The sequence below is a fragment of the Prionailurus viverrinus genome, chromosome D2 (genome assembly GCF_022837055.1).
Source record: "Prionailurus viverrinus isolate Anna chromosome D2, UM_Priviv_1.0, whole genome shotgun sequence".
In the NCBI taxonomy this organism is placed as follows: Eukaryota; Metazoa; Chordata; class Mammalia; order Carnivora; family Felidae; genus Prionailurus; species Prionailurus viverrinus.
The window spans coordinates 12,611,473-12,716,139 of NC_062571.1; the positions used below are offsets into that span (position 1 = coordinate 12,611,473).

General features: G+C 47.8%; 1 protein-coding gene across 1 annotated transcript; it reads left to right on the forward strand.

Moving 5' to 3' along the window:
• The first annotated feature begins 381 nt into the window (after positions 1-381).
• On the forward strand, positions 382-85,680 carry NID1 (nidogen 1). The gene is made up of 20 exons (XM_047826005.1): positions 382-703; positions 29,020-29,319; positions 31,344-31,570; positions 34,042-34,424; positions 37,713-37,862; positions 39,980-40,231; positions 42,651-42,851; positions 45,494-45,739; positions 46,797-46,940; positions 51,541-51,666; positions 57,910-58,059; positions 59,746-59,868; positions 69,490-69,708; positions 71,869-72,041; positions 75,464-75,590; positions 79,052-79,223; positions 80,169-80,326; positions 81,741-81,864; positions 82,589-82,701; positions 83,654-85,680. The coding sequence occupies exons 1-20, from the start codon at positions 479-481 to the stop codon at positions 83,773-83,775; spliced, it is 3,735 nt and encodes a 1,244-aa protein (XP_047681961.1). The 5' UTR covers positions 382-478; the 3' UTR covers positions 83,776-85,680.
• Positions 85,681-104,667: the final 18,987 nt, after the last annotated feature.

Genomic DNA, 104,667 nt, shown 5'->3' on the forward strand with positions numbered 1-104,667 from the left:
CCGGTGAGTCCGACCTCCGGACGCCCCCGAGCAGCCCTGGGTTGGGCTGTGTTCCTGAATCCAGAACGTTTCCACGTAGCCCGCCCTCCCACTTAGCCCTGACCCGGGGACAGTGGTGCAAAGTCCCAAGCTCTGCTCTTCGGAGGCAACCGGGCTGGTTTCGGGAACCTCGGGCCACCAGCGCCCAAGACCCCGCAGGGGTCGAGGGTGACGCTGCCGGAACCGCCGGGGGGTTTCGCTGTCGCCCCTCGCCCACGCCCTCCCCCTCGCGGCCATTGGGCAGCCTCGGCGGCGCGCCCTGTGGACGGGGCGGGGCCCTCTCCCTCTCCCCTGTTCCCCTCCCCTATTTCCAGGGGTGGGATCGCCGGGAGGCAGGCGGGAGGCGTGGAGGGGCTGCGGAGGGGCGTCCGGTTACGTCTCCGCCTTCCTCGGCCGTGTCCGCCGAGCCGCTAGGTTTGCGGGACTGCAGTTCGGGAACATGCTGGCCGCGATCCGCCGGAGCGGGGCTGCGTGGACGCGGGCGCTGCTGCTGCAGCTGCTCCTGGCGGGGCCCGGGGGCTGCCTGAGCCGCCAGGAGCTCTTTCCGTTCGGCCCGGGACACGGGGACCTGGAGCTGGAGGCTGGGGATGACCAAGTCTCCCCAGCCCTGGAGCTGAGGCGGGCGCTCCGCTTCTTCGACAAATCCGACATCAACTCGGTCTACGTGAGTGCGACCCGGGGCAGGCGGTGGGGGCCGTCGGGGAGGAGGGCGTGGGGGCCGAGCCGGGGTCGGAAGGAAGGCCGAGGCTGGCAGGGTCGTCCGCGGGGCCGGACGGACGTGGGCGTCGTGGGCGGGGACCGGGACCCGCTGGGCGCGGGGGCGCGGGGCGCGGCGCTGGGTCTCCTGGCCTCCCGCCCCCGCCGGGCCCGCCGACGTCTCCGCGCCGCCTGGTCACTGTCGCCAGAGGAGCACGCGGGTCTGGGGGGCTCGTCCCGTCTGCGCGGCCCCGCGCGCGCCCTCCCGACCCCGGGACCCCGGGACCCCGGGCGGAGTTTCCTCTCCGGCGGCTGTGGGCGGCATCGCCGCCGGGAAGTCGGTCCGCGTCTCGCTATTGTCCTGTTCCCTTGGGGACGGGACCCGGTCCGGCGGGACTCGGGCAAAGGCGAGAGCTGGGTCGCAGGCGGCGCGCGGGCCCTGGGACTTCCGTAGGTGCCGGGTCAGGAAAAGACCGCCAAACCCGGCCTCTGCCCCGGGAATTTAGCCGACAGCCTGCATGTGTGAGTGTGGACTCCGGATATGTCTTGGCAATGTTTCTGCTCTCCAGTTGAGCTCGTTTCAGTCCAGAGTTTAGCGCTGGGAAAGCAGGGCGACCCGATGATCCAGTTTCCTGTAGCAGAGCACTGTCACCATGGGGGGCCCCAAAGGGGGAGCGGGCCCAGGTGGCCTTTAGTTCTCTGGAGGCTTCTCAGAACTGGCCGGGCCCGGGGACGCTGTCAACTTGGTAAAGTCCTTCCGTGCCGCCGCCTTTCCCAGCCGCGCACCATGTGGATTTCATATAAAGCTGTGCGCATTCCATAAGTGGGGGGAACAGCGCAAACAGCGGCGGGAGCCTGTCCTGCCCTTGAAATGGCTGTGCTCGTCGCCTGGCCGGCGCAGACCGTGCCTTGGACAACACCCACGTGGAGCTTGTCGGCTTTGCCTAAAAAGAAGGAGCCTTTCAAGTCTCCACCCACAGAGAGTGCTGCCCTTGTGGGCTGACCTCCGTGGGCCGTCTGGTGAGGCCTGTCGGACCCCTTCTTAGAATAAGATTTTTTAATTACATAGAATAGCATCCGCAGGATTGCCAAGGAAATCAGTTGTGTTCAAATACAGATACAAATATTAGAAATTGTATGAAGTAACGTGTGTATTTTTAGCCATTTTAAATATAAGGTGTAAGAGTGGTGGGGGGAGGGTCAGGTAATTACTGAACTTTCAAGATCATGAGGACTGTGAACAGTGTTTGAGGACACGTACAATGACTAAAACGTGAAATGGGAATATCAGTGACTCCTATTGGTGGCAAGGTCATTAAGAGTTCCTACTACCATGATTTGTTGCCTGCATTCATAATGGAAGGAAATGCTAAAATATCGCTTAGGAGTTATTGAAAATAAAAATAAAATTTCTCTTTTTCCCTTCTTAACAGACACACCGAATTCTATTCATGAGCCCCAAGTTCAGAACCCCTGTGTTAAATTTGAGACCTCCTGCCCTCCTTCACTTGTGGCATCAGACTAACCACATTACATTCTAAAGACCTAGAAAATCTATTGCTGAAAAAAAACGATTCCTGTCAAGCCATACCCTCCAGGTCTATTTGGGTTTACTCTGCATTTCAGGGAGAAAGAATCCCGGAGCTCTCTTGGTTGTAGCTGCACCCCCCCCCCGCCCCTCCCCCAAGGGTTCCCAGGAAGCTGACTGTGAAATGGAGATTAGCCAGCAGGTTATTTCTTGGGGGAGGGCTCCTCACTTCCACACTTACGGAGGCAGGGAGGTGAAGAACTGAGCAGAGGCTGAGCCGCCAGCAAAGGTCTCAGCCAGCTCCCTGGGAGCTCTGGAGGTGGGGTGTCTCGAGCTGTCTCCAATGTGCCTGAGAGGGCTCCGTCTCTGTGCCCTTGCAGCCATCAGTCACGGGTAAGGGCTGCCTTGGAAGGAAGCGTAATCCTGGGCCAAGCAGTTTTTCAATGGAGGCAATCCTCAAAGAGGGCCCACATTGGAGGGCTGCGTTCCCAGGACTGAGGGGCATCTACTGTGTGATGGCCCTGAGTAAAAGGTGGATGGACAGGGATGTGTGTCTGAGCTAGATGGTCTGCACGGTCCTGGGCACTTGGCTAGGAATATGAACATTCACTGAGAAGGGAAAGTATTGGGTGAGTATAACCACATGTGTCAATTTAATCCTCAAAACAGCTCCTCCTTCTTTTCAGATGAAGAAATAATAATAAACACTGGTTCCAGAATTCCAAAATCCTACCAGATGTTTCCACCCAAATGCCCATCTGTCACTTCAGATTCCACGTGGCAAAGTGAAAATCACTCACCTCCCTCCTCCCCTCGGATACTTTTACTACTTGCTTTTCCTTGTTCATAGTACCTTATGCGGGTTCTTACACTGTTTTGAGGCTGCCTTACCCCTTCTTTTTATTCATTTATTCCACAGATACCTTCCAAGTGCCTACTATGTACCAGGCACTATTTAGGGCACTCAAAATGCAAGTGAACAAAACAATCCTATCTTCAGGGAGTTTACATTCTAGCAGGGGAGTGGGACCAAGAAAACAAACAGCAAACATAGTAAGTAAATTATATATCAGGAGGTGATATACTACCTAATGTAAAGGGTCTGGGATGGAGTAGGTATATGAATCAGGAATTTAGAAGAGAAGCCTAGGCTTTAGGTATAAATTGGGAATCATTGGCACATAGATGGTATTTAAAACAGAACTAAAGTGACCCCTGCAGGGGAGTATATGCAAATAGAGAAGAGGTCCAAGGGAGCCTCCATTGGTCAGGGAAAAGAGGAGGAGTCAGCCGTGGAGACTGACAGGATGTGGCCAGTGAGTTGAGAGGAAATGAAAAGGAAGTGGAGTCCTGGAAGCCAAATGAGGAAAGTGTCTCAAGGAGGAGGGAGTGAACCACCAAGGTTAAATGGGCACAAAAGGTGAGGACTGAAGAGTTGCCCATTGGTTTGAGTAACACGGTGATCAGTTCCCCATTTCACCTTCACAGAAGGCCCTTGCTTCTGTATCTTTCTTGTCCTGTTGCAGTGACACTTTCCAACAGTGTTGTTTCTTTCTTTTCTTTCTTTCTTTTTTTTTTTTTTTTTTTTTTTTGAGAAAAAGAAGGGGCTTGGGAGCGCTTGTGCACTCAAGCGAGGGAGGGGCAGAGAGAGAGAGGGAGAGAATCCCAAGCAGGCTTCATGCTGTCAGCCAGAGCCCTACGAGGAGCTCAACCTCACCAGTTGTGAGATCAGGACCTGAGCTAAAGTCAAGAGTCGGAAACTCAACCGACTGAGTCACCCAGGTGCCCTGATGTTCAATTTCTTTAGTGCCCTCCCTCCATCCTGACTTCAGAGGACCCTGGACTCCTTGACCTGGATTCAGGGCCTCATCCTACCATTCTAGCTTCATTTCCAGCTTTGCCTTAACACTTCTAAGACAGTAGAATATGTCTCACTTTGGCCTTTTCCTCATTCTTTCATTCTTCCACTTTATCCATCTCTTAACCTCTCAGATTCTCTCCCATTCTCTAGGCCCTTCCTCCTTCCTAACTGACCGGTACTTGTAGACTGCATTCACCCCTCAGTCCTTAGAACTCTTCTGTAACTCCAATATTGTCTGGTTTGGAGCTTAGTATATTGATAAATGTTTACATAACTTAATCTGTTCAACGGGAGTATCAGTAGGTAATGCGGCAAGAGTGGGGTCTCTGGAGCCCAATACGTGTGGGCTTGAATCTCTGTTCTACCACTTACTTATTGTGGACCCTGGGTAAGTTATCCAACCTCTGAAAGCCTTATTTTGTTCATCTGCAAAACGGAAACATCATTGCCTTTCTCATGGAGTTGTGAACATTCACTGAATTCATGTATTTAGACAGCTTATCATGTAGTAATGTGCTCTAAAACTGCGGGCTTTCTTCTTCATTGAGAGCAGAGATTGTGTCTTTTTTGAAAAAGCCCCAAACTTTTATTCTACACTTGATTCTGTACTACTTTGGTGCTATACAGTTGATGTAACTTTTGAGAAAAGATGTCTCATATGTAACAAGCTGATGCTAGCTTTATCAAAGGCATCTACAAAAATATGCCCCTGTACTTTTACACATAACCAATCATCAAATCTGTCAAGGTGAAAACTCCCTGGTATTTCTTAATGCGTTGGGAAATACAGCAAGGCAGGAGAAAGCATTCCATCCAAATAGTATTTAAGCTTTCTGGCCATACACAGCTTTCTTAGAGTAATTGAAGTGCAACTTATCTATATAAACACACAACACATTTCAGAAGCAAGTGAAATTAACAGAAGCACCTGTTCTTTAAATTACTCTTGATCAGGAGCCAGGCTGTGATAGCTCATCCTGTTCCCTGGGAAGCAACCTACCTATCTGCAGAACCTATCTGACCTTGTGGTGGTTGTCCATGTGGACATTGAGGCCAGCTTCATGGGTCATTTTTTGCAGCCGCATATGTACTTGGTTTTGCAGTATTGTTAGGGTAGTGGTGCTACTCCTGTGCCTACCATTTGCTGCATAGAAACATCCAGCATTGCACATTGGTGTTGGCCTTGGTCCATCAGGGCGGAAATCTTGTCAAGGTTCATACCCCTCAGTTAGCATCCACTTAACCAGATGGCCATGGCCTCCGTTCTCTTGCCCATTGTTCCTGCAGTTTGAACGCTTGCACCCACCGCATTAACCTTAGCACTCCTGCTCGAGAAATTAATTGCTTGGCTCTTTTGGCAGATTTCATTTTCAGTGTGTGTTCTCAAAACATTTGTGCTGCTCTTCTGAATGGGTTTTTTTTTTTTTTTTTTTACTCTCAGCTTTTTCAGCCTTTCCTTTTTTTTTTTTTTTTTTTAGTTTATTTTGAGAGAGAGCGCACGTGCAGGCACACGCAGGGAGAGGAGAAGGGGGAGGGGCAGAGAGAGAGAATCCCAAGGAGGCTCCACACTGTCAGTGCAGAGCCCAACGTAGGGCTCGGCCTCATGAAACCGGAGATCATGACCTGAGCCAAAACCAAGAGTCAGATGCTTAACTGACTGAGCCACCCAGGCATCCCTCAGCCTCCCCTTCTTAATCGTGTTTGACATTTCTTTTAAGCTCTTTCACAGAAAACTTCAAGTTAAATAGATGTTTCTCCATGTTCAACATAGTCCCATGACTTTCCTTGGAGGTGGCAGCCCAGAGCAGTGGCCCCAGTTTGCTAGGAGGGCATTCAGGGTCCCATCCTAGTCGAGAGGTGGCCTGCCCCACTCCCAGAGATCAGATCCTATTCCCGTTGCTGTTACCCATAGAAGGGACATGCTTACTGGCACATGGGAAGTTTATGAATCTGTTGGTTGAGCCCAGGGCCAGCGCCTAGGGTCTACAGGTTGTTTGCTGCACAAGGGCCATGACCAAGGGGGCAGTGAGAGCTGGAGCCCATCCCACAGGCCACTGACCAAGCCCTAAACCTCAGCCTGGGACTGGGGCCACTCAGGAAAGGACACCTGCATTTGATTTGCCCAAAGGTGCCCCATGGTCTGGCAGAGGCCCTGGTTGAATAATAGAATACTTACAGGATTATTAATTTCTAGTTGGGACTAAAATGAAACTGAGTCATTATGGTGATCAACTTTTTTTTTTTTTAAGACTTTATTTTTAAGTAATCTCTACACCCAATTTGGGACTTGAACCCATGACCCTGAGATCAAGTGTCACATGCTCTACCGACTGAGCCAGCCAGGTACCCCTGTTGATCAACTTATAGCTGAGGTCAAATCACTTCATTTCTCACCCTCATGTTGTTTCTGGTCTTGTTTTTTCTAAAATGAAGAGATTTGACAAGATTATCTCTGAGCTCCGTTTTATCTTAGATTTTTAATATTTTTTGAGTGACCAGGGGTTGAATATGTGCATTTCTATTTCAAGACAGTGGATATTTTTTCTCATAAAATTCAGTGCAATGTGAAGATATGCCATCCATTCACTCAACAAACAATTTATTGCCTAATATGCCAGGCATGGTGCTAGGCTTCAGAGATACAGATTGAAACAAGATCAGTTTCTGTTCTCAGCTTATAGTCTGCTGGGGAAGGCAGACATTGAACCAATGATTATACCCATAATTGACCAGTTGCCCCTGTGACAAGTGCTATGAAAGAGAAGCCCGGATACCGTGATGGCACCTGAGCTAGATGGAGGGGTCAGGAGAACCTTCCCAACCCCGCTGGAGCTACAGGATGAGTAGAGGCGAGGCCTGTGAAAATGGCAGGTGGGCAGGACTGTGCACGTTACTGTGCATGAGACCATGAGTGTAGAGAAAAGGAGTATGTAATGTCACAGGAATGAAAGGCACTGTGAGCTAGGGCAGTGGCCGCAGACCCTTGAGAGCTATATCAGACCTTGTCACCCCCAGGTCAGAAACCCTCGAAAGGTTTCCCTCGCTCTCCACGACATCCAGACTTCCCATCACGCTCCCAAAGCCTCCTGTGGCCCTGTCCAGCAGGTGTCTCCGCCCCCATCCCTCACCCTGTTCTCACCGGCCAGGCTCCGGCCACACCAGCTTGCTTTCTCTCCCCACCACAGCCAGCTTGTCATGCTTGGTGCTTGGTTTCCCTCTGCCTAGGACACAAGGCCCCGCTGTTCTGTGGCTACGCCTTCCTGTTGTGCAGCCTCTGCTCACACGCAGACCCCCATTTGTGATTTTTTTTTTTCGGCATGCTGTCTTATTTACATCATGGCATGCATCACCACCTAAAACCAGGTTGTTCATTTATTAGTTTACCTGTTTGTTGGCTCTCTTTTCCACTAGAGTCTGAGCCCTGTGAAGGCAGGGTCTGGTTTGCCATATTCACCCGCATTTCCCCCATTCACTAGTGGCCTGTGGCACATAGTGGGTGCTCTGTTACGATTTATTGAATGAATGAATGAATGAATGAACCCTAGGCGTTTATCATCAGCTGGATGCCGTTAGACATTTCTAAGCAGATGAGTTACATGATTTATTTCTAAAAGATTCCCACTTTCTTTAAGGAATAGACAGCATGGGAGAAGAAGAAGCGTGAGGGGGAGAAGCCTATAGATTAAAAGATTAGGTTTAAGAGACATGTGAACCAAATGCCAGGGGGAGCACCTTGTGTCCCGATTGAAACAAAGTGGCCATAAAAGGACATCTTTGAGACATACTGCTCTTCTAGAAGAGATACATATGGAAATATTGACAGGTGAAATAATTTGATGTCTGAGATTTCATTTAAAAGATTTAAAAAAAATATGCTCATGCGTGGGAGGAATTGGTAAAACGGAAAGTGGAGCATGTTGGTAATTGTGGGAGCTGATTGATGAGTATATGGATGTTCGTTACGCTGTTCTGTGTGTGTTGACATTTTCCCTTGTAAGTAGTCTGGTTTTTAAAAGTTTATTTTTTTTTATTTATTTTTTTTTAATTTTTTTTTCAACGTTTATTTATTTTTGGGACAGAGAGAGACAGAGCATGAACAGGGGAGGGGCAGAGAGAGAGGGAGACACAGAATCGGAAACAGGCTCCAGGCTCCGAGCCATCAGCCCAGAGCCTGACGCGGGGCTCAAACTCATGGACCGCGAGATCGTGACCTGGCTGAAGTCGGACGCTTAACCGACTGCGCCACCCAGGTGCCCCTGGTTTTTAAAAGTTTTTAAAAAATTACGCTGCCTTCCAGCCAGAGGATTTTGGGGGGCAAGGTGGAGGAGAGAGAGTGAATTTCAGAGCCAGAGAGGCCTGCTGCCAGGGGCCAGAGGAGAGGTGGTGTGTGGATGAGGGCGGTGGGTTCCAGACCCATTTGGAAGGTGGGAACGAGGAGGCCTGCTCCTGTGTTAGCTCACTTGAGACATGCCGCTTTGCAGGGTGGCTCAGGTGCATCATGGGATGAGCTTTGTATCACAGGGGAGGAAACTGCCACGTGCAGCTAAGGGACTTGTCATGGTTCACTCAGTTCATAAGTATGAGCTGGAACTTGAACTTGGATCTTCCGACTCTGAGTTCTGCGGTCTTTATACTATGCCATGTAAGACAGCATGTTCTTCCTTTCCTTTTTGCATTTATTCATTTTGATGAGGGAGCATTATGCGAGCCGAGGGAAGAATACAGGCTGGCCCCCTCGCTCCCCACGTGGAATATGTGTGATATTCCCCAGAGGCTCCTGGCTGCCCAAGAACAAAGGAAAGGGGTTTAAGGGCTTGCATGGTGATGTGGGAAACTAAGGCAAATGAAAAATTAAATTCTCTTACAGCCTACAGCCCATAGACAAGTGCTTGAAACAGGCAGGGTGACCTCCCTCTAGGAGCTCAGCTGCCCTGATGATGACACTTCGCTGGGGCAAAAGGGCATCTTGGCTTAACATTATCCTGACCCCTCAGGATCCTGTGAGTCTGCTTTAACATATAATAATTCCTTTGGAAACTTCCTTTATCCCAAATCCCCCAAGATGTATGCTGGCAATCATACTCCAAGCTTATGGCCCCTGGTATCCATCTGAAGGGTCTCATGACTGAGGTTTTACTAAATGGCAATAAATGGCGTTTTCCTAACAGCACCTAGCGCCTCAAGTTCCTGGAAACGTCGCTTCCAAAATACCTCAGAGACTTACCTAACCCCCTCCCAACCTGAAGGTATATAATCAGTTACCTGCCAGCTTTTTCTGCCTGTGGGTCCTGTCCCCATGCTTTAATACAGTCGCCTTTTCGCACCAAAGACATCTTCAAGAATTCTTTCTTGGGTGTCAGCTGCGAACCCTACCTTCATCCCAAACCCCATCAATTTGACAGCATTTTATCAGTCTCTGTTCTGTATAGATTTTTGGGCTGGGTTTATGGGGCAGCTGTGATGAGTGGCATCACACATGGTCTCTGCTCTCATGAAGCTCACTAGGGCATGAGGCTACCCACCCCTACGTGACCCCACTCACCACTGATCAGATTACCCACCACTGCACTGCACTACCCACCCCTGCGTGACCCCACTCACCACTGATCAGATTACCCGCCACTGCACTACCCACCCCTGCGTGACCCCACTCACCACTAATCAGATTACCCACCACTTGCACTACCCACCCCTGTGTGACCTCACTCACCACTGATCAGATTACCCGCCACTGCACTACCCACCCCTGTGTAACCTCACTCACCACTGATCAGATTATCCGCCACTGCACTACTCACCCCTGCGTGACCCCACTCACCACTGATCAGATTACCTGCCATTGCACTGCACTACCCACCCCTGCGTGACCCCACTCACCACTAATCAGATTACCCACCACTGCACTGCACTACCCACCCCTGTGTGACCTCACTCACCACTGATCAGATTATCCGCCACTGCACTACTCACCCCTGCGTGACCCCACTCACCACTGATCAGATTACCCGCCACTGCACTACCCACCCTTGTGTGACCCCACTCACCACTGATCAGATTACCCACCACTGCACTGCACTACTCACCCCTGCGTGACCCCACTCACCACTGATCAGATTACCTGCCACTGCACTACTCACCCCTGCGTGACCCCACTCACCACTGATCAGATTACCCACCACTGCACTGCACTACCCACCCCTGTGTGACCTCACTCACCACTGATCAGATTATCCTCCACTGCACTACTCACCCCTGCGTGACCCCACTCACCACTGATCAGATTACCCGCCACTGCACTACCCACCCCTGCGTGACCCCACTCACCACTGATCAGATTACCCACCACTGCACTGCACTACCCACCCCTGTGTGACCTCACTCACCACTGATCAGATTATCCGCCACTGCACTACTCACCCCTGCGTGACCCCACTCACCACTGATCAGATTACCCGCCACTGCACTACCCACCCTTGCATGACCCCACTCACCACTGATCAGATTACCCGCCACTGCCTGCACTACTCACCCCTGTGTGACCCCACTCACACTGATCAGATTACCCGCCACTGCCTGCACTACTCACCCCTGTGTGACCCCACTCACACTGATCAGATTACCCGCCAGTGCACTGCACTACCCACCCCTGCGTGACCCCACTCACCACTGCATTACTTGTGAGAAAAGTTGGTTCTTAGCCCCTAGGGAGCAAGTCTCTAAACTGCTTTTGTCCTCAGGTAAATTTTTTTCTTTATTTAATTTTTAATTATAAATGTTTCAAACACACACATAAAAGGGAGAAAATATCATGAGCACCCATAGGCACATTACCTAAATGTAACAGTTGTGAGCCGTTTTCCCTATTTATTTCGTTAATTTCCCTTTGCTGATGTATCCAAAGTAAATTACAGTCCTTGTGACTTACATCACTATTTTAGTGTCCATTCCTAAAACGAAAAGAGCATTTCCCTATATAGCCAGCCTACTATTATCATACATAACAAAATCAATAATAATTCCCTGTTATCCGTTTGTATCCAGTCCATATCACAGCTGTCCAATGTTCCCAAAGCTTTCCTTTATAGCTAGACTTACTCAGATGGGTTTAAAGAAAGACAAGCATTACATTTGACTGCATCTCTGTAGTCTGTTTTAATCTTGACCTCCCCCTTTTGAGTCATCAGCCTATTCAAGAATCACTGCCTGTTGTCCCGTAGAATGCCCCACCTTCTGCATTTGACCATTTCTGTGTAATGTAATGTAATGTAATGACCATTTCTATGTATGTTATTCCATCCCTGTATTTTCTGAAAACTGGCAATCTTGAAAATAATTCAGGTTAAACATTTTTTTTCTTTAGAAAGCATGTAGAATTTTATTTTAAAAGTAATTCTGGAAATAGGAAGACAATGCGAATGGTTAAAAGAAAATTGTAAAAACAGAGAACAGGGAAATCTTCCCACCCTGGCCTCCAGCCCCATACTGCCCTCCCTAGAGACAATCACTATTCATGAGTTGTTGTTTTTTTTATCTCCTTGCAGAGAGATTCACAAATTACAAACATACGTGTATATACAACTACCCCCTGATTTTATATACCTCCTTGATTTTTTTAAATACCAGCTTTATTGAGATATACCCCTTTAAAGTATACGATTCAGTGATTTTTAGTATATTCAGGAAATGTGCGACCATCACTGCTGTCTAACTATGGAATATTTTGATTCCCCTCAAAACAAACCTCATATCTTTTAGCAGTCACATCCCATCTCCTCCCTGCTCCCCTACATCCCTGATCCTTAGCAACCACTAATCTACTGTCTGTCTCTATGGATTTACCTGTTGTGCACATTTCACACAAGTGGAATCATACTATATGTGATCTTTTGTTACTGGCTTTTTTCACTTGGCATAACATTTTCAGGGTTCCTCCATGTCTCAACATAGATTGGTACTTTATTCTTCCACGACTGAGTAATATTGTTGTTTATTTGTCCACTCATAAGTTAATGGACACCCAGATTGTTTCTCTCTCTTTTTTTTTTTGACTGTTTATGAATAATACTACTGTAAATGTTTGTGTACAAATTTGTGTGTGGACATCTGCTTTCAGTTCTCCTGAATCTGTCGTGAGATCTGGAATTGCAAGTGAAGGGGTTCAAAAGAAGTCTCCATAAAGTATGCCACTTGAGCATGTGGGTTATTTTGCGCCGAAAGTGATCAAGACCTAGTGGGCTGAAAACATTTGCACCTCCCTTAACTACCTAATGAATGTCAGTTGGGGGTCTTTCCCAGGATGAGACTTTTTATCAGAGATTAGTTTTACCTGAGTGACCCATCAATGTGGCAGGGCAAACCTCTGATTATGAAAAATCTGCTCTTATCACCCCGTGAATTGCCCTACTCTTCCATTTCATTCCCTAGCTCAGGATAAACATATATGCCTCATTTTACCTTCCTGTCTTGGAATGCCCCCATGCATGTGGTGTTCCTGTACATTTGAAACTAAGTGTGGTTTTCTCCTGTTAATCTGTTTCGTGTCAATTTAATTCTTAGACCAGCCAGAAGAACCTTTAAGGGTGGAGGAAAACTTCTCCTCCCAGCACTAGGTCACGTGGTAACTGTTTAACATTTGGGGGGGACTATCAAACTGTTTTCCAAAGTGGCTGCACCATTTTACGTGCCCACTAGCAATATATGGAGGGTTCCAGTTTCTCATCTTTTGTCAACACTTATTATCTGACTTTGTGATTCTACCCAACTTAGTGGGTGTCAAGTGGTATCTCACTATGGTTTTGATATGCATTTCCGTAATGGCTAATAATGTGGAGCACCTTTTCATGTGCTCATTGGCCATTTATATATATTCTTTGGAGAAACATTTATCCACATCCTTTACTCATTTTTTTTATTTGGGATATTTGTATTTTTATTATAGAGTAGGCTAAAGATTATTTAACAAGAGTCCTTCATGAATGAAGTTGTGGCATACTGTATAACATCAGGAGGCAAGTGATAATCTGGCTATTGCTGTACTATCTGCTACTGATAAGGAGATGACAGCGAAATCATGTCTGTCAAGTCATGTTTTTTTCCCTTGTGAACAACAAGCAAGCTATGGGGTGATAGTTCGGTCTTATGGAGGGGACCCCTTTCCCACCAACCTTTCAACTAATGCTTAGCATCCATTGATGATCATTGCTTGACTCAGCTATTAAATTAAGGGTTGCCAAGTTGTATTTTAGTTTGCTTTCTGGTTTGCTTGTTTTTTTTCTATCATTCTTTCTATATTTTATTATTTTTTTATGAAAAAAATTTTTTTAATGTTTATTCATTTTTGAGAGAGAGACAGAGAGACAGAGCATGATTGGGGGAGGGGCAGAGAGAGAGGGAGACACAGAATCTGAAGCAGGCTCCAGGCTCCGAGCTGTCAGCACAGAGCCCGACGCGGGGCTTGAACTCATGAACTGTGAGATCATGACCTGAGCCGAAGTCAGACACTTAACCGACTGAGCCACCCAGGCTCCCCTTTATTTATTTATTTATTCATTCATTCATTCATTCATTCATTTATTTATTTATTGAGAGAGAGAGAGAGAGAGAGAGAGAGAGAGAGTCCTTAAGCAGGCTCTGCATTCAGTGCAGGCACAGGGCTAGATCTCACAACCCTGAGATCATGACCTGAGCCAAAATCAAGAGTCGGATGCTCAGCTGGCTGAGCCACCCAGGCGCCCCTCTATAATTCTTTGTATACTTACTAGCCGGCATACTTCTTGGTAAAGAGTAGCTTTCCCTCATCAACTGGGGCTTTAAGGTGATATTGACATATGGTCCATTCTGGAAAGGCAGATGGATACTTAATTCTTTCTTTATCATTTCTAATGTTCAAATGAAGGGATTGGTGTTCAAATTAAAGGGCTGGTGTAATCCAAATTAGGGGAGTTTCTGAGGCTCCAGTTGCCACAGGGAAACTTCTGATATTGATCTCTAGGGTATCAAAGAAGAGCATGCTTCTCCCCAGTGACTGAGAGTTTAGACCAGCCCTTCTCCCTTCCCTGACTGGCTCCTATTCTGGACTGCTGAGGCACATTTCTACCTCTTTTCTGATAGACACACTAGAAGTGAACATTTAAAGACCCTGACCATTTTTAAATGTTGGAAGGTAATCTCAGGTAGAAATTCCCTGCAGAAGAGATGGGTAACTGATCCAAAGTCTCTCATTAGACATTAACTGGATTAAATTGAAACCACTGGCAAATCTCTTAACTATTACCCCTAGGTTGTCCCTTATTTTTATGTGCGAAGACTTTTATTTTTATTTCTAATTCAAGCCAGAGCCATTTCTCTGGCTCAGTGGGGTAACTGGAAAAGGTCTGCAGTTTGGACTCAAGAGTTTTGTTCTGGCACCTCTAGTGTGTGATCTTAGGCAAGACCTATAAACTGAAACTCATTTTTTCTCACATGAAGAATGAAGATGATATTAATGCCTGCTTTACTAGATTTAATCAGATAATTGGAATAAAAATGCTTTTTAAGTACCACAGAAGGGGGTAAGGCCATAGATCCCTTTTTTGCCCTCTACTTAAAATCAGTCAACCTCCTCCTTGATTGTATTACGGGCTTGGCTTTTTCCTGGACTTCTTTATCAAGTTTTCCTTTCCTTAGGCCCTTTTAGTTTCTTAGTTTTTTCTAGCTATCCAATCTTTATCCATGAAGCTATCCCATGAAGCTTTGCAACTTCCACTGTGGCTCACAAGTCTTCCCAAGTAGCCAGCAAATACAAGAGAAAGAGCAGAGGTTATGGATGCCAGCAAATGTGAGTTCAAATCTTGGTTCCATCACTTACTGGCTGTATGACATTAAGCTAAATTATGTCCCATTTGCTTGTCTTTTTTATGTATGTGAAAAGAAGTATGGTCGTATTAAATTTTTAAAACTGCGGACAGCTGTAGTAAAGGACTCCTGAGTTGGCAGACAGTCTGCGTTTGTTGCCTTTCCATTCTTTACCCCAAATAATTTTACCTTAAATTCCCACTTTCTCCCACCCATGGAGTTTGCTTTTGCAACTGCATGCAATTTCATGGTCTTCTCAGTACAACTGAGTACAACAATTTGCATTTGGAAAACGACCGCATTTGTTTCTTATTTGTGCCTACCCTCCAGTATTCTTAACCACATCTGTTTTGGAGAGGGCTTTCCCCAACAATCGTAGGCTGCCTTCTGCCCTGGGGATCGCTACTAGGCTCATTTAAGCTTCAAGAGATGGTTGTTTCAGCTTCTTCCCTGTGCATTTGAATGTAAGGAATTCAACATGTTATTTATTGGGTGTCTGCATTTAGACTTTCTCCACTGATTCATGCTGTCTGTCTTCAAAGAGGAACAAACATGAAACAGGAAGTGCTTTTTTAAAGGGGGAATAATCTCCGTTAGGGTTAGTTGCTCTACCTCTTCATAATGTCAGCTGAGTTGAAACAATTGTACGTTAAGTGGCTCCAGCTGTTAGCCATGTGGTGCTGGGCATTTCACCCTGGGGTGTTTTGTGATGTAAGCGACTTGTTCTGCGCTGTGCAAATGGATGAAGAGCCTGTTGTTTGGTGTGTTCCTTGGAGTGGGTGAATAGATACATTCTTTATTTTTTAGATTTTTATTTATTTGTTTGTTTTTTAAAATAAGCTCTACACCCAACATGGGGATTGAACTCGAGATCCTGAGATCAAGAGTCACACACTCCACTGACAGAGCCAGCCTGGCACCCCTAGATATTTCCTTCCTTCCTTCTTCCCTACCTTCCTCCCTCCCTCCCTCCACACGCCCAGCATGGAGCCCCGTTTGGGGCTTGAACTCAGGATAATTCAGTCAGCCTTTCTCAGGAATACATTCAGTCCATAAGAGTTTTGTGGTGTAATCTGTGGAGGCCACTTTTAGGCAAACAGGCTTGAGCAATGGAATGCAGAAAGGGACACACTGACCACATGGCTGACTACAGACAGACCCTCGGCTCTGATCAAGGGGCTACTAACAATTAGGCACAGTTACCAAAAGAGGGAAAATTCCATCCATCACCATACCGCCTCGCCTTCCCTCCTTAAAAGCAGTCCCCTCCCACTGCCTCCTTACAGACCACCTCTCCTCTGCTGTTCTGCCCACCACTCCCTTGTGTTGGATTCAGTAATCTTCTGTCTCCTTCGTTCTGCCTCAGGGGGATGTTTTCAGGTGGGCTTCTACCTGATCGTCACCCTACACGTGGGGCCCCCATCTGATCAAGAGACACCCCCTTTAGACACCACATAATCTACAGCAAGGAATGTGCTGGTTCTATTGGGAGTCAGGGCACCTGAGTTGGGGCTCCAAGGTAAGAACTGTGTTTGAAGGTAAACTGAGGCATATTAAAAACTTTAAGGGTTTACTTGAACAAAAATCAATTGGTATTGGACCGCATCCATACCTAGCAGGTGGAAATGTGCTCTGAGGAGCTGTACAAAATGGAAGACTTTCCTAGCCAGAAGGGAGCAGGAACAAGGAACTTTTATACTAGGCAGAAAATGGATTGGTTATGGCCCAGTCCATTTCCTTTTACGGGATGGCAGGGGTCTGTCTGGAGGGCAGATGACCTAGCTAGTGCTGATCAGGCAATTCCTGATTGACTGGTTTCTGATTCCATTTGGGGGAGAGCTGAAACTGTAATTAAGTCAAGTCTTGGTTTGGTGATGTGGAGCTTAGCATAAGCAACTCCACTGGGGCTTGTTGTCTTGTGGGTTTTTTTGTTTTGTTTTGTTTTGTTCTTAACAATTCTCCCCCTTTTTAAAAAGTTTGTTCGTCTATTTTGAGAGAGCATGCAAGTTGGGGGAGGGGCAGAGAGAGAGAAAGAGAGAGAGAAGTCCAAGCAGACTCTGTGCTGTCAGCACAGAGCCCGATGTGAGGCTCGAACCCATGAACCATGAGATTATGACCTGGGCTGATATCAAGAGCCAGATGTTTAATTGACTGAGCCACCCAAGCGCTCCACTGGCAATTCTCCCCTTTTGATCAGGCTCTCAGCCTGAGAGATGTGATCAGATTTTAAGGCATTATGCTTCTCCCAGCTCTCGAGGTCATGCAGGTTTTATTGCCTCATCCTCCGTTTGCCGCGGCCTCCGCGTGGTATTCATAGGTCAGTACGCCTTTCTGCTGCATCTATCTGGGGTATTTGCAGGTCATGACTTTGGGCTCACATTCCTTAAGTCAGTTATTCTCTTTGTTTCTTTTCTGATGATTTAGTCTTAGGAAGATCATCTGCTTGGTGGCTAGTGGCCGTAAACAGGCATTTAAAGCTTCTGAGAAAACACAGTGTTTCAGGGAGACTACTATGATTATTATAAGGAGGATAATTCCCAATGTCTAGAGTGCTCTTTGGAGCCATGGCATCCAAGAACCAAACCAGTCAGAATCAAATAAAGTCAAAGAAAGACCCCATTGAAGGAGTCACTTTTTTTCTTTAATAGAGAGACAAAGCGTGAGCAGAGGAAGGGCAGAGAGAGAGGGAGACCCAGAATCCGAAGCAGGCTCCAGGCTCCGAGCTGTCAGCACAGAGCCCGACACGGAGCTTGAACCCACAGATTGCGAGATCATGACCAGAGCTGAAGTCGGACGCTTGACTGACTGAGCCACCCAGGGTGCTTCAGTGGCACCCTGAAGGAGTCACTTTCTTAAGCTAAGTGCAGCAAGTGATGCTGGCCATAGCACACACACCTCCTTGCTCAGCTAAAAGATAATCAAGGGCTGTCCTATTATCGATAACAATTTTGGGGAGGAAGGATTTGTGTTGGGCAGTTACTGCTTTAGCAATAGATTCAGAGGTAGGTGCCACGGTTAGGGAGCATCGTCCTTGCATGCATTCATAAACAGAAAAAGCAAGTAGTGAAAAGGAAAAAGGAATAAAATCTTCATAGTGGAGGTGAAGATCGTGATCTGTGACCGTGGGAGGGGCTGTCCACCTCGAGATGCTGTCTGCTTCTGGGGAGGAGCCTCCCTTGTCGATGTTAATTTTATAACTCCAGCTGGTGTGCAGTTCCAAGCATCTCGAGGAACCCTTTTTATTTGGGAGATGTGGACTTGAGGTTCAAGTCCCTGAAGGTTGACTGCTCTCTGGGTAGTGAGGAGGACCTGGTATAGTCCCTTACGTGGAGGTTCAAGGGCAGTCTTTGTTCTTAGTGATTCCAAATGAGAAGGGTAGGAGAAAATTGGAAATGTCAGTCTGGAGAGTTGTAGCCAGACATTTGAGGAAACTCGAAGAATTGATTTGAGGAACCTTGAAGAATCTGGTCCAATTTAGAGGTATATCACAAAACCTCAAACACAAATGAACGGGAGTAGAATCTGATATCCACAAGGTTACAGGGTGCCAGGGTGGCTCAGTCGGTTAAGCGTCCAACTTTGGTTCAGGTCACGATCTCAACGGTTCATGAGTTTGAGCCCTGCATCGAGCTCACTGCTGTCAGTACAGAGCCTGCTTCGGATCCTAGGTCTTCCTCTCTCTCTGCCCCTCCCCTGTTCTCTCCCTCTTTCTCTCAAAAATAAATAAAAATTTAAAAAAAATTATGATATCTACAAGGTTGTGTTATCAGTTTCTACTGAAATAATCACCCTTATTTCTATCAAAGATAATCATAGTCAGACTAATCTGTTTGTAAAATAAATTGAAAAATTACATGTGACCAGACTATTTGCGTTAAGTGCAACAAGAATAGTGATTGACTGTATAGGCTCTAAAAATCCACTTTGTTGGAACTTTTCATAAGGAATCTTAGATTGGACTTTTAAAAGCCTCTCCAGACTAAGAAGCCAAGCAGGCCAAAGACTCACCATCAGACTTCACCTGAAATCCCTGTAGATTTGGGTGAATTTCTCTCTTCAAGAGGTCTCCAAGATATCCTGAGATTCCTATGGCTGCTGGGAAGTGACTGTCCTTACCTGGTTAGGCTGCCCAGAACCCTATAAGCAAGACACCAGGCTGGTTTTTCCAAGGTGCTGTTTTTGGCTCTGCAAAGTCAGTTTTAGTTTCTCAAAGCTGTTTGGTCCCATCTGATTCTGTGCACATTCTCAAATCTGACATACCAGTCAAAGCCTTGGTCATATAACCAATGTTTCCCGTTGTGTCCAAGGGAGAACAGATGCTTCCTGAACTTATGCAAATATCAATATAGATATGAAAATAACAATGCTAAGTTTCCACATTCTGGAGGAACCAGGTAGGGAGAAAAAGTAAATATTTAATGTATACTTACAAAGGTACGGGCACCTGGGTGGTCCGGTTGGTTGAGCATCCAACTTCCGCTCAGATCATGATCTCACAGCTTGTGAGTTCTGAGTTCTGAGCCCCATGTCGGGCTCCCTGCTGTCAGTGGAGGCTGCTTTGGATCCTCTGTCTCCCTCCCTCTGCCCCTCCCTCGCTTGCATGCGCACGCATGTGCGCGCGCTCTCTCTCTCTCTCTCCCCCCATCTCTCAAAAATAAATTAACATTAAAAAATTATACTTACAAAGGCAAACTTTACAAAATTAAAAAGTAAAAATGCTTTCCTTGAAGCTGAAAAAAACCAAAACATTAAGGAACCAGCAATGTCTCAAAGACAAATTTGTAAAAAAAATAATAATAATCCTCATTAGTTCATTCAGTCCCATGGTATTAATTCTTGTTCTGCTTTAATCCAGTTTGTCCATGAGTTCTGGAAATTCGAACCCGGTGCAGTTTTATAATCTTCAAGTTCCCAGAAACGTGTACTCTCGAGTATTTGTTGAGTCCTTTCCCCCAGTCTTTCTGATGATGAGGCACTTTTGCGAAAGCGTCAGAGTAAAATAAACATCCGTAAGTGACAAAAGACATAAAATGACCATGTTTCAACATCTGATGAGAGTTATTATAACAGAATTGTAATTATAATAGAAAATTTGGTTATTTCTGTGACCTACAACATTTTAAGAGATAACTGGAAATGGGACTGATAACATTACACCAGGACATACCAGATTTTTAGCAATTTCACACAATTTCTAGAGCACGTATATTAGTAACATGCATTTGTGCAAGATAACCTAATAAAGTTTAGCATCTTGGCCCCTGGGTGGCTCAGCTGATTGAGCTGAGTGTTCGGCTCAGGTCATGATCTCATGGTTCCTGAGTTTTGAGCCCTGCTGTGCTGACAGCTTAGAGCCTGGAGCCTGTTTTGGATTCTGTGTCTCCCTCTCTCTCTGCCCCTCCCCTGCTTGTGCGCTTGCTCGCTCTCTCTCTCTCTCTCTCTCTCTCAAAAATAAACATTTAAAAAATTTTTAAAAAATAAATAAAACTCGGGGCGCCTGGGTGGCGCAGTCGGTTAAGCGTCCGACTTCAGCCAGGTCACGATCTCGCAGTCTGTGAGTTTGAGCCCCGCGTCGGGCTCTGGGCTGATGGCTCAGAGCCTGGAGCCTGTTTCCGATTCTGTGTCTCCCTCTCTCTCTGCCCCTCCCCCATTCATGCTCTGTCTCTCTCTGTCCCAAAAATAAATAAAAAACGTTGAAAAAAAATTAAAAAAAAAAAATAAATAAAAATAAATAAAACTCTTATTATTTCTAGTAGTTTTAGTTACATATGTTAATTAGAATTCTTAAGTATCAAAATCCTTAATTCCTGGTGGAAACTAAGAAGTAAGCAATTGTAGACTGACAAATTTATAAATACATTTTATAATTTCTAGAAGTATATTCTTCCTAATCGTAAATTTTCCAATGTGGCACAGAACATGTTTACTAATACACCCTAAAAATCTTGACTTCCTCTAGAAAAGAAAGCCAAAGGATGATAAATAAGTCTGTGTTCAGTAATTACTGTTTCAGTGTTTTATCTTATTTGGAAACGATCTAGATATTCAGTGAATATCCATCATTTAACTTATCTCAGTATAACTTCAAGGTTTCAAGTTATGAAAAAGATTTTGGAAACTAGTTTTATGTAGACCTATCGTAAAGCATCATTATTGTTGAAAAGTTCATTTATAAACTTTTATCTTACTTGCATGCATTTAACTCACTTGTTCTGAACCGTTACGTTCAGGTAAACGATGAAAATTTCACAAGACATGAAACAGGTTAACCATTATCTGAAGTTATTTTTTCTTATTGACAAATTTCTGTAATAGAGAGATCAGTAGTTATTTGACTTTTAGTAAACCTATGTGGAATAAAAGTATTATATATTCAACGTTGATAACTCTAAATGAAACTCTAAAGACAAGCCTGTTTTAATTAAACCAACGAACTTAAACTAGCTGCTATGTACCAAATATTATCCTAGATCACTTGAAAAACCGTTGGGTTAGTTTCATATTTCTGAGAGCATACTTGATTTATAGACTGTGTTTTTGTCTTTAAGCCGATGAAAGAGAGCCCTTTACAACTTCATCGTGGCATTACTATGTGGAAGTAGAAGAAAAGTCACACATTTATAATATCCATACGTAAACACATAGACAGATGCCAACAGAGATCTTCTGGCTTTTATTTTAAAATCGTTGCTGTGAGACAGGCAAAACTAACTAGTTTATAGACGAACAGTTGGATCCAAATTTTCTTTCTGGCGGATGGAAAGTTTATCTGCTCAGATGGCAGGTGGCTGAAGCTTTTTAGTAATATTTGTGGAAGAGACTTGAGGTTTGTATTTGTCCTTGGCAAGTAACCTTATGGAGGCTGTGGACTAGATACGGGCCCAGAGAGCTTTTTTAACTGTTTATATTTTTAAAAGCTTCCTCTTCCCCTCTTTTTTCCCTTCTGTCTCAGGTGACTGTGAGCCTTGTTTGACTTACCTCCTTGGGGTATTTACATTTCAAAGAAACGTGGCAACATTCACATCTTCAAGGGACCTTGGGAGAAAGCTAGTTTTCTTCTAGGAGTTTTAGGGTCTATTTGTCTATTATCAGAAGGCTAGGGTAATTACTACTTAAATTGTTCCTTCATTTTCTGAAAAGCAGGAAGGTTCTGATTCCAAAGTTCTGATCTTTTACAACATCTGTAGCCATTCTGGGATGAATAGGGGGGTTTTGGGAGATGGTCGAGATAGGTAGACTTTGAATTGTTTCTAGAGCTGCATTTCTGGTTTTGCAAAGATTTGTAAGATAGGGACAGTTGCTCTTAATTCTGAAAACTGGCTTATAGTCTTAAAGGTATCCAGGGGCCGAACCGCCCATCTAACTACACTGGCTTCAATTTGCTTCTTTTTATCAGGGAGAAGATCTTCAACCAAGATGGAAATCACAAGATTCTTGTGTTCTAGATTTAGAGCTGTTGGTCTTTGGAATATTTTAGTAAATCCTTCCAGGAAAGACTTGAGAATGTGTTTCTTTCCTTCTGGGTTACAAGTTTCATTTTAGTTCAGGTGAGAAGGCCTAAAAAGTGTTCCTCTCATCTCTGAAGACCGGCTTCCAGGCTGGCCCACTTCTGACCATAGAGCTACTTAACAAGATCCTTTCAAATATCTTGTCAGGTTTCAACAGGCACAAACGGTAAATATTCCTGGCAGTATTGAACAATCCCTTGAATACAAGAGGCATCCCCAAAGAGGGTGCGGAGGATACTGCCTGCCCAAGATAACCATCAGCTGCCCCCAAACATAACGGAAAGAATGAAAGACTTAGTTCTCCTGAGAGCTGGCAATGGTTGATAGGACCCTAGCCGCAAATGGAGTGCAACGCACAACTCTGGCCAAATTTGGGGGGCCCCCAACCTGACACAAAGCAAGATAAATAAGAAGGCAGTAGCTGTCCCCAGGAGAGAAAGGATCAACAACCAATGGGTACCCAAAAGTAAATTCTCGAGAGTCGCAATTCAAAGACCTCATTGTTACAAATGTCTTTTTGCCTGCCAATCTGAATTTGGAAAGGAAGGGACAGCATGAAATTTTACCTTCCTCTCCCAACCAGGCGCTACAGATAGAGATCTGAGACAGCTGACTTTGGCGAGAATTCTCACCGTTTGCTGGCTTTTGCTAGTTTTCCCAGGATCCCATCTGTAGGCTCTGGAGGGAGTGGGGGGTGTCCCAGCAGGTCATATCCTGGTCACCAGAAACCAGAGAGCAGGAAAAATAATTTTCCCTCTACCTTTTATGGTGAGTGCTTGGCTGAGACCCCTTTTTCTGTAGGATACCCCATAAATGGATAAGCTTATCTAGGTTAAAAGTTCTCCACTGTGGGCCACTGTATTTCAAGATTATCTTTGGTAAGGTCAACCTGTTTGTTCCTCCTGAAAACAAAATTTTATTCCCCTGAGGCTAATGCTGGACCCAGGCCAGCTTAGATTGGACCCAGATCTGGCAGATATGTTTCTTAGGACTTCTTAAATCTACAGGTTCCCCTCACAGCCTTTTTTCTTGAAATGTATTTATTAAAGAAACTGGGTATTTGCCCTTCACAGTGTGCCATGCTCCGGATTTTGCTGACCATGTCCCTACAGTATCATTGAACATGTTCTTCTGGGCCCTGTATTTCCTGTAAACTGGTGGTTAGATCTGGAGACTTGTTACCAGTTTATATTTATGCAGACTCTTCTTTTTTTAAACCTCACTCCTTCTCGTTTTGTTTTTTAAGCTTATTTATTTATTTTGAGGTGGGGGAAGGGTAGAGAGAGAGGGAGAGAGAGAGAATCCCAAGCAGGCTCCACACTGCCAGTGCAGAGCCTGACATAGGGCTTGAACCCACGAACCGTGAGATCATGACCTGAGCCAAAATCAAAAGCTAGACGCTTAGCTGACTGAACCACCCAAGGCATCCCAACAGACTCTGTTTTCTTTTTTTCTTTTTAAAAGTGAAAAACAAATTTTTTTTAATTTTTTTTTTCAACATTTATTTATTTTTGGGACAGAGAGAGACAGAGCATGAACGGGGGAGGGGCAGAGAGAGAGGGAGACACAGAATCGGAAACAGGCTCCAGGCTCTGAGCCGTCAGCCCAGAGCCTGACGCGGGGCTCGAACTCACGGACCGCGAGATCGTGACCTGGCTGAAGTCGGACGCTTAACCGACTGCGCCACCCAGGCGCCCCAAAAGTGAAAATTTTAAAAAATGTTTATTTTTGAGACACAGAGAGACAGAGCACGAGTGGGGGAGGGGCAGAGAGAGAGGGAGACACAGAATCCGAAGCGGGCTCCAGGCTCCGAGCTGTCAGCCCAGAGCCCGAGGCGGGGCTCAAACCCGTAGACTGTGAGATCATGACCTGAGCCGAAGTTGGACACTTAACCGACCAAGCCACCCAGGTGCCCCCAGACTCCTTGTTTTAATCATTGGTGTGACGGACCAATGACCCGTGGGAAGGACCTCCGTTAACACATCATGCCGTGATCCTTCATGCGCTCACAAATGGAACTCACACACCTTCGGGCACTATTTCTAGAACAACCTTGGTATTCAGGCCTTATTCTGTATGAATCTCCTCACCCTATTTTCTAGAGGAAGTCAGGAAGGGACGGGGCTAACACATACCAGGCATTGTCGAAGCTTTGCAGCTACAGTAGTGACCAAAGTGGACACTGTCCCGGCTTTCGAGGGGACACACTGCCTCGCGGGGAAAGCAGCCAGAGCTAGCACATGAGTCAATAAGGTCATTACACAGCGTGTTCTGCACTTGGAAGGACACAAACAGGAAGCGGGGACAGAAATGGGGGGCCAGGGAGTGAGGGAAGAGAGGAAAGAAGAGGAGGAGACTATGCTGGCTACCTCTCTTAGAGGCTGTACCTCCCTGAGCTCTGGAGGACGGGAGTGAGCCAGTTATGTGACTGTATGGGGCTGGGGAGACAGTGCTGCTGGTGGCAGGGTTGGAGAGCATGCCAGGGACCTTGGAGGTGGGACACATGGGACACGGGCTGGGAAAGGGAAAAGAATCACGGCCGACTCTCCAGTTTCCTGGCTTAAGCAATGGGGCGAATGGCATGGATCTCTCAGTAGTTCCCACTCTGTTCCCTTTGGAGGTTGTAGGGCCCACGTCCGTCCTCCTGGCCTCTTAAGAACCTTCTAGGCGGGGCGCCTGGGTGGCTCAGTCGGTTGGGCGGCCGACTTCGGCTCAGGTCGTGATCTCGGGGTCTGTGAGTTCAAGCCCCGCGTCGGGCTCTGTGCTGACAGCTCAGAGCCTGGAGCCTGTTTCAGATTCTGTGTCTCCCTCTCTCTGACCCTCCCCCGTTCATGGTCTGTCTCTGTCTCAAAAACAAATAAATGTTAAAAAAAAAAAAAATTAAAAAAAAAAAGAACCTTCTAGGCCCTTCCCTTTGTGTTCCCTGTGCTTCTGTTGCTTGCTCGACTTTAAGAAGGAGAAAAGGAACCAGACAATGGGAGCATCACACCCTTGAGAGGTTTGTACAGTGAGACTGGCATCCAAATGTAAGAGAATATTATTGTTCAAGTCAGCCATTAATTGGTATGTCTCAAACAAACAAAGAAACATTTACTGGGGAGTTTTTTCTTTTTAAAGCATATTTCTATTAAGTTTATTTATTTATAGTGAGGGAGAGAGAGAGAGAGGGAGAGAGAGAAGGAGAGAGAGAGAATCCCAAGCGGGCAGCACACTGTCAGCACAGAGCTGCCTGCGGGGCTCGAACTCACAAACCGTGAGATCATGACCTGAGTGGAAAGGACAAGTCGGATGCTTCACTGACTGAGCCACCCAGGCGCCCCCAGGAAGAAGTGTAAAGCTAAGAGTCAGACGATACTTCTGGATGTTCTATGACATTTATACTCTGTTGTCATCTTTCTTCGTTATCACCAGCAATTGAGCCACATGTACCATTAAAAAATGGCTGAAAAGTAATTGTGCAGGACAGATCCTAATGAGGGTTATGTGGTCTGTGTCCAAAGCATTTGGTGTTCTTGATACTTGTCTAAACACTCGATTCCCAAAGCAGTCCTTGTGATAATAGAAACAGCCCCGTGCCCAGATTCTAAATAAGAAAAGACACCGGGAACGTTTTCAAAATTGTGGGACTGACTTCAATGCCACCGGAAAACAGCGTTTTAAAACTAAGTTGTGTGCATGTGGCCTCCGTGTGATCGCTTCCCACTAGCGGCTGGTAACTGCCAGCTTCTGGAGGCTTTGGGAGAGTGAGCTGTTTCCCACACCCCCACACACGAGTCCCGCTGGGATGTCCGTGCGGGGAGATGTGTGGATGGGCTGGCGGGACGAGAGGGTGAGAAATGAGCTGGCAGCGCTCCTTCCCTGACTCCCTTCTCCGAAGCCTGCCAGCAGCACGCTCTGGAAGATCATCACTGTGCCAGATGGTGCTGGAAATGGTGTCCTCTAAACAGTTAACAGCCCGTGAAGACGGGTGTAAAGGGAGGGCTTTGCAAAGTCCACGCGGAACTCCCAGAACTCTTGTGGCTTTCTCTTCCCGGAGCCCAGATCTGCTCCACCCCTTTGAACCTTTTCACCCAGTTCTCTGGCCTGTTGCAGGGTTTGCTCTTTAGTTCTCTTCTTAAGTGTCTACCCCACCCCCTTCTCTAGTAGTGAGGTCTGTAGCTAGTGGAGGAGAAGGCTGGAGGAGGGAAGGGGTGGGGGGAAATAAGTGACTTGGAAAACCCAACCTCCCTCCCGCCTGAAAGTCTTCTAATAGACTCCTTAACAATAAAGAGTGCCTTGTTTGCATTCATGTTCTTCTGATCCACAGACTCTTAAAGAGCACACTAAGGTGCCATTTGCAAAATCTCTCCCATTTGATTAGGGCAGTTTTTTAAAAGTTGACTTATTTTTGAGAGAGAGAGAGAGAGAGAGAGAGAGAGCACGCGCGCGCGCGCGCGCACACACACACGCACGCACGCATAAGCGGGGGAGGGGCAGAGAGAGGGATGCAGAGAATCCCAAGCAGGCTCTCCACTGTCAGCACAGAGCCTGATGCAGAACTCAGACTATGAACTGCCAGATCATGACCTGAGCCAAAATCAAGGGTTGGACCCTTCACCGACTGAGCCACCCAGGCGCCCCTAGGGCATTCTTATTCACAAATTCTTGGAGTAAAAAGAGCAACCGGAGCGGTGTCCTGTGTCATCACAGGATTGTGCACTAACAAGAAAGAGCAAAGGGGTCAAAGCCTCATTCTTAGCATGGCTTTGCAGGAGACCCAAGCACTCCCACCACCAAGTACCTTCCATCAAGGGGCTCTTTGTCCCCCTCCCTTTTTTCCCCAAGGAGTGTGGGGGTTAGCTGGATGAGAACACTGAGCTCTTTTTGTAGGGCGTTAAAACTGATTTCAAGGAGGCTGTACACAGTGATTAAAGAGGGCCAACTTTGGAGTCTGGCTCCCTGGGTTCGAATCCCAGTGCTGACACTTGGTACCTTTGGACAAATTGATTTAACTTACCTCATTTTCTCCACCAGAAAAACGTGGAAAATAACAGTATCTAGTCTTATGGGGTTCTTCTAAGGATTAAATGTTAATAAGATGTCTGGAACATGGGGGCACCTGGGTGGCTCAGTTGGTTAAGCATCTGCCTGTTGTTTTCAGCTCAGGTCATGATCACATGGTCACATCTCGTGAGGTCGAGCCCTGCGTCGGGCTCTGCACTGACAGTGAGGAGACTGCTTGGGATTCTCTGTCTCCCTCGCTTTCGGCCCCTGCCCCGCTCATGCTTCTCTGTCTCTCTCTTAATACATAAATAAACTTAAAAAAAAAAAAAAGATGCCTGGAACATGATAAACACTCAAAGTGTTAGCTATTATTTTGACAGATTAAACCAGACATAATAATTAATGATACCATAATGTCCCATTTAAATATACTTCTTTTTTTTTTTTTAAGTTTATTTATTTACTTGGAGAGAAAGCCAGCACAAGCAGGGGGGGAGCAGAGAGAAGGAGAGACAGAATCCCAAGCAAGCTCTGTGCCATCAGCACACAGCCCGATGCGGGGCTCGAACTCACCAACTGTGAGATCATGACCTGAGCCGAAACCACGGTCAGACGCTCAACCGACTGTGCTACCCAGGCGCCCCGACGTGTGCTTCTTCTTTTTTTCTTTTTTTAAGAGATACGCTTCCAATTTATTTTATTTATTTATTATTACCTTTTTTTTTTTTTTAATTTTTTTTTCAACGTTTATTTATTTTGGGGACAGAGAGAAACAGAGCATGAACGGGGGAGGGGCAGAGAGAGAGGGAGACACAGAATCAGAAACAGGCTCCAGGCTCTGAGCCATCAGCCCAGAGCCTGACGCGGGGCTCAAACTCACGGACCGCGAGATCGTGACCTGGCTAAAGTCGGACGCTTAACCGACTGCGCCACCCAGGCGCCCCGATTATTACCTTTTTTTAAGTAAGCTCGACACCCAAAGTGGGGCTTGAATGCACGACCCTGAGATCAAGAGTCCCATGTTCTACTGACTGAGCCAGCCAGGTGCCCCCAAATTGACTCGTTACTTATTGTATCGTCATCTGTTTGTGTCAATCCTTCCCCATATCCTTCTGGATCATGGGATCCTTGAAGGCAGAGCCTGGGTACTACCCACAGCACCTGACACAATCCTGGTATGTAACGACTGCTCAGTTTGTTGGGGAACGTGATGAAGGCTTTCACAATGGCTTATGTGTGAGGGGTGCTTTGTGAGAGGCAAAGCATGCGTGCATGGAAAGCCCAAGATTTGAAGTTCAAGACACGTGTCCGAGGTTGGTCCGAGGTTGGGTGACTGGTCTATGCCAGAGTCAGGTCCTGTGATTCTCGCCCCTGGAAACTTCCACTGGGTCATCCTGCTGAGGAGGGCAGTCCCGAGTCTTACAGTTCGGGACCCTGCCCTTCTCCAGTTGCGTCGTATTTGACGGACGGGGGGTGCCTGTGGCAGTGTTCCGTGAGTGGCAGTTCAGAGTCCCTGAGGAAGACAGTTTTTTTTCCCTGCACGCCTCGTAACTATGCTTGGTTTTGTACAGGTCACCACAAATGGCATTATTGCCATGAGTGAACCCCCGGCCAAAGAATCCTCCCCTGGGCTCTTCCCACCGACCTTCGGAGTAGTTGCACCTTTCCTGGCGGACTTGGACACGACAGATGGCTTTGGGAAGGTTTATTACCGGGAAGACTTATCCCCCTCTGTCACTCGGCTGGCAGCGGAGTGTGTCCAGAGAGGGTTCCCAGAAATCTCTTTCCAGCCCAGTAGCGCGGTGGTTGTCACTTGGGAATCCGTGGCCCCTTACCAAGGGCCCAGCAAGGACCCCGCCCAGGAAGGCAAGGTAAGCACTCACCCAGGTACAAGTGCGAATACTCCACAGGTTAGCTTTGCACACTTCACTCTTCCTTGAAGGAAGGAAAATACTTGAGTGAGTTGAGAAGCCATCTCTAGATCTGAAGTCACTGTTTAGGACACGCCTCTGTTTCTCCTTAGAAAAATAATTTCACTTCACCATTATTTAATGTTTACAGTATTACAGAGGAGAGAGAACCTTGAAAGGTCCCAAATCACTCCCTTTAAACACAGGAGGTTCCAGGTTGGTGGTTCCCAAAGTGTGTACCATAGAACACCCAGTCCTGCACGAGAATCCTTGAGAAAAAAGCCCCCCCTGGGCAAATACATTTGGAGATGCAAAACTTTCTCTCTCCTGGTGACTCACTCTGAAAAGTCCTACGATAAAGAAGACCGTGTAATTTTCTTTTTAAGTTTATTTGTTTATTTTGAATGAGAGAGAGCATATGAGCATGCAAGCAGGGGAGGGGCAGAGAGAGAGAGAGAGAGAGAGAGGGAGAGAGAGAGAGAATCCCAAGCAGGCTCTGCACTGTCAGCACAGAGCCCAGTGTGGGGCTCATTCTCACCAACCGTGAGATTGTGACCTGAGCAGAAACCAAGAGTCAGGTGCTTAACTGACTGAGCCACCCAGGAGCCCCGAAACTGGCTTAATTTTTTAAAAAAATTTAGGAGTCCCCAAACCTTTTGGCCAGATTCTTTTTTCCCCTCCCGAATAAGACCCGTTACATCCCACAGAACACGCTTGGGGAAAGTCTGTCGTGGGCCTGCGTGACACAGTTTGCTTTTTGTATCTGTGTGAGTGCCGTCCTTGGAAACTGCTTAAAACCTGCCATTTCTGAAGTGTCTGTCCCTGTCACTTGAGTGATAAATGCCCAACCCCTTGTGCAGAGCCCTTGCCTGCCTCTTGGGCCTAATCTCCCCTTACTTCTCCACACACCCTTTGCAGCACAATTTACACGAAATTATTAGCAATTCTCTGATCATCCTGCTCCCCACCCCCCCCCTCCAATATCTTGCACTTGCTTTCCTCTCTGCTTGTGACAGCCTCTCCCCGACTCCCACGGCTGGTGTCGAACTTGTACTTGAGCCTCCCAACTTGCACAGCCTTGTCTGCTCCCTCCCTCCCAGCATCGGGCACTTCTTTCTGTGGCTGCAATAGCACTTGGATACAACTCCCTTAAAGAATCTGCCCCCCGTTGTTTTTTAAGAGTTTATTTTTAAGTAATCTCTACACCCAACATGGGGTTCGAACTCCCAACCCCAAGATCATGAGTCACATGCTCTACTGACTCAGCCAGCCAGGCACCCCTGTCCCCTAGTTTTGCAATGTTTTCTTCACATGTCAGTCTTCCCATCTGGACCAGAAATTTTCAAGCACAGGGACCATGTATTTATAGGAAAGATAACCAGTATTTAAGGAATATCTTCTCTGTGCCTGGCCCTTCATATTTCACACAGATCTCCTATCATTTCTGCGAAGTAAATGGTTTTCTCTCCATCTGGCAGATTCAGAAATCCAGACTTAGAGAATTTAAGTAACAGGCCCAAAGTCACACAACCCATGATGAGTCAAGCAAGGATTTGGATCCACATCTGTTTTCTCCCAGAGCTCACGATTCTTCTTACATCGTGTTGCTTGGGCTCAACAGATGTATGCTAAATGCTGTTGAGCGTGATGTTTGAATAAATTTCATAGTAATGGAAACAAATTCTATGGATAAGAATTTGCTAACTTACATAGGATTTAGGTCTAGAGGTAACGTCTCTGTAATTTTTGGCTAACCTTCATGCAGAAAGTATTCGTTCATTAATTGGGAAATTTCATGTTGACAAAGGCTCAGAAATATTTAAGTGGAGCCATCCTGGAATACTCGGTTTTAGCTACAAAAATACTTTTAGAATAAGGTGAGGATACTGCCATCTCTGGATGTTCTCTGTGTAGTCTGGGAAATAGAACAATTTAAGATCCATCGATATTTTCCTGAGTAACTCAACCTCAACTCATCTTCACAGAGAAACACATTCCAGGCTGTTCTGGCCTCCTCCGATTCCAGCTCCTACGCCATTTTCCTTTATCCTGAAGACGGTCTGCAGTTCGACACGACATTTTCAAAGAAGGATGAGACCCAAGTTCCCGCTGTGGTTGCATTCAGTCAAGGTGTACAAGGATTTATATGGAAGAGCGATGGAGCTTATAACATATTTGCCAACGACAGAGAATCAATTGGAAATTTGGCCAAGTACGCTTTCTTTGTTGTTCAGTCGATTATCCCCTTCGTGATCATTTCATTATTAAGATGATCATTTTATTATTTTACTAAGGATGATATATGATATAATGGGCACTATGGAACATTACCTAAAAGTGTTCCCACAGATGTAAATTTTGTATGTAGTTTTTTATATTATGTAGTGTTTTTTTCCTGATGAACTAAAAGTAATACACTCTTAGGATGAGCAGGTTTCCTATTTTTTAGATCTCACGCTCATTTGAAACTGTTTCTACCATCTCTTCTGCAAGTATAAAGTTAGAAATAAAAGCTATTCAAACCCTATCTCCTGCTATGAACCCAGGGCTGAGAAAAACCTTCTCCCGCCACACGGACTAGAGGAGAAATTCTCACAACAGAAATAGTGCTCTCTTGGGCTATTTCGTAGAATTTGGCGGAAGCGGGGAAAGCTCAGACTACTTTTTCTGAAACTAAAATCTTTCCTCTCCCAGTATGCTTTAAAAAATGAAGAAAGAACACCCTCCCTCCACATCATATTGTCAAATTGACTCTAAAACTCCCCTGCCCTTGACTTAATGGCCTGCTTAGCAACTGGCTTTATATGGGTGAGGAAAGCCCTCATTTATACTTCTTACCTATTTCCATGGTGTAAATTCTCCTTTATTGGCCGCTTTCCGGCTACCCACTTCGTGTTGCTCAACCATGGAGCTCAGAAGAGAACCATTCTCAGCACGCAGATGCAATAGATTTCAATAACTTCCAGAACATGTAGGCGATCGTAAAATAAATCAACGTGATGAGTTTCAAGTATTTGTTGCCTTTGTTTTTTTAATGTAATTTATTTAATTATAAGTTTACGTAATTTAATTGCTTACAATGGCTGTGTTTAATAACTGGCTTGCAAAATTGCTAACATTTAACAACTGGTTCCCATGAGCTGGTGCTAGCAAGGTCCTGTATACCCTTGCCTTTCCTGGAAGTCCCCGGCAGACAGATTGAATACACATCTTATTTCTGCAGGGCTTTCTGGATCCTCATCCCCCCGTCCCACCCCAGCATCTTGCTCAGTGTTCCCCACCGAGGAACGTCTGTCCCCTCCTTCCGCTGCAGAAGCTGGTCATTTCGCGTAGTTTCTGATAGGAGCCCTTCCGATCACAGACACATAAGAACAGTAAACATGGTGCCGAGAGGAGAGATTAGGGTTATTCTGCTGTGTTTTTTAATTATAAGAGGCCTTTAGATTCTGAATCTCATTTGCATCTCACTGTACCTTTGGAACATAAAAAGGTAAACTGAGGCCTGTCGAAGATTCCATGGCTGATAGGCTTGGGAGTTCTGATCATCCAAGTCTGTACTGTGTTCACTCATAACACTTCTGACACCAAATAGCTGGGATTCCCCCCCCTCCCCACCAAGCAATACTCTAACTCTCTGGACATCCACTTGGTGTCCTACAATTCAGTTCAGTTCTGACACTAACAGCCCAGGGTGAGCACGGACCCCACTGGTTAAGGGCTCAGTCCCGCAAGACCGGCCCCACTGCAGATGCCAGTCACACTTTCCAGGTTGCCGTTTGTACTTCTGATCAACCAGCTCTATAAATTGGGGGTTTCTGTGACCCCCCCACCCCCACCCCGCTCAGGTTGGATAATTTGCTAGAATGGCTCAGACTCAGAGAAGCACTTTCTTACTATCACCAGTTCATTTTTAAATGTTCTTTTTTAAAGTTTATTTATTTATTTCAAGAGAGAGAGGGAGTGAGAGTGTGGTAGGGGCAGAGAGAGGGGGAGAGAGAGAGAGAGAGAGAGAGAGAGAGAGAGAGAGAGAGAATGAATCCCAAGCAGGCTCCGCACTGTCAGAGCAGAGCCCAATGCAGGGCTCGAACTCACAAACCCTTGAGATCATGACGTGAGCCGAAACCGAGTTGGACACATAACCGACTGAGGCACCCAGGCACCCCACCAGTTTATTTTAAAGGATACAAGTCGGGAACAGCTCGGATAGAAGAAATGTATAGGGCAAGGTGTGGGAGGGAGAGGAGGCTTGAACCCTCCATGCTATCCCTGGGCACACCACCCACCAACGCAAAAGCTCTCCCAACCTCATCGTTTAGGGTTTTTTTTTTTTTACATAAGCATGATGGATAAACTCATCGGCCTTGATGATTAACCCAGTCTCCAACCCCCTCCCCTCTCTGGAAGTCAGGGCGTGGGGCTGAAAGTTCCAACCTTCCAACCTTGCCCCTGTCTTTCTACTGCCCCGCCCCCGTCCTGAAGCTCCCCAGGGTTGCAGCCACCACTCGTTCATTGGCAGAGAAAAGCCCATCTCGTCACTCCAGAGACTACAAGGATTTTAGGAGCACCGTGGCAGAACCAGAGGTTTCAGGCTGATGCCAGACCCCCAGGGCTCCTTCTGCTTGGTTAGTGGGGGCGGTTTGCGGTTGCTGGCCTGTTTTTAAGAAGCCCATCCTTCTCCTCTAGGAGCAGTAACTCCGGGCAGCAGGGCGTCTGGGTGTTTGAGATTGGGAGCCCGGCCACGGCCAGTGGTGTAGTGCCCTCTGACGTGAGCCTCGGACTGGACGACGGAGCAGAATATGATGATGAAGATTACGACTCGGTGACACATCTGGGCCTAGAGGACGTGGGCACAACATCCTTCCCCTATGAGGCTCCGAGAAGCGGAGACCCCAGCATGCACAGCGTGCCCTGGGTCCTCTCCCCCCGCCGCCTGCCCACCGAGAGGCCCCCGGGACCTCCCAGACCTCCTACAGAGAGGACCAGATCTTTCCAGCTGCCGGGGGAGAGGTTTCACCAGCAGCACCCACAGGTCATAGACGTGGATGAAGTTGAGGAAACAGGAGTGGGTAAGGCCTTTGAGGTTGCAGCTGGTATGTTCCTGGACACTTGGGCTTCCAGACAGGAGTCCTGCTGGGGGGATGTCAGTTGTGTGTCTCACATGGTGGTTTGTGAGGACGTGAGCTGGGGAAGTAGAGGCAGACCCCGTTCTCAGCCATAGAGCTTCGGTGGATGGGCCTGATGGCTTCAAAGACTCCAAGCCATCTTTTGGGATTAGGACTGCTGAGCGGGTGCTCTTTCAAGTTTCCTCTTACTCGTTTCTGTCGTTTTAAAGAGAAAAGTGCTTTGGAATTATTTTGCAAGTCTGATTTTCTTATTGGTGACTTCTGGGATCAGAAATGTATTCACCCACCTGAAAAAACATTTTCGAAGTTTCTTTGGCTATTTACGCAGTTTATCTTTGACGTTTATTTCCTCTTGGTTTTGGAAGGAGAATGGTTGATTATTTTTCCTCCCCGGTCCTGTCAGCTTCAGAGTTGGTTTGTGAAGATTTAAAAATGCAACACAAACAGAGCCCTCTTTTAAAGATAGTTTTATTTATTTATTTATTTTTTCAACGTTTATTTATTTTTGGGACAGAGAGAGACAGAGCATGAACGGGGGAGGGGCAGAGAGAGAGGGAGACACAGAATCGGAAACAGGCTCCGGGCTCTGAGCCATCAGCCCAGAGCCTGACGCGGGGCTCGAACTCACGGACCGCGAGATCGTGACCTGGCTGAAGTCGGACGCTTAACCGACTGTGCCACCCAGGCGCCCCTAAAGATAGTTTTAAAATACAGTCTCTTCTAGTCTCTTCTAGTCAACCACATTCTGTCAGATTTTTGCTGCATTCTAAGGGAAAACCATTTGGGCTCCAGCGTGCTTTGATTTGACTTCTAAAAGATGTTCAAATTAAACTGTATTTACTATGTTTCGCTCTTCAGGCTGACGCATAATCCATTAACATTCATATAAATGAGATGGCCCAAGCCTTTAAATGTTGTTTACTGCGACTCTTTCCTGCTTCTACTACGAAGTTTTAAGGTCCCCGGGAAAATCTACTCCGTTGCACATGATTCACTCTGTTTTATTTCTCCTTCTGATTTGTTTCATCCAGGTCCTTATACGTGTTTGTTCTTTTCGAATATCCCAAAGCATGGACAAGATCTGGTGGGCAGGGGAAGAGTGCTTACTTTTTAGGCACAAAAAGTGCTTACTTTTTAGGACATGGGCTCATGTCTCAGGGCTCCCCTATACACGCTGCGCCCTGGATTTCTTGGGGTGATGCTAACAGCCAGCATATGGCACTCCGTGCTTACAGCTGGTTCCAGACTGATTTCCCCGAGACATGTAGGGTGTGTTTACTCGTAGAACTTGTTCCAGACTGATCCCCCCAGACATGTGGGGTGTATTTACTTGTAGGTGTTTAGTCTGGAATCTTATTCTGCTTTTCCCTGTCTAGGTGTCTCTGACATAACATTTGTGAAGCTTTCATCATACCTAGCACCAACAACTTATGGTGGTTTATTACTTGCTACTGGTAAAAGCCTAGACTTGAACCCCAAATGTGTCTAGAACAGATGTTTCCTGTCCCTCCAGTCCCACTGTTTTTATTAGAAAGGTCAGTCTCCTGTAGCCAGCAGTACATTCCCGGTGTTCTTTGAAAAGTCACCCACAGATACACAGGCCATAAGGGACCCACTGGGAGCTGGGCCCACAGCTAGAGCTGAAGTAATTAGTCACGTCTTGTGTGTTCAGCTCAGGGCCCGAATGTTCCCAGCTCCAAACGCTACCCTTATACACACTGGAAATTCCCTTCGGAGGGTGTAGACTAATCAAATCCACCACTAAAGGTTAAACTTTAATCTTCCCTCGTAACAGTCACTTATAAATTGGATCATTATCCCCTCTGAAAGTCCGTCCCTCTTGTGCTTTTGAAGTTCATTGCAAATTAATTTGCTCTGGATTATTAAATTTAATGAGCTAGTTCATAGCTCTAATAAAATGAACCTGGGACGTAGGAATTTGAAATAGAAATTCTTTTTGTTTCTTGGGTCAAAGGCCTTTGGACCAAGAATGACTAAAGAATTACTTCGAGGGGCGCCTGGGTGGCGCAGTCGGTTAAGCGTCCGACTTCAGCCAGGTCACGATCTCGCGGTCCGTGAGTTCAAGCCCCGCGTCGGGCTCTGGGCTGATGGCTCGGGAGCCTGGAGCCTGTTTCCGATTCTGTGTCTCCCTCTCTCTCTGCCCCTCCCCCGTTCATGCTCTGTCTCTCTCTGTCCCAAAAATAAATAAATGTTGAAAAAAAAAATTAAAAAAAAAAAAGAATTACTTCGAATCAGCTTTTGAGTATAAGGGCTTCTGAGTTTTCCCCTGGGGAGAAGAAAGAGGCAACAAAGTTTTAAAATATTTTAGGTCATTAAAATGACACATTTTATGAGATAGATCTATATGTGTAATTTTCTTTTACCACAATAAATAACAGTAAAAAAAAAAAAAAAATTAGGGGCACCTGAGTGGCTCAGTCGGTTCATCATCTGACTCTTGGTTTCAGATCAGGTCATCATCTCGAGTGTTGTGAGTTCAAGCCCCACATCAGGCTCCTAACTGACAGTGCAGGACTTGCTTGGGATTCTCTCTCTCTCTCTCTCTGTCTCTCTCTCTCTCTCTCTTTGCCCCTCCCCCACTCACCCTCTGTCTCTCTCGAAAATGAATAAATAAACTTAAAAAAATTTATGGTCTCAGGGGCACCTGAGTGGCTCAGTTGGTTAAGCGTTGGACTTCAGCTCAGGTCATGATCTCACAGCTCATGGGTTCGAGCCCCTCATTGGGCTCCGTGCTGACAGCTCAGAGCCTGGAGCCTGCTTCGGATTCTGTCTCCGTTTCTCTCTGCCTCTCCCCACTCACGCTCTTGTCTCTCCCTCAAATATAAATAAAAATTAAAAAAAAAAAAGTACGATCTGCCCCAAAATGTCAAGCCCATGTGGCTACATTACCTGGATCCCATATTAAGATTGTATTTGGTGGTAGTAGCCTAATGTCGATACAGTGATAATATTGATTGCATGACCCAGTACGTAGGATTATAGCATTTTATAATAATTCACCCTTGCGATGTCTCAAACCCCGTTTAGACCCATTTGCCTTGGTGGTTTGCGTACTGCAGCCACCATACTACGTAAGAAGCTACAGGTGTGAGCACTGTCCTGGAATCCCCCCAGCAGACGGGAAGGGCTTGGGGGTGCACAGTGTCATTAACCCAGCCTGGTCCACCGCCATGCACACGCTAACCGGTGTGCCGTGTTTTCCCTAAACAGTATTCAGCTACAACACGGATTCCCGCCAGACGTGTGCCAACAACAGACACCAGTGCTCTGTGCACGCGGAATGCAGGGACTTCGCCACGGGCTTCTGCTGCAGCTGCGTTGCTGGCTACACTGGGAACGGCCGACAGTGTGTCGCAGAAGGTACTCGGCTTTTGTGTGTTCGATTTGTGCGGGAGGAAGGAGGGAGTGGAGTTTCTGTTTTGGTGCTTGTTTTGAAAGGTTGGCTTTTACCCAGATCTCTAAAGGTGGGTAGTCTTTTTAGTAGGGCAATCATATTTAAGATCTCGTTCCCATTCTTTGTCATCCTCTCCTAAAGGGTGTTTCTCGGGGAATGCCCGTTTTTCTAGCACGGTGAGGTCTCTTTCTTTCCTGCGCTGTTTTTTCCTCCATCTTTGAAATGAGCCCATCTTCACAACGGCCCCTAGTGTTGGACAAAGGCTGAAGTTTTGAAATAATGCGGCCTGGATGGACCTGGCATCGTTAATGCCTCTCGTATCCCTCACTTTCTTTCCAACCTCCCGTGTGGCGCTGCTCAAAGATCTGACTGGCCTAATGGTTGTTAAGCCCCAGCTGGGCCAACGTGGGCGGCTGTAGACCAGAGTTTGTAGTGGGGAAAAGTCTAGTCCAGTCACCCTTCCCCTTGGGTTGTCCTTCCCCCATGCCTCTAAAATCACAGCACGATGATGGCAGAGCATAAGGGGCACACCAATTAATTCTGGGCTCCAGACCCATGGGGGGCTGACTCCAAAATGGATTCAGCTGTGGGTGGACATCAGCTCTGAGCTCTGTACCCAAGAGGACCAGCCAGTCTTGATGTTCTCAGGTGAAAAGAATCTTCTCGGTGAAGGTCTAGGGGATCAGACAGTGAGGCCTCCAGGAGGTTAGGGCCATAAAATTAAAACCAGCAAAAACCCTACCATACTGAACATTTGTCCCCTTCAGACACCAAGTCACCTCACTTGTCACCGGCCATTTTCCTTGTGTTTCACCGGGAACCTCAACTGCTTTGCAGATTTGATTAAATAAAACTCGGTTGCAGAAATGGTTTCTGTTTTTTGCATCCCCAGCCATAGCTGTGGTAAAATCAGTTAATTTGCTAAAAACATTTCTTTTTCTTCTGGGTCACAATGAGATAAAGTGAGTTTTGTTAAATACTATCTGAAGCAATGAAAGAAAATTATGTGTACTTTTCATGTTAATTTAGGGGGATGTTTTGAACTTCTGTAAATGTAAATCCCACCCCACCCCCCAGGTATGGTGTGCCTTTGCTTCTTTGTTTTAGGCTTGGCTTTTATGCTTCTCTTACCCTGAGACAAGCTTCTAGAATCGACACTGAAAACTTTTTCTTAAAGAGCAGCCTCCTTAGCTCTTTCTATGCCAAATATCAGAGCTGGAAATGCTGAGCAGTTTGTGCTTGTTTTGCAAGCTCAGATATAACAAACTGTTCAGCTACATATTTTGATATTCTATACACGCCCCATAATAGTTCTGTGGTTTAAATATTTGTTGGATTCTTGCTACTTTGGAAACATTTTTCTGGCTCAAGGTTTGGTGGAAAAAATTTGTTTGGTTTCCTTAACTTGGCTTTCCTGCCTGTTTCTGTAATTGTTTAGGGGATGCATTTTTTTCATATTAGTCGTCCCAACTTAATAGCATTCCCCAGTGCAGTGACACAATTTGTGTGCGTAGTTATTGTGTGTGTATGCTTTGGCTTGTCAGTGACCCTTGGGCATCCCGAACATAGTGAAAGGTCTTCTGAACATGGGGATGACGGTCAGGTACAAGCCGCTCTGTCTAGTGTGACTCAACAGATTTCATTAAGAACTTAAATATGTGCAGAAAACTCTGCAGAGACCAAGTGAAGGAGCTGGGTAGGAAAGTCCTGTCCCTATACTCTAGGAAGAGAAACAAGATATGTGCCGTCAGTAACTGATAGAATTTAATTCTTTCTTTTTAAAATGTTTATTTATTTTGAGATTGGAAGAGAGAGAGAAAGCAAGCCGAGGGACAGAGAGAGAGAGAGATGGAGGGAGAGAATCCCAAGCAGGACCCGTGCTGTCAGCACAGAGCCTGACACGGGGCTCGAACTCACAAACTGTGAGATCATGACCTGAGCCGAAATCAAGAGTCAGACGCTCAACTGACTGAGCCACCCACGTGCCCCAAGATGTTGGAATATCTAACTTGCTTTCTAGGTACAGGTCCCATCAGCCATGTTACTCTTTGTTAAAAGGCTGGCTTCTTTGTTTCTTGCTCAGGTTCCCCGCAGCGAGTTAACGGCAAGGTGAAAGGAAGGATTTTGGTGGGGAACAGCCCGGTGCCCATTGTCTTCGAGAACACCGACCTCCACTCTTATGTGGTGATGAACCACGGGCGCTCGTACACAGCCATCAGCACCATTCCCGAGACCGTCGGCTATTCTCTGCTTCCTCTGGCCCCTGTTGGAGGCATCATTGGATGGATGTTTGCGGTGGAACAAGAGGGATTCAAGAATGGGTTCAGCATCACAGGTAATTTATCTCAGACGTTGAAATTAATGGACCACACGATGGTGCCTGGGGCCCTGGGGGGGGGGGGGGGCTGGGGGGGTGAATGCAAAGGGAACTTCCTGTCTGCAAAAACGTACTGATGAACATTTTGTGGCTCCAGAAATAAGATTTTGAGGCAAAATCATCAATATTTTCATTACTGTGTACTAACTAAAGCTATCTAGAATTGCATTGTGATCAGGGAGTGATTTCATGTGGGGTGGGATTTAGAAGTCTCCAGCAGAGCAAGTGATGTCATTTTATACATCCTCACACCCCAAAGTGTGGGGCTCACAGTTTCCGTCATTCTGGTTATCAAGCCTGCCTCCAGATTCCCAACCAATCTGAACTGATAGTTGACGTTTCTTTAGTATCTGCTTGGAGAAAAGGAACCTGTCATTTCTAGCTGGTAAATTAAGCCTGATAAACATAATCCTCCTGCGTCTTAGAAAACCTGACTTTCCTTGAAGCTTCTTAGAGGCTGTGCCAGGGAAAGTTCAGTCTTTATTGGACACAGGGGCGTATGGTTGGGAGGAAGGTTTCCGTAGAGTAGTCGTGGTCTCTGCTGAGGCCAGCAGCCCTGTTCGTGCTAGAGGCCCTTTTCTGGAACAGCTTGGGTGCAGGAGACTCTGTTCTTCTTCTCCGGCCACTTCTGGGACCTGAAGCCCGTTGTTCTGGGTCACAGGTACCTAGCCGCTGCCTCCGTTTTCTCCACCACTGCCTCCCCTCGCTGGAGCCTCAGCCATGGCTTTGTTGTGGAAACACCCCAAAAGCAGGGTCTCTGGGCATTACAAGGGTAACCCTCCAAAAGTGATGGAGTGTAAATACATGCTGAAATGTGGCCATTTTCAGAAAGGAGAGGATATATATTTGGAAAAGGGTGGACCTACCCATAAGATATCTAATGTTTGGCCTAATATTTCTTCTCTCTGCCCCTCAGACATATATATCCTGAGTATTATAACCTCGTTCATGTTCTCATGCAGACATGCTCTTTCCTTGGCAGACAGAGTTGAGCTTTGCAGTCAGACCCGCAGACACTGCTCCTTCCCTGCACAGCGTTTCATGCTGGTGTTGCTTTATATGGGGGTTAATTAAAATGGTGATATTTTGAATTTTTTTTTAATGCCTATTTATTTTTGAGAGAGAGACTGATATGGGTGGGGGAGGGGCAGAGCGCGAGGGAGACATAGAATTTGAGGCAGACTCCAGGCTCTGAGCTGTCGGCGCAGAGCCCAATGAGGGGCTCGAACCCACCAACTGGAAGATCATGAGCCGACGTCGGACACTTAACCGACTGAGCCACTCAGGCGTCCCATCATTCTTTTGACTTTATAAAAAAAAAAAAAAAAAACATTTAAAAATGTAAGGAGCATTCTTGGCCCAAGGGCTGCCTGCCAGAGTTAGCCCTGGGGTCATCGTTTGCCAGCACCCCTGCTGTAATGGGAGTGTGCAAATGTGGAAAAGGGAAGAAGCCGGAAGAGGGGGCAGGTATTTTTGTTGCCTGTCTGGGGCTACTGCCCTGCACAGACCAAGGAGGTTTCCTGAGCCAACACCTGTTATAAGTGCTCCTCAGGTGGCTTCCGGTAGTGGCCAGGGTTTGCCCTAAGCCACTCCCCCTTCCTGACCACCATTTAGCTGTTACGCTAATCATCATTGTAACTGGCATCTGGGAACGCTTGACGTTTGGCAAAGCACTTTTTAAAAACATTTTTTTAACTGTTTGTTTATTTAGAGAGAGAGAGAGAGAGTGTGTGTATGTGTGTGTGTGTGTGTGTGTGTGTGTGTGTGTGTGTGTGACAGAGAGAGAGAAAGAGAGAGAATGGGGGAGGGAGAGAGGGAAGACAAGAATCCCAAACAGGCTCTGTGCTGTCAGCATGGAGCCCTAGGTGCGGCTGGAGGTGCGGCTCGATCCCTCAAGTCGTGAGATCGTGACCTGAGCCGAAATCCAGAGTTGGACGCTTGATCGACCGAGCCACCCAGGTGCCCTTGGCAAAGCAGTTTGTAACATCCTTTACCTCTTCTGGTGTCCACAAGGCAGAATGGATCACTCCTTTATCACCAAGAAATGGAGGCTCAGCGGGGTTAGGGGACATGTGCTGGTTTACCCAGTCGGTAGCTAGCACTGCTGGTCCTCTGTTCTTCAGCACCATTCCTGAGCCAGCCCATCTCAGATGCAGGGGTGGGGCTGGGAAGGAGTGTCTCTCCAATGCGCATCGCTCAGTGGGGCCGCATGGACATCCCCGCTCTGTCCTCCGTGTCGCCAGCTCCGTTTCTAGCAATCAGACTAAAGCACCTGTAGAGGAGGTTCTGGCCTCCTTCCCTCGAAGCACTGTGAGCCTAGGGCTGACAGGAGGGGGCTTCCCAGACGGCAAGATGACAGACTGCCCTTGCTTTCCAGGAGGCGAGTTCACCCGCCAGGCCGAGGTGACTTTCGTGGGGTACCCGGGCAAGCTGGTCATCAAGCAGCGGTTCAGCGGCATCGACGAGCACGGACACCTGACCATCACCACGGAGCTGGAGGGCCGCGTGCCGCAGATCCCCTTCGGCTCCTCGGTGCACATCGAGCCCTACACAGAGCTCTACCACTACTCCCCCGGGGGTGAGCAGCCAGGGCCGTGGGGGAGGGGGGTGGGGCTAGGGGGGTGGGGGGCAGTCCCGGCCTCCGGCCCGCCCACCGCTGCAGCCCCAGCACTGTCTCCTGGGCTTCGGAGCAGGAAATAGATGGGTGCTAGCTTATTAAAATCACCTTTTCCCCTAATTACAGGCATAGTACACACTTGTAGAAAATTCGTGCAAAAAAGAAAACAAGCATAATGGTAAAACCATGCCATTATTATTAGATTTAAATGTATTTGTTTCCTTTCAGCCTTTTCCCCATATGTGTGTGTGTGTGTGTGTGTATATATATACATATGTATATATTTATATATAAAATACCCCAACATATATATGTAATATCTCAACATAGATCTCATAAGTCTCCGGGGATATAACATACAGCATGGATATTATATCTGTATGTACTGTATGTATATACGTACATATGTATGTCTCTATATTTTAACCTGTTTTAAATAATTTCAAATTTACAAAAAAAGTTGAAAACAACACAGTTTACATTTGCCATTTATGCACCTTCACCAATTGTTAACATTTTGCTACCTTTACCATTCCATTGCGCATGTGTGTGTGTGTATATATATATATATGTATATATGTATACGTATGTATATATATATGTGTATATATATATACATGCGTGTATATATGTATATATGTACGCGTATATATATATATACACGCATGTATATATACGCGTATATATATCACAAATAATACATTTTTTTTTTTTTTTTTTGGGACAGAGAGAGACAGAGCATGAACGGGGGAGGGGCAGAGAGAGAGGGAGACACAGAATCGGAAACAGGCTCCAGGCTCTGAGCCATCAGCCCAGAGCCCGACGCGGGGCTCGAACTCACGGACCGCGAGATCGTGACCTGGCTGATGTCGGACGCTTAACCGACTGCGCCACCCAGGCGCCCCCATATTTTTTGAGAATAAGTTGTAGTTGTTGTGATCTTCCGTCCCCTAAATAAGTCACCTATTTTTCCTAAGAACAAGAACATTCTCTTACGTGGCTACAGTACAATGATCACACAGTCAGGAAATTTAACGTTGATGCATTTCTATTACACATTCTGCAGTTGGGTATATAGTTGTTATTTAAGTAAAATTGCAATTATATCACATTATCATATCTTCATTTTCAGTGGGCTTTGAAAGCATTGCTTAGTGAGTCTACTTTTATACGGCTATTACTTTAAACCATTCTATTTTCTTTTTTTTTTAATGTTTATGTATTTTGAGAGCAAGCGTGTGTGTGCACACACACACTAGCACAATGGGGGAGGAGCAGAGAGAGAGGGAGTGAGAGAGAAGCCCAAGCAGGCTCCATGCTGTCGGTGCAGAGCTCAGTGCTGGGCTTGATCTCATGAACCGTGAGCTCATGACCTGAGCTGAAATCAAGAGCTGAACGCCACCCAGGTGCCCCTAAACCATTGTATTTTCTGAAGTTTAAGCTATTTCCAATGTTCCTATCTTGTAACGAGTTGAAATGACCATCTCCATCAGAAATCTTGACCAAATTTCTGATTCTTCTCTAAGATTCAATTCCTAGAAATAGAACTGCTGAGCCAAACAACAGGAACTTTTAGAAGGCTCTTATAAAATTGCCATCCACAAAGGTTGTGCTAATGACCAAGGCTTTGTGGCTTGATTGGGCTCTCCCGGGGATGACAAGAGCTGGGGAACAGGACCCCAGTCTGCGGTCAGCCTGCAACCAGATGGTGTTTCTGGCAGCACAAGCACATGGGAGCTGGACAGGAGGCAGCTTACACTGATCTTTTATTTATCTTCTGGCTTTTGTTATGAACTACATCAGAGCACACAAATATAAAGAGCCTTTTATTCTTTTTTTTTCTTAAATAGGAAGTTGAGAGTTTCATCATATGGGTGAAAAGGAGGCTCTTCTGAGTGGGGAGGGCTGTCTCTCTTCTCTGTTGAGGTTGGCTCACAGCACTTTAGTAATTTTTCAAAAACTGGTTATTGAAACCCATTTAGTGCCTCATTTTTTATATGGGAGAACTGCTTAATCTAGGGTCACACATAGCAGCCCCTATTTATTGAATCCTAAGTAAGATAACTTGCGTGAAGCAGTTAGCGCTCTGCTGGTCACGCGGTCAATGCTCCGTAGATGGTAGTTTATCTTAATAGTGGTGGCCCGCTTGAGACCAGAAATTTTACGTGCATTATGTCATTCGCGCCCCAACCCATGTTGTAGAAGAAACCGAGGCTAGAGTCATAACCGGCCTGTGATCACACACCTTGTGAGTGGTAGTGCAAGGTGTAAGTTCAGATGTATCTGCTTCCCCGCGTGTGCTCTTCCCACCAGACCTTACTCTCTGGGGCGGTTCCGGGTGACTTCAGAACTTCTAAAGAGCACGTGATGAGAAAAAGGAATACATATTACTGATGCAGACAATCCCATTAATAGTATGGGAATCTAGGTAGCAGAGCGAGTCCCAACACGGAAATACATGGCCTTCTGCAACCTGCTGCATCTGATCTCTCATCTGGGCAGGCAATACTGCCAGTAGTTTTAAAGCCCTTGACTAAGCCTCTTGCCTCCTTTGTCTCCCTGCCTTGTCTCCCTTCTTCCCACCGCACCGCACCGCATCCCAGTGATCACATCCTCCTCCACCCGGGAGTACACCGTGATGGAGCCTGAGCAAGATGGCGCTGCCCCTTCCACCATCTACACTTACCAGTGGCGCCAGACCATCACCTTCCGGGAGTGCGCCCACGACACCTCCCGGCCGGCCCTGCCCAACACCCAGCAGCTCTCAGTGGACAGTGTGTTCGTCCTGTACAACCAGGAGGAGAGCATCTTGCGCTATGCGCTCAGCAACTCCATCGGTCCCGTGAAGGGTAGGAATGGCAGCTCGGATTGGGCATCGCGTGTCTGCCCGCACATCTATCTCCGCTCTTTTGCGCGTTACTTCTCACGTTTTACTCTCAGTGAGAAGACGAAAATATGCTAAAATATGGCCTGACAGACGAAATAATCTCATCACCTGTGATTCTCAGCTTAGGCGTCTCTGTTCTGCTAACCTAAAGCCTCTTCATTGTTCTGTTTGGGGTGAAGAATGCTAACCCGTTGAGTTACCCCACAGAGCGGACCATCCAAAAGGCTACGGCTGGCTTCAGCAGGGCATTTAGAGCACTCTCATGCTCAGCCTTGAATGGAATGTGTGCTCAGAGCCTGAGGAAATCTGAATAAAGTCTGATGAAAGTCAGGCACAGCGCCTATGACACTCTTTGCCTGTGACAGCACATTGCTGGGGCTGAGGTCGGGTCTGTGCATGCTTTTGGCTGCGTGGAAGGAGCTGGCATTTGGAGAGCGAGCATGACGTCTCGGCGTCAGACTTCACATTATCCGAATCTCCAAGCCCCAGGGGTTCCATATCTTTGGGGTTGGGTATTAAGGTCTTTCTCTTTGTCGGTTATTTTTGGTGGGGTCCCCCCACACCCGGGTCATTTCTCCAGCTGACCACGTTTGTCCTTCCGTAGCCCCACAAAGGACAAGGAGGGCTGGTGTCTTTCTCCATCCTTTGACAACTGTAGCTCTAGGCATCGGGGTTGGCGCATTTTTTCTTAAAAATGTGAATGTTTTAGGCTTTGCCAGCTATGCAGCGTCTGTCACAGGATCTCATTTCTGTCATTCGAGCGCAAAAGCAGCCATTGACCGTTCACAAGTGAATGCATGCAGCTGGTTTCCAATAAAACTTTATTTACAAAAGCAGGGGTGGATCTGGAGGGATGTAGTTTGCCGATGCTGCCCCCTGGTGACACAGGAGTCTGGTTTCTTGTTCCAGGACCCACTGCTGTTCTCCTGGTCATCAGCTGTGCCTTCCTTTCTGTGGAAGGAGGAAAACCGGCAGGCGTTTCTGAATACTCACTTGGCTTTAATGTCTCTCCTTCACAGACGGCTCCCCCGATGCCCTTCAGAATCCTTGCTACATCGGCACTCATGGGTGCGACACCAACGCAGCCTGTCGCCCCGGCCCCGGGGTTCAGTTCGCCTGCGAGTGTTCCATCGGCTTCCGAGGGGACGGGAGGACCTGCTCCGGTACAGCCGTCCATTCTGACTTGTGGGGGGGCTGGGAAGCGAGCTGGGAGGGGGTATCCAGATCCTGCAAACTGGAGGGCTGGGTGTGGCGAGGGAGCGTGGGTGCGGGAGACGCCGGTAGGCCTGCCGAGCCTGGTTAAGCCCCACACCCTGGGTTTCCCGTGGTCACGTTAGGGGGACCGCCCCTTTCTTCCATCTGGTCCAGTGCACAGACCCCCAGCAGCAGAGTAGAATTTAGAAAGCCGCACGGCACACAGGTTTAAAGGGAAGCTGAAGTCAGCGCTGTTTCTAACATTAATAATGTAACGGTCCCTGTAAGGAACCCAGGCACTGCTGGTGTCCAGTGTCCTGCAAACCCCATCTCATTTCTTCCAGCAGCTCTAGAGATCCATTCTTTCGCTTCTGCCTTTTAAATTTTAAAAAATATTTATTTATTTTTGAGAGAGAGAGGGAGACACAGAATCTGAAACGGGCTCCAGTCTCTGAGCTGTCAGCACAGAGCCCAGTGCGGGGCTCGAACTTACGGACTGTGAGATCACGACCTGAGCGCAAGTCGGACGCTCAACCGACTGAGCCACCCGGGCGCCCCTCATTATAATTTAATTTAAAAAAAAAAATTTTTTTTTTTAACATTTATTTATTTTTGAGACAGAGAGAGACAGAGCATGAACTGGGGAGGGTCAGAGAAAGAGGGAGACACAGAATCTGAAACAGGCTCCAGGCTCTGAGCTGTCAGCACAGAGCCCGACGCGGGGCTTGAACTCACGGACCGCGAGATCATGACCTGAGCTGAAGTCGGCCGCTTAACCGACTGAGCCACCCGGGCGCCCCTCATTATAATTTAATTTTTAATACATGCACGTAGACAGCTGGATCCTGATACGTTCGTGACTAAATCGTGGTCCAGTAACAAGGGCCAGTTGGTGGATTCCTGACTCAGTGAAGAGTCCATACAGCAGAGGCAGCTAGTGTCAGGTGCTTCAACCAGAGCTCCCGACATCTGTGACACAGGGCTCACTGGTGACCCTAAGGAATGCTAGAAGTAGATCCCCCTAGCGCAGGAGCAGCATACACAAGTGTGTTTGGCCAGAAAGATGAGCAGCCCCCTTGAATGACTCGGGCGTAAGAATCTGGTGAGCCCAGAAGCCCTGAAATTTGGGAACGATGCCTTAGGTCTGGAATCCAACCCTCTGATGAATGGCACGCTTCATGTGCTGATTTAACAGAAAGGGTGGCAGAGTGAACTCTATGTGAGGTCCTCGTGGGGGCATCTGAAATCATGGAGAGCAGGACCTGTGCTTAAAAGAGCAGACTGTATAGTCGTTTAGCCAGCCTGCTGATAGCTTTGTACATGGGATAGAATTCAATCGGAGGCTCACCTTCCTTGGAACATACCACTGGGAAGGGATCTGATCGCCTCAGATCATCAGTTTTCCAATATGTCCCCCAATAGCCCAACAGTTTTGAATGGCTGAATTGGCTCAGGCGAATTTGAAAAAGCATGGTCCTGTGTGTGTATGTGTGTGTGTGTGTGTGTGTGTGTGTGTGTGTGTGTGTGTAAGAGAGAGAGGGTGAGAGAGAGCACGAGTGACCAGAGATCTCCCAGGGCTGTGAAGATGGTGATGGACACCATGCAGGGGGTCCCTCATTTCTTTGGGGGAAGCACATACCTCTTTAGTCTTTACATGGCCCTGTGTCTACTTCATATGCCAACAGAATGTTAATAAAACATGGAGATGCCCCAACCCGCTGCTGCTGGGCCATGACATCTGGCTAATTCTTCCACTCTTGGTACCTGAGCTTATTGTAGAAGGAGCACTTAATTCAGTTCACAAGGCACAACCAGCCATAATCTATTGCATAATCTATTGCTATCATAGAAAACTCTCTGATGCAGTCACTCAGGAAGACAGGTGGTCATGTGGGGACTTGCTTTTGTTCTGGGGTTAGCCCTTGCTCTGGCAGATTAGCACCATGGAATGTGGGTAGATTCCCAGTCAGGCTGCTTTTTGTTCTGGGTCACTAGAACATGCCTCACAGTGTTAATGCATGGAGACATGAGGCCGTTGATAGGAAATTGCATTAGGCAAATCACTTCATGCATTATTTTGACCTGCAAAACGACTTAGAAGGGAACGATCCTTTGTTTTTTTTTTTCAACGGTTTTTTTTTTTTTTTAAATTTATTTTTGGGACAGAGAGAAACAGAGCATGAATGGGGGAGGGGCAGAGAGAGAGGGAGACACAGCATCGGAAACAGGCTCCAGGCTCCGAGCCATCAGCCCAGAGCCTGACGCGGGGCTCAAACTCACGGACCGCGAGATCGCGACCTGGCTGAAGTCGGACGCTTAGCCGACTGCGCCACCCAGGCGCCCCGGGAACGATCCTTTGTAATTCAGTTTGGGTGATGTGGATATAATGATAGTTGGCATCCTGAACAAGCCCGGTGTTGGCGAGACACTGCAGAGTGACCCTCGAAGGTAGTTTGGAGAAGATCTCCAGATGAAAACACAAGAGCTCGGGTGCCTGGCAGAATGGCTTCTGTGTGTTTCTCGATTGGGAGTCTGTAGAGATGGTTGTGGATAACCTGTCGTCTCTTGAGCACACACAAGACACTTAAATCAAAGTGAACAAGTCCCCTCCTCAAAGAGCCTGGCCTTTATAAAAGGGACACATTTAGGGTTGTTGAAAAGGCATGAAAAGTAGCCATTCTGAAAAAAACGAAAAAAGGAAGCAGTGATTACAGGAATAGTCCAGCATTTTCCTTTCGGGTTAGAGAATGAGCTGTGTGCGAGGAAATGTCTTCCCAAAGAAGAGTTTGACCAGATAATACAATAAGAAAAATAAACTTTGAACAGCTACTGTGAGATTTTAGGAGGGACAGTTATCACCAATGCACTGTTTCCAATAAAGTAAGAATTAAAGTCCTAGCCTCAATTTACAGAAGGGTGGGGGGAGGGTAGGGGTTCAAATTAGACATTAGGAAGAGTTTCCACACTCTAAGGACTGTGCACTTGTAGTGGGGAAACTGCTAGAGTCTTGCTCTAAAGAAAAAGTGTTACCCTGCTTGGATTATATGTGCAGACTTTTATGGAGGTGTGGGTTGTGCCAGGGGACTGTCCCCTCCATCATCCTGTGAGCCCCGCCCCCATCCTGTTGGCCAGTAGCACCTAGGACATGAGGGATTGAGCTCCCTCCTAATCATGTAGCTTTTTTGAAACTCACAGCTGCCCTGCCATAAACCTTCCGGGGGCGAATGGAACTTGGAAAACTTCCCCTAGCGATTTTGTCCTGTCCCTTTGATTGAAAAGCTTTGCTTCTGTGCCGTTGTGCTTTGGCAATCGCGTTGAAGCCGTGGAGTCCTGCAGTCTGTACAGGGCGTCCAGACATCTGTGCTGGGAGTGTCCTCTGAGGGTTACGCATGGAGACCGTGGAAGCCGGAATGATTTTTTTTTTTTTCTCCTGTGTTGTTGGAGCAGCAGCTGGTGGATAGAGCTGTGGAGGCCACGCTTGCTCAATATCCCCACGCCCACACCCCAGTCTCATGGAAGAGGCTGCTGGGGGAGGGGGCTTTGTTCCGTGACCTTCCAGCTGTGCCTGGAGCCGTCCTCTTGTGTGAGACCTTGTATCTTCAACGTGTCGCAGGAATGTTCATTGCAGTATATTTTCAAAAAGCTGTTACCGTTTGTTTTGGGGTTTTGCGTGGGTATGGGAATGGTGTGGCAAAGATGCTTATCTTGTGCCACGTCCACTAGGCCAGCGGGGCATTTGTTTTACCAGTGAAGAGACTGACTAGGTGGTGGATGCATGAGGCTTTGTCTCCCAAGTGTGAAAGATTCACCTTAAGGCATTGGGGGGCGGGGGGAGTGGTGGGGGGGCGGTGGAGGAGACTTGTCTGTTCTCAGCCATCATGAAATCTGTCTATGTGTCTGAGTTCTAGAAATGCTGGAAGTAACCGTGTACCCTCCGAGAATGAGGTTGGCATGGGAAAGACCTTGTGTGATTGTGTTTATTTCAACCCATCAGTGGACAGGTAACCAGGGTCATGACAGGTTAGCTCGGTTTCTTGTCCGGGCCAACCAGGCTTCCTGTGGGATTAGCTCTAGATTGGACCCTGATGCCTAGAGGTCATGCGAAGGCCATGTTCCTAGAATTGGCCAAATCTATCCCCATGGCTGGTTGTATAGGTTGAATCCTTAAAAATTAGAATAATAGCTACATTTCTTGAGAATCCTAGGTGCTGCTCCGCCTTACATCCATTTTGTGTCATCCTCAGAAGGACCCCTCAACGGTCTGGACACTTGTCCGCACATCTTTCTGACATGTGTGTACCATTCTGGTGTTGGTGAACTCCAGGCTCAGCAGCTAATCCCAGGACAGGCACGGGAAGCCCATGTTTACAGCAGGAGGACCTTGAGATGTCTCTCGAAAGTTATGCCCAGGAGAAAAACCACTATTTACTAACGCTACTTTTGGAATATAGAACAGTTTGTTTCAAAATTGATCCCTTCACGGGCCAAAATGCTTTCTATTTTATTATACCTGGTGATATTTGAAGAAGTGGTTTTTAAAAGTCTGCCTGTTGAAAAAATTTGTTGTAGATATCGATGAATGTTCAGAACAGCCCTCGGTGTGTGGGAGCCACGCGATCTGCAATAACCACCCTGGAACCTTCCGCTGCGAGTGTGTGGAAGGCTATCAGTTTTCAGAGGAGGGGACGTGTGTAGGTAAGTTCTGTAGATAACTTTCCAAAACGTTTGTTCATACGGTGAAGGTGTTGCCCCAGGTAATTGTCCTGGCTGGGTTGGCGAGTGCTGGCTTCTGTTGTTGAGGGAAGCAGTTTTCAAAGATGAATCAGACTTCATTCCCTACCCCCAACTACCCAGAGGGTCATACATATAACGAATAAGCAGTGTTATTGTCTATGCTATAGTAATAGTGTCCCCTCACCTTTGATAAGCTTTTTTGCACTACGTTCCTTCTTATAAATTTCCTTTTAATTCTTTTCATTGTTTTAATACCTGTTAAAACAATTACACTTGTTTCTTCATTTGTTTGTTTATTACGTTTAGTTATTTTTGAGAGAGAGAGACAGAGAGGCAGAGAGAGAATCCCAAGCAGGCTCCATACTGACAAGTGCCCAGTGCAGGGCTTGAACTCACGAACTGTGAGATAATGATCTGAGCTGCAGCCAAGAGTCGGACGCTGAACCAGCTGAGCCACCCAGGCATCCCATAATCGGTGGTCTTGAAATTCATATGGAGGGAGCACCTGACAGATGCTTTAGATTGAATTTTTCGTGATTTACCTCTAAAATTCAGGGGCACCTACCTGGGTGGCTCAGTCGGTTCAGCATCTGACTTCAACTCAGGTCATGTTTGTGGATTCGAGCCCTGTGTCGGGCTCTGTGCTGACAGCTCAGAGCCTGGAGCCTGCTTCGGATTCTGTGTCTCCCTCTCTCTCTGCCCCTCCCCCACTCATGCTCTGTCTCCCCCCTCTCTCTCAAAATAAATAAACGTTAAAAAAAATTAATAAATAAAATAAAATTCCATTTGGGACCATTCTGTGCATGGCTTTCGAATTTATAAGCCACAAGTAGTAGCCTCGTCAAAGCGAGTGACTTAAAACTATTAATTGGGCTAATAATGCTTTAGGTTGGTGATGATTTTAGTGGTGATGGAGATAGACCAACCACAAAGACCCAGATTGTTTAGATTTCTTCCCTTTTTTTTCCTACTGCTGCACTTTGACCTGTTGGTTCCAAGAATTTTAAGTTCAAAGATTTGTGGCGATTTCCAGGGCTGGAGGGCAGCATGCTGAATGGACCATCTGAACTCAACATTTCTTCCCAACTTAAAACAGATTCTTCTTTTATGGCATCAGTGAACTGTCTCATCGCCCCTTCCTTGCTGTTCACTAAACCCTAGCGTGCTTTCTGTTTGCTCTGTCTTGAAGCTCAGATGAGACTCCAAGGTCCCGGGGCGAGGTGATGTCTCGAGGGCGGGAGGGAACAGGCAGTTCTCAAATTTTGAATGTGACCCAAACATCTGTGGATTTAGAAAAGCCTGTCCCCTTCGCACAGAGTGAAGATTTCAGCTCTGCTGCTAAGGTTACTTCTTTTTCTTGTTCGATAGAGAACAACCATTTCTGTGTATTTGGCTTGACTTCCATGCTTTTTGAGATGAAGGCGATCCAAAGGTTTATTTTCTTTTTTAAAAAAATGTTTGTTTATGAGAGAGAGAGAGAGAGAGAGAGAGAGAATCCAAACCAGGCTTCACGCTGTCCATGCAGACAATGCAGGGCTCAAACCCATGAACTGTGAGATCGTGACCTGAGCCAAAATCCAGTCGGACAGTTAACCGACTGAGCCACCCAGGCGCCCCTCCAAGGTTTACTTCTCACGACAGCACCGTTTACATTACATTTGGGCTCAGACTTGGGTGGTGGAGTGTGCAGTCGTGGGGCCAATGGCTGTGAGGCGTGATGTCGTGGGTTTCTGTGCCGGACCATTCCTGCCATGCACACTCACTGGAGGATAGGGCAGGGTGCAAGGCAGGTGGGGTGCAAATGTCTACTCCTAAGGCATCAGATTTTGAGGAAGACACTTAATGTCTCTGGGCGTCCACTCCTCAGACTGGATCCTGGGTTCACTGTGTCCCCTGGAGCCCTTGAGGAAGCCTCAGGAGCTGCCAGTGAGGACACAGAGAAGCCTGGGCAGATTTGGCTTTCACCCCGACCTCCAGCCTTTGATTTCTCTACATATCAGATTCTGGGCGAGATTTTGTTTGAATGGTGGATCCCGTTGCTTGGAAACAAATGTGAAAACCACCTGAAGATCACTGTGCCCCACGGGTCCCAGCATTGTGAGGTTTCCTGACTCTCCCACTGCCTGGAGGCCCCACACGATTCCATCCCACTTGGCTCTTAACCCCTCTAACTCAGCTCCTTTGAGACTCACTGCATGGAGGGATGGCTCAGGGGGTAAAACCAGGTCTGCCTAAACGCATTCAAACAAATCACTCCGGCTCATCACTGCATAATTTCATGGCCATTTCACGTATCCCAGAATTCCTCATGAAAACTGTGTCCTGGGTCGGAAGCCTGGGTTGGGAATAAGGAATAAGCAGTGTTTTCTCCTGGTCACAGGAAGAGTTTTCTCCTGGGCACAGCAAGGAAGGAAGAGAAAAGAATTTGGACAGGTGAGGAGGCTGGTCCTGTGCCCTGCCAGCTGTGAGGGGTTGGGGCCCATGCCCAGTGGATATGAGCTGGCAGGAGGAAATGAACTTTTCATGAGGACTGGCATCCATTATGGGAGGGGCAGCTTCGTGGACTTCTGTGTTTGGCATTTTCTGTAAACCTTTGACTTTCTCTTGTCCACGGCATGCAGACTTTTGCAGTGAATTAGAATACGGGGCCCCTTGGGGCGCCTGGGTGGCGCAGTCGGTTAAGCGTCCGACTTCAGCCAGGTCGCGATCTCGCGGTCCGTGAGTTCGAGCCCCGCATCAGGCTCTGGGCTGATGGCTCAGAGCCTGGAGCCTGTTTCCGATTCTGTGTCTCCCTCTCTCTCTGCCCATCCCCCGTTCATGCTCTGTCTCTCTCTGTCCCAAAAATAAATAAACGTTGAAAAAAAAAAAATTAAAAAAAAAAGAATACGGGGCCCCTGGGTGGCTCAGTCGGTTCATCGTCCGACTTCGGCTCAGGTCGTGACGTTTCAGTGTGTGGGTTCGAGCCCCACGTCGGGCTCTGTGCTGACAGCTCAGAGCCTGGAGCCTGCTTCGGATTCTGTGTCTCCCTCTCTCTCTGCCCCTCCCCCACTCATACTCTCTCTGTCTCTCAAAAATAAACGTTTAAAAAATTAAAAAAGAGAAAAAGAATGTGCAGAGTATGTTCACACGAAGGAAACAGCCCATAAATCACCTTGACATGAAGACACAGATACCCACTCTGAGTGGCCACAGTTCTAGGATAGGTGGCTTTGCGTGTGGAACGTGCGGAAACTTGAGGTCCTGTTGACCCTTTGCGTGGGTTTCTTTGCCCAGTGCATGGCCCCGTGCACCTGCCCCTCCTTCAGGGCAGGAAGAGGGCCAGGCTGAGGCTTAGGCTTAACCTTCCCTCACCCATCGTTCTCCCTTGCCTTTCCCCTCTCTTCCTTTGCCCATCTCCTCTCTCCTTGCCTGTCGTATTGCTAGGAAAAGTTATTACAAATCCTTTATTTTTGTGACCTTATTTTCAGAACTGGAAGTAACTCGAAGCTGTGTGAGGCCACCCCACTTGGAGCTCTTTACACCCTGCCCTTTGTTCTCCTTTGAACACATGACTTCTTTCCCTTAGTTGTCCTTCCTTTCCTTACCGGCATCTTCTTCCTTCTCTCTCATTGCCTCATTTCCAGCCTGAGCCAGCCTGCAGGTGTCTCCGGAGGGGGGGGGGGGGGGAGCGGGAGGGTGGGTTGTGGCAGCAGCTCAGCCCCAGCCAGCCTACTCTGAGGTCAGGGCCCCTTCCTTTCCCAGGGTTGTCTTCCCAAATGGAGGAGCTGGTAAAGTACAACCCCAACGTACCATCTACTTGTAGCTATAGTTCATTTTTAATTCCCATTTGGGCCCAATTTTTCTCTCCTTCCCAAATTTGCCCCACCATCCCACCCTGTAGCTGCCCATCAGTTGAATGGGCAGGATCAGAGTTCTAGAGAGGTTACCAGCTCTGCGAGGTCAAGGCCTTTGCAGAAAGCAGAGCCAGGCACCCTGGTGTCTTTTTCTAAAAGTGTGTCATTTTTTAAAGTGGTGTCATTATTTTAAAATGAAAAAAGTAGAATGAAACCGTTTGGAATCGTGAAAGGAGCTTTTAAAACCTCTTTAAGAAGAAAATTGCTTTGGCATGGAAACATGGTCTTCCATAAAGAAAAAAACATGACTTAAGAAATTCAATTTTCTTAAGTTTCTAGATTTAAGAAATTAAGGGGCACCTGGGTGGCTCAGTCGGTTAAATGTCTGACTTTGGCTCAGGTCATGACCTCATGGTCTGTAAGTTCAAGCCCTGCATCGGGCTTTATGTGGACAGCTGGGAGCCTGGAGCCTGATTCGGATTCTGTGTCTCCCTCTCTCTCTCTCTCTGCCCCTCCCCCATTCACGCTCTGTCTCTGTCTCTCAAAAATAAACATTAAAAAAATTTTTTTTAAAAAGAAATTCAGTTATAACTTGCCTTTTTCTAGAAATGATTTGAAGATTATAGAAACGCATACATATGTGAAGATGATGGTTGGGAGAGAACACCGAAACCCATACGTGCTTGCACCAAGGTTCCCCTCTGTTGAGAAGGGTGCAGCAAAACGAGGCCCCGGGCAAACGTAATTTATAAAATGATCGCTTAAAAACTATAAATGACATAAATATTTCTTGGAAGAGGGAAAAGAAAGCAGAGTGAGGCTGATTTCCTGGTTGTTCTGTCGGCCAGCATTTTCCCTACCTTTTGGGGATCCTAATTTGTTGAAAGCATCCCCTTTCACACCAGGAGCTGAAGGATTTGTTGGGGTGGGGGGAGGGGACCCTAGAGAAAAGAATAGAATAGAAGAATAGGCAGCAGGAGGGTCCAAGGAAGCAGAACGTGTTAGGACTTGTTAGGTATCATCTAGGTCACTGTTTTCCAGACATATCTGTGGACCGCTAGCAGTAATTTAAAATCCAGCAACCCTTTGGCCCATAAGACTCAGTTTGATGGTGCCTGTCCCATGGGAGTTGATTTAGCCTTGACTTCAGGAGTCTAAGCTGCCAAGTGCACAGGCTAGACCTCCTCCTTCCGCCACTACTTTGCTAACCTCTCGTTTCCCACAGACCTTTGAAGAGTATCCTCTCCTTTCTGCATCCCCTGACAGTGCTCAGAGTTCTCGCTCTCAAAGCACATGAGACCAGGAAAACTGGAATCAGTCTTGGGAAGACTCAGGAGAAAGAGGAGAAGCCCTCCTGTAGGATAATCCAGACACCGAGGGCCCCCTCGAGGGAAGGAGAGGTTCTGTTCTGCCATTTCGAGGGATAGGATTCTGTCCTGGGTCTTAGAGCTTTAAAACCAGAAGTTAACTGGTACCTTGGGAACCCCCAGAGAACCTGAATCAGCCACTGAAAATATGCCCTAGACCTCAGCCCTTGACTTCCAACTTGAGGGAAGAGAACAAGGTGGGGTGTTATTGGCTAGCCTCTGTGTCACTCACCCACTTCCTGAGCCCTCGTTCTATGAGTTCTATCATCAGGACCCTTTAGAAAACAGGAGTTCCATCTACTGGGCCTCCTTGTGCTTGGCCTGCGGGAAGTAATTCCTACAGAGGAAGAACTTGAGGCTCTGAGAAATTATGTGATCTCCCCAAAGCCATGTGGCGGACACACATGCACCTGGTAGAAACCCAGGGACGCCTGCCCTCCCCCCGCAAAGCCCACCGTCTTTCTATAACACCTGTCTCACTGCGCGGGGAAAATTGATTTCTCCTTCCTTCGTGGGAAATGGGTGACTTTGACTTCAGCCACGCTCAACCGTGTTCTTCCTGCCCGGTGGGCCAAGGGGAAAGACGCCGTGGGGAAGTCTCAGATCCTTCTCCTCACATGCTCTGACAGAACTGCCACGGGAGGTGTGTACATACACCTGCAGGTGTTCCAACTCGCTTCCAGGTGAAAGGGAAGTTGGGTTTGGGGGAACCTGGTATGGAGCGTGGCCTGAGACAGAGAGGGTGAGTACCAGGTTGGATGAGCAGCCATGGTGTCCGTGTGCAAAGGACCATCAGAGGCAGGATCCAGGTGGGAGACAACAGGAAGTCCATGGGTATCACCCAGTGGAGAGCGGAGGATGATGCCCGGCAAGATGCCTAGATGTCTGGGGTTCTTGCACATTCCCCTCAGTGGACTAAACCACTGATGCAGAGGGAACTTAGAAGGTCACTGGGACCACTCAGACGCCTCGCTCCAAACACCGTGTCAACATTTTGTTTGTAGCTGTCGTGGACCAGCGCCCCATCAACTACTGCACAACGGGCCTCCATGACTGTGACATTCCACAGCGGGCGCAGTGTATCTACATGGGAGGGTCCTCCTACACCTGCTCCTGTTTGCCGGGCTTCTCTGGGGACGGCCGAGCCTGCCGAGGTATGTGGTTCCTCTGATTTTTCTCCCTGTGTAACCCGAAAAGATTCCATGTGCTAATTACCAACTCATCCTGAAATTAAGAGAGCTATTCTTTTTTGTTCTAAGTTTGCTTATTTGTTTTGAGAGAGAGTGAGTGCAGGGGAGGAGCAGAGAGAGGGGGAGAGAGACAATCCCAAGCAGATTCCGCCCTGTCAGCAGAGCCCAGGGCATGGTTCAATCTCATGAACTGTGAGATCATGACCTGAGCCGAAATCAAGAGTTGGACGCTCAACCCACTGAGCTACCCAGGTGCCCTGAGAATTACCCTTTCAACTCTGTTGGGTAAATGGGCTGCATTTTGTTTGTCTCTGGTAGTGTGAACCATGCATTTTCCTTTGGAAGCTGTTCTCACTGGAGAAGATGCTCAGCCTCCCCCTACTATTTTGTTCTGTGACTTGCTCGCTTAAGCAACAATTAGACCCCTGCTGTCTGGTAGGAACTGAGGAGATTATCTTTTCCAAAAAGGCAAATAATCCTTGTATACATGGGGACTTGAGGTCCAGCTTTTTCTTTAGTAACATTGCTATAGCCATTCTCCTGGTCTGCTCTCACCTTCTGCTCCAGAAAAAGCCAAGTCCCCTTGTTAAATAAATGACTGCAGAGTCTGGGAGAGTAAATGTCTCCACAGAATTCTTTCAGACGTGAGGTGAGTCCATTGTTGGCTGCCAAGATGCTTTTTAAAGATGATTTTAGGTAAGATAGCTGTAAAAAAAAAGTACCCTGATCCCCTGATTTGCAAAGTTACTTAATAATACACCATGTAGTATTTCTGAAAAGTCCAAGCTTTTCTAAGATTATAATTTCTGAGATACAGTACTTTTTTTTTTTAAGTTTATTTATTTAAGAGAGAGAGAGACAGAGACAGAGACAGAGGAAGAGAGAATCCCAAGTAGACTCCACCCTCAGCACAGAGCCCGACACAGGGCTTGAACTCAAGAATCGTGAGATCATTACCTGAGCTGAAATCAAGAGTTGGACACTTAAATGACTGAGTCACCCAGGCATACCTGGGATATTTACTTTTTGTTACTGAAAGAAAAGTAAATGTGAATTTTTTCTTGTCTCCAAGGTTTTTCTGTCAGTGGTTAATAATGTCTCCAAACTCTCAGACATTTTTGAAGCTCTCATTTGTGGTGAGAAGGATCATTTTATATAATATGCAAAGGAATCCTCTCTTTTTTTTTTCCTTTTGAATGCTTAATTTTCCATGAAAATGTTAATCATCAAAGTGAAACACATTTATAAATACACAAGATAGAAATTGGGGAGTTAGTGGCTTTTTAAAAAATGTTTGTTTATTTTTGAGAGAGAGAGACAGAGCATGAGCAGGGGAGGGCAGAGAGAGGGAGACACAGAATCTGAAGCAGGCTCCAGGATCCAAGCTGTCGGCACAGAGCCTGATGTGCGGCTTGAACTCACAGACCTCGAGATCACGACCTGAGCCAAAGTCAGACACTTAACAGACTGAGCCACCCAGGCGCCCCAGGGAGATTGCGTTTTGATGAGTAATGTTTAGTGAACTTTAAATCACTGTTCCCAGATCAGAAACAGAGTCCTTTAGAGCTAACGAAGTGGTTTAAATTATTGTATAAACTGTGAATTCCAGAACAAGTGTCATTGTCCCTGGGCTTGGTGGCTCTTTTGCAGATGTGGATGAATGCCAGCCAAGCCAGTGTCACCCCGATGCCTTCTGCTACAACACTCCCGGCTCCTTCACATGTCAGTGCAAACCCGGCTATCGTGGAGACGGCTTCCATTGTGTGCCTGGAGGTAAGGTGTCAGAGATGTTTGGAGTTGGTAAGCCATTGCCACATTCGTGAATCCTGAGTCCCTGAACCTGGGAGAGGAGGTGAGGTGGGGAAGTTGCAGTCTCTATGGAGGGTCCTCAGACTTGTTAAGGTGGGATATCAGAGCACAGCTGTAGTGGACAGGCATGCAGATTGTGCACTGCACAACTCCAGAGGATGCCACACAGACCGTAACTGTACTGGCAACCTAAAGTCTGTCATCCTTGTAACTTGAGCAAGCAGTTCAGGTAAGAACTGCTCTAGATTAGGGTCCCCAGAGAAACAGAATTAATAGTGTGTGTGTGTGTCTGTCTGTCTGTCTGTCTGCCTATCTGTGTTTGTTTATAAAGGAATGTATTATAAGGGAGGTTCTTATGATTATAAAGACTTGCAAGTCCCAAGATTTACAGTTAGCAAACTGGAGACCCGGGACACCCAATGTTCCCATTTGACACTGAAGGCAGAGAAAAGCCAGTGTCCCAGTTCATAGTCATTAGGAAGGAAGGATTCTCTCTTACTCAGGGAAGGGCCAGCCTTTTTGTTCTATCCTGGCCTTCCACTGTTTGGCTGAGGCCATCTGCTTTACTCAGTCTGTGAAGGTAAAATCTCATCCAAAACATCCTCACAGAAGCACCTAGAATGTTTGACCAAATATCTGGCACCCACGTATCTGGCATATCCCCACCCTGTGGCCCAGTCAAGTTCACACGTAAAAGTGACCCATCCCAGCTTCCTAGGAGTCACGGGGAATAGAGCTAGGGTGGAGGTGGGGAGCATGCATGAAGGGCCACCACTAGGGAAAGGTGGAGGCCACGGACTGTACAGAATTGTCCGTATTACCACCTATACCTGGACTGTGCACCTGCTGAAGTTACCTGCTGACCCAAGGCTTGGGTGGCATCTCATTAGACCATAAGAATAATGATAGTCCTGGGTCCGGATCTGGACTCAATTCTGGGAACGTGGGAGGCACTCGACAGATGCTGTTGCGTGAATGCGTGTAATTGGCTGCTGTTTGTTAGAACCTGCTCTGTGCTAGAAGCTTCCCCCGTACTCTTTCAAATGTAATGTTCACCATTGTCCTTTTGGAGCAAACACTATTACGATCCCCATTGGCAGAGAATGCCGACGCTTACCAAGATAAAGGCGTAATCAAGGTCCCACCAGTAGTAAGTGCTAGAACTGAGACTCAAACCCAGGTCTGTCTGATGGGCTTAAGCCTGGATTCAGTCCTCTAAACCACATGGTATTCCGTCATGAGATTAAGAATGTATTTGACACAGTAGACTGGAGTCACGTAGTTACTTATTTTTAATGACTGCTATTGTTTGTAGCCAGATATAGTCATGCCACTGTCAATATCTTATATATATATAAATACACAAATATATAATGTTTCAACAAAATATCCATTTCACCACCTTTAAAAATATATATATTTTTTTGAGAGCGTGAGTGGGGGAGGGGCAGAGAGAGAGGGAGAGAGAGTCCCAATTAAGCTCTGCACTGCTCGAACCACAAGACCACGACCTGAGCTGAAATCAAGAGCCAGAAGCTCAATCTGCTGAGCCACCCGGAGCCCCCATTTCACCACCTTTTTAAGCAATTAATAGCGATTTCGATGTCTGTCTCCTTCACTAGCCTGTGAGTGTAGGGTGCGTATGCATTTTATTTTTATGTCCGGCGGTGTCCCGTGGAGCATGTGGCCCATGATGGTGCTCACAGATTTATAACTGTTGAAGAACCCAGTGAATGTACCAGTTTCCACTCCTATCAGCAGTATATAAAAGTATTTATTTATCCCTGCTCTCAACAGGACTAGGTGTTTTCCGGTTTTTAGGATAGTTGTCCAACTAAAAGGGGAAGAATCATAGATTAAGTTAAAATTTGGGTATAAAATACATATTTCTGATCTACATTGTTCCCTTCTGATTAGAACAAGTATCGCCATGCCACTACTTATACGTCAAATCTGGCCCACCTCCTGTTTTTATAAATAAAGTTTTATTGGAACACAGCCATGCTTGTTAGTTTATGTATAGTCTGTGGCTTCTTTAATCTTACAAAGGCTGAGTTCAGTAGTTGTGACAGAGATTATAAGGCATGCAAAGCCTGAAATATTTACTACCTGGCCCTTGAGAGAAAATGTTTGCCAACCCCAGCCAGAATGAACCGAGGCAGGGCCAACTTTTTGTTCCTGAAATTGTGGGTAAAAACTCTTAGTGCTGCCCATAGATTCTGACAGGCAGATTACATAGAGAGGAGCTCATGATGATCTTAGTCAAGACTCTCCAGCAACTACTAAAAATCACTGACATCCCGTTATTTCCTTAAGCTTGCTTCATATCACCAGTTCAAAAAGAAGCAGATGTCTTCATCTCTTGGTTTTGTTTTTTGTTTTTAACCTCACTCCTTGCCCCCTCTTTAAGGCTCTGTTAAGCAAACAGAAACAAATTCATCCCTGCAGGCTGGGATGTGAAGCTGGGACAAGGATAAAACCAGTGAGCACAGTCTGCTAGGATTGTTTATGTATTCAATCCTGTTCTCCTAAGAAATTCAACATCTAGTTAAATAGTCAAGAGAGAATGTGCACTAGAAATACATACCAATGTTCACCGAGTATTGCTTGTAACAGAAAAGAAATCTAAATGACTGTTGGTAGGAGGAATGGACCAATGGAGTTTTGGAACAATTCATACAATGAAATAATAGGCAGCAATTAAAATGAGTAAAATGTTAAAAACGTAAACAATGTAAGAATGTTAAAAAGTTTGGGGCGCCTGGGTGGCTCAGTCAGTTGAGCACCCAACTCTTGGTTTTGTCTCAGGTCATGATCCCACTATTCGTGAGCCCGAGCCCCCCGTGGGGCTCTGCGCTGACAGTGCGGAGCCTGCTTCAGATTCTGTCTTTCCCTCTTTCTCTGCCCCTCCCCTGCTCACACTGTCTCTGTGTCTCTCAAAAATAAATAAATAAACTTAAAAAATATATAACGCTGTATGAAAATAAACCTATGTGTGTATACATATGTAGGAAATCTACAAAATGCATACAGAGGAATGAAAAACGAAAACTCAGAGCACGGGGGTTACCTGCATGTAGGAGAGAGGCAGTTGGGATTGTGGAGGTTACACAAGAGCAGACTTTGTATTTTTCAGCTGGAATATGAACACTGAGGTTTTCATCGTATATTTCTAAATTATGGCTGACTAAAATACTTTCTGAAATATTAGCAGGCAGGAAACTAATGTCATCCAGACGCCTATTGCCAAGCACAGTGAAGTGCAGGGCGTCGGACAGTCCGCACTTAATTTGGTACCTACTGTATACAGAAGGGACTAGCTGAAAAAATTAAACTGGCTTCGAGGGTGAGTCCGTTGAGGCAACAGCTTCTGCATTGTCAACGGGTGACAGGCAAGACCAGAAATTCTGATTTGTTTCCCCCAAGCTTCTGCACTCTTGCTCACAACCTGTGTATGTTCCATGGATCGCTAGCGCCATTTGCTTTTAAATGAAATGGAATCGAAAACAAGAATCAAGAAGATATCAGAGTATATAGAGTATATATAGTAGGAAAAAGTACTGTTTCATGAAATGATGCTTGTATCTGCACGGATGAGTATGTGTGTGTGCGTATACATGTGTGTATCGAGTTGCTGAGCGGAGTGTATTCCTGTGGGTCATGGCCAGAAAGTTTGAAAGCCACCATGGTCCCGTTGACTCTTGAACAACACGGGGGTTAGGGGCACTGACGCCCCCACACAGTTGAAAATCCACGTATAACTTTTGACTGCCCAAAAACTTAACTACTAAGAGCCTACTGTTGACCGATAACATAAACAGTCAATTAACACATAGTCTGTATGCGGTATGTATTAAATACTGTATTCTAACAATGCAGTAAGAGAGAAGAAAGAAAATTTCATGAAGAAAGTCATAAGGAAGAGAAAATACATTTACAGTTCTGTTCGGTAAAAAAAAATTCACAGTTCAGACCCAAATTGTTGAAGAGTCCTTTGTAGTTATCTATTGTGATGTAACAAATGATCTTCAAGGTCGACAGCTTAAAACAATACGTCTTTATTATCTCACAGTTTCTGTGGGTCAGGAATTCAGGAGCCGCTTAGCTGGGTGGTCTTGGTTCAGGGTCTCTCATGAGGTCGTTGTCTGGGGATTAGCTGGGGTTGTGGTCTTTGAGGGTCATCTGAGGCTGAAGGATCCCCGTGGTTGCTGACAGGCCTCTGTTCCTCATGCATTGTTGTACTGAGGACTTCACATCCTCACAGCCTGGGTCTCTTCATAGGGCGCCTCAGTGACTTCAACACCTAGCAGCTGGCTCCCTCCAGACCAAGTGATGAGAGAGAGAACACCCAAGCTGGAAGCCATGGTCTTCTGTAACCTCATCTTGGAAGGGACACACTGTCCCTTCTGGTGATACTGTTAGTCACAGGCCAGCCCCCTAACAGTGTTGAAAGGGAATTGCCTAAATGTGAAACTACCAGGAGGCGGGAGATGGGGGCCATCTTGGAGGCGGGCTACCAGAGCCAATGACCTTGCCTGAGGACTGTCTGGAGGAATGTAATTGGCTAGATTTTTGGAAAGTAGGAGACCGGATTCTTAGCGGATCAAGAGATACATAATACAAAGTCCTGGGCTAGAGTTGCAAAGCTTGGTCCTTAAGGGCAAATGCCAAGCCTATGGATGTTTGATCACATCTCTTCACGTGTGGCGCCCGTCACACCGGCATCTCGCACCTAGAGACACATCACACAACTGTAGACACAAAGGCAATTCAAGAGTTCAGAAAGCAGGGCTGCAAGAGAAGATGAAAACATCGAGGAGATAATACAGTTTAAGAGAAAGAAAGCTGACGAACAACTTAATGTACACTTTTTATTTTTTATGTGTCTTGTTGTTTGTGTTTCAGTGTGCACTTCACTTCAGTCAAACCCTATGATAGAAAACTTGCATTTCCCAGTCAGAGCTAGAAGCAGCTCTAGAATTCTATAATTCATCTCCTTTGTTTTATAAACAAAGAACATGAGGACTGAGTAATTTCTTGGTTTACAAAAAAGTTCCTTGAACTTTTTACATAAAAGCATTTTCTATAGCAATTTTTCTCAAAATTGAGTAAAACCCTTTTTATTTATCTATTTTTTTTTAACGTTTATTTATTTTTGAGACAGAGAGAGACAGAGCATGAACGGGGGAGGGTCAGAGAGGGAGGGAGACAGAATCTGAAACAGGCTCCAGGCTCTGAGCTGTCAGCACAGATCCCAACGCAGGGCTCGAACTCACGGACCGCGAGATCGTGACCTGAGCTGAAGTCGGACGCTTAACCGACTGAGCCACCCAGGCGCCCCGAGTAAAACCCTTTTTAAAAGAAATTCTTTTTTTTTAGGTTTATTTATTTAATGAGTTAGAGAGAGAGAGAGAGAGAGAGAGAGAGAGAGCGAGCATGCAAGTGGGGGAGGGGCAGAGAGAGAGGGAGAGAGAATCCCAAGCAGGATCTGCACCATCCGCACAGAGTTCAATGCGGGGCTTGAATGTACAAACCGTGAGATCATGACCTGAGCCGAAATCAAGAGTCAGATGCTCAACCAACTGAGCTACCCAGGCGCCCCAAAAGAAAGACACTCTTAAAGTCTCTGGTGTTGGGTTAGATTATTTTTATTATAAATAAGTCTCCGTGTGTGGAAGAGCCCCCAGGAGCAGCCAGCCCCTCTTGGGGGCAGACGGGGCAGGAAGAAGCTAAAAAAATGGTGCCTCCCCAAATGAGTTCCTCAGCCCCATGGAGTATATCAGAGGCTGCAATAGTTATCTATGTGAATTAGCACAGAGAAAGAAATGTAATCAGGCGAGAGAATGAAATGTAAGTCAAGAAAGTTAAAAAGGTATTTTTTTTCTTATTTCTCCTTCTCTTTCATTTTTCTCTCATTTTCTTTGTCCCCAACCTTGAGAAAGTCACCCCAGACTTCCTGCTTTTCCCTGGATAAATAGCAGGTCTTGACTGCTTCCTCCCCCGCGCAGATCAGACTAGATGAGTGAAAGGAATCTTGCCTGAGTGGTCATTTTATCAGCCAGAAACAGGGCCAGGAAATGTATCGTTATTACCCCGTCCTCACCCTGCCCACAGTGGAAAATTCTCCATGGGGGGCTGGGGCCCCGGGAGCAGCTCCCACTGCCTGGTGGCCAGGCTGAGAAGCCATCCCAAGAAACCCAGTGACATCACAGCTTTCCATAAACATACTTGAAATTCCATCTCCTGAGTCACAACTGGGGCTTTCCCCTCCTTTGTATGAGTTCAGGATACAGCACTTAAAAGTTCCACTGTAAGTTGCCGATCGCTTGAGATGTTGTACGTTGGTCAAACACCACGTCCGTGCAGAACCGTCAGCCTCGTAGAATGGAGCTGCCTCTGCTTCCTCAGATGTTTGCTTTGGTTGATTGCACGCAGAGCACCAGGTGTGGTTTCAAGTTGGAAGGGCAACATCAAACACAGATGGTGATGGAAGGAAGAGGAGTCTGTGGGCCACAGATGATTTCATGAGCGTATTAAGCTCACTTGTGTATGTCACTGTTGACGCAACCCACCCAGTGTGTACGTGCACTGGCCTTGTGGGTACAGAGGGGCAGGGGGCTAGGCTAGGAATCCAAAGACCCACGTTGTAGCTTGAGCTGAGCTGCTTACTCGTGCTGTGATTGGGGAGCCCTTCACCAGTCTGAGCCTTGGGTCTCATTTGGTGGAAAAAAATACAGTTAGTTGCGTGTCGCATAGGATCCTAGTAGAGTTAAATGAAACACGTGTAAACGGAGACCCCTTGTACAGGAACTCTAAAACCCTGTGCACACGGGAGGTATTGAGGAAGTGAATAAGTTCTATGTCCAAGAGTGAACAGGACCCAACATTTTATTCCCAACCGCATGGCTTAGTTGCATCTTTGTTTGGCTCTTCCTACATCATTTTTTTTTTTTTAATATTAGCCCCTAGGGCTAAAAGGGAAAGCAATACCCACTTTTCCCTTGCCAGGTTTAACACACACTTTCCAGGCACGTTCACTGCTTCTGATCAAGGGAACAACCACATGAGGCAGGCTAACATGAGACCTGGCAACATAGACAAAGGTACTTTAAACGTTTGTTGGCAGGATGCGTGCTGAATGTCACCGCGAAGGCCATGTATAGACACGGTCACAAATGAACATTTGAGGGGCACCTGGGTGGCTCAGTCAGTTAAGCTTCTGACTCTTGATTTTGGCCCAGGTCATGAGCTCTCGGTTCCTGAGATTGAGCCCCAGCGCAGAGCCTGCTTGGGATTCTCTCTTCCTCTCTCTCTGACCCTCCTTGCTCATGCTCTCGCTCTCTCTCAAAAATAAATAAACATTAAAAAAAAAAAAAAAAACCCAGCACTTTGGAGGCACCCGGGTGGCTCAGTCAGTTGAGTGTTTGACTTTGGCTCAAGTCATGATCTCACGGTTTGTGGGTTCGAGCCTTGCGTCAGGCTCTGTGCGGACAGCTTGCTCAGAGCGTGGAGCCTGCTTCGGATTCTGTGTCTTCCTCTCTGTCTGCCCCTCACCCGCTCATGCTCTGTCTCTGTCTCTCAAAAATAAATAAATGTAAAAAAATTAAAAATAAATAAATATACATTTTAAAAAAAAACAGCACTTTTGGGGGCGCCTGGACTCTTGATTTCAGCTCAGGTCATGATCCCAGGGCTGTGGGATTGAGCCCTGCATCCAGCTCTGTGCTGAGTGTGGAGCCTGCTTAAGATTCTTTCTCTCTCTCGCTCTGCCTTTTGGTCTCATTCTCTCTCTCTCTCTCTTTAAAAACAAAAACAGGGGCGCCTGGGTGGCGCAGTCGGTTAAGCGTCCGACTTCAGCCAGGTCACGATCTCGCGGTCCGGGAGTTCGAGCCCCGCGTCAGGCTCTGGGCTGATGGCTCGGAGCCTGGAGCCTGTTTCCAATTCTGTGTCTCCCTCTCTCTCTGCCTCTCCCCTGTTCATGCTCTGTCTCTCTCTGTCCCAAAAATAAAATAAAAACGTTGAAAAAAAAATTAAAAAAAAACAAACCAAAACAGCACCTTGGTACCCCTTTGCCCTTGAGACCCATGGAGGAGATGTCTTCTGTGGATCTGGCCTGTCCTGGGCTCTTCTGTCAGGACAGAGTGTAACAGTGTGTTTTCTTGTCCCCTCACCTCTGGACCGTGGGCCCCTTGAGCCCTTCCCTTGTCAGATGCTTCCTGAGTGGAAGTGAGGGATGATGCAGTAGAATTCGCTAGGGGAGACAAACGAGGAACAGAGTCAGTGTCATTGTCAGTGTGACACAGCTCCAGGGCAGGTGAGCCCAGGCCCCCCCCCGGGAGCTATGGAGGCACACAAGACCCAGCCCTGGAGGGCCTGGCGAGGCTTCCTGGGGGAAGTAACTGGGAGGAAGGAAAAGCAGGGTCAAGGAGGAAGTGTCCCACCACACACAGCACATGGAAAGGCCTGGAAAACAGAGGCAGCCGACATAGTTGGGTTTGGCCGGAGGGTGGCTGTCAGCAGTCAACGTTGCTGGTGGCTGGGCATCGCTCGTGTGGTGGAGACTGTAGGGCTGAGGGCGGTGCTGGCCTGGCCCTTGTGGTGGCCGGACTCCAGCTGCTTCGGAATGAGCTAGAACTCTGTGTATTGGGAAGTTGTTGATTCCAGGCCATAGCTCCTTATCGGCGATTCCCAAAGATCTAGAAGTATTTCCCTACGTGGGGATCTGAGTTGCAAGGCTAAGAGGCCATGTTTCATGCCAAACACGAGCTCATCATTACAATAAAACACAGTTGTTGGAAAATGTGCCCTGTGGTGTTTGGTCTCCCCAAATCTTTGACCTCGACTCAACGTGGATAATCAAGCAGCTTGACATGATAAAAAGGACAAATTTCAGAGAAGCAAAGTTTCCCAAAGCAAATTTCAGCGATGTCCATCCGGTGATGAATGGACAAGCCAGTGTGGCGTAACCACCCTGTGGAATAGTATTCAGCCATCGAAAAGGATGGCATACTGACGGATGCTACAGGGTGAATGAGCCCCAAAGACATTGTGCCGAGGGAGAGCAGCCAGACACAACAGGCCACGTGTGATATGATCCCAGTTATAGGACGTGTCCAGGAGAGGCCATCCATGGAGACAGAAGGCAGGTTGCTGGCTGCTGGGTGCTGGGAGGAGGGGGAAACAGAGAGCAGTGCTCTGCCTCTAGGTATACGGTTTCCTATGGAGCTGAGGACAGTGGATCCAGAATTCGGTAGAGGTGGCGGTTGCCTCTCACCGTGACTACACGAAATGCCACGGAATCGCTCACTTTGAAATAATTTTGTGGCGTGTTCGTTCTGCCTCAGTTGTTACAAACTGAAACCAAAAAGTGCTTAGCAGACAAAAGAAAACGCAAACGTAATCTTGACTGTCAAATCCCTCAACCAGGATGATAGTTTACGTTTTAGAAAACGAACAAAACAAAACCCAGTGATGAGCGGGCAGCCTCCGGGGGCCTGAGTCCAGCGTGGGTGTCCCGCAGCCACGGCTGGTGAGCACCGACCGATGACACAGCTGACCGTCTCCCTCCGTTTGTCTCTGTCGTAGAAATGGAGAAAACGCGGTGCCAGCTGGAGCGAGAACACATCCTCGGGCCGGCGGGGGCAGCGGACCCACCACGGCCAGGTCTGTTCGTCCCCGAGTGTGACGAGCACGGGCACTACGTGCCCACCCAGTGCCACGGCAGCACCGGCTACTGCTGGTGCGTGGATCGCGACGGCCGTGAGCTGGAGGGCACCAGGACCAGGCCCGGGATGAGGCCCCCCTGTAAGTCCGAGGGTAGCGCCGTGCTGGGCTTGTGTCTGAGAAGGGCCTGGGGGACCGTGAGCGTCACCGGGGGTCCAGTGCCCGTGAGCGTCACCGGGGGCCTTGCCCAGGACGCAGGTGGCACTTTGTGTCTGCCCTCTGCAGCCCTCTTCTCCGTCTCCCTCACATGAACCCCACTCCCTCCATCTCTCCGTCCTTCCTCCCTCCCTCCTCAAACTCGTTCTCCTCCTTTGCTGTGCAGACCTGTTCTGTACAGATGCCAGCAGGACTGGCCACAGTGATTCTCGGTTGGTAGCAGAGAGTGCGTGTGCTGTGGGTCCCCCGGGGCACAGTCCCTGCAGTGGTGGCCTGGCCTTCTAGTGTTTGTGGCGTTGGGACATTGAAGGCCTGGGAGAGGCCGACCGAAGCCCTTCCCTGGGAGGCGCTGGGCAGGGAGTAGGGGCCTGTGTGCGGCCCAGCGGGGCTGTGCGGCTTGGGACCCAAATGGCCTCAGTCTCGGCTTCCTCAGCCTCCACCCAGCAGAGGAGCAGAACAGTCTCTTGGATGGATCCCGGCTCTAAAATCCTGCCTCTGTCTCAAACGTAGGAAATGGTAGCTGTCACAAGTTACCAAAATCAGATGCAGTCAGTCCTTGAATCTCCATCCTCCATACAGCTAATAATCAGGGATTGACCCCCTACCAGGTATTTTCCGGAAACTGCTAAGAGGCTGCTAAGTGAGCAGGAAGTGGTCATTAATCCATCCGGCCAACGTTCACTGAGCTTCAGATGCTGGGGTCAGTGCTGGGGGTCCAGAAGGGGGAGTCACAGTGTGGCACCCAGAAGGTCAGAGGACAGGTGAACAGGTGCAGGGCAGGGAGAGGAGTTCTGTGAGAGAGGAGGGGGCCGGGAGACCCAGAGGAAGGTGTCCCTGGCTTCTGTGGGCATGGGGGGCTAGTTGGGGAAGGCTTTCCAGAGCAGATGGTGTGAACCAAGTCATTGGGGGGGAGGGGCTGGGGTTGAGAGGCCGACTCCAGGCAGCAGGAGGAGGCTGAGAGCTCACAGACATTGCAGGGATGTCTGTCCTGTGGGAGGGGAGTCAAGGTGAGGATCTGAGATGCCCAGCAGAGGGGCCCGGGGTTGATCACGAGGGCAGCTGGGAGTCCAGGGAAGGTCTTGAGCGGGCATTGATGCCACCAGATGTAGGTTTTAGACAGATTGCTTGTTGGACCGTGGAAGCCGAGAGAAGAGTAAGAGGCCCCTGGGGGAGGGGCGGGGCCGTCCAGGTGCTGAAAACTAATCCAGGTGAGAAGCTTCGAGGGAACGGACCCCAGGGGCTGGCAGTGAGTTTGGAGAGGAGGGATGAACTCCGGAGAGAGTAAAGACGTCAGCCAGATGGGTTTACGTCACTGACTGGGCACAAGGAGCAAGATGTGGAAATGGCCCCAGTGACGACCGGGTCCAGCCCTCTCTCTTCAGAGAGCAGGAGACAAAGCCCAGGAAGAGCCATGACTCATCCACACAGCAGGGGAATGGAGGGCTGGGTCTGGGACCCAGGCTTCCTGACCCCCACTCTGTGCCCCTCACCCTTCTCGGGACACTGTCGTCAGGGGAGCCGGGGCGTCGTGCTGGGCATCGGGGTCAGCATTTAGGAGGCGAGGCAGAACCTGGGGGCGAATTAGTCTCTGATCCTCGTTCTGTCCCTGAAAGCCCAGAAGGGGCGTGTTCCTGCACGGCAGTGGGTGTGACCCTCGCCCACCACGGGGACAGGGTGCGTGGGGCTGCTTCCCTGCTAGTCCCCCCAGCATTGGGAAGCTTAGTGCCTGCCACTGGGAAGTGAGCTCCCTGCGGGCAGGGCTTGCCAGGGGCTGTTTTGGTTCACTGCCGCCCGTGCCCAAAGCAGGACGTGAATGGTCGCATTATTTCTATTTCTATTTCGGGGAAGTCCAGGCCATTTTTTTTCAAGTGACCTTTAATGGCAGACTCATGCCCCACCTCCTCTTCCTCACAAATGCCCTTTGACTGAGGTCTTTCTGCAACTTGTGCTTTTAGATACAAATGGGCATTGAGTAGCTGTGCCATGGTGCGCCTGGTGCCATGAAGCTGGCGTGACCCCATGTGTGTGTTTGTGTGCACTCCTCCTGCACATAGGCCTTGCTCATTGACATCTCCTGCCACCTAGGTCTGAGTACAGTGGCCCCCCCGATTCACCACGGACCCTCTGTCCCCACTGCTGTGATCCCTCTGCCACCTGGGACCCACTTACTCTTTGCTCAGACCGGGAAGATAGAGCGCCTCCCCCTGGAAGGAAGCACCATGCAGAAGTCAGAAGCCAAGACGCTGCTTCATGCCCCGGTGAGTGCTGGCTTAGTGCACTTGGTGACAGCTTCTGCTTCAGCGACCCGGAAAAACAAGCAGGGTGTGGTTAGACCAGTACTGGGGCTTGACCCCTGGATGCAGGAGCCTCTTGATTCCACGTGACCGCAGGTGTCCGTCTCTAGACGGGGCCACTGTGTTCCCAAGCCGCCTGTGTAGCTGGGAGGGCAGGAGCAGAATCGGGAAGGCCATGGAGAGACCACTGTGGCGTCTGACCCCTTGGGTGGGGCATCACACGAGTTGGCAGATCTGGTCTGTGCGCGTCTCCCAGGTCTGACCTTGCCCTTCCTGCTCAGTACAGTGGCTTGTGTTTGGCAGACCATCACCTCAGGATCCTCAAATCTGCCCCGAGGCGGTAACAGCTTCGGCTTAGAGCTTTTCAGAGCATCAAACATGCATTCTGCGAGCTGGGGAATTTTTGTCTGTTAGGGGTTGGACGCTTCTGAAAAGCTGTTCTGTTTCATCTGTGATCCTGACCCCCTCTCGCCAAGAAACCAGACCTGAGACCTGGGGGCTTCCGGCGGGATTGGGTCAGGGTTGCCAGAGCAGTGGGGCGGAAGGGGGGGCAGCCCTCAGGTCCCGTAAGGAGTGAAGACGCTTTTCAAATCCCCTTCTAATTAGCCTCGATTGGATTCGTGTTCTTCTCCTGCACAAAACCCTCTGACGGGCTCTTCCTTCACACAGAATGAATCCAGTTCTTCTTTGTCCTCTGGCCACCTCCTCCATCCCATTTCCTGCCACTATCCCCCCACTCTCCAGCTTCAGCTCTCTGACCCTCTGGCTGGTCCTCAACACACCACGCACATTCCCACCTCAGGACCTTTGCACCTGCCTGGAGTCCTCTCCCTCCCAGACCCTTCTGCAGTGCACTGCCTCGCCTCACTCAGATTTCTGTTGGCACATCACCTCTCTGAGAGGCCTGACCTGGCCACCCTGGCCGCACTGCTCTCTGCCCCCTTATCCTGCTCTGTGTTCACCATAGCACTCAATACTACTTGATACATTATGTGTCAGTGTATATGTTCCGTATCCGATGCATCTATTCCCGCTAGGAATATAAGCATGCCAGACCAGAAACCATCCACCTGTTTCATGGAGGTATTTGTTTCACAGCGGTGTTAGAGCCAAAACAGTGCTTGGCACTCAGAACATACCTGCCGAACGAATAAGTGATCTTTGTATTGTCCTGTTGCCTCGCTGACACACAAATCCCTTTGAGGGTGAGCATCATTCTCATTTTGTGTCCTCTCAAGCACATGCTTACGTAGCGGGAGTGGGCTGGGTTCCCTGTGAAAGTCATTGTCGCCCACGATGAAGGGAAGAGGTTAAATGTCAAGGGAGGCTGTGAAAAGCAGAAAATTGAGGTGGAGCCGGTGGAGGGGAGGGCACTGATACAATAGGAGAGATACTCACTGTTCTTTTATTTTGTGTCTTGTGTATTGTTAACCATTTTTAAATTTTTTAAAAAATCTTTATTTACTTTTGAGAGAGAGAGATAGAGTGTGAGCAGAGGAGAGGCAGAGACAGAGGGAGAGAAGCAGGCTCCAGGCTCCGAGCTGTCAGCACAGAGCCCGACACGGGGCTCAAACTCACAAAGTGCGAGATCATGACATGAGCCGAAGTTGGACGCTTAACCGACTGAGCTGCCCAGGCGCCCCTGTTTTTACCATTTCTAACCACTTCTCAATGATGGTGTGACTGTCACCACCATCCATCTCCAGAACTGTTTTCATCATCCCAAACAGAAACTTGGTCCCCGTTAGATAATAACTCCCTCCTTCCCCAGCCCCTGGCAACCTCTAGTCTGCTTCCTGTCTCTATGGATTTGACTCCTCTGGGTGCCTCATATATTTGGAACCATCTGGTATTTATCCTTTTGGAAGGGGCTTACTTGACTTAGCATCATGGCCTCAAGGTTCATCCATGCTGTAGCCCGTGCCAGACTTTTCCTTCCTTCTTAGGCTGGATAACATTTCGTTGTATAGATTTACCACATTTTGTTTACCTGTTCATCCTTCGGTGGACATTTGGGAATATTGCTGCTGCGGGGATGTATGCACCAACGTCTGTTCACGTCCTTGCTTTCACTTTTTTTAAGGATGAACCAGACCTGGAATTTCCTAATCATATGGTAATTCTGTGTATGTTTTCTTTATATTTTGAGAAACTTGCCATGCTGTTTTCCTTAGCTGCACCATTTTACATTCCCGCGAGCATGGTACAAAGATCCCAATTTCTCTAAATCCTTGTTGATACTTAAGATTTTTAATTATTAATGCTAGTCATCCTAATACGTGTGAACTGCTACCTCGTCGTGGTTTTGATTTGTGTTTCTCCAACAAGCGATACCTGAATCTTCTCACGCACTTATGGACCATCCGTGTATCTTCTTTGGAAAAATGTCTACTCATATCCTTTGCCTATTTTGTAATTGAGTCATTTGTTGTTACTGAGTTGTAGGAGTTCTTCATATATTTGCTTTGCCTCACTTTGCATTTCCATAGACATTTTAGAGTAAGCTTGTAAGATTCTACCAAAGGGAAAAATAAAGCCTACTGGGATTTTGATACAGATGGCATTGAATCTTTAACTCTATTTAGGGGAAATTGATATCTTAGCAATATTAAATGTTACAATCTATTCAACTAATTTATCTCTTCATTTATTTGGGTCTTCTTTAATTTCACTTTGTGATGTGTTATAGCGTTTAGTGTAGAATCGTGCACATGTAAAAATACTTGTTCTTAAATACTTTGTTTTGAATGTTATTTTAAACATTACTCTCTTAAATTTTTTACTTTGTGCTCGTATGTAGAAACACCACTTTATATTGCCCTTGTACCTGCAACCTGGCTGGATTCAATTGGTAGTTATAATAGTTCTATAGATTCCCTGGGGTTTTCTACAGAAACAATCAAGTTGTCTTAGAGTGGTTTTACCTCTTCCTTTCCAATATTTGTCTTTTTAAAAAATGATCTTCAGGTAGGCAAAGGTTGCTTAGATGATGTAGAGAAAGTGTAAGAGAAGCAATCATGAATTGAACTTAATAAATACTTAAAACTTGTGCTTTGTTAAAAACACCGTTAAGAAAAAACAAAAAGAAAAAACCCAAAACAACAACAACAAAAAGAAACTGAAAAAAACTACATAATGAGTGGAAATACACACACACACACACACACACACACACACACACATACATATGACAGAAGTTTTTAGCTGAACTATGTAAAGAACTTCTACAGCTCAGTAATAAACATTTTTAAATGGACTAAAGACTTGAAGACCTTTCATAAAATAAAGGTGTCTATATGCCAGGAAGCACATGGAAGATTCCCACCATCACTGGTCACTCAAATGCTAGTGAGTGAGCCACTCTTATGGCTGGTCTGCACTTCCAGGATAAAGTCATCATTGGCCTGGCCTTCGACTGTGTGGACAAGATGGTTTACTGGACCGACATCAGTGAGCCTTCCATTGGGAGAGCCAGTCTGCATGGCGGAGAGCCAACCACCATCATTCGGCAAGGTGGGCAAGCAAATACCATTCTTCCTTCTTGGTTTGGCTTCTGGAAGCCCAAAGGGTTCCTGGGAGAGAGCAGAGGAGTGGGTGTATGATTGCATACAGGATATGGTGATTTGAGGCTGACTGGGTCCTTGGCCTCAACGCCACCCTTTCCAGCCTTCTCTGAAAAGTCCTCCAAGGACTTATTGTTAAATCGTGAACACCTTAGCTGGGACTTGTGGCTGGCCTAAGATGAATAAAGTTAAAACAGGTAAGTGCCCACGCCTTTCTCTAAAAGCTTATGTACCCAGTTTTAATGAACAGTAAGGGCCAAACTCCACCATCCACTTTGGATATGCATTTCTCCTCTGCCTGTGGAGCCTAGACTTGATTCTCAGAATGCCTGCCCCACGGTATGCTCCACTGGGATTTCCCCAAAGGCAACAGGCAGATGATCATAAAGTTGGGAGGGTTACAAGCATATTGGCAAATATTGTCCCTGATAGTTGTCTATTCCCAAGACAGTTTTCAAGTCAAAAGTTGTCACTTCAACCTGTGACATCGTGGTGGTGGTGGGGACATGTCTTTTCTACCTTAGCTCCACTGGCACCTGTCCTGATTGCCTGTGTCAGAGGAGTGCAGCAAATCAGGCAGGGCTTCCATAGACATTCCTCAAATTTCAGTTGCATTACTGGTGATGAGGTGCACGACGCTTTGGCACAGCCTACCCCTCAGCATTTAACCTCAATTCCTTAACTTATAGAGGTTGGTTAAGGTCAAGAACTCTATGCGTTATTGTAATGCCTACATTCAACAAGTCATGACTATTTTATGTGGATATGTTTTCTCAAGATTAAAGACCATTACAGCCAAAATCCAAGGGTCTGTACAAATTCACCTTTACTGAAAAGGTCAAATATTACATGTTGCTAAGTCAGTAACTCAGCAGCTGACTTGCAGGTATTTTCAATCGAAAGACATCGTGGGGGTGCTTGGGTGACTCAGTCGGTTGAACATCCAACTCTTGATTTTGGCTCAGGTCATGTTCCCAGGGTGGGGTCATGGGATTAAGCCCGGCATCAGGCTCTGTGCTGATCGTGAAGCCTGCTCGGAATTCTCTCTTTCTCTCTCTCTGCCCCTCTCCCCTGCTTGCGTTCTCTATCCCTTCACAAAAGATGATCAACAGGAACCAGGCTGAGGTTGAGTTAAATATGTCTAGCTTTGGACATAGACCCTGACTCCTTTTCTGGAAGCTGACATGCTACTTAAATAATGTCTGGTAGTTTTCATGGTTTCGTTTAATGAACAGAATTTTGAAAATGCCTTTTTGCATCGTGTGTGTGTGTGTGTGTGTTAAAAATGTTGTTGCTATTATCTGTGATTTGACTTCAAAACCCAGTGGAAAGGGGGAATAGGTCATCATTGCTATTTCCTGTTGCTTCTGGAACTGATAATTATCCAAGAAAGCTTTAAGCACAGTAAGAAACATTCCAGGCCAAAAGTCCACTGTGAAAACACAGAATTAAACTAGAATGTGATCTTTGTAGAAGAAAGATCACTGGGAATAAATTTTCTTTTATTTACAAATAAAAATAGTTATTGAAAAATAATTTTTAAAATATTTAAATAAAGGAAAAAGAAACTTCCACTTAAATCTTCATTGTGGTACAGGTTGGTGCATCCCTAGTGAGTGGAAGAGGGCGTATGTATCTCCTCTCTAGTTCATGCAGCCTGAATCCTAAGCTTCTCTTTATTTCCTTGAGTTAAACTCCTAACCAAACATCTTTAATCAGGATCATCATCTGTTTCCTTTTGACATCAGCAGTGTGGAATATATTGCCTTGCTGTCTTCCCTAATTGCCCTGACTGCACAGTAAAGGGGGAGGCTTTCCAGACCTTTCCTTTGGCATGATAGTCCATAAAGTAGTGTTTTCCTGGTTGGAGGAGGTTTGATTGCTCTTGGGTTTGAGGTCAGGATCAGAGCTGTTGATAAGGAACCAGAGAGACATGGAGTTTCTGGGTTCCTCTGGATATCTTGCAAAGTACTGTCACTGAACAGCCTTTTCTCCCCCACTCTTCTGTCTGTGTGTCTGAGTGACTGGTGTCCTGGCAGAGAATTGCTCATTCCAGATACACCCCCAGAATGATTTATTCTACCTTTGTCTGAAAGTCGGAAGGGGTCTTTGGAGGTCAGGCTCGCTGTCCCTTCACCTCTAGGGACGTGGGAAACAGTTTCATACTTTACAAATCTCTACTTTTGGTTTGAATAACAAAAATCTTGTTTGAGTGCTGTTTCTAATTCTTAATAAACTGCCTCTGGCTGGGGTCCTTTCCGGGGGACGGGCCTGTGGTGTTTCCAGCATCCAGGGTCACGGTCATATTAGGAGTCTAGTGGAGGCTGATACGAGAGAGCGGACGTTCTGAACCATTTCCACGCTGATGAAAGAACACATGTGGGCATGATTTCCTCATATCCAGGATCCCTCGGGTAGGATGGCTTCATCCTTGGCCTCTTCTGCCTCCTGCTTACACGTCCAGCCATACTAAATGACCTTCAGTTCTCTGATCAGTAGAGGGGAGGGAATCCTAAGTGACACTGCTAAAACCCTGGTGGGGTTCTGATGTTTCATTTGCTTTTATTTATAGTCCGGAAACCATTAGTTCGGTGGCTCTGAAGGTTCCTGTTGCGGCTGGCTTACTCTGTGGCAGCCCCTGGCTTGGAAGTCAGTTACTTAAAACCTAGTGAGGACTTTCCGGGAGTGCTATATGCGACCACTGACACCCCTTCTTTGTACTCCTGATACCTGTGCAAAAGTAGTAACAGCTGTGATTTCTTGCAGTTACTCCTCTGAGATGACCCTATTCCCCCAATAACTAATGAACAAGGTGTATGGATTTGTTGCATTTTGCTATGCTCCCCCCACCCCCACCCTCCCATGCTTGCGGGTTAAGCTCGAAGCTCTTTAACACGGGTATCCTAACTTCATCTCTGGGCACTCTCCCGTCCTCATGGACTCCAGCCATACAAAATCATGCTGTATCCAATCTTCCCCCACTCCCTGGAAGCCCGCATCCAGGATCTTTGCCTGACAAACTCCTGTGGGTCCTGGGGGAGCCAGCTTTACGAGGTGTTGTCTCCCTCAGAAATCCCTCCCAGGTCTCCCCAGGCTAAGTCTAGTGTCTCCCTCCACGTTCCCATAAAACCAAAACTCAGTCTGAATTGAGATTGGTTGCAAGTTCCTGGAAACCGGGGCCACCACTTAGGCGTCATTATGGGCTTGGTACATAATGAGATGTCCGCCGAGTGAACGAGTGACATTGTCACTTTGACTGTGGCTCATCTGATCAGCAACATGCATTTCATGCTCCCATTTGTTTTTCCAAAGTGCAAGGATTGAACACCGAGGGGAATAACACTGAGTAATCCACAAGACCTAATCTTCACTTGCTTTAAAAACCCAGAAGTATGCCGTGTTTGATTCCAGATCTTGGAAGCCCAGAAGGCATTGCCCTCGACCATCTTGGCCGCAACATTTTCTGGACTGATTCTCACTTGGATAGAATAGAAGTTGCAAAGCTGGATGGGACCCAGCGCCGGGTGCTGTTTGAGACTGACTTGGTGAATCCCAGAGGCATCGTAACGGATTCCGTGAGAGGGTATCTTTGTGTAAATCTGTGTAAATCTATTCGACTTGCAACTGCTCTTTCAGATACTCTCAAATGTCAGGCTCTAATGCCAGCATCAGTCTCCTGAAGTGAATGAGTTCCAGGATGAACAGGTCTACAGCTGGTGCCTTACAGATATGCACTGTGAAATGCCAGAACATTTATTACAGTTCCCCCATGGACTTGATCAACCATGTTCTACTTGTAAATCTCTTAGGAAGGGACTTTCTAAGTTCACAGCTCAGAAATTGGGTATTTCCATTCGAGTTGAATGTGGATAAACACTTGCCTTGTACCAGCCCCAGAATGGTGTCCAAGTGGCATAAATGTACCCCTGGGGCTGAGACCCACACAGCATGGACACCTTGGAGACCCCTTCCTGGGGGGTTTTGTCATCACATCAATGCTTTTTTTTTCTTTTCCCTACAGTTAGTTTTAAATCTTACCTGTGAGACCTTTTGCACCTCACGCTGTGATTCCTTCCCCGTGAGACCACACCCCCAGTTCTGTGGCCACTTGGCCACCTCCCCCCCCTATGGCAGACACCTCAGCCACCAACTCTGTCAACATCTGCTTCTGTGCCCGAGCCCCTGGGTCCATTATGCACCCCTGTGTAGTGACAGCATGTAGGAATCCCCAGATGTTTATCTCAGGTGTGTGTTGTTTTGTGTTGTTCTTTTAAATAGCTTTATGGAGATATGCTGTATCGGTTACGTTTAAGGAAAGTGAGGTCATTTAGTACCAGAATAACCAAACTCAAACCAAGAACCAAACCCAGGTATCTCCTGCAAAGGAAAAGGTGTCTTATCACCTCCAGACCCCTTTTAGCCATCCTGGGTTTTAATGTGTTCATCGTGGGTTCTCTTAAAGTTGTTTTTTTTTTTTTAATAAAATTTTTCTTTGTTGTTCCTCTTTCCCTTCCTTTTCCTACTGCAGGAACCTTTATTGGACAGACTGGAACAGAGAAAGCCCCAAAATCGAAACTTCCTATATGGACGGCACAAACCGGAGGATTCTGGTGCAGGATGATCTGGGCCTGCCCAACGGGCTTACATTCGATGCCTACTCGGCTCAGCTCTGCTGGGTGGATGCAGGTGACCAAGAGCCCCGCGCCTGGCTGCTGGGGTTGCAACATTGCTTTTTCCTTTTAACCTAAACAGTTATTCGCACCCACTGTAGGCTGGGATCTGTTGTGGGGAAGAGAGTATAAGATACCTGTTTTATTTTCCTACACAAAAATCAGCTGCCTGTCTTTGCTCTGAAATGCATGGTTTCTATAGGGTTGACGGTGTCCAGAGCAAGTGTTCCATCTTTAAATCAGGGGTCAGCCAATCCTAGCCCGTGAGCCACATCCAGCCAGCCGCCTGTTTTGGTACGAGTCAGGTGCTATAAATGGTTTTTATTTATTCATTGTTTTGAGAGAGAGCAGGAGAGCAACAGAGAAAGAGAGAGAGACGGAATCCCAGGCAGGCTCCATGCTGTCAGCACAGAGCCTGACATGGGGCTCGAACTCATGAACCGTGAGATCACGACCTGAGCCGAGATCATGACCTGAGCCGAGATCAAGAGTCAGACGCTTAACTGACTGAGCCACCCAGGCACCCCTGGGTTTTACATTTTTAAATGTTACATTTTAAAAGGTTCCATAAATAAATGCCTCCATAGTGTCCTCGATTGTGCCTCTTGGCCCACAAACGCTAAATTAATTACTGTCTGGCCCTTTGAGAACAAGTTTGCTGACCCTTAGAGTTGTTCTCATCCTATTATTATCTCTGCATTATGCAATTTGTGACTTCCATCCTGTCACTTGCATCTGTTCCCCAAGGGCTCAGGCAAGACTTTTTGAGCCAGGGAAGAGAGGCATGGGGTCCTGATGTGAGCCCCTGGCCTGGGGTGTCCCTCAGGGGAGGGATGTGGGCTCAGTCGGGGAGCAAGGTCAGTCATCCCTCGAGTGCCTGTGGAGTACCTGCCCTGTTCCCAATACTGTCAGGTGCTCAGGGCCGGGGTGGGGGGTGGTGCAGGGACTGTACCACAGGAGGGAAGCACGCATAATTAAAATGCAAGCTGTGAGCTGGCCCCAGTGTAGGCACTGATAGGAGGCTGTGCGGGGCTGTAGCCGAGGTGCAGGTTAGCAGTTGTTAAGAGCTCTGACTGCAGGGAGGGAGGGCCTGGGAGGCTTCAGGGGGTGTAGGGACTTGAGCGAGAGCTGGAAGACGTCCTTGTTCCCACCGGGTCCCCAGCTGCTCTGGGAATGGGCGGGACAAGGAATGGTCCTCTGCCCAGCCCACATGGGAACCAGGTATGGGTTCCCCAGCGGAGGTGGGTGTTGACCAGTGAGAGGGGCAAGGCAGGATGAGGAGACCGCGTTCTGCTGCTGAAGAGCAAGTCATGTGTGTTCTCTGGGATCTGTCATCGTAAGGCTGACTTTCTGTCACCCTTGCCTCCGTTCCTCGTTTTGACACCAAGGGGCCATTTCTTCTATGAGCGGCTTGTCTTTGCTCCACACAGGCACCAGTCGGGTGGAGTGTCTGAAGCCCGGGCAGCCGAGCAGACGGAAGGTTCTTGAAGGGCTCCAGTATCCTTTCGCTGTTACGAGCTACGGGAAGCATCTGTATTACACAGACTGGAAGATGTACGTGAGCTGTTGCAGCGTGGGGGGCAGGGGGGAGGGTGGGGGCGGGGTATGTGGTGGCGGGGGAGCAGGAGCCTGCCACCCTGTCTCGGGGAGGCCAGGCCCTTCCCATGTGGCCTCTCGGCTTGACCTTCCAGGATACCCGCCCTGTGCCTCGCCCTTCTGCCCGTCAGGAGGGGAGGGCGTAGGAGGGTGAGGGCCGGGCTCCTTGGGGGCCAGGAGGGGCCGTTTACCATCCCAGGGCTCCCGGATGGGCAGCTTCAAGTCTGTGAACTTGGACTTCATGAGCCTGTCTGTTCTTCCCCCAGGAGCTGGCCCAGGCTCACTTGGCCGGCAGGCTCCCCGCCTATCCTGTGCCCCCACTTCATTCTATTTAAACTGCGACATTCCCACAGCCCCTTCTTGACCACCCCTTCCTGCAAAAAGGAGGAAGCAGCTGTGGCCACGGGCATCTGGAGAGAAAGCCGATTTCCCAGCCTGGAATTTAGAGCTGAGGGGCAGAGCTAGCTCAACTTTGTCCTTTTTTTTTTTTTTTTTTAAAGAGGCCAGAGAAATGCAGGCTTGTTCCCACCACAGGAGGAGGGGAGGATGGCTAGGAAGTGAGCCCAGCGTGTCCCTTCACGGCCTCCAGTTTATCCCCAAAACCCCAGAAGATGCTGCCCAGTAGACGGAAGGTTGGAGCCACCAGATGTGTCTTTATTTGCTGCCCTTTGGTGTTTTGTAGGAGTTCTGTGGTTGCTGTAGACCTTGCCATTTCCAAAGAGACGGATACCTTCCACCCCCACAAGCAGACCCGGCTGTACGGTGTCACCGCGGCCCTGTCTCAGTGTCCCCAAGGTAACACCCCCGTGCTCTTGCCGTTCAGGGGCCAGGGATGCTCTGTGGCTCCACGCCTCCACCCTGCCTGCTGCCCGTGGGGCCTCCACCTGCCCTGGTCACATGGCAGGCGAGACGCACTCCCTTCCATCGAGGGCCTGCATTGTTTAATAAGTGAGCCAAGTCAATACCTAGGAAACATTAGGCAATGAACTGGAAATGGTGGACAAGGGGGAGGAAGAGTATTGAATCTTGGGCCGGGTCTAGAAGTATGTGGTCTCCGGGTTCCAAATAGGAACATCCGTGTTACGGTCTCTGTGGCTTTAAGGGTCCCTCCACTTGGCCTAACGCCACAATAGTAATTACCTCTAATAATAATCACAGACACGGACAAGGTGCTTACCGTGAGCTGGGTCCTTTACATATGTGAACGCGGTGTGCTAAGTGCCTTGTGTTCGCTAGTTTGCTTAATCCTCATGGCGACTGCACGAGGTAGGTACTATTTGTGTGCCCATTTTATGCATAAGGACACGGAAGCCACTAGCCCGAAGTCACGGGGCTCACAGTGGTGCAGCAGGAGGGTCAGCCAGGCAGCCTGGCTCCAGGACCTGCTGTGTTGCCTCTTGGGAGACCTCTTCCCTCCCTCACCTCCCTTGGCTCCCCACCTCCCCGAGGCCAGTGCCAAGCCGAGTGGACAAGCTAGACAGAGAGCCCTCTGTGCTTGAAAACTCTAGCTGCGTGTTACAACCAGAGTCGGAATTCCGACCCTCCCTGAGACCGTCGATAACGTTCATGGTAAATCCGCATAGTCCCCAACTCAGAAATCAGTGTTTTTGCCCTCTGGCAAATCCATCACCATGAGGATTCCCTTTCTGGAAGCACCCACACACTTGGTCTCCTGGAAACCGAGAAGGGGACTGATGGGCGGGCTCTTCTCTTAGATGGCTGTTGAACTGACCTCTGCCTTTCCCAGGTCACAACTACTGCTCGGTAAACAATGGTGGCTGCACCCACCTCTGCTTGGCCACCCCCGGAAGCAGGACCTGCCGTTGCCCTGACAACACCCTGGGAGTTGACTGCATCGAGCGGAAATGAAGACAAGAAGGCCTCATTCCCTCGGCAGGTACTCAGCGTCACCCTACTTGAAAGGGTCCAGACTGAAAACTGTCCGACCTGGTGGCGATCAGGCCCAGGTCCTACCCAGCCTGAGCCCCAACAGTATTCCCCTCACTGTTCCCCCAAAACATATGCCCCCGGCTTCTGGAATGGGAAAGCCCCTTCCCCCTCCACGAAGACAGAAAACCCCGACTCCGGATTGTGTGCCCATCCCAGTGCTCTGGAAACTGTCCCCAGTTTATCCCCTGGTGATGAGCAGGGCCCGCCCAGGCCTGAGCTGCCCCCTCCCCCTGTGGCCTTATAAGCTCAGCCTCACTCTGACACACCCACCATCCTGTTAAGTCCCTGATGCACCAGCCAGGGCTACCTGGGCAAGGCCGTGAATGAAGGAGGGAGTTAACCCTCCCCCTCTTTTTTTTCTCTTGGTGCTCTGATTTCCCTTTTCATGCTCCTGGCTTTCTACTCCCAAGTTCTATACCACCTGCATCCTGCCCAAGGCCCCCATCATAGTGAGCGAGCCCTGCCGTTTTGTTCAAAACCCACCTGGTCTTAGGGCCATGTGGATACGTATGGTCGATCATCAGCATTCCCTCCCAGATAAGTTACTGGCATTTCGGCAGCAGCCCTTGGTAGGCCAAGCCCTTCAATCAAAGGAGTGTCCAGTGGTAGGAATTTCAACACGTAGAGTTGGGTTTTGAGGACGAGGATTCTTGGATGTGCCTTAAATTACACCATTGGATACCAAACGATCCCACTTTGCCCAAAGCACCTGGATCTGAGCATCTGGTCTCTTGAGCAGCATGGCCCCACTGGGGGCTGGTGCCAGTGGTGACGGGTCTATAGGCCTTCGTCTCCCACCTCCACTGGTGAGAGCCAACCTACAGTCAGTCAGCATGAGCCCGCGTCTCCTTTGTTTCCCCCTCTGTTCATGGCTCTTGCTGGCTGTGTTCCCACCTACAAGGGCCAGAGTGAGTATTTATATTCCTGACCCAGACCCGTTATTGCTCATTGGTGTAATTAAAGGGACCGTCGCCACATTTCATGTTTATGTTTCTACAGTTTGTTTAGAAACATCTCCTGGCCGTACGAGCAGCTAGTGTTATCTTTTTATCAGCTGCCGCCCCGAGGTGCCAAACAATAGGGATTTTGGATTGAAAGTGGGGCATCAGGAGATGGAGTCTGTAAAGATTGGGGTAAGGGCGCAGAGAAGGCTCAGCAGAAAGTGTCACAAAGAGGTTGGTCAGGAGCAGGAGTGGAAAACCCAAGAGGAAAGGGGAGAAGAAGGTATTTAGCAACGGCAAGAAGAAAAACTCTCCAAAGAGAAAATGGCACATTTTGCCAAAGGACACCTTCGCTTGAGGACGTGGAAGGATTTGTCTGTTTTTCTCCTTGGGGAAGAGGTCCTTCCCTTACCTGCAAACCTCAGTACACTCATCACCCCTCCAGCCCGTATCCCCTCCTCACTTTGTCCTCATGTGCTGCGGCATCACAATGGAGCCTGGACCGGGAACGAGCCTTGCCCTGAATGATTGGAGTTCCTTCTGAGAGCCAAACACATTCCCGAGAATCACGCAGTTTGGGGAACGTGTGGGTCTTTTATCCAGCCCAGCCCCATGAATTAGTTTCACCTTTTTATATTTATCATTCCATATCAAGCCCTCTATATCAAATGTTCGTCATGATTTTGTATAATTTTTATAACTATTTTATTCATTCTACCTAGATTCATTCTAAAAGTTTTCAGACGGTAAATTCTTAAACTGTGGAAACCACTGAAGGTGCTTATTAACTGTTCCCCCCAGATTTTTACAAGTATTGGATGATTCCGTGAGTTTACAGTTGTATAAATATCAGTGCAAAAAATAAAATTTTTTTCATAAAAAAGAGTCTTTATGCTTTTTGAATAAAGAGATGTAATGTTGGGGGCTGATTCACAATGAGAATATAGCCATTTAATAATCTGCAAAATCTTGGGGTGTCTGGGTGGCTCAGTGGGTTAAGTGTCCCACTCTTGATTTTGACTCAGGTCACGATCTCACAGTTTGTGAGTTCGAGCCCTGCATTGGGCTCTGCACTGACAGTGTGGAACCTGCTTGGAATTCTCTCTCTCTCTCTCTCTCTCTCTCTCTCTCTCTCAAATAAATAAAACTCTTTAAAAAAATCTGCAAAATCTGTGGCACCCCCAGTGTTACAAGGGGTGGTTTGTTTTCCACAAAAGACTTAGGGGCTTATTGAATTAAAAAATCATTCTACCAGGGACCCCAAACCACCCTTTTGGACATTGTTTTCATGTTCTAGAAAACTGTTCTTCAACCGCAGGCAGAGGAGTTTCCTATCTCAGTTCTGAAGATGAGCCGTGTTTTTTTTCTTTTCCCTCTCCTCACCTCCAGAAGGCACTTTCCTGGCACTGACCATGGCCTGAGATCCCTGGACTGTTCCGTGCTGGCCCTTGGGTGGGATGGGAATGGGGCTTTGACTTGGATAGAGCAAAGGGGGCTCAGAAGTTGCAGGGGTGATGATGCTCAGAGCTGCTGTTGTAGGCAGAAGGGAACTGGTACCCGAGGGCCTGCGTGGGACATGACAGCATCCGTGGGACCAGTGACAGCCTGCCAACATGAACTTCCTAAAGGGGACAGCTTCTGTTTGCGCTAAAACTTACAGCGTTTTAGGTTCATAAAACCTAGTTACCTAAAGGGTACATCAGATGGTAGAGTGGGGTGGTCCAGAGATACATCTCTACCAAGACAAGGACTGCACTGGCAGGAACTGTCTGCACGAACTACTTTGGATCTCTAGATGTAGGAAAACACAGCTGCACCCCAGGGAGAGCTTGATGAAGAGGCTGCTGAATTTCGGTCGATTTCAGCTTTTCCTGAGTCGTCGTGGCCATCCGCCATCATGCAGCCCCACTGTGGGGCAGAGGAGACAGCAGCCCAAGCTCCTAGTGTGGCATTGCTGGGGCCAGGGTGGGCCATAAGGACCTTGTTCTCCAAAAATCAGGGTTGTGTGTTCTGATTGCTGACTGCTGCTTTTAATTGTTGGTGGGCCAGCACATGGAAAAATCTTGAGGACCTTAAATTTGACAATGGTTTCTTGTAGATGACATCAAAAGCCCAAACCTCAAAAGAAAAACAAATAGATCGGTCTTCAAAATTAAAAACTTCTGTGCACCAAAGGACACAACTAAGACAGCAAAAAGACAGCAAAAACCCATGGAAGGGGAGAAAGTATTTGCAAATCCTGGTTAGTATCCAGAGTATATAAAGAACTACAACTCAGCAGTGACCATAACAAAAAACCCAATTCAAAAGTGGACAAAAGATTTGAATAAACATTTTTTTTCAAAAGAAATCTACACATGGCCAATAAGTGGACAAAGAGATGCCCAACGCCATTCATCATTAGGGAAATGCAAGTCAGAAGCACAATTAGATGTCACTTCACATCAGTTAGGATGGCTATCAGAAAATGAAAACCAAAACCAAGCAGGCAAACAAAAAAGACCAGAAAATAATACGTGTTGAGGAGGATTTGGAAAATGGAAGCCTTGTGCATAGCCAGTGGAAATGTAGACTGGTGTAGCAGGAAGGAAGGCAGCTTTGTGGTTCCTCAAAAAGTTGAATAGAAAATTACAGTACTTCTGGGGCGCCTGGGTGGTTCAGTTGCGTAAGTGACTTCAGCTCAGATCATGATCTCGCGATTCGTAAGTTTGAGCCCCGCATCTGGCTCTCTGCTGTCAGCATGGAGCCCACATTGGATCCTCTCTCTCTCTCAAAAATAAACTTTTTTTTTTTTAATTTTTTTTTCAACGTTTATTTATTTTTGGGGGGACAGAGAGAGACAGAGCATGAACGGGGGAGGGGCAGAGAGAGAGGGAGACACAGAATCGGAAACAGGCTCCAGGCTCTGAGCCATCAGCCCAGAGCCTGACGCCGGGCTCGAACTCACAGACCGCGAGATCGTGACCTGGCTGAAGTCGGACGCTTAACCGACTGCGCCACCCAGGCGCCCAAAAATAAACTTTTAAAAAAAGAAGAAGAAATTATCATAACTTCCAGGTAGACACCCAGAGGAATTGAAAGCAGGGGCTCAAATGGATACTTGTCCATCAGTGTTCATGGACAAGTATCACCTGTTCACCTTAACCAAAGATGAAAACAACCCGGGGGCCCATCCACAGATGAAAGGATAAATAAAATGTACTCATACAATGAAATATTCAGCTATAAAGAGGAAAAAGTTTCCAAGAACATAGATGAAACTTGAAGTTGTTATGCTAAGTGAAGTAAGCCAGACACAAAGGAACCAATATTGCATGATTCCACACGTGAGGTACTTCGAATAGGCAAATTCACAGAGAGGGGAAGTAGATGAGAGATTACCAGAGAGATTACCGGGGCGGGTTGCAGGGGGAATAGAGAGTTATCACTTAACGGTTTCAGAGTTTTTATTTAGGGTAATGAAAGAGTTGGGGACGTAGATGGTGGTGATGCCCTGATGACACTGTGAAGGTACTTACAGCCCCTGAATCACACACTTAAAAATAGTTAAAATGGCAAATTTTATGTTATATATATATATTCTATCACAACTTCTAAAAATTAATGTAATATACCAAGAGCCATAAAACGTGTACTTTAAATAAGTGAAGTATATGGCATGTGAATTATATATCAATAAAGCGCTTTTTTTTTTAATTTGAGAGAGAGAGTGAGGGAGCGAGTGGGGAGAGAGGCAGAGGGAGGGAGAGAATGGACATGGGGCTCGACCCCACAACCCTGGGATCTGACCAGAGCCGAAATCAAGAGTCAGACGTTCAACCGACTGAGCCACCCAGGTGCCCCAAAACTTCGTTTTCAAAAAAAAAAATCACTGTAATTAAAAAAAGAAAAAAAACTTGTTACCAAAGGTTGGCAAAATGCTGATCACTGTTGTAGTTGGGTACATTGTATAGATTCCAGGATTCTAGTCTAGGTACTTGTGCGAAAGGATTTTGCAAATAGAACTAGGGTTATTGGGGGCCAGGGTGGCTCAGTCGGTTAAGCATCGGGCTTCGGCTCAGGGCATGATCTCACAGTTTGTGATTTCAAGCCCCACATTAGGCTCTAGGCTGACAGCTCAGAGCCTGGAGCCTGCTTCAGATTCTGTGTCTCCCTCTCTCTCTGCCCCTCCCCCACTCACACTCTGCCTGCCTCTCTCAAAAAATTAATAAACTGTAAAAAAAAAAAATTTAAAAGAACTAAGGTTATTAACTACCTTAAAACAGGGGATTCTTTATCCTGGACAATGGAGGTGGGCCCTTAGAGGAATGGGGCACTTGGGTGGCCCAGTTGGTTGAGCATCTGACTTCTGCTCAGGTCATGATCTCACAGCTCGTGAGTTCGAGCCCCACATCGGGCTCTGTGCTCACAGCTCAGTGCCTGGAGGCTGCTTCGGATTCTGTGTCTCCCTCTCTGTCTGCCCCTAACCCACTCGCATTCTGTCTCTGTCTCTCTCAAAAAATAAATATTTTTTAAAAAATAAAAAAAAAAAAAAAACAGAAGAGGAATGCGGAAGAATCAACTAAGGCAAAAACAGAAAGCAGGCAAGATGACAAGGAAGGGTAGGAAGGACCCGCCTGGACATTGGTGTCTTAATGGAGGAAGGCAGTTATGAGCGAGGAGCAAGGTTACCTCCACAAGCTGAAAACAATTCCTGGCTGGCGATCAGCAAATTAGGACCTCGGTCCTACGACTACAAGCAACTGAGTCCTGCTATAATCTGAATGGGCCTGGAGGTGGGTTCTAACCCCAGAGCCTCCAGAAAGGGGTGGAGTCCTGCAGATGCCACAGTCACGGCCAGATGAGACCCTCAGCAGAGGACCCACCTGAGCCACGCCGTGCTAATCGTCTCATCTACTCAGCTGTGTGGCGTTTTGAGTCACAAAACGTCAGGTAATTTGTTACGGCAGCAACAGAAACCTAATACGCTGTTGCCGCTTGGGTTATGCCAGATACTTTCCATTTGTCCGTCTGCTCTCCCCGTCCTGATCCGAACCCCAAGAGGCCAAACCACATGGATGACATAATGACTCCCTTGCCCCCTGGCCTCCTAGGAGGCAGAGGAGGGAAAGAAGAGAGCGAGAACAGATCTGTACCGCCCACTCCCTCCCTGCTGGGTCTCCCTCCCAGGACCGGGTGTATCTCTTGACCAGAGGTCACAGCCCCTCTCCAGGTGTCCTCTCCCCACACCCCGTCAGTGGTCCCAAGAACCCCTTTCCTCCCCTAGTCAATCTGGGCGTCAGGGAGGTAACAGCTCAGGCTGGTTCCCCACACCCCACCCGTAACGTGAAACCTCGCTCAAATTATCCTAATGCGAGCGCACCTGCCTATCGAGACCCTACCTGATACAGGAGTTCATAACGCTGTGATCTCTACTTGTATGTTTGTAGTTTCGTTCCAAAGGGGAAGAAAAAAGTTAAAATCTGTCTCCTGATCACCTCACATACACTTGTGTCCAACTGGGACACATGTTACAGTGTAGCTAGTGGGTATGAATCATACAGATGTACCCAAAAAATGTACCCGAAACGTCCAGTTTCTTCCATAGCTCGTTGTGGTTTTCAGACTCGGAGCCCTGCGATGGCAGACCGCTCACTCGGGGAGAATTCCGGTTCCGTTCAGTGATTTCTCCGTCACGCTGGGTCCTTCCTTAGGGGTCTCCCCCCACCCAGACCCCAGTCTAAAGTCTCTGTGGCTTGTGGGACTGCTGCTGAGGACGCCCCCAGCCCAGCCCCCTCAGTCTTAGGCTGGCCTGGCACCCCCAGCGGTGGGGCCTGCGCTTGGCAGCTTGGCTTCGCGGGGTCTCTCTCTGTGGCTCCTGGAGTCATTGGTCCCGTGGTCCTCACGGTCCCTCACTCTGCAGCCTGGTCACCCCGCCGCTTGGCCTGCTTGGGCTGCTGCGACTCCCTCAGCCCTCTCTGCCGCAGGGGTGAGGTGCGCTCCGGGAGGGACAGGGCAGTGAGTGGGCCGGCCCTGCAGGGCTCCATGCCCCCACTTACCGGCTCAGTTCTCCCACCAGAGTGAGTGGGCCCGCCCAGTGGGCCTTCTTCCTTTTACTCCACGCCTCCCCCCTGCTCGGAACGTAAAGAAAATTCAACAACAACAACAACCAGAGTTAAGAGGTGGAAGGGCCAGTCTTCAAGAACAGGCTCTGTGGTTGGTTTCTTGTTTGCTTGAAGGGTAGCTGGGAATAGCCCGGCCTAGGTGGCAGCCTGAGTGAGACGGAAGGTTCCCCACCTGGGCAGGTCTTCTCAAAGGCAGTTCCAGAAGAGACCACTAGAGGGCAGGAAAAGCCTCTCCGTGCCTGCTTGGCTGGTGGGGGTGGGGTGGAGGTTGAGGCTCGCAGGCCTGAAGGCCCAGATAACTTCCCCAAAAGATGGTGCTCAAACTTTCCCATGTTGTTGCTCTAGAACTTTCCCAATATTGGTTAGTTGCCTCATCTGCTGCCAGAGGAAATCTAAATGTCACAGTTTCTCCGTGTGCACAAGCCTGTGCAATTTAAATGCAAATCCCCCCCCCCCCTCCCCGGACGTAGCCCTGGGGGGTTCCTCCCAAAGCCTTATCTGCCTCAAACATTTACAGATGACTGTGGGACCCAGTCAGGGCCATGCACTCAGCGTTGTGAAGTAGAATTTACCCGTTGTGCAAGTCAGGAAACTGAGGCCCAAAGTGAGGTAACTTGGCAAAGGTCAGTCAGCCACTAAATATCACAGCAGAACCCACGTCCGGATCTAGTTTGCTCTGTAGGCCACACTGAACACATCCTTCCCACCAGCCTTTTTACATAATACTTTAAACAAACTTATTTTTACTGTATCTTACTTTTATGTCTTTGTGTTCAACACATTTTACATTTAGAAAATTAGAAAGTCAAGGTAAGGCACAAGAAAAAGAAATCACCAGAAAGCTCACCATTTAGCAATCACCCCATTCTTACATTGATCTCTTATCCCAGAAATGAAAACTCACTCACACACACAAAACCGTGTTGTATGTATTTTGTAAAATGTATGTAACAAAAAATGGGGCCCTGCTAAATATACTTTTTGGGGGTTTTGTTTTCTATTTAAATAAATGTGCATATGAACATCACTTTTAATGTCCACATGGTATTATATTCTGTGAAAGGACCATCAACTCTCACAAACCCTCTTATTGAAAAACATTTAGGATGTTTCATTGTTTTTTTTCTTTCTTCCTTCCTTTCTTTCTTCCTTTCTTTTTTCTTTTCTTTTCTTTCTTTCTTTCTTTCTTTCTTTCTTTCTCTCTTTCTTTCTTTCTTTCCCTTCCATTTTTCCTTCCTTCCTTCCTTCCTTCCTTCCTGATAAATAACAACACCCTTGTACTTAAAGTGTCCTTACTCATTTCTCTAGAATAAGACTTGCTATTATTAAAATGTTAAGGTGCACCTGGGAGGCTCAGTCCATTAAGCGTCTAACTTCAGCTCGGGTCATGATCTCATGGTCCATGGGTTCGAGCCCCATGTCAGACTCTGTGCTGATAGCTCAGAGCCTGGAGCCTGCTTCGGATTCTGTGTCTCCCTCTCTCTCCACCCCTCCCCAACTCACACTCTGAGTCTCTATCAAAAATAAATAAACATTAAAAAAAATAAAGCTAACTAGCCTTTTGTCATATATATGACAAATACTGTTAAAAGGAGATTTTAATCTATATGTAGTCAATTCCTGCCTGTTCTACTGCACCATGTGCATGTGAACTAGAATAAAAGCACTGGCCTACAAGTCACGAGCCGAATGTGTCCAAACTCCGCCCTGTGGCAGATGGTATTTTTCAAGACGGCTGTGACACTGTCTCCCATCCCACGTATTCTTACGATTTTGTGTTGATGTGATGTTGGCGTTCCTCCCGAGGAGTAGGGCCTATGCTCCCTCTATTCGAATCGAAGGAAGCCCGTGACTACGAGGGCCTGCCGTGTGAAATGTGACGGTAATCTAGCAAAGTAAAACAGCTTCTCCTGGTCCCGTTGGACTCTGTCTCTAGGAGCCCAGCATCCGTGATGTGAGGAAGGCCAGGCCATATGGGAAGGTCATGTATACGTGTCTGGCCTGGTAGCCCCTGCTGAGGCCCCAGCCTACAGCAAGCATCAGCCACCAGATATTCAGGTGAGGAGACCTCCCAGGTGACTCCAGCCCGAGCCATTGTCTAACAGCAACCCCATGGCAGAGCCCAGTGGTCCTAGTCAACCCTCTGTTCGCAGTGTCAGCCCTGTTTTAAGTCAGAGCCTCTGAGTCTGGGATCAGGCAACAGTATTCCCTCTCTTGTTTTTGTAATGTTTATTTACTTTTGAGAGACAGAGAGAGATAGGGCATGAATGGGGAGGAGCAGAGAAAGAGGGAGACACAGAATCCGAAGCAAGCTCCAGGCTCCGAGCTGTCAGCACAGAGCCCGGTGCGGGGCTCAAACCCACAAACCATGAGATCATGACCTGAGCTGAAGTCGGATGCTTAACTGAACGAGCCACCCAGGCGCCTAGGCATCAGTGTTCTCTTATGGCTCTTCATAAGTGATTCCGATGTGCAGCAAGGTGAGAATCATTGAAGGAGTTTCTGGGGGAGAAAAAGAACCTGAGGAAATTCTGATAGGGATCTAGTTGCATCCATAGGTCAATTTGGAGAGAACGACCATCTAAATAACATCGAAGCTTCCAGTCCAACAACGTGGATTGTCTCTCCATTCGTTTAAGAAGAGCTACAATTCTGGAGCAACTTTTACACTCTGGTCCTTAGACTAAATCATGTATATAATCTGTATTTTACTGATATGTCATCTGGGCCCAGAGAGGTTAAGACACCATCAAGGCCACACAGCCAGCATGTCAGAATTCTGAGCTTGATATGTCTCAGGCTATTTCCACTTCGATCTGTTGCCTTTTCCCTCTACGAAAGAGGCTGACAGGCCCCAGCCAGCTCTGGTTTAGGGCATTTCATTGGTATAATCAGCTGCCTTTAAAAAGAGATGAAGTATTGATGAAAACAAAAGGGAGATCAGGTGATCTGTAGTATCGTGGAAATATGTTCAAAATGCAGAGATTAAGTGAATAAGGAAGTCACAGAACACCGTGTCTCCTACCTACAACCTATTCTTCCACAGTCAAGGATGTGTATTTACACTTGGGGAAGGCCCGGAAGGAGACACAAATTTTTCACCGTTGTAGATTATCCTCTACTGTGTTAAATTTTTTTTTAATGTTTATTTATTTTTGAGAGAGAGAGAGAGCACATGAGCGAGCGAGCAGGGGAGGGGCAGAGAGAGAGAGAGAGACAGAATCCAAAGCAGGCTCCAGACTCTCAGCTGTCAGCACAGAGGCCGACGCAGGGCTCGAACTCACAAACCGAGAGATCATGACCTGAGCTGCAGTCAGACGCTTAACCGACTGAGCCGCTCAGGCGGCCCATGTCTTTACTGTCTCTAGAATGCTTTACTGTATGGGGCTCCTGGGTGGCGTATTCGGTTAAGCGTCCAGCTCTTGGTTTCGGCTCAGGTCATGATCTCATGGTTTGTGGGTTCGAGCCCTGCATTGGGCTCTGTGCCGACAGCGAGAATCCTGCTTGGGATCTCTATCTCCCTCTCTCTCTGCCCCTCCCCTATGCCCTCTCTCTTTGTCTCTCTCTCTCTCATAAATAAATAAACATTTTCCAAAAAGTGCTTTATTGTAAGCAAGCATTGTCTTTACAAGGAAAAGAATTTCTAGCTGAGAGAGATGGGGAAAGATTTTCCCCATGTTGCCAATTGCAGAACCTTGAAAATGGGAAGCTCCTTGGTTCTGCTTCACAGCTTAGTGCCCGTGAGTCCATCCTCCTGGGGTCACTGGTACGTGCTGTGCCCGGCGGGGGTGGGGGTGGGGAAGGTGCACACCCCAGGGAATGGGCCGTACCCTTTAGTCTGCGGGTGGCCTCTGAGGCACACACGAGCCACGTCCCCGATCTCCGGAGCCACTTCACCCATGGCTGATGTGGGTCTTGCAATAGTTCCTGTCTACTCGAAGGTAGCACGTGAAAGTGACAAAGAGGAAGATGCGGCTGTGACAGCGAGAGAAGGGGTCTGGGCAGGGCCACCTGCTCTGCCCTCTGGGGAGGAAGTGCTCCTGCAAAAGTCTGGCCAGGACAGGGGATGCACTCTAGTGCTGCCCTCAGGGTCCCTGCAGACCCGGGGTAGGTGAGCCCGGCACTCTGCCTCTCCCTCTCCCTTCGGTCATCGCCCCCAGCCAACAGCCTTCCCCACCGCCACTGTCCCCAACTTTCTCTCACCGGGGCATTTCTCACCAGGCACTGAAATGACCCATTTCTGTGTCCACTTCCAAGACTGGCCTGCGAGTTTTGTGAAGACAAGAACTCTGTCTCTCTCTCTCTCTTTTTTTTAAGTTTATTTATTTATTTTGAGAGACAGAGAAAGTGAGCAGGGGAGGGGCAGAGACAGAGGGAGAGAGAATCCCAAGCAGGCTCCGCGCTGTCAGTGTAGAGCCCGATGTGGGACTCAAACCCATGACCCGTGAGATCATGACCTGAGCTGAAACCAAGAGTTGGGCGCTTAACCGACGGAGCCACCCAGGCGCCCCTAGGAGGCAATTTATAATAATCCCTTTAATAAGCAAAGGGAACTTGCATACGAGGCTCATCTTGGGTGGCTGCAAGACAAATGGATCCCCACCCTTGCCGCCACATCTTAAGTTTATCTATAGAGAGGCCGTAACTGGGTTAAGTATACCTTGCAGGTGTTCTCAACGACACATCATTATCTCAAGGCTGTATCCTTGGAGGAGACTGTAGGAGCAGGAAAGGCGAGCTACATCCACATTCCAAGGACAGGAGAGGGCGAGAAGCCTCTGATGGCCTGGGGCCAGCTCTTGGGTCAACCGGCGGTCACATCTTTTTGATGACTTTCGCCAGCAGGCAGGCACCATGGCCCTAAGTGTAAGCAGATGGGTGTGCTCGTGGGCAGATGAGACTTCCTGCCCAGAGGTAAGCTGACATGTTATTTTAGGACAAATGATTCTATTTAATGAATATAAATATTTTATACGTCACCTCTTTCCAAAAAGAAATGGAGACAGCTGCCCATTTCTTAAGGGAAATTGGGTTTTGTATGTTAGGGAGCTCTGTGTTCCGGAAGTTTTGTAACCATTTGCTTATTAGGTTCCCTTGACCCTGGCCTGAAAGGGAAAGTGGGAAATGAAACAGAATAGCCTTAGGCAAAGCAGACTGTCTCAGGAAAGCCTGAGGTGCCTGAGGGTTGGGGAACAAAGGGCTGCTATGGGCTCTCCTCGGACCCCCCACCCCCGTCCTGGGGGAAGGTCAGATCACTGAACTGTCCCCTTCAGAGCCCAGAAGCCGGCCACCCTGTGGAGAGTCCATTTTCTATGGCCACATTTTCACCTGGGTTTTGTGATCATCCCAGCTAGGAGCTTAATTACTCCTTTCCTATTTTTATTTCCTTACCTCTTCCTGCCATTGACATACCCTGGCGATATAATTGAGGAATAATTCCTCTATTTCAAAAAGTTAGAATTTGTTGGTCACCCATTTGCTTTTTATAGTATTTACTTGCACATCTGGAGTTCAAGCAAAGATAGAACCTCCTTTCCCTGGGGCAATGTGTCATAAGCTCAGTTTTTAGAGGTCTATTTTATTTTTCTTAAGGTTTATTTATATATTTTGAGAGAGTGTGTGCAAGCTGGGGAGAGGCAGAGAGAGAGAGAGAGAGAGAGAGAGAGAGAGAGAGAGAGAGAGAGAGAGAAAGAAAATCCCAAGCAGGCTCCGTGCTGTCAGAGCAGAGCCTGATGCAGGGCTGGAACCCATGAAACTGTGAGATCATGACCTGAGCCTAAATCAAGAGTCAGATGCTGAACTGACTGAGCCACCCAGTTGCCTCTCATTAGCTCATCATTCACAAGTTCTTTGAATATATAGAAGAATCAGGAATTTTAGCCTGGGTTTAGTTAGTGATTAGATTCCTTTTGCTGTATTATTTTCATATTATTCGTTTACTAGTCAAAGATCCACTCTGTGCCTAGAGATGGCTGACAAAACTTCACGGCCATTTTTAAGAATTCTTTTTATTGAGGGGCACCTGGGTGGTTCAGTCGGTTAAGCATTCAACTTTGGCTCAGGTCATGATCTCACGGTTCATGGGTTCAAGCCCTGTGTTGGGCTCAGTGCTGACAGCTTGGAGCCTGGAGTCCACTTCAGATTCTCTGTCTCTCCCTCAAAAATAAACACTAAAAATTTTTTTCAAATAAAATTTTAAAATTGCTTTATCTTGAGATATAATTGACATACAGCATTATATTAGTTACAGGTGTACAACATAATGATTTGATATCTGTATGTATTGCAAAATGATCACCACAATAAAGTCTAGAAAACATCCATCACCACATATAGACCACATACAGTTACACACTTTTCCCCTTGTGATGAGAACTTTTGAGATCTATTCTCTTAGCAACTTTCAAACGTGCAATACAGTATTGTTAACTATGCTGTGCATTACAAGGCCCGCACTTATTTATTTTAGAAGTGGAAGTTTGTGCCTTTGACCCCCTTCATCGCTTCACAGTTATTTTTGTCTGTTTATTGCAGGGGAGGTAGGGGCAGAGAGAGAGGGAGAGAAGGAATCCTAAGCAGGCTTCCCACTGGCTGTGGAGCCCTACACAGGGCTCAATCCCGCAAACTGTGAGATCATGACCTGAGCCGAAATCAAGAGCTGGACGGACCCTTAACTGACTGAGCCACCTAGCTCCCCTCCCCCACCCCTGCCGCCTTCAGTTATTAATTCCTAATAAAATGACTTTTACAGGAACATCAGAAGGCATCACACGCCTGGCTGCGCTGAGCAGGAGGAACGTAAGGCCTACAACTTTCCTCTCCATAGGTGTCCCCGGTGCACGTAGTGGAGAGCCTCAGTTGACATCGAACACACCCCCTAAGCGGGAGAACAACTGAATAGAAAGGCTGTTCACGAAGCTGGATCATCCTGGTCACGCGGCTTCGCCAGGACTGAGTAAATCCATCACTGGGATAATGCCACGCCTCCCTGATTGACTTCTGGTGAGGCAGTTTGTCTAGCAACCATGTGTCTTCACTTACAACCGACGGCCCTTCCCACGGGAAGGCAGCTGGCAGGGCGCGCCCGCAGCGAGTGCGAACTTAACCTCACACACCAGGTTATCGCTGCAAAGGAGCGGACAGATCGCTGCTGTTTTCCGCCGCCTCCCTTGCCTGGAGTTTTGTTCGCCACACCCCTCGGTTCCGGAGCTGACCTCTGTAACCACTGCCTGCGCCTAGAGGGCAGTAGCGACAGCCCAGTTCCAGACGGAGTGGGGCCCAGAAGCACACCGCGGGCGGCGTAGAAACCGAAGGTGAGCCACGCCCTTCTGCTGACGGCTGGGGCCCGGGTCGCGGAATTACCGGGAATGACCAGAGGACCCATTAAAACGGAGGGGCCGAGCCCCGGGGAAGAGGAGGAGCTTGAGGTGGGAGGACTGAATTTTAACCTGGTCACAGACGGCTTGGAGTCTCCAGCCTGGTCACGCTGCCATGAAATCTGGCGCAGGGCACCCTGTGCACCGCATTATGCACAGTGCTTCCCCCAAAGGACAAGTGGTGCAGGAATTCTCTGCAGACAGAAAACAGAACTAAACCTAGCATCACTTAGGGTGAAAGTCCAGCCCACAAAAACCCCCGTGGTGCACCTCTGCCTGTTACCAAATTAGCCCTGCCCACGAGGCATCCCCGCGAGCTGGTCTGAACTCAGACTGACGGGGAGGTTCACAGGCTGGCGACCATCCTTACCCACATCAGTGACCGTTGTGCACTCGGCACAACAAATAACAATTTGTCTGTGAGCAGACCTCCTCCATAATCTGAAAAACATCCTTATCAGGTCTTGGGACTGATTTCCGGTTTATGATACTTTTCCTTCACCCTCAGCTTGGCTTCATTTTCAGTCCCAACTGTGCAAAGACCCGTTCTCGGCTCCCCCTCGGCCCCTTGTGCTTGGCTCTTGCCCCATCATCACCCTCCCTCTGTTAGGGCTCTCGTGTCCTACCTCCTCGCCCTAACTTGGCCTCTCCTCCACCGGCCCTGAGGCATGTGCATGCATGTGTGCGAAGCTCTCCCGTGAGGTAGAAACCGGTAGACGGCACAGCAGTCATTCGTTCAATCAACAGATATTGATTAGACACTTCTATGTGTGTGGACTAGGGCTACAGCAGGGAAAAGACAAAATCCCTGTCTTCCCGGTAGGGGACGCACCGCTAAGCAGGCACTACTGAGAATAGCAGGATGTTTGTTGCTGGGAGAGAACCAGGTGGGGCCGGGTGAGCCTCTCTGAAATGGGAAAGAAGCAAAGTATGCCTCAGGGTGGTCCAGCCGCCCCCAAATACCTGTACTGGGAGAGGGCTCACCTCCTGCTCAATGCCCACGTGCCTCAGCCTTCGTCCATGGGAACGTTACGCAAGCATCGTTTTCCCCCACAGGTATTGGGGTTTTGTGAGGATCAGATCTTTGATGGTCTCAACAGCCACCCGCAGGAGGAGGTTCTCTTCGTAAGGAGAGATGGTGAGGAGAGAGGGTGCATTTTCCCAGGCCACCACGGCCCGGAACTTAGGACAGTGGCTTTCCTCCAGTAGCCAAGCTGACTCCGAGGGTTGTGGGATCCGGGGAGTGCTGGGGTGCCTCGGCACTCGCCACTGGGAAAGCCAAAGGAAGGCGGCACTGAGGGAGGGGATGGAGGGGAGCTGGAAGGCACTTCACGTAGGCAGTGGTAGACACTAGCAATGCTGGTCAAGGTGTGAAGGGCAGGTACCTGAGGGTCATAGGACCACCAGAAAATGACATTCCCTGCGTGCTGATAGGGGGTCAGGCCCTCGTCACTGTGGCAGGAGAGAGCGTGGTGGGGCAGCCCCAGTTCAAATCCTCCTCCTGCTCATCTCCAGCTGTGTGTCCCCTCGTGAGGTACTTAGCCTCTCTGCGCCTCGTGTCACTCATCCGGAAACCACTTTTTAAAAATCGTGTTTTAAAGTTTATTTATTTATTTATTTTGAGAGAGAGAGAGAAAGAGAGCAAGAATGAGCTGGGAGGGGCAGAGAGAGAGAGAGAGAGAGAGAGAGAGCAGGACAGAGGATCAGAAGCAGGCTCTGTGCTGACCGCCGAGCGCCTGATGCAGGGCTCGAACTCACGAACCGTGAGATCATGACCTGAGCCGAAGTTGGATGCCACCAGGCGACTCCGGAAAACACTGTCTCGTGACACCTACTTTAGGGGATTGTAGAGATGATGTTTGGAAGGGAATGGGCGCATTGAAGGCATTTCGTAAATAACCCAATACACACAGCAAGTCTGGGAGGTTTATTACTGAACAGAAATTTTAGAGATATTCCAGTTCGGTGATTCTCAAACTTTAGCCTGGATCAGAACTTCCCAAAGGACATATTAAAACACAGATTTCTGGGCTCTACCCCCTCAGAGGTTCTGATTCAGTATATGTGGGTGGAGCCTGAGAATGTGCACATCTTTTTTTTACTTTTTTAGAGAGAGAGAGTGCGTGAGGGGGTGGGGGGAGAGAGAATCTTAAGCAGGTGCCATGCTAAATGCAGAGCCCAACACGGGGTTCGATCCCATGACCCTGGGATCACGACCTGACCCGAAATCAGGAGTCCGACGCTCAACCAACGGAGCGATCCGGGTGCCCTGAGAATGTGCATTTCTAATGAGTCCCAGGTGACCTTGATGCTATTGGTCTGGGGACCCACTTTGAGAACCACTGTGCTAGTTTAGATTACTGATTTTAGGGATAAGAATCTTGAGACTCAGAGTGTGTGCGGCCTGCCTGCGGTCAATAGCATCTCGGCCACTCTGCTCCCGTCCAGGCCAAAGTTGGAGACAGAAAAGCAAAGGGCCAGGCACGCAGGGAGTGCCGGAATGCCAGAAGTCAGACTCCAGGCAGAAGGCCCCCGATGGATCGAAGGTTCTAGCAAGAGGAATGAGGTTGAGAGAGACCAAAGGAAGGGAACTGGCCTCGGTGCAGGCCCGAGCCGCAACAGCCCAAGTCTCGGGGCTCAGGAAGTGTGTGTGAGGGTGAAGTGTGGCGTGTGTGGGTGTGTGAGAGTATGTATCTGTGTGGGTGAGTGTGCGTTTGAGTGCGAGTCTGTGCAAGAACGGGTACGAGTGTTTGTGTTTGAGATAAGTGTGAGCATGTCTGCATGGGTGAGTATGTGAGAGTGTGATTTGTGTGTGCGTGTGTCTATGTGTGTGGGGGGGGAGTGTATAAGGATATATGTGTGAGTGAGCGTGTTTGATGTGTGTCTGTGTAGATGGTGTATGAGTATATGAGTCTGTGTGTGTGTGTGCGAGGCTGAGTGTGTGAAAGTGTTTCTACATGAGCGTGAGAGTGTGTGAATGTGTGGGAGTGCGTGCGTTAGTCTGCCTGAGCTTCCGCAAAGTACCGCAGACTGGGCAGCTTACACAATACGAGTTAATTTTCTCACGGATCTGGAGGCTACAGGCCAGAGACCAAGGTGTTGGCCACGTAGGGGAGGAAATAGTTTACTTCTACCCTTCTAGGCTCTTTGCTCCGATAATTAAACTGACATAAGATAGATCGACAGGGGGAAAATCTATTTTAATTTTGTACGTGCAGTCGCTCCATAAACACATGGAACCCAAAGGCAGTCGGGCAACCGAGGCCTACGTGCCATCCTATGGGGCTTCAAAGGGGAGGGGGCGATTCACAGCACAGGACCATGAGAAAGAGCGGATGTTTGGCAGTCAGACGTTTGTCCTGCCACGCAGGTAAGTCTTTCAGATAAGAAAGTTACCTCCAGCCGTTGTTCTTGTTCTAGCTCAGGCCCCTTTTTCACTTCTTCCAGGCAGTTCAGGGAGAGAGAAAATTTTTTCTCCGAATGTGCTAGGTCTTCATTGCCTTCAGCTCAACATAATCAAAAAGTGGCACATCTGGGGTGGCATATTCTGGTCCCCTTCGGCAAGTTTGGCGTCTCCCGAGGCCAATCTCCGTGGCTTAACGGTGGCTGTGTTCCCGCTGTGTCTCCACGTGGTCGTCCCACTGTGTGTCTGTGTCCCAACCTCCCTTTATCATAAGGACGCCAGTCATAGGGATTAATGCCCACTCTGATGACCTCATTGAACCTTAAGTACCTCTCGAAAGGCCCTGTGTCCAACCACAGTCACATTCTGAGCTCCCGGGAGTTAAGACTTCAACGTATGAATATCAGGGGGATAAAGTTCAGCCCGTGACAACGTGTGAGTGCACACACACACACACACACACACACACACACACACACGTGCGCCTTATGGAAAGTTCCAGCTGCCTGTCCGGCAAGAGCGCCGGCGTGTCCGAAATCTGACTTTCTGTCCTGCCTCATCCTCGTGAGTTTACGGGGAGGCCGAAGAGTGCTGAGCCGCCACGGGTGAGCGCGGTTCTTGTCGGGACGTGGGACAAGCTCCTCCCAAGCTCACGTGGTGTTTCGCCTGCATGGAGGTGATGCCATCGTCCAAGCGCCGTCCTGTGACGGCGTCGCCCTTCGCAAGCCCGCCCTTGCTGATGCTCCCTGCACGGAAAAAAAGCAGTGTGGGCAACAGCGTGGCAGCTCGGCCCACGCCAGCCGCCCCTGGCTCGCCTCTCTTCGCAGGAGCTCCCCTCATGCACTGTCATCCCCTGCTTGTCTGCGGCCAGATCCCATGATTTTTAGAGCTAGAAAAGACGTTTTCAAGACTCTCTCTAGTTAGTCAAGCTTGTTCTTTCGTAGTGAAAGAACTGTTTGTGGGCCTGAAGGGGGATGTGGCAATCGTTAATTTCAGGCCTTACGAAAGGCGTCTTTTCCATTTGGAACGGATTATTACCTAATAGACAGTCCTTTATAGGAACTGAACAAAGACTCGCTGACACAATCCCAACTGTTGGCTGTTCTCAGGACAGCTGGACAATTATTTTGCTTCTGGATGCAGCACAGACAAAAGAAGGAACTTGAGTACACATGGACTTTTGGTTTAACTGGATAAGCGCTGAGCGGTGAGCCACCAATAAAGGGTCTCGAGGAGGCTCTGGGCAGGATGGTCACGAGGGTGGAGGCACAGGCTTGCAGGTCAGCAAAGCCACAGGGCAGGAAGCATGGGGACTGTAGCCCAGGACCCACTCTACAACCGGCACTCGCTAAATGTTTGTTGACCGAATGGCTGGTTGAGTAATGAAAAATACAACACGAAGGGAGGAAAGTTGTGTTCCAGGCAGGAAAGAGAAGGCTGGAGGTACTGGAGAGATGTTATCACAGGCTTCCTTCTGGAAGGTGGTGACATCACCTTTCACAAAAGCTTTTGGTCAGGATACAGGCCAGTCTGCCTAAAATTACCTATTGAGCGCCCATTGTATGCAGAACACTGGAAGGCATCTAAAAGACATGTTCTCAAGAATTTTGATTTCCTGCTTATCTGCTCTACTTAAAAAACCGTAATTGCAACTATAGACATGAAGTAGGGTTCTCCAGAGAAAGAGAGCCAGTAGGAGATTTATGGGTGCATAGAAAAAGATTGTTGTTTTTTTTTTTTTACAGCTTTGCTAATAGACAGTTTGATGTGGAGAACAAAGGCAAAAGAAATATAGAAATATAGAAAAATAGAAAAATAGAAATATAGAAAAAGATTTCATTTCCTTTGCAGCCATTGACAAGTACTTGAGAGAGCTTCCTCTGGGAGCTCAACTGCCTTGATGTGAAACTTTGCTAGAGGCAAAAGGCAACCATAGCTTGACATTAGTCTGACCTCTCCAGGATCCTGTAGGTCCTCTTTAACATATAAAAATCCCTTTGGAAACTTCCTTTATGTCTACTGCCCCCGAAGATAAATGTTAGCAGTCATCTTCCAAACACGTGGCTCCACTGATATACATCTAAAGGGTCTCATGACTAATGGTTTACTAGACGGTAGTAAATAGCTCCTAAGGTCCTAGAAGCCTTGCTTCCAAATGCCTTGGAGACTCCACTACCGCTAACCCCCTCCCGACTTGAAAGTATAGAATCAGCCACCCCTCACAACCCCAAGGCAGCTCGTTCTGCCCACACGTCCTATCCCCATGCTTTAATAAAACCATCCTTTTTTGCACCGAAGACGTCTCAAGAATCCTTTCGTGAACGTTCACTCCCCGACCCCAACATGTCACATCCCAAAGGACATATAACACTGTAAGTTTAAGGTGTACAGCGTGTTGATTTCAGAAGGGGATTCATTATGAGGGACTGGCTCGGAATTGTGGAGGCTGAGAAGCCCTACAGTCTGCTGTCTGCAAGCTGGAGAGGTCCAGAAAAGCCCATGGTGCCATCCCAGTCCAAACCCAAAGGCCTGAGAAACAGGGGAGCCAATGGTGTAAGTACCGGTCCAAGTGTGAAGACCTAAGAACCAGGAGAACTCATGGCCAAGGTCAGGAGAAGATGAGCACCCCAGCTCGAGAGGAGAGAGACCATTCATCCGTCCTCTGCCTTTGTGCTCTACATCAAGACTGAATGATGCCCACATGCCTTGGTGAGGCAATCTTTACTCAGTCTTCTGATTTACATGCTAATCTCTTTTGGAAGCACCCTCAGAGACACCCCAAGAACGATGTTTCACCAGCCCTCTGTTCATCCCTTAGCCTATAAGGCTAACACAAAATGAACCATCACAAGACCTAAGGAAAAAGACTGGACTGGACATCAAAAAACAATAGTAATTGATCGTATTGAGGTCATGGGATCGTCGCTAACTTTCTTTTTTCGTCCTGACTTCCTGTGTTATTTTTTGGCTTTTACCATCAAAATAGG

Excerpts from the sequence above, each read along its gene's own strand:
- NID1 (XM_047826005.1), top strand. The coding sequence starts at position 479 with ATGCTGGCCGCGATCCGCCGGAGCGGGGCTGCGTGGACGCGGGCGCTG. Across the intron at positions 704-29,019 it reads CCGACATCAACTCGGTCTAC|GTCACCACAAATGGCATTAT; the intron begins GTGAGTGCGACC and ends GGTTTTGTACAG. Across the intron at positions 31,571-34,041 it reads TCAATTGGAAATTTGGCCAA|GAGCAGTAACTCCGGGCAGC; the intron begins GTACGCTTTCTT and ends CTTCTCCTCTAG.